Below are 140038 nucleotides of genomic sequence, written 5' to 3'. Positions count from 1 at the left end.
ATTGTACATAGAAAGACATTGTCTTACTTTGGTAAGGGTCAAAATAAAGGATTAGAATGTATATATATATGAACAAGATTCAAAGACTGAACATCTCCCTCTAGTTCTCGATAAAGAACAACTTTTGATTGATTAGAAAAGCACTGCTTTCTATCAATTTTTTAATACCCGCCAGAATGCGTTTCAAATTCGTTCCTGTCATTGCTATGATTTCTGGCGTTGTTGCGGATCTCGATAGTATCAACTCCTCCATCACCGACATGCAAACGGCAGCGTCCCAACTTGCTGCAATTATCAACGATGTAAGTCACCTTAAGCCATTTTTGAAAGAAATCTACTCTTTGGTATTCTAACTAATATTTCCTTCTTCATAGCCTGCACGTATTCAAAATAACACCCTATTTGTGGTGAACTATTCAAAGAACCTCCGTGAAAGCATCGACAAAGCCTATGATGTTGTAGCACAAGACTCAACAACCTTGAGTGAATCCGATGGTGTTACCCTCACAGACTCTATGGAAGCACTCACAATCGGCGTCGAGGAAGTAGCGCTCGTGTACACCATCGCTCTATACGAAGCGCAGTATGTGGACAGGAGCCAAGCGGCTTCTGGGGAATTCTCACAGCTGCGCGTTTCCACAGGGAAGTTTTGCGACACTCTTATTGGAAAATTGCCAGCAGATCTCGTGCCTGAAATTCAGGTGTTTGAATATAGTATAGATACAGCTTTGAGAGAAGCAGAATCTTATTTTAAAATAAAATAAGATAATTTTTACGTCATGTCTTCGGTAGTCACGTGGGAGTGTGCCGGCGGGTCAACTTAGAACACGATTGTTATTAATTCGGGTAGAATCAATTCTAATTATTGAACAAGTTATTATACTTTATAGAATCTAAACTTACTTGATTATTTACTTAATATTCAATCCTTATTTCCTTTCTAAAATTCTACTATGTTTTAAAAATAAATACTAATTATCGAAATGTACAGTTACATACAGACATTCTTGTATATAAAAACAAACAGCGATGATGATATTAGCGATTCGATGATAAATCATATTAGGTATGTAAGATTCAAGAATTGCTAAACTGATCTGAGATTCGATTTTTGTAACTTGATTAATCCAAATCATTTATGATTTCTGTATTAATTCTAAACAAAACCTATATTCGAGTATGTACTTAAAGCGACGTGAATGTTAAGTTGGTCGAAAATAGGGGATGGTCGGGAGGTAGGGTCGTCAACTTAATGCTCGTTACCAGCCTCAGTACATGTGAGCTTGAAGCTCGGAGATAATCGGCCTTCAGCGATTAACGCCACGACTAACACAAATAACAATTATCTGGTCATGATGACCTTTCACGACAGTTGAAAAGTCACATTAGACCTATCGGTACGCTTGAAAACTTGAAGGCAGCAAAATTAGTATGGATAGCCAAATACCAAGTTCGACTAGCAAGACGAGTGACGGACAAAAGGTGCAGAGAAAACGCTTAAGACTAAGTTGTGGGGAATGCAGGAAAAAGAAAGTAAGTTCATACAGTACCACTCTCAGTCTCATTATGGTGAAATATGTTACTAATTGGCTTTCGAGAAATAGCTTTCATGTGATCGTAGATTACCTTGCCAAAGATGTGTAAGGTCCGGGCGATCGGAACAATGCTTATTCGAAACAGGACAGCCCTTTATAGCGATGCATAAGCAGCAGCAAGCTCAATTGCAAATTGATAGCGAAGAAGTTCAAAAACTCCGGTCCGAGGTGACGCAATTGAGAGTACTGCTGTCTAAGATTCATTCCCAAAATGAAGCCACTATTGTGGCAGAGCCTGTGACTGCTACTGGTGTCTCTGAAATAAGCTGCGGGCCGCTGTCAGACAAACGTTGCGAGGAGACTTATGGATCCATTATAACGACGGATAATAACCTTATTCATCCAAACGCAAGAACTCCTTCTAGCTACTACACCCAACACCATCTTTTCCGTTTCTTTGAAGAGGTGAAATTCCGTGTATTCTAAAATTTTCACAAAATTTGCTTATATCACAAAACAGATCCCTGAACTCTTTCCGTTCATGAAAGAAACGCGTGAAGAATTGTTGGAACCTCATGGGGTTCGCATTAAAAAGGACACAGCGGCTCGGAATGATTTGCGAGCTCATGTTCATTGTACGACAGAGTGCCAGTTGGAGGATTTTCTTCCGGCAAAGGACGTAACAGATTTTTTAGTACTTTCTTACCTTGAAAGTTTTGAGCAACTGCATCGTATCGTTCATATTCCTACTTTTAACAAAGAATATGCCAAGTTTTGGGTACCTGATTCTACTCGTCATTCTGCCATGACGGCACTAATTCTCTCTATGATATCAATCTCAATATGCATTCCCGCCACCTACAACAGTCTTACACCTTCTCATCACCAAATAGCTCCGAGGCAGTGGATCTCCGCGTGTGACAGATGGTTAAGAGAGCAAAGTTCAAATGGCCGTAAGCTTGTGCACTATCAAATCGGCTGTTTGTTGTATCTCGCAAAACGAATGCACATGATTAGGAAGAAAGAGTGGTTCAAGGAAACGAGTTCTTTGCTTCAAAATGCAATTATGGATGGACTACACCGAGACCCGACTTCAAGTGGCGATACAATCTTTACGCGAGAGATGAAAAGACGAATTTGGGCTGTTATTCGCGAACTCGACTTGCAAAACTCGTTTGAGACTGGAATACCAACTCTCCTGAACACAATTGATGCTAAAACTGGTACCCCTGGAGACATTGATGATGACGAGTTTGACGAGACCTCGAAAATACTTCTAATCTCAGATCCATTCGACAAACATACCCGAACATCTTATCAAATTCATAGCTCTCAGAGTTGGGGTTTACGTTTAGACGTATCTCGTCGACTTTTTGCGACAGGATCACCAAAAGTATTGAGCTACGATGAAGTCTTACATTTAACCCATCAATTGACCCAGGAAATTCACTCCCTCCCAGCTTGGGATGAAGTCAATTCAGGGGCAACAAGCCATGCCTGTTATCCTATCCCCGCTAATGCATTCCTACATTTCCAGCTTATTGAATGTATTTTAGCTATCCATCGACCCTATCTCAAGAGAGAAAATCACAAGTTTTGGCTTTCTGAAAATATTTGTTACCAGATGTCGCGAGATATACTTTTACTCAATTTAAAACTGATAAACACGGGAAATCAGACTGTAATAATGCTCCGAGAAGATCTTTTGTTGGCTTCATTAACACTCACTCGTGTCATTTTGCTACAGCACAAAGGTCAGCTTACTCGTATTTCCCATGTTGTGATTTAGTATCTTGAAAACAAAGTGCTGATTTTTCGTTTCAAAACTCTCCCTTCATCGGAATTTGTACCATACTAATGAGATGATACAGGCTCAAGCAGTATTATCATGAGCGATTCCACTGCTATCATTAATTTCCTCAAGCGATGCCTTCCTACTATGGGCAACAGATATCTGTATGGATTCGATAAAGAGCCTTGGTGTTTTCTGACTATGTCTACGGCTATTTCATTACTCAACATACATGCAGGGAAAGTTAGTCCAGAGACCGGCAAGCTCGATATTTCACAGAGTTTTTCGGATCTACATCACAAGCGTATCGAGAACCAACGTCATATATCCATTTCTATCCAGCAGGATTCCAGTCCACGAATATCTGCAGAGCACATTAATTCCAGTGGACAATCTGCTGCGTATAAAGCCACAGAATTTCCGGCTTTCTCGTGGTTGAACGATTCTGATGTTAGTATGAGGTCTATATTTCTGTTGAACGTTGATTGACTTAATAGCAGTTTGAAAATGATGGTTTTGATCTCGGAATGGACCTAGATAGCATGTGGCAGTTTTAGTAATGTATTGGTTCGTGAATATGATATAACTAGCAGCCAATTGAGAACAAATCAGACTACAAAGAACATGCATGAGCTCGAGACAGACCGAACTAAGTGTGTGTGTGTCTTCAACGCGAAGTTTTGTCGTTGTATTCGTGCTTCAAGACTTCTACTTGGCATTTTCAACTTAACCCCGAGCACGCGAGATACCTCACAAATTGTTATGGTATTCAACATGTTCAGCTTAGCCAAACCACTTGAAATGTACGAAAAGTCAAGCGCTAATCCCAAAAAGACAAATCGTAGCTGCAATTACCGTAACTTGGAGATAGCACCGATTATCACCGAAGACAATGCCCCACATTCAAGAGTATAAGCTCGGATATGATCGGTCTTCCGAGCCTGTAGTTGAACTACTCATACTATGAGAGCAACTTGTCACGGGAATAATATAGTATGGTACCATCAAAAAGTATATCTTTTTACTATATATATGGCCATATCCTTCAATATTCCGGTAGCTTTTACAACTCAAATATAAATATTCTTCGAAGTTTCAATTAAAGATCCAAACAAACCATCCACAATGTCTTCCTTGCCATCTCAACATCGTGCCCTAGTGCTCGAATCAGTAGGCTCAGACTTCCTCATCAAATCGTTGCCAACTCCTCTCCCGACGCCTGGCAGCGCCGTTGTTCAAATTTACTGTACCGGTGTTCTCTCGTACCATCGCGAAGTATACAATGGCTCACGCCCATATCCATTTCCTCTTCCTATCGTCGGAGGCTTCAGCGCTATTGCTCGTATCATCGCACTTGGGCCTGATGCTGTTTCTCTCAACGAAGGTCAATTAGTTTATGTCGATTGTGTTGTGCGTGGACGTGATGACCCTACCACTATTTTTTTGAGTGCTATTCACGACGGATTTAGTGAGGGCAGTAGGAGTTTGATGAGAGATGTTTGGAGGAATGGTACATTCGCGGAATTCGCGAGGGTACCTTTGGAAAATTGCATTGCGCTTAACGAGTCCAGACTCTGTGGAGAACTGGGATACTCGTTGCAGGACTTGATTTATCTTTGTTATCTTCTTGTTCCATATGGCGGATTGAGAGATATCAAATTGGAACCAGGTGAGACGATTGTGGTGTGTCCGGCAACAGGCGGATTTGGTGGTGCTGGTGTGCAAGTTGCGGTGGCGATGGGAGCTAGGGTCATTGCTATGGGGCGGAATGGAGAGGAATTGAAGAGGTTGAAGCAACATATCAAAAGAGGGACTCCAGGTGCAACCATTGAAACTGTCAACATGACAGGTAATGTGGAGACGGATACCGCGGCTCTACATAAATTTGGCACAGTTGATGCTGTATTAGATATTTCTCCACCTGCAGCAGCTCAATCAACACATTTGGAAAGCGCAATTAATTCACTTCGAAAAGGCGGGAGAGCTAGTCTTATGGGTTCTGGAGAGTACCACATTAACGACTGGAAAGTCATGGGGGATAACATCACGTTGAAGGGAAAACTGATGTATGAAAGAGATGACATGGTACAGTTTGTGAAAATGTTGGAGAGTGGGTTACTTCCTAGAGGAAAGGAATTTGTAGATGTGAAATCATTTAGTTTGGAGGGGTGGAAAGAAGCTTTTGATACAGCAGCAGAGTTTACTGGTGTTGGCAGACTTGTTGTGATGAAACCATAAGTTCATCTATTCAGTTGTATAAATTATAACTACTTAGTCAAGGTTTTTTTCTCTTAATATAGATTGTTATTCCTAAGTACGAAGCAAAACAGGTTAACAGCCAAGCCTCCCTTTACTCGTTATCATATAGTTATATCATAATTAACACTGATAGAACTCTTGAAGGTAGGCTTTTATATTGTACTATTAGTTAAATGAATATGAAATATGGGCTTAAGGTTAGAAAATAAAATTGAGAGTTTTATAGCGTATCCAATGTGTCTTGATTTAACAGATTCAATAATATTATTTTTGTTATTATAAAAGTGTTATGAAAACTAATTATTAGTCCTAGGATATTCTTAGTGATCACTACTAGTAGTGACTCATTTCGATAGGGGGCGATAATCTAGTCAAAAAGTTATTATTTGATTACTACTCTTTTATACTTTAATTTTGAGCTTCTTAGAGATTTATAGAAGAAATAAATAGAAATTATTTATAAATTAAGTGATTTACAGTATTAATCCTAAATACCGAATTTCAATAATATACATCGAAAATCGTTGAAAAAAAAGCAACTAGATAAAAATTCTTTATAATAATGAAAATGTTTATTCGAGTTTATTATAACAATCAAATTGATAATTATATATATCTAATATTACATTATAACTAAATAATTATAAAGAATTAAGAAATCTCATCAAACTTATATTTTTTAATAAATAATAATTACAAACTCTATTTTTACCTTTTGAAATAACTTTGAAAATCCTTTTATTATAATATTATACAATTATAACTCTTCATATATTATAATATTAATAAAAGAGAGGTTCAAAAGTAATTATAATATAATATCATTTTTTTAATCAAATTTACCTCGAATCTTTTTTTTTTCAAATAACAAAGCTTAATAGGATTCTAAATAAATCAATTAATTATTCTATAAAGTATAATATTTATAATTTTATTATTTATAATAATAAATAAAATAATAATAGATTCAATCTCAACTAATATTATTTTCTAAAAACTTAAATTATCGTTGTTAAATATTAATATTATAGAATCTTTAATAATTATTTTTCGTTTTATAAACTAATAAATTTTGTTTAATATAATAATATAATAATTAATTTGTATTCTTTATATAATAACTAGGAATAGAGCAAGAAGAAACTATTCTAGGACTATATAATATCGGACTGTAACTGCTAGTGTTATTGCTATTGAAAGTAGAATTGATCTTTCAAAATAATATTATAAATAACCTTAGTCATTAGCTATACCTTTTAGATTATTGAATATAAGGCTTATTTAAGGATAGTTAACTTCGTTATTTAGATAGTTGGAAAACTCTATTAGAATAAGTTCTCTAATTATATCAAATGTGAATCATTAAAATCAATCTATAATATTGATAATAGTTCTTATTTTATGCTTTTCGTATGTATTAATCTACTTGGATATTTTCTTTATAAATAATGTAGTATATAACGTGATTCATCACCGAGTGGATCATATCACCGAATGAATTACTTCAAAATCACACCAAAATTAACCTTTTTTTAATATTCATATTTTAATAATTAATCAATATTTTTTGAAAAAGAAACAATGTTTAAGAATAAGAAAAATTTATATAATTAAAAAGTGTAAATATTTTGATTATATTCTAAAAACAATTGAAATTGTTACGGTTTCTATTATAAAAACACTATTTTTATGATAACTATTGTATTAAATCTAATTTCTAATAATTGATTAGAAATTTATATTATTTATATAGATAATTATAATATTTAGAAGAAAAAAATAAATTATATTAATAAATAAATAAAGTGCACAGTTACGCACAGACGAATTTTGTATGTAAAATGAAGTAATCCACTCGGTGATATGATTCACTCGGTAATAAATCACGTTAATATATTAAATAAAGTAATACAAATTTTCAATAATATAATTCAAATAGTATAATCTAATATTTTTGATTTTATTATATAATTAGGAATAATCTTCTTTTTAAATAATAATTATAGAATAATTATATAATATTTATTTGTAGATACTCTGAGTACTCAAATTATTTGATAAACATATATTCTATAAAAGCTTATAGAGTAGAGTATACTATTCCATAAGGCTAGATACCCCGAGTAGGGTACGAGTGCCTAGCCCTGGAATTCAGGGGAAATGCTTTTCAGTCTACTCGGGAATAAGAAATATCTTGTCAGGCATCTTTGTATACAAAGGAAACTTCATTTGGCGCGGTTCCTCCATGCATCTAATCCAGCTCTTGTAAGAGCGATCTTTCGTCGAAAGGCTAAGTCATCGTTGTTTATCAATCATTCGAGCAGCTCAGTAACGAGAGCACTGCAGATAGATATTAGACCTATAATTGCGATTCCATTCCCAGTTTCTCCTTTATCACTCTTTATTAGTGTTTGTACTAGTATACAATAGTATAATAATAATATATATCAAGTTTTTAATTTAATATCTTATATATATAAAGAGGGATTGTATTATTTCAGTTGATATTTAATATATTAAATATTATTAGAAAAATGTAGGAATATGCGAATTCAATTCGGAATGCCTTTTCATATTTTGAAATAGATTTGAGAATAGATATTTCAAGAGATATTGATAAATTCCTAGTCTATTTCGGAATAAAAAGAGTATTCTAAATCGAATTCCTATATTCCTACATCTTTCTAGTGATATTCAATATTATTTCTATATTGAATATCTTTAATCATATATAAATCGATATCACCTATAAAAATATTGATATACACTACTATACAGATCAATATACGAAATACGAGCAAGACTAGTAAGAATACTACTCTTTATCCAAGCTCCATCATTACTATCTCCAGCATTGGTGGCATTCACTGCTGCATCGATTGAGAACTTTGCGATATCCTCATTGTTAGAATTATAACAAAAGATGCATAGAGTGACGCACTAGCTAAGTATCAAAGACATCGGTAGTGTGTGGTGAGGTGATCACAGGACTGTTCAATAGATTGAGTTCTTTCTCTCAAACTTTTAGTATCCTTTTATAAAATTCCCAGTGGGATTTTTGATCTGTTTCCGACCGACCAAGTCTGAAATGAGTATCTCATGCAGCAAGAGGTGTATATTGAGCTGAAATTTTATCTCTCACGGCTTGGCTGCGAAACACAACAATAAACAGCATAGACACAACATATCGTTTCCAATTAAGGATGTAATTGCATTTTGTGTAACGAAAAGTCTAGTACTCCATTTTGTGCCCACTTAAAGATATACCCCGACATAAGCAACCATCAATCTTTCTTCAAAATTTAAAGATGGTTTAGAGACCAGAACTAGCATATGGTTACAATTGGGCTCGGAATGGTTAAGGTATATGCAGTCGCACTTATGACTGACTCGCAAGAGCGTTCCTATACAGTAGATCAAATCAAGCGGAAATCACAAAAGCACATCTATACGAAGGTTGGAAGGGTCTCCTTCAGATCAGTTCCCCTTCAGCCCAGTCTTCGTTCTTATTGTGTCCCGCGTTATTGGGCGGAGTATGCCGACATTAATTGATTGTGGAAACGGTATTTTATCCGTTTCGAGCAGCTCTGTAAGGTGGCTGTATTGACCGCACTTCTATATCTTTTAGTATTATGTTGTGATTGAACATAGAATACGTGAACTTACTCTCGTGAACCCTTTCTCGAATGCCAATGAATATACATAGTAGGTTCCTCGAACTCAGTGAATTTCTCTCGCTATACTTCGATCACTAAATCGCCTAGCATTTTATCTGCTACCTATTATAATAATTGAAGAGAGACCGCATTTCTAATCATCGCATATTCGTTAGAGTTCGTCAGCGCGAATATGCAACAGGAAATGTTGCTGGTTTGAAGAGGAGTTTCGAAAAGAAAGATGCGATGTCTGTGTGCTGAGCTTACAACAGTAAAAATGTGTGCCTAAGTATTGATGGCTCGCAATGCCTCTCACATGGGGAGGTGGAGTGCATGCCCCGCTTTTCACCGGGAAAACCTTGGCACTTTTGTGATCAATTTTTGCTTGGTCGAAAATTCGCGAAAATTCACGAAATTCGCCCTTTGGAAGAGGCCCGTGTTGTGTGCACACGTCGCACTTATTGGTTCCCGCATTTTGTCTCGCGTGTTAGTATGCTTACTCTCTATCCCTACTTCATTTCTATCACCATCTTCATCACCATCTCTCGCTCCCTTGTTCCTTCCATCTCCATCACACAACACTACCTTCCTATCGCCATCCCTCGATCCCTCAGTCCTCCATCTCCATCACACAACACTACCTTTCTATCGCCATCCCTCGATCCCTTGTTCCTTCCTTCCATCTCCATCACACAACACTACCTTTCTATCGCCATCCCTCGATCCCTCGGTCCTCCATCTCCATTACACAACATCTATTACAAATGAAAATCTGTCTTATATTGTGTTGTATACAAGAGTTGTATTTTACTGTATCTGCTGCTTAGAACAACCCCGCCAGTGGTAGTCCTTTAGCAATTGCTGCTTAGAACAATCCCGCCAGTGGTAGTCCTTTAGTAGCAATTGCTGCTTAGAACCACCCCGCTAGTGATAGTCCTTCAGCAATTTCTTCTTAGAACAACCCCGCCAGTGGTAGTCTTTCAGCATCTACTGTTTAAAACAACTCCAACTCCAACACAATTTATATATCAGGTTTTGTGGACCACCTTTACACATCATTTCGTTCAAGAGTCAAGGCTGCTCTATAGCCTGGGTGGGTTGGGAATCACACATGAAGTGTGGGCTAATATTGTTTTCAATATAGTTATTATTTTACTACATTCGTCGCTAATTACAATTATAGGAACAAATTATGTCAAATCCAACTGAAATCCTGATTGAGAAACTTGAGCTCAAACTTCTCCTTCGCGAAAGAGTATTTATAAAATGGGAAGATGAATCGGGTACACCTTGGACGCTGGGCTCTCGTCCAAATCGCAATAAGCAGAATCTCAAATTTTTCATTGCTGTATATTATGATATGGAAGGATACATTCATATACACTTTTCCATTACGGTATCTGTCATAATTGCAGGCAGAAAGCGGAAAATGGAGATGTTATTCGTTGTTCCTCCAGATGCCGACTTCGCAAATACTTCTAAGCCTCGTTTAATATCGGATATCGATGATTTATCTCGCCTCGATGCTTCTGCTATTCACGAGGCCGAAATTAGCCATTCAGTACATGTTATCTGTATACAATTCAATTTAATTGCGAAAGGGTTCGTCGTCATAAAGAAGAAGAAGAGTAATACAACTCTTAAGCCCTGGGGCATCATCTCAAAGAATTTGATTTGTGGCCTTGAATCTCTATCTAACACGAAAACATTCACTGTATATATCAAGCCAAATGATTATGCATTGGTGGGCTTGGAAGACCTCCGCAATCGCGTGAGCAACACCAGTACTCCTATCGACACACACAAACCCAATATGAAGGAAATATACATTCAACAAGCACCCGAATTAATGGAATGGAGTAGACATGACTCAGTATCACTACCACCACCATATATCGAGAATCCTCAGCCATGTTCGGAAGTACAGGTTCCCCGATCGCCACCAATCACTTTCGAAAAGGAAAAGCCATTATTCAATGCTAACGAAGCAGCAATCGCAGAAACACCCCCTCAGCTAGTTCCGGAAGTACAAGTTTCTCAGCCATCAGCGATCATTTTCGAACAGGGAACGCGATCAAACGATACTATCCAAACAGCGATTGCAGAAACACTAGCTCGAACTTCAACCAGCCCTAACTCTTCATCGGTACATGGCGTTTTCTCTCCTAGCCGTGAAGAGTTGTCAGATGGTGAAGTGAGCTTGAACGATATCGGAGAGGATCCGAGGTGTACCCGAATTGACTTGGATATAGATTCGGATGAGGAACAGCTTGCTAATCTCAATTCTCGAGAACTCGATCATGATTCAAGCATATCACAAATGCTTAACTCGAAGTTGTTGAAATGGATACAAACAGTAATACGGATAAATCCAAACGTTCACGAACACAAACGCTTGACTACCAAGTTGTCAATTCTGGGCAATTGCATCCGTATATCAAATGTTAGCATATTTGATGCTACTTTACTCTGGTGCTCTGCACTCTTTTTCTACGACCCGCTCGATTCTGATCCTGACAACACTCTCGGATTATGGGAGGAGAGAAATTCATGGCTCATTTCAGATATAGCCAGATTAATTCAATGGGCTAATGGAATGCACCATAACGTCGAGACAAATTCGTCATTTTTGAAGCATTTTATAAAGCTGGGTGATACTGCTCGTAATGTTGCTCTGACTATTAGATGCAATAATGACAAGTACTATGATCAGAAAAGTGTATGCATTGTTTCTATATTAGCGGAATTTAGCGACTCAGGTGGTGATGGTAGTGGTATCGGCAAAGAGAGCAAATCCGCTTCTCGAAAAAGCTTGTGGACTGAAAGCAATGCGTCTAAACGAGTAAAAATGTAATCTATACAAAACACGCAAATATACTATGCTTCGATGATGTGAAACCCAAAGAAACGAGACGACTTAGAATCAGATATAATTGAGCACAACATTACAAGCTCAACTGACTAATTCCACACAACTTCCAATTCTCGGTCAACTCATTGGTTACCTGACCTGACGACAGACTTCAAAAGATCCGGAACCTCTGAAAGAGGAGAGAACGACTTATCCCATCAGATTCGATACCGAGCGAAAGAAACAGCTACGTATGGCTTCGTTTATTGGGGGACTATCTTATTTTTTGGCCGTCCCTGTTTTGGGCCACCCTTTTACATCGAAAATCGCTTCTTTCGACCTGTTGATATCTCTATCAAGATCCTATATTTTTTTTTTAGAAAAAATCAGCTTAATGCAACCCGACAACCTGCTCGTGTAATGTTCTATTTCCGTCCTCAAAAGCCTCGCCGAACATGATTCCATCGACATAACATCTCCCAATGAAATCGTATTCAACTGGGTTGTCAGGCCGTTTTTTAATGGTAAATGGCATTTTCCCTCCATAGAAGATCCAAACCTCGTCTCCAGGCTTCGTCTCTCGATTTCCAAGTCCTATTGCGTCTTTTTCTGTGATAAAAAATGCCGCATCTTTCACCATACGCCATATTGTCTGTCGGGCAGCATTGGGAGGTGACTCTCCACTTGTAGCAAATAAAAAAGCATCGTGAGCATCACTAGAGGAGGCTCGAGATAGTACCCAATCCTGGTCATTCCGGACGAAATCCCCAATAAGCATCCGACCAAAAGCCTGCTGCTGATTGATTCCAGCGCTGCAGTTTGCAAGAACAGCCCACGAAGATAACGTTTTAACGAGATTCTCATTAGATATCTCCCTACTTGGTGCATACTGTGGCCCTTCAACAAATTTAATGGTATCGACTAGAATCCCCTTCAACGATAGCACCATTTTTGTCTTTGTAGCCGTACTCAGCAAGAGCTCGCGGTCCATCGGGCGGTCACTCGCTGCATTATAATGAGGATATCCATGCAAGGGGTAATACCCCTCGCTATTACTTGGACAAGCTTTTAAGTCTAGGGCCCAGCGGGGTATTCCAGGTGTTGGATCTTCTGATATTCGGAGTTCCATGGCTAGTGGTCGCAAATCTGATTCGCATGATATCAAATCGATGGTATTAGACGCATAATGCGTTGCAACATCGACCTGTAACGAGTGAACTTAGCAATTGTCTCAATAGGACGGGCTCGTACAACCCTGGCGCTAGCTCAATATACTTGGTGTAATTTATATCCGACTGAGTGTAGAAATTAACCTTAGTAGACTGAATAATAACTTACTATATTTATGTTAGTTCTCATCCTCATTAATCGAGAACAATCTCCAAACTTTCTTCGATGTAAAAGCAAATATCGAGAAAGATTTACCTTTGTAATCGCACTCTGCCATATTTTGCAACTGTCCCTTTTCTACCAAACCCAGAAGCGCAAATACTTTATCTCGCGGATCTGTTGCCCCTCTCATACGCCACCTTATCATCAAATCGAGAGGATAACGGTCTCGCTGGTATTTGGTGCTGGTTATCCATACCACCTGGCACATCAAGTCATCCAAGAACTCGAGATTGGTTTTACTCAAGACAAGATGAATAGATGCAGGTTTAGTACCCTCTATCCAATTTTCTGATGCCCGGCTCAATACATTCCACTCCAAATGCAACGGGCCCCAGACTAAACACAGATTTGGCGGGAGAACAGCTTCCTGCACAGTCCAGATTCGAGTCCACCACAGATTTTCAGAATTTGAAATAGACTTTAACGCCCTCATAGCGCGTTTGAAATGATCTAAAGACGCAAAAAAAGTTGGAACGGGGACTGCCTTGGCGTCTTCAACTTCAGATAGAATGGCCATGTATTCACAAAATTCCACTCCCGCTTTTGCGTCAGTCAAATCAATATCATCTCGGATCTCTCCCATCCAGGCTAAACATCGAAATGACAGGCGATATATGTCAAGCATCATCTGGACTTGCCAAGATTTCTCGTCTGGGTCGTCCTGGTTGATACATATCTGGTCGATCCACAACGTCCTAACTGAATCTCGCAGTCTGAGGTTACGGAGAGCGTTATGCAAATTCTTGGTAACTTCAAACTCCGTTCCCGAAATCCTTATGGTGTTTTTTTCAGTAGCTCGGTCTCCCCAGACGTACGACAGTGCTTCGTACTTTGGACGAGTCGAAAGAGACACGACGTAAGTATCGCATTTAACGGCTGCATTATCAGCCCCACTAACATCGGGAAGTAGCTTCAGCAGTCGAACTTCATCCCGAGAAATCGTGGTGTAAATATGAGATGACAATGTGACCATTTCGAGATCCCAATGATAAATCTTGATGAGATATCTAACTTCTATGTCAACAAAGTTTGTTGGTCGGTACAAACTATCATGCCAACGATTTTTTGGCGATCAGCACTAGTATTGTCAATTTTGATAGTGGGATGATGACTCCACAAAGGAGGGAACACGTTCACCATCTCGAATGGCATCAAGGATTATTATAACAGCATATTTTCATTGTTCCGTCGATGGGCGTTTGATTCAGTGAAAAAGACGACCAGTGGGTGGACGTACTCCTGGGACACTCCAGAAATTGATTCAGTAAGATCTCTTGACATTTGGGTTCGATTTTTTTTATAGAATTATACAGTGATGAATTAAGGATTTAATAGTAAACAGATGAATTCAAATATTAAAGAATAAATCACTAAATTTATGAGCAATTTGAAAAGTCAAGAAGTGTTCCATCAGTTCGTCCACCCACCGGTGGACCTATATAATTATTCTCTCACACATAATTTAAATAGTTGATCAACACTTTAATTTCGAAGAGTCAGTAGAGCAACACTAATAAGGAGGTTCTTTTCCTAAAATCTGTCATTATTGATGCGATTGGGTTGATTTAAAATGCACTCTATTTATTTGATCCAACCCTTTGGTCCACCCCAAGTACCGTTCACCATGTATTTCCCGTACACCCATGGAAAGAAATTCTTTTTCAAATAATAGAATTCTGTTCGCGGAATAGCTTGATCGATACCAAACCATTTATTGAATGTCTCTTTTGGTACTCCGCCGTACTTGAATTCTGCAAGAAGTACCTTTCCATATTCAGTCAAGAGAGGACACGACGTATAACCATCGTAGATTTCCTCCGGTTCCCGACCATCAATTGCCAAGAGCAGATTTCGAACCAGAACTGGTGCCTCTGCAGTTATTGCTGCAACTGTTTTTGAAGTTGGCAGACTTGAAGCGTCTCCAGCAGACCAGACATTATGGTATTTGATATGACGGGTAGTCCCTTCGTCGACGTTGACATAACCAGCATCATTTGCGAGTACGCTATTCTTGACAAAATCATGTGGTTTATTCTTTGGTACCACATGCAAAAAATCAAACTCTCTCGTAACCTGACCTTTACCATCTGGACGAGTAAAAGTCGCCTTGTTCCCATCGATGGCGGTAAGGTCATGCTGAAACAACCCTTCAACCAGCCTTTCTTTTCTTAATTCCTCAAGCTTGGCACTATATTTGGGGACACCAAACATTGTTGGGAGACCAGTGGCAAAAGAAATATTTATCGCGGAATTGGAAGGATCCTTGATATCATATAGGCCAGCACGTTTCCAATGGTCCAATGCTAGCCACATAATCTTCTGCGGAGCGCCAGCACATTTGATCACACCTGCTGGTTGAGTGAAAATGGCTTTTCCCTTTTGAAGTTTTTGTATCGTACCAAAGACCTTATCGCAAGTGTCGTAATTGTATATAGAGGACACAAGAGAGTCCGGGTTTCCAAGTGCTTCGGATAATCCCTTCACACTTCCAACATCAACCGTAATACCTGGAGCAACAACGAGCTGGTCATAATTAACAATATCCCCGTTTTTCAAGGTAATGAAGTTTTCATCTGGGGAAAACTCCTCCACACCGGTATTGTAAAACTTAAGTTTCGAATCAATCAAATCATTCAAAGGTTTTCGGAGACTCTCCTTTGTTTTAAGGCCACCTCCAACAAGAGTCCATCCAGGTTGATAGTGATGCCAGGTGGCTGGGTCAACAATAGCAATGTCGTCTTGATGAAGGTTCGCTTGCCTAAGGAGCTGATGACTGATAGCAAGGCCAGCGGAGCCACCACCTACTACGACAATTTTGTGATTCCGGTTGTGGCCAACCACAGGTGATACAGTCGCAAAACCTCGAGAAGTCCGAGCAAATTGAGCCCTGGGGATAGAACGTAAAGATATCAACATTATTATAAAGTAGGTTATCACGTTACCGCAAAAGCTTTAACTACGAGTATCAAAAGAACGTGTAAAAGTGATTGAACGGACAAGGAATACTCATGTCGCTCAAGCCTATTAAAAGGATTTTTGACATTTATGGTAAGAAGCTCGATTACTAAACAGTTTTAGTCAGCAAAACGATCACGCCATCGTGACTGCTTCTATCGTCGACCTATGAGAAGCTCAAATGAAAATTAAAATAGGAATTGTAGCATCACACAGGGACTTAACATTTCGATACGCTACCCAAGCTGAAGCTAGATTCTAAAGAGAACTGGCTCCGTCTACTGCTACTATAACTTAATTTGTTAGTTTATCACTTCTCAAGGCTGTTCAACATGTCTAAAATGATTGAAAAATAGGCACCTCATATATTGAACAAATTTTATACTGTAGATTAAGAGCATGCGGCTCATATTTTTCACGGGAGATCAAGGTCTGAAAAACGTGGCTTTGATTGGTAATTCTAGAAGCTAAAGAGGAGAATGCAGTTCCTGTACATCACGTCACGATTTATGCTTGCCTTGGCCTACCTGTTAAGTTTGGGATGTGTACCCCGTGATCCGGAGAATGCTTTACGTTGATAGAGCAGAGGGGCTGCTAAATCAAAGTTAACAATATTGTTCTAGTAAAACAGAACATTCAGAGATTATATTCATTTAGTACTACTTTGGAAGAAACAACTTTGTTTGTGATACCCAGTTGGTACCCCAGTAGTAAAGGGTTCACCTCTTTAAGAGATGCAGCTGAAAGAGAGGTCGAAGTGTTTGAACGTATTGGCTCTATCTCAATAATCGCTAGTGTGTCTAGTGAGTCAACGGTCTTGTATCTAACTGCAGTGTTTCCTCAGTCAAAATCAGACGATACATAACCAGATAATCATAGCAATGAAGACTTTATTCAGAACTGTACTCAAATGGTGACGATAGATAGTATCATCGCAGCTCTTATCGCGTGTCATCCCAAATGACACGTCTTGCCGGGGGTATTCTTGGTTTGTTCAGAGTGATATAACAGTGTGGCTTTCATAGTCCTTATTCTACCTTTCCCGCCGAATCTGCGTTTGACGCTTGACATTACAGCGCGGAGTAGATCATTTCACAGAGATTCTACAGCCATTTCTTGAACGTCATCGTTTCCAGAATTTCCATTTGAAGCTTCGAAGGAAGGAAATCCGAGTTGACGTCCAGGAATAGAGATATACAAAAGATGGTAAGTTGTTCTGCCACTGAACGAAAGCATACTTGTCCATCGCTCATCATTGAAAAACGTTGGGAGCGATTGTGCACGTAATTGCAATCATTTCTCACAACGAAAGAATCGCAGTATCCGAGCCTCCGCTCCCAATGATATTCCTATCGCTATTACAGCTCCAGGCAATTATGCGGTTATTTTGACGTAATTGTAGATCCTTCCGAGAAAAATTATTGTATTTTGACCAGCTACTGTCCTTAAAATATTTTCGTGTCGTGATTTACTAGCAGACGAATTTGCGATTCAGGGCTTTCCTCTTCCAAACAAGCATGGAGCATCCTAATGCATAGGTAGTATGGCGAGCCGCTTAATTAATGGGAAAATTGTATCTCGTGTATCATGATGAATCGAGCAATCGCAGCGTTGAATGAAAGGGAAGGAAGATGAGGATGCCAATGCCAAATTATGAGTTCCTTGATCGTCCGTAAAGAGCATTCAGCTGGGACTTTGACTGAATGTATCATGAAATGAATAAGGCGTTGCAGATACGATCTGGCACATTGAGGAATCGAAGGATCATGCTGAGTACTTCATGGCATGTTCGTTAAGTGGTGGCTTGGTGTTTGGTTGGTATTGGTGTTTGGGTTTGATTTGAGATTCTAGCGTCAGTAAGCGGTAAGCGACGGCCCATGTTGCAAGCAAGGCAAAGCAATCATTGAACCTCGACAAATCTTGATAAATTCGTATCGGATCTTACATCTTTACGATCGATGATACCACAAATGCTTGACCCGATGAGAACATTTTCCTATTTTACCGTGCCAGATCTGCAAGCTAGGCTTCAGATTGTTGAGCTCTCTTTCACTTCGATATTTTACTAAACACATCCTCTAGTGCATTCGGGCATGTCAAGTTCGAACGTATCAAAGTATTCTCGATCAAGTATTATGACACATCAAATGGAAATAGATTCTAGAGAGGCCTCCAAGAATGAAGCCCGATAGCTCTGGCCATTCTTTGGTGAATGTACCTTCTCGTATGTGGTTGACTCAATGGAATTTTGGGATGATTAAGTATGGTTCACAGGGAATCTTCCTCCGGTCCCAATTTTGCACATAAAATTCAAAGACTGACAACTTGCTTTTCTAGTGCTGCCTAAAAGCTCCTCCAAGCCAAGTTTTAAAACCTCCACTTGCTGTTTTCGCTTTACGAAGTACCCGTGGTTGTGGTCAAGATCCTCATTCGAGTAAATATGCGGTCCAGTACACGAAATGTTAGAGACCTGTAAGTGATCATCTACATTTATTTTGTTGTGGGCACAAGTCTTATGGGTTACGCCAAGGCTCTCGGCCATTAAATTAGCAATATTTCCCCAGTACAATCTTCAACTCCCCACATTTATATTGGATTCGGGGCTCTTGCCGCGCGTATCATTATCATACAATACCACGAAAACGGCTTGTCAGACTGTTGATTGTCATTTTATTTTTAGATCTCTTTCACAGCTTTTGGTAAATGATTCAAGAAATTTGCAGCTGGACCCTGAAAACACAATCATTTTCATCCTTTATACCAAAAAAAAAAAAAACATCGACGACTCTTCATTCTTACTCTGCATAAGGAATTAAAATATCCTCCGGTTCATGTCTACTCAATTACAAAAGCAATTAAGGTAAATCTTTTATGGAATATGAATTACATACATCGTGGTAACAAATTGGGACGGCCTCGTGGATTGAGACGCAAGTGCCTAAACTAGAAGAGGAAATGAAGACGGTACCGATATGATTTGTGGACCATGCTACTTGCGAAACATCGAATCCTATTTCTTAGAATATGCGCCAAGTGGCCATGGATCGAAATCCTTTCGAGCATGCATTATCACTATCCATGAATATTATTATGAGTTGCTCAGCTCCCCCGCATGTTCAGTACCCCTTTCGACATGAGGAAATTTCAATCATGCTGTCCTATATCAAAGCAAGATCAAAGGACTTGAACTTCTCCGAGTCCGAAGACTTATCGCGAATACTCGAGTGTGATTATGGAAAGCAATGACTATAGAATTCTGGGAGCCCCTCTTTACCCCGCTGTCGAGACTGATATCGAACATTCCTTGGATGAACTGAAAGAAGGATTTAGTCTTAACACGTGCGATTTCGAGTCTAGTAATGGCATTGACAACCTGAGTTGGGGGAAAGCAGTGTGAGTTTGCGCATATGATAACACTCACATCATACATATGATTGTGATATATATCTTTGTCCATCCGTGGGAGTAAAGATGTCAGAACTGACATGTTACCATACCCTAGCTTCTGGATATTCTCTTCATCGATCTCAATATATGCAAATAAGCTTCTGTTGTTACAGAGAGGGTTTCGTAAGTTTGTTGAGAACAACAATTATGCTTACTGGCGCTGATCCAATGACAGATTACCGTATGACAGCATTCATTCATTGTCGGGCAAGAACTAATCATCATCCAGCTCTCACAATTTCTACATTCTACTTCGGCCTGTGGTTGCTTACATTTATCATCACATCACGCTATGAATCTCGGATCAATGTTCAGTCTACTACGAAAGGCTTCCAACGAACTCAATCATGGTTCTGGATGATACCTGCCTCCTTAACCTCCGCAGTTGCTTTACCGTTGCTGATGGAGGCGCTCATGCATATGTCAAGTCTCCCTGTCTTGATTATGCTCTTCGTGGGTAAATACTACTAAACAGTTGCCACAAAGCTAACAAGTTGCAGCCACTGGTTCACCTGATAGAATCTCTCACTCTCTTCATTTGCTTTTCGCAATCGCGTTCTTCCAAGCGCCTATCTCTCGAAACACTCGGCATCGCAGTATTCACAACCTTAATCCTTTACAATGAGTATCGTCTCACAATTCCAGGAGTCATTTGTGGTGTTGGAGCTTTCACTATGACTGGCCTCTCTAGAGCTCTTTTCGTTATGGCATCTTACAAGATGAATGATCATGGAGATCAGACATTACCATCTTATCATGGTTACATCTTGATGACTACAACTTTTGGGCTCCTCATAAGTGGCTCTCTAGCCTATGCTCAGGAGCGTAATATATTAGAGTTCTATTCGGAATTAGGCACTCTAGCTCTGTTTTTCATCTCCTCTGTAACCATGGTTGCTGCAGCATTTTTCGGCACCAGTGTTCTCGTATACACCCCAAGTTCTTTCTCGGCTGGGAAGCATCTGGACGCCACAACACCCTTTACCATTTCAGATGTCGTCGTATCCGGATTTTCTAGCATTATTGTCTTGCTAATATCATTGACACTTGGGCCGACATCTGTGGTATCTTGGATCCAATTCACCTCCTATTTTCTAGCGATATATTGCCTCATTGGGTATTCCAAAATTGACATTTTCTTCGAGAACATTCTGGGACACATTCAATGCCATCTCCACTACCGATTATTCAACACAGCCCCAAGTCCAACTCCCCAAAGAATACCTGTGTTTGTATTAAAGATCTCGCTTACTACCTTGGCTATAATTGCTTTATATGCATTATCCCTTTCTCAAATATTCGGATTACAACCCGGCCCCACCTCCTCGATGGACAATTTGTTTACGCCAGTGTCGTCGTCCTTTGATATTGTCATTAGCGCTTACAAGGAAACACCTGAGTCGATCGCACGGATGTTAAAGGCTATAAAATCAACACCATACTTATCCTCACATAATACACGTGTTCTTATATACACTAAAGACCCCACCGTATCATTGTCAATGTTGAAGAACTCCACAGGTGCTGACATTGTTGAACGCCTTCCCAATCTTGGTCGAGAAGGAGGAACGTACCTCAGTCATATCGTTACTCATTGGAATGATTTGGCAGCACAAACTATGTTTATTCAAGCTCATGCTCATAATATCCGGGAGCTCATACCACGAATTGATTCATACCTAGTACCGCAAACGGGGATGTTGAGTCTTGGATTTTCTGAATCCACTTGTTATTGTAACAACTGTGGTGACCGATTTGGATGGACTGACGACTGGGCTATGATCCCGAGTCTGTACGAAAGTATCTACGGATCCAGTTGCACCGACTCCACCAAAATCCTTTTGTCGTACAAGGGACAATTTATCGCATCAGCTAGACGTATCCGCGGAATTAGTCGAGGCATATATGAGAATCTGTTGTCTACGATAACTAGTGAGAGTGGATGGAGTCATGACTCAAGGTTTGTGAAAGAAAATGATTCGCCTGACAATCCTTCATTCGGATTCGCCGTCGAGAGAATGTGGGGTTTGCTCATGCAATGTGCGAATGACGATCGGGTTTCAACGAAGTGTCCTTCTTTGCTGAGTGGAATGACGACTGGAGGTGATTTTGGAGACTGCCAATGCTTAGATTCGCAATAGAAATACGATTGGCCGGTTTTGGAATTCCAGGACGGATTGAGTTGGATTGGTACATGGACTTTGGCGCAGGTCCAGGCTTATATCTGTTTACCATTGGCATTTGCAGCGTGGAGTTATGGCTTGGATATACCACAATAGATTTACTGTAGATCAGAAGCTTACTCCGTAGAAGCTTTAGGCAAATTCGTTTTTCCTTCCCACTCGGGCCAACTGCAATTTGGCTATTTGCAGTAATACCTCGGCCAAGATTATCCTTGGCAAGTGAGATTCATGAACTCATCGATCAGCTAGCCACTAATGTTCTTAGTCGCTGTCAGCTGAATGACACGTACGAACTCCATCTAGATACTCAGGTTTGCATAGCATTATTGGTTTCGTTGGGTGAATTCGATTGCGTATCTATAAGAAGAAGGAAACCATTGAAGACTTGGACTTTGGTACTCTTTGTTTTCGTAGCAGGTGTAGAATAAATCATGACGGATACAAAAACTATCCAGGTACCCCATCTGGGAGGAATAGATGTAGGGTATGTTGGAATAATCTTCCTTGCTTGCATTCTTTTTATACGTCACGCAGAATTAAAACTGATGTTAGAATCACAGCTATCAAATGCCCAGGACCTACGATCCATCAAAACCGACTCTTATTCTTGTTAATTCATTTACAACATCATCAGAACTTTATCGCCAACAATTCGAGAATGAAGAACTTAATAGAGCAATGAACCTCCTAGCTATTGAGCCATTGGGTCATGGACGAACGAGAACCAAAAATGAGAATTGGACTTAGTGTGTTTTGATTTTCTTGTCGTGCATTTATCTCTTTCCCTCTTCCCCTCTGTATCTTTGGATATCTTTACGTCGCAGTACCAATGTATTGCGAGACGAAGACTAATACTTGTCAAGCTGGGACACGGCAATAGCAAATGTACAGACAATGGACGCTCTCTCTATTGAGAATGCTTTTGTTCTTGGTACCTCACAAGGTGGTTGGTTGACCATTCGTATGGCTCTCTTCGCACCCAACCGGATACAAGGTGTCATTCCTCTGGGAACTTCCATGGACTATGAGTCCGAAAGAACACGCTCTCTTGGTTGTTGGAACGCTTCAGCCGCACTAAGTCAAATTATCAGACAAAGCACAGCCGATCCCAAATTGTTGACTGAGGATTTCGAGCCAGATGATGAATATTGCAATCTTCTGGTTAACATAGGATTCAATGATTGTTCTTATGATATCCGAGAATTTTGGATAAGAACAATCAAAGAAACATACCGCGGGGACGAAGGTAGGAGAAGAATTAGAATGGCAGCCATAAATCTCAGGGAGCGCGACGGATTGCATGGCCGCTTGTCAGATGTGCGATGTCCAATTCTTTGGTTACATGGAACTTCAGATGCCGTGTACAGTCTATCAAATGCCAAAGAAGAGATCAAGTTATTTGTTAATGCTGCCAGTAAGAAGCTAGTCACTGTGGAGGGAGGCGCCCATTTCTTGAGTGCAACGCATCCGAATGAGGTGGGAAGGGCTTTAGTTGAATTTGTCGAGAGACACAGGAATTGGAAATTGGAAAATTGAACCGTCATTGTGGTTTTCTGTGATTTATGGCTTTTTACTTGTGTTTTAGAATTTGGTCAAACTTATGGCCTGCTTGTTGTTGGAAGAATGAAGATGTCACAATAACAAGCTCTGGAAGCGATGAGATATCGATATTAGTTCATCACCTTAGAGATGGTCCTCAGAGTTTCAGTCTTTCGTGTTTAGGAGGGGCTTAGACATGCTGACTGCCCAAAATATGTCAGCATCAATTCAGTGACATTGCGTTAACGCGGGTTTGATGAGGCAAATAAAACGTATATACACCAACAAATGAGACTTTCTCAAATTTTGAGAAGAGCGATGCAAAAAGGCCCTACACTCAGGCTCGTTTGCCAGACCATGGGAGAAATTTAATCAGAAACGGAAGCGAGACGTTGAAATTAAAGAATATCGGAAGTGACCCGTTTTCACAGAAGTTTGTGCAAGATATGTTATGGGAAGGACAGCCAACAGTCTTGGCTTTACAAAAAAAACACGACTGCTACATAAGGAGAGAGCGGCAAAGTCTCGATACGAATTAAGAAGATGACTAAGGGGATGGCGGTTGATTTGGAAGCTTTGCGGGCATAGAGAGAATCTGTACCGAAAACTCTGGGGGACCCGACTTTAAAGCACCACGCAGATTGACACTCAAAGACCTGCGTGCGATCCGAAAATACTAGACTCGACGGACTGAAGATAGTGTGAACAATTTTGGAAAGTATTAGGGTTCAAGGAGAGCTTCCGCTATGACTCTCATATTCATTCATTGAACTTCTTTGTAAGAGAACAAAGACGTCCACAAAGCACATTTTGCATATTTCTTCTTGGTATTCTGCCAAGTATTCGTCTTGACATAAGGCTTTGTGCGATAACAACAGCTACTCAATCAGGTATTGACCTACCGCACTGCCAACGGTATCCCTAAAGCATGCAGGGTGGAAACCACTTCATGAACTTCGCGGCGGTTGGGGTTCCATAATGCCAAAGTTCAACAATTGTCCAGTCGGCCCACTTGAAACCTCCACGAACATGTTCCATTTGGCTGGTATATATCTCAATACGTGAAGGATTCCGTTTCGATACAAATTTCTGCGAGATCATAAATGAGTTTCATATTGCACACAAACGAGCCCGGGAACTTTCAGAATGTTATATATACCTTTCAAAGCCAATTGCACATCTGCCATTATATCTTAATCCGCACACCTTTTCGCAAAGTTTCCTTTCAATAATGGACATCAATAGCAAACTCTGCTCACTTTCTTGACAAAGTTTCGACATTCAATTGTAAAACTGTATGCAGTAAAACATACACATTGAGATTATAGCGTTGGCTGGAGCCTTGCGAAAGTAATCTAGAGCCAGCCAGCCTTAATCTGTCACCGTCCGGCAGAATTATCAAGAATCTCACATGCTTTTCTTCCCCTGTCCATCCTCTTCGACCAAAAAATCAACTTCTCTGATCCCATATAATCATAATACCGTCGACAGTGAAAGACAGTTACGAAACTTAGAGCAGCACGGAAGTAAACTCTGATAAATCGAGTATACACCTTCGGTAGCTCTGTACCCATACGACTTGATCATAACACATCCTATTATTTCGGATATGGGCATGACCATTCTTCGATTCTAGAGTAGAGTTATTTTGGCAGGGCTTCACACCGCTTAATCTTCATTCCTTCACCTACAGGATTCAATTCCAGTCCTTGTTACCCTACGAGGCTTAAGACCCTTCACAGACTCTAGAGGGACTGCTGCCCTCGATACTTGCTAGGTAGATATTCTTGATATTTTGGCACAGGTACTTGGTAGAGTCGCGATATTTGAATTCACTCGCAGTAAAGTTGTCGTCTTCAATATCACTTCTGGCCGGAGCACTACACGCGTCAAGTTGACCCGATCAATCATCAATTGATTCTAAGTTTCTGGTCAAGTACATTGGATTCTAGTGTAAATTCTTTTTTCCAACGAAAACCCCTCGTAGTTCTACGACTTCACAGTGTGTTTTCTGCAACTCGGTAAGATTTTCGACATCGTTTTCCCTGGCCATCTCTCCCAAATCATCCTGAGGCCACAATACTCAATTGGTACGACTTTTCTCTCAGTTGTGATCTCCCAGTGGAGCCGAGGACCAGGTAGTAGTACGAGTTATTTCCCTCAAGATCAATAGCCCATATCACATAATTTAATCCTGGAACTTCCCACAAGCTTTATCTTCGAAGCTGTAGTGGCCCATTTATAACTCGCAATTTACTCAACTACGATCGAACTCACCAACCGAGCAATAGTTTCTTGATAGACGATTGGCTTTAAAGCCAATGAAGATCATCTTCAGCCAAGGTCAACATTAATGTTCCTCGGAATGAACCTTGATTTGGCGGATACTGATTTGTTGTGAGATTGACTGACGTTTTTCTGCATGAATTTTGTGCATTTTGGCATCACCAAGATGGAAACCAAGTGGTCTGCTTGAATTCTTTTGACGATGTTTGGGGAACAGAATACTACCCCGTGTAAAGTCTCCGAAGCATCCACTTGTTATACAAATTCTCCGAGCTGTTAGATCATGGCAGTTGGTTTCACGCATAATTGCACCTCGTGGCTAACGTTTATAGGAAGGTGATATGCTACTGTAGATCTCGAGAAAATTTAGGGTCATTCTTTCCCATGACCCAAAATGATCAAATCAAACCCCAAGATTATTACATTGCGTCAGGTGTCTACTTCAAGCATTCAACCGCAACGAAACACGTTGCTGATGGCGGCGATTAACGCAGAATCAAGTAGAAGATGGTTGAGAAAGGATTTACATTTGCGATTCACGAAATCCAGATACTCGGAGCCCCTAAAACTGGAAGGTAGCATGGTTATAGTTTATCAACTTCTGTTGTCATAATTATGATACTCACCATCTTGATACTCGGCGGGCTACCTAGGAATTTGTCGTTTTTTTCTCGCTTCCTTTGTTATTAGCCAGAGAAATCGTATTCTATCATGTTTCATCTCCAAACCCCGACATAAATTCAGCTAGTGCCTCAGTCACGAGATGGTTCTTTGTGGAATATCAGAATACCGCCAAGCCCATAAAACTCTGTAGGACTATTTCTAACACATTTCACCATAAACTAGACGGGTTTACAAGCTTTAAGCGACCGTTTGTGAAAACGATGTCCATCTCACGCTATGTGGGTCGATTTGGAATGCTTGGCCTCACATTAAGATTGGTTTTATCACAATTATTTGAGAGTACATGTTGATCACAAAATCATTGTTACATTCTGCAAGCTCTCAAAATAAATTCTGGTAGCAAAAATTTCTTCTTGCTTCGCTGGTTGATATATAGGTATGCTCAGTTTGATCGTTTCGAAAGCATCCGCTACCACCACGACCCGCGTTCCCACAAATCCGGCGAGAATCATCAATTACAAAAAGACGTGTCTTGGTTCCATCAGATTGCCATTTTTGAACGATAGTCAGAGAGCTTTTTTCATCTCAATCAATCCGATAAATTATTGAGGCACAGATACGCCCGTCAATTGACACCCGTAGGTTTCAAATGAACGAATGTTCAAATACAACTTCGAATCAAAATGCCTACATCGCTGCAGCATACCCTGGCAGTGGAATTTTTGAGGCAGAGTCCGGCATCCGCTTCTAAATCTGTTATTCGTTTAGCGTCTTTCGCTCTTGAAACTAGCTAAACCACCACGCTACACATGATGAGGCTTGAGCGCTTCATGCTCCTAGAAATCTTTTGCTAACCTTTTGACCTATTCATCTTTAAGTTATTTTGGTCTGTTCAATCAGTTTCAACATGAGGAATGAATACCGTACTTTCTTGTCAACCCTATCAGGTCCTCGGATTTCGCTGCCCCGCCACCCCCTCAAAAGACGATACCCAAGAATTTGTGATTTGTTACATGGTTTTCATTGACATCCGGGTTACTATAGTACAAAACTGGGTGATACCAGGTATTTATTGAACCCTACCCGGGATCTTATGGTGAGCGAAGGAATATAGTGATCTGCGCTCTAGGCGTGGTACATCTGTACGTTTTTCTGTTATGTGTTATGGCACTAGTCATCCGACTCTGGAACTCCGCGTTATAACAATATTCAGTGTATACTTTGGTTTCACCCAACCCTCCGTTGTGCGACTTTCCTGGGATAAATGAAGCCCAATTTTTTGATATAGTTATTGATCGTCATACCACTCAATTTCCATTACTAGCATAATATTCTGGGGTATCGAAACATCTCGACGTTCGATGTATAAATCCTCACAGAACCGGTTTGATTGCTACACTGCATAATGACTTTGGTATTATAACCCCTCCTCCCCGCTGTCTTACTTCCTTCGTTATTCTTTTCAAATATAGGTTGCATTGTTTCTATGGTCTTTCCCTTGCACTATTGTGAGAAGTCCAGTTGTGTGGAGTCGTACCATCTTGTCTGGTAATCTCTAGATTACATATCAGTTGGAACCATCTAAGCTATATCAATCATCATGGCATCGAGAAGCCCAGCTAGAGATTACTTGGTCTCTATGATCGGTGAACTAGTTGGAACTTTTCTGTTCCTCTTCTTCGCATTTGCCGCAGCACAAACGGCGAACCAACCTAACGGAATTGAGCCTCTTACACCCAACGCGACTGATACATCAAAACTCTTATATATTGCCCTTGCATTTGGTGCTAGTCTTGCAGCAAACGTTTGGGTTTTCTTTCGTGTCAGTGGGGGGCAGTTTAACCCGGCCGTCACTCTCGCACTCGTGCTTATTGGGGCAGTGTCTCCTACGAAAGCATTGATACTTATACCTGCTCAACTTGTCGGTGGAAGTTTGGCTGCTGCAGCAGTCAAAGGCATCATACCGGGTGATAACATACTTTTCGCAGTATCACTTGGACCAGGCGTTACGGATGGTAAGCATGAACAATCCAGGGAAGCGAAAGACACTTTACTAATTCGATCCGGATAAAGTGCAAGGCGTATTCATGGAACTCCTTTTAACATTTATGCTCGTATTTACAATCCTCATGCTCGTTGCCGAAAAGACAAAGTCTACATTTGTCGCACCTATTGGTATTGGATTTTCACTTTTTATTGGCCACCTAGTCGGTATCTTTTGGACAGGAGCAGGAATTAATCCTGCCCGAGCATTCTCACCAGCCCTTGTTCAAGCTTCATTTCCTGCTTATCATTGGATTTACTGGCTTGGTCCTGCTCTGGGAGCTTCTCTTGCCGCAGGATTGTACTTGGGACTGAAAGCAATGAATTATGAATTAGTTGGCGGGGATGCGGATAAAGAAAAACGGGAGGAAGGCTTAACCATGCAGCAAGCAGACCTTATTATTGAAACTCTTCGCGGATTACCCAGGGCGATACAAGGATCTGGAGCTTTAGGACAATTTGAAGGTACAACTAAAGGCCAAAGATCTCCCACAGATTTGGAGAGGGGGTTCGATGGTAGAAGCTTGATGGATGATCCAAACATTCGGAAGAGTCGATTTGGATCTCCTGATTCTATAGATTCACCAACCCAGATTTAGGTAACTTCTTCAACGACAATTCTACATGTGATTCATTTTGAACGGAAGAAGACAATTTTGATCGACAATTTCCAGAACAAAAGAGATGGATCTGGCTAGTGAGTGGATAATGGATGGGGGGAGAGCAGGGGCAATATGAGAATAGGCACGCAGTACAGCAGACGATTTTTCGGTAATGATGATAACGATTTATTCACGATTTTCATTTTAAAAGGGAATTTGGGACCAATGAATTGGACAATAGGCATTTGTCGGGGAGTTTTATTTCACAAGCACGAAATTACATTTGTCGGAGGTATTCACACCATAGGCTGCGTTCAGATAAAGACTTCGAACGGCTTTCGATATTACGCTCATTTTAATTGTAATAATTTTACCTCCCAATGATCCTTTCTCTTCGTGCTTAGACTTCGCAACAATAACCTTAAAATAAAATCCCTCAGCCTTAAATCATCGAGACACCGATTTCAAACTCATCTGGTCTTTGAAACCGTTTCGGAGCAAAACAAAAAATAATTAAGTGATGCTAGGGTCCACTAGCTCTGACGGACGTGCGAGTTAAGTCGCTGTCTGATGTTATGCATTATTAAATCAGGCTTTCCGACAACGCCACTCGGACGCACCATGGCCAATAAGGGTTACAAATCAAAGTTAGTCATTCTAGAGCTTTGGTGCTTTCATTGTAGACTGTGGGGGGCCTAGACACGTCTTGAAGGATGTGCTCTATTGTCGCTGATCGTTTGGAAATTATGTTCAGTGACATTGCCCGTACGATAAGCCACTATGGGGATGACGATACGATAATAATAAAGCTTTTGGTTACGGATCTGCCGACGTGTATTTTATATAGCTCAGGTTGCTTCACGCAACCTCGAAACAGTAGTCATTGAATCTGCCTCCAAGTACAAGTTAGAACAAATGGTCCCAGGTTCCAGAATCGAGTGGGTGCTGAACATTTGAGATAAAGGTTTTACATTGTATCTATATTGATATTATATATTGGCAGCATTTCCGTTCTCATCTGAGCTGTTGACTGGCTGGTCCAAACCGACAAATTTACCCTCTTCAACCTTGGCAAATAGATCGTCAAACCTGTCAAGGGCGACTTGATAACAATCAAAACCATAAATCTTCTTTTGAACATCAGCATCTGCCCATTTATCTGGAACTGCTCCCCCTTTTTGTTTCAATGCAGCGAATTGCTTATCTCTCTCTGCCTTCGCGGCTCCATCACCCAAATGTAGAGCTCGTCCAGATTGTGCAGCGAGCTCAACGAGGGTTTCGGCTCGTTCTTTTCTAACACTCTCGTAAACGAGTAAAGATTTGTTGATATCTGATGGGCTGTTTGAAGGACATTTGGAAAATACAGCGCCTAACACGGCAGCATCTTCAATTGCTTGGGCGGCACCTTGAGCTAAATGGGGAAGAGTTGGATGGCAGGCATCCCCAACTAATGCAATGGATCCGCGGACCCAAGTCGGAAGAGGGCTGTGGACACGAAGTTTCCATTCACATACCTCACCATCAGGAACAAGATTCAACATACGTTGGACTTTAGGGCAAAAGTCTGAGAAAATATCCAACATAGCGCTCTTGTCACCTTTGGTAGTATAAGTAGCGGAAGGAGCGGCAGCAAAATTTGTGTCTGGTTGGACTGTGGAGAGGTTATAGATTTGTTTGCTTGAGACTGGGTAGGCGATGATATGTCTTTTCTCTCCAATCCATCTTGTGACCTTATCTCCATTGATAAGTTCTAAAAGTTCAGGGTCGTTCTCCATCTCCTCACGCTTTAGCATAATTCTATATGCTGCCTGGTTCGTGTCTGTAATGTGTGCGTTATGGTTCAATTCAGATAGAATCTTTGATCTAACAATCGATTTAATACCGTCTGATGCGAGAATGACGTCTGCTTCGACAGTATAGGGTTCTCCGTGACGCGGCTTGACCTTGAGGAGTGGCTTGGGGCCAAATGACTCAACAGCTTCGGCTGCAACAGAGAAATAAAATTTGATGCCGCTCTCTTTCTTACAAGCCTCATACATAGAGCCAGCAAGATTGGATCGGTGACCAACCATATGGGGGTATTCATAGGTTTCTCTGATGTACAAAAGATCCACGTGAGCAAGCTCTTTATCAGAATCGCCCTCTGTTTCTTGATCAGTAAGATTCTTTTGTAGGAAAATGTGGGTAAGGTAAGGTGTGGTAACGCATGGTTTAAAAATAATTCTCAAAATTGGGCGAGAGGGTAAGAGAACAACTGAACGTACGTCTAATACTGGTTTCTTTCAAGTCAACAGCTTCGGCCTCGATCTCCTTCCAACAGCCCAGCCTATCCAATATTCTGGCCATATTTGGTGCCAATTGAATTCCAGCACCGACGAAACCTAAATTCGATGCTGTCTCGAAAACTTCGATATTTGTGAAGCCCTCTTTGGCTAGAGACAATGCGGTTGACAGCCCACCCATGCCTTGTAACTGTAAGTATATGAACTCGAGAGAAAAGAAGCGAAGAATCTTACCAGCCCCAATAATCACAATGTGTGATGCTCTATCCATGGTGGCGGTTTCCTGGAACTTTCTGAATCGAAGTGGAAGTTTGTTTGATGAGTTGAATGATATCGTATTATGTGGTATGTAGAGGTTATGGGATGTTGGTTTGGGACCCAAAGTCAGAGTGTATGGCTCTATATAAGACAGAAATATCCTTCGATTCTTCAAGTCTTTTCATATATTAGTCCATCATTCGTAGTACGTACGCACACGGAGTGCCCCACGATCCCCACAACTCGTGACACGAATGAAAAGTGGAAAAAGTCATAGCCACCCGGCTTCTTGATACGGGATGGGGGAGAACAAGGAGGCTGAATGAGGGAAACATTAATTATATAAGAGACTAGAGAGGGGTGGAATTGAAAACCGGCATTAATTAAGCTTTGGTTGGATTGGCAACGTTTTATGATTGGTAAAGTACGAGTGAAGTGGTCAAAATTGTCTTATTGTAGGTGGGGCAAAAAGCCTTTTTGAAGTCGGGACCGAATGAGATCCAAGTCCATTTTACATCGACCTACGGTACTGGCCGACCCCGCACACGTGATTTCTCTCCAGCTGGGAAAAGTGTAGGAATGTACTTGCTATGTTAAGGATAAGAGAGATAATATTGCTGGGTGGTTAGGTAGCAGCATATTGATAAGTCTTATTCTCATTTGCTATCAGATTTGACTGTTGCGATATATACTGACATCATCCTCAATCGCCGACGGCATAATGACGCTTCTAGTAGGGTCCATCCGCCAATAATGGACTCTTTTTTGGTGAATGATAAAAATGTGCGGTTTCTTTCTACTCTCTTGGAAAGAAATTGTGACGACCTCAAGTAGACTTCAATCTCTTAACTACAACGAGTAATTGAGTGTATTGTCTCACATTTCCAGCTCAAGTTAGAAACGATCGAGTCCGTTCCCAAATGAAGAATGCTTGATTGACAATATTCTCACATAATAGGTTATTCCATGTGAATTTCACTAAGCTCTATTCACTTCCGGTACTTTCCCTAGTGATTCCCTCAGCTGTTGCATAGCGACACAATATCTGTCGGCACAAATTGCTTCAAATTTTTCAATAAAGTTCGCAACGAAACCCAGTCCAAATCTCCATGACTTGACTGCATAGGCTGTCCACTATACAATACTCTTGCAAAATGACCATCAATAGCCAGGCTGGTAAAGTTCTGAAGTTTCCAAATCTCCACAGCAATGTTACTCCCCATTCCAGGCCATCTCAGAGCATTGATACCCAGAGCGCCTGCCACGGGGCCAATATCCCCGTCATGAACAAATGTGTGACTATACTTTCCTCCTTTGATTGTCCCGTTTGCAACACTTTCCAGTCTTGACACTATCTCTCCAATAAATATTCCCTCTACGACTTGGATGTATTCTTGAACATATGGATTTGCCCTCCAGTAATAATTCCACTCCCAGTCTCCAGCTCTGAAAACCTCATTTGCCATCTCTTGAGTTACGCAGTTTGAAGCATTGGTCGGAGAGCAAGGAAGCAAATAACCATTGCAAAGTCGAGCTTGGAAATTATCTGCGAAATGGTCCATTGTCCCTTGCCATGCACTAGAGTCTGCGTTGAACATATTTCCAAGTGTAGTACGTAGAGCTGATGTAGCCGTCAGGTGAGCTTGCCATTCAGTAGTTGACTGAATTTTAGCTAGTGTCGAAGCAATGGTGGAGCAAGAGTACCCTGCATTAACTGTGTCGAGTGAACTTGCTTGTTGATGAAGAGAAATTGATCCTTGATACTTGGGCCATATTCCACGTAGTACCCCTCCAGCACTCTGTTGCGTTAAAGGTGATTCCGAGGAGCGAAAGTAAGTCTGTTCCAACGATGGAGTCGTGGGGAAAAGACTCAATTTACCGGTGGCGCCATACACACCTGAAAGATCCCGGCCGTGCTGATAGCCATCTAACAGGCCACCAATTGTGAGTTGTGGATATTGGCAAGTTCCCGAGATATAATTGCTCAAAAAAGGGTTGTGTGCATCTGTATATGTGCTAGCATATACTGGAATGGGCTGTTCCAAGGTGGTATCGTGAGGTCCAGCATACAGATATGGAAAAATATCTGAGCAATTGAACGGCACGGTCTAAATAAAGTCAGCAGGTTCACCGACGTCGACGCGATATCAATTGACCTCTCCACTGGGTAAGACATTATACATAGTCCTCCTCTGATGTCTTTGTAAATACTCCAGATAGACGAGCTCCGCCTTGACACTTCCATTGGCTACAGGTGAAGGAAGTCGATATTCTTGTACTCTTGGATGGGGCATCGAGCAGTAATCGTATGTGCCATATGTTATGTTTGAAGTCGTAGACTTCCCAGGAGCCGAATAAATACCACCATACGATCCAAGTGAAGTATTAGTAATGTATGAAGTGTCATTGAGGCCGATTGGGTAAAAACTTTCGAGAGCAGATAAAGCAATCGATCCCTGTGATCCCGCCAGCAATGTGAAGAGAGTAAATCTACCGGCGAACATGTTGTGAAATTTTGCTGACAGTATCAAGAACCCTGAGGCAAAGCCAATTGTGTAGAAAAACAGCCTCCACTTCCACTTGGTTATTGGTTTCTGGGAGTGAACCTCCATTTAAACATATATATGCGGTGACAGTACAAGGATGAAAACCCGAAAAATGGTAAAGTTTCATTGCAAACTCAGACCGAATGGTTTTCCCTTCCGTTAGAACACCAATCAAAGTGGGTGTTTCGACACATGTGTTTCTCGCAGAACCCCACGTGGGAGTCAGCAAGGAGAGGGCGACTGCCTTCGAACAAAGGTGCTTCTTTCCCGGCAAAACTAATAAGATTCATACGAGTTGATACATTCAGTGATATATTGTCGTCTCTTTACTTTGTACAAAATACTTCGTACCCAAATATGAACTAGAATACCTAGTTAACCTTTCCATACCTTGTAAGGGTTAGTGTGAGCACTGCGAATCCGTACTCCGTAGTGATCCGTCGTGATCCCGCTTTGTTAGCATCGAAAGTCTCAATGAACAATATTGGAATCGTTTTTATAGGTGTGAAAGGAGTATAGACTAATGCTAATGATTTAAGATCACATATCAATCCACTAAATTCGCATCACAAGAATTGAGCCCGGCAAACTAGGTATTTATCCGACCCTCCGTTTCGACGATCGCTTTGCTAGAATCCACCTAGATCTCACACTCGCGTCAAAAGGAAACTACCATCCCATCGAATCTCCAAGCACATATTTAAAGGGGTGTACTAAAAAATCGAGCACATTTGGAACCGGTGTCATAAAGCAAAAATCTTACCCTAATTCATTGTACAACGGTAACATATATTCGCCCCATACAGAGCACAATCTCAGCTCATTCTCTATCAATTTCTGGATTAAACCTCAATTCTGAAGCTTAATCACTACGCGTGGCCAAATCTTCCCATCAAAACACCGCCAAGTGTACAATTACAATCGCCATGCTCGTTGCTGTTACCAACTTTTTAATCGCTTTGGCAATATCATATGGAACCCATGCTTCCCCAATATCACGTCAAGTCAACGAGTCAGATGTTTCACTGCAAGAATTTGCTCTTCAGAAGCTCCTTACAGATGCATCTCCGATATTTGGGAACTATGCAGACAATCAATTGAATACCTCGACATGGATGAGCCAACATGCTGATTCCACAAAGCTCGTACACATGAATATACCAGGGACTCATGATACCGCAACTTGGAACTATTCCCTCGCCACTCAGTCTGCGCTATCTGGTGTCACATCTCTAGGAAATCAAGTCCCTAATCCACCAGAGTATTATCGCTGCCAAAATAATTCTATTGCAGATATGCTCGACGCGGGAATACGAGCATTTGACTTGAGATTTGCCTTGGACGTTACCAACACCTCGATTGTATTTTGGCATAGTCAAGCTCTTCTATCGCAGACTGCAACTTTGGATGATGTACTCTTTGGTTATTTTCATTGGCTTGATAATCATCCCTCTGAAGTAGTCTTGCTTAGCCTTCAGTATGAAGGTAGCACGACGGAATACGGAAGAAATGATGAAGAAGCACAACTCAAGTTGTTCAGTGTTCTCACATCACCAGCAGCAACAAAGTATTTTTTACAGACAAAAAATGAATTGGGAACTCTTGGTGACGCGCGAGGCAAAGTTATTCTTCTTCGCCGCTTCGATCTCGACCAATTGACAGACGCTTACGAAAATGCTTTACCTGGCCTTCATTTCTCCCCCGCTCTTTGGATCGATAATTCCCCTGATATTGAAATCATTTACAATACAGCGAACAATTATACAGCATATATCGAGGATAATTATGAGCCTCAAACTCCAGCTCAGTCAAATGCAACGGTCAATATTCAATTGAAGTACAACGTCACTACGACACATCTCTTGAAGGCAGCGGATAAATCTCTAGCACCTGATAGTTTATGGTGGACTTGGGCCAGTGGAGGGAAGATCTCAGATGGTTTGTTTCCTGAGACAATGGCTATTGGAAACGGGACAGAATATACACCAGCTGGGGGTGTAAATCAAAACCTGATGACATTTTTAAAGGGGATGAATGGAAAGAGGGTGGGGATTGTTATATTTGACTTTTTTGAGACGCCGGGAAATTTGGTCGAGACTTTACTGAGTCTCTAAGAATAGTTTTCATTTCTTGGAACTTATCATAATACTAATAGCTAATCAACCACATCATTTGACCTTCTTCTCTGAGGATGATTGTACGGAACTGAGTTGTGCCAAGTTGATCATTTTACATCCTCTGAATGATGTCCAATTGTATCATAATCGATTTCTTCAATTTTATACTTTACCTGGTCACTATCTAGTCACTTATTAACCTCTCGTCAATTTCTCTTCTTCACCTGGAATCACTGTCAATAAGTACGCCTAATATTTTGACAAAGGAGGGGGCAGGTTTACCCCGCACTTCGCTTCAAAGCCCCGAACGCCCCTGAATTACAGGCTTCCACGATTGCCGTTTAACCAATCTTACCTACGGGTTTGAGAGACTGTATATAATACCTTTGCAAAATGAAGTGCGCAACAATGTGAGCATAGTGCTGTGCGCTACATTGATATATTTCTTTCCATGAAAATACTTTTTTGCTCCCTTCTTTGAGTCTAGATGATGTATGGATGCTGGATCATAGCTTACGGTGCAAAACTTCAGATTCAAATGCAGCATATTGAAATTTAATTTGCTTTTTGTCGATTCTTGCGAAGTAATATGGCGGCGTCGTTGAGGTGAGTTTTCAAACACTCAATTTTATGGATTTCGTTGCATATCTTTCAATCGTAAAGACTTGTGGAACACAAAAAAATAAGGACGGGTAGAGTAGACTGGTCATTGCCTTATGATTTGCTTAGTTGGTGCTCTTTATGGACCTCAATTCAACTCGAAGTTGATGTGTCGAACCCCTTCCCTTATTACAAACACCTCAGATCTATGCGCTTCTCGAATGTGATTTCACAATTCCGAGTCTTGCTGTTAGGACTCGCTCCCGGCCACCGTTACCCATAAAAGCTTCACCATTTCCATTACCGCCACCCCATTCCGGAAGTCCTTCCTGTCCCTACGTATTGTAACTCAACATGCGGTATCTACGCTATCACAGTCAAACTCCACACACTGGATGAAGTTCTTACTTTCAAAGCATACACTTCTATCGTCTTCGAGCGTGTGGGCAAGATAGAGTCCAAAGCGATAGTAGTGATCTTCTAGAGCCGCTTTCTTAACTTGCAAATGGGTCTAGAAAACCCTCGACTGTAGAAGTCTGGAAAGGCTTCTTGTGAGATCTTGTAAAGTTCAAATTCAATATCGAAAAGGAAGCCAGAAAACCTACGTTATTATTCATCACTTCCTTTTAAGATCTATTCGTACTAGCAGTTTCACCCTCTTCCCTCTTTCTTTTTTGTATTCACCCGTGGTCCAAGAAGTCCCGCAGTTCAAGTCATATATACATACGTCTGAGTTAGCACATGTGTGGACTCCCCTCCATATAATAAGGTTACGCCAATGAGTTTCTTCTTCTTCTGTCATCTAGATCGAGTCCAAGATTCGATTTACTTGAAGTTACATTTGTACAGGTGCCTTAGTCTATAGCTGTGATTTAAAATGTTAAGCAAATGGCTTCAAACATTGTTGTTGTTAATAGCAAATATGCGGGACTATCAGGTTGCTCTTCATATCGCCATAGCTCCAAGACATAATAACGAGAAGCAGTGTCATGAATGAGATTAATCATCGATAGGATCATTAACTTGGATTATAGTCCTGGAAAGTATCAGTGATACCGAGAGAAAGATGTAATTCGAGATGAGAATGAACTTCTTGAGCTGATCTGCGTATCATCAATCGACTGGTACCAAGTCCGACACCACTGTCGAGTAGCCACCAAGCCAGCGTTAATGTTACATCGTTGTAATATTCATGGCCTGCGTGTCTAAGAAATATGGTTTTTGTAGAGTAGCTACAAACAAAGAAATAGCAGGAGATAAGATTTAAATCTAGTTTGCGCGAAATTTCATACTTCTTGTTCTTTGGCAAATATCATGTGTACAGGATATGATAAACTGGAGATCTCAAGGCAAGTATTAGAATTGAAACTTGAAGAGGAAAGTTTGAGAGTGAAAGAGAATGAAAAATTGCTTCAGTGATATTGATATTTGATTGCCGTCATAAACAACCTATCGCCGTGAATCATCTCAACTACCACTATATGTAGCCCAAAACCATCCTCCACGCCATAAGTCGCGAGAAGCCAAAAGAAAACAGGGGAAGTTCAGACTATTGATAAATCAAAGCCTAAGCTGATACAAACTCTGCATAGGAGCCTCTTACATTATTCATACACCGTGTCTTGCGTAGATACTAATGTCTATATTTACCTTTTCTCAGTACTGCCACTGGAAATACATCTTAAGTACTGGCTCATAACAAGCAGGATGAAAATGGGCAACGGAGGGTATATTCATTACCCGTCAAGAAAAAGCCGATGGCGTCCAGAGAAATTGGGATACAGAGACAAGAATAGCAGTCATAAGAACAAAAGTCATTTCAACAGTGCATTTGAATATACGAGAATAAGGAATATCCCAGACGACCCATGAAGGGGGCATTAAAAATGTTTAAAGTGTCTTGCTTGATGCGAGGTAAAATGTTGATGACATGGAAATTATATGGCTCGAAGACGAGTGAGTTGATGGCCGGGAGAATTGTTGTATAGCGAGGTCTAATGGCTGGCACTACCTAATCATCGTCACGAGACAACTTTGGTGGCAGCAATAATTGAAGAGAATAACGATCGCAATATCAAGCTTGGTGAGAATTGAAGATCCATGCTTGAGATTGCCGACTAGTATAAGTATTAGTGATCAACACTCTGTAAACCGGTACCTCCATGAGTCCTCATTATCCAAAGTAAGGTTTGATCCGGGAATAATGAAATTGTAGCTATAGAGTGTACAAAGCCATTATTCTCGAACAACATCCTAGGTTGAGAGTGTAGAGCACATGTGAAAATTAGAAGAATATCGAAATCGAATGAAATAGCAGTTTCCCGTCGAGACATTGAGAATAGCATGCCAGGGAAAATGGACAACAAAACCTGCCTAGAATTGGGGAATCGAAAAATGGATGCGTTCCTTACAATCCATCTAACTAGGCCCTGAATACTCATTCACATGTTTTCTATCTCTGAAACAGCCTCACTGTAATTTTCGGCAAATATCGGAAATGAGACTCCCGCAGTCAGGGATACAAGAAACTACATGTGAGATTTTCATTTATTCCTTGAACTTCGGCTCATCGCAAATTACACTGTCACCTCAGGAATACTAGGCCGGTAGACATTACAATAAAGGCAGGAAATTATAGCCAAATGCTTCCTTGCGAGGTGCCCTAAATTCTCACCCGCGTCCTAGGAGATAATCGAAGGCTTTAGAAACGGGACGGCCCAAGATCTCCGATTTGCGGACACTGTGGCACCGTAAAGGTTTAGCTACGAACAAAGATTTCCGCGACTGCCGCCATGTCAAAGTGAAAAGCAGGTCCGTTGTAGACCCATTATCCAAATCAACACAAATGAATGACAATCAAACCAAGGAAAAAGCTTCAAACCAACAAATCATTCTATTGATCGGGCCTTTTTGATTATCCGTATCCGGGGTACATATCCAAATGCGGAGGGAATCTGGGGACCCCAAGCAAAAAGCGTAAGCGCCAACTATTTTGAAGACTGCTGAACTCAATACATGGCCAATGGAGAGATCAGACAAGTTTCAGAACAATACCGAGAGGTCATTGAGTGCCGAAGCTTGTACTCACGTAGACCAAGGGAAGCCAAAAGACGGAGTTATGTCTGGTGTAGTACAAGTGAACAAAGTTTGTGGGGTAAGAGTATGATTATATCAGTATTGCCAATGATTTATCAAGATCTTTAGACCTAGAGATGTGCGGAGAGGAGGCGTGATTCGGTGGTATTGTGGAGATGAAGGATGAATTACTATACCGTTACCGTATCTCCAGATTCTTAATGCACATGAGAAGTTTACTATCAAGCCATTATCAAAACTAATGATGTGGTCTCCTGATAAAATGTCAAAAGGAATGTATAGAATAATTAATCATTTTGGGAATCTAGTATTGGTCTGCAGAACAAAACTCTTCGTTGGCAAACCCAGAAACAGCGGCGCATGACGATTGAGGAAAAATTGGTATATTGGTTGAGATGCGAAACAAACGAATTGAATGATAGGGAAGAAGTTATTCCGACCCTCCTGTAAGCTTTCTATCACATGTTACTAATATGCAATTGAAAAAAGGAGATCATGAAGGTATGCACGTGAGATGAGAATGACTATTCGCATACTGGCATACTGGTATCCATATTTCATCAAAGTTTGGAGACGGATCGATTGGAAGCTCCCAACGAGAGTGTGATTGAAAACATTGTCAAATAATGATGATGTTGAGATTCATAATCATGAGGCTCGTGAAGTCTGTACTCTGGAAGGTTGAAGCGAAAGTTCTTCTCCGCATTATGGAATGTTCTCTCTAGAGTCCGCATACTTCTCTCTCGCGAAGAGCATGCGTTTCGGTCCTTTTCTTCCATCCGTTCGGGTTATGGTAACGAGATGCACGTACGTACGAGTTGTATCCATTCATTGCATACGGTACTGGAAGATTTGTGCTATTTTCCGTGAACTAGATGTTTGGATAATCATGTGATCTGGTGATACCTTTGTAGAATTGGAGAAGGGTTTGAACATGTACAGAAATACATGGCATCTTTTCTACTATGCTTGTGACACAATCCAGAAGCGGAAGATTTTGATCATCGCCTTCAAAGTTTGAACTTTCATATCAACAGAAAACTTTTCCAACTCCTCCAACTCAAAATTCTACATGGTTTTCTGTCATTTGTGTCATTTGTCGCTCAAATGTTTAGAATGGAATAGTAAAAATGTCATAGAGTTTTCTTGGTGTCTTCTGTTGCAGAACTAGATGCAGGCGGTGCAGACTGTGCAGTTGATAGGCGGTCTCGAGCGGGTTTTAGTGATCTTTCAATTTTTGATATATTCCGGTGAGTAGGAAAAAGGAAATGTAAAACGATGATCTTTTTTTGAATGATGCCTGATTCGTGCGATGTATGTAATGTGTGATGTGTGATGTTCCCGAGCATGACATTTTTACTAGTCGATCGTAGGGCTTTATCATGCGCTCGAGAATTCGATGCATTTTGAAGTGCAAAAGTGTATCATTGGCTAGATGGATGGCAAGGTAAGAATTGTCGTACATGGCAGGAGAAGGATCACTGAAAATAGTAACATTTCTCTAGCCTTTTGCTTGCTCGTGTTTCTGTACGATGTTAAAAAGTAGCATCATGAGTTCCACAGATTTCATTGAGTACCGTGAAGAAAATGTGTGAGTGGCTTATTCTTACTTGGCCATGGTCGGCATCTGTGTAAGGTTTCAATATAATAAGCAACCTCGGTATATGTCATACGATGAGACAAAGTCCCCAGATGCGGATAATTGCCTGGATTAATGGAGAAATCCTCAAGGACCCAGAGTAGTATCTTTGTGCAGTATCTCTATGCAGTATCTCTATGCAGTATGTTCGATTGAAGGATCTTGAACCTCGTTGCCTCGTCGTTCTTATTGCTTTGACATTCCGACCAAACGGGAGGATGTTACCTTGGTGACAACTTCACAGCTCTCGAATGGCAATGCAAGTAAGTGGCTAGAATAGATCAGCAGTCTTCATAAATGAAGCACAGAGTACCTAGAAAACGCGAAGAATTCTTGGCACGCACTTGTTAGATTTTGAATGGAAGATCGGTTATGTCGCCTGAATTGGCCATAAGAGGTAAAAAAGATATGTTAGCAAGGATTTATCCATGCATTTTCATATAATGTGCGATGCCCTGATTAGGACTCATCTCCGTGCAGGTGACGATTGGTTTGACAACTTAAAAATATTCTTCGGAGCAATATCTACATCGGGAGATCGAGGGGTTTAGTAGATCTCGGGGTGGACAAGAGGGAACGAGAGTAAAGTTACTCAAGTAGGCAAAGTGCTGGCTGGGTTAGATGGATGATGGATGAAGGGAACATGGAGGGATCAGATTACTTGATCGTTTGACAAACATGAATATTGTGTAGGGTATCTGGCAGAGAGACTGGGAAAGAGCCTGATGAGAACTTTGTACAGAGCAGGAATAAATAGAACAATGGACAAAGTAGTCAATAGCATGATGAAATCTATAGAACTCCTATGCTGTGAAAAGAAAAGTAAGATTGAAGCTGGCACGGAAATTACCCTCTCTTATGCTGTGATACTTGTCAGCTTTCTCCTTTGTTCCCTTCAGCAAGACCTGGTGGACGTTTTAGAGAACGAAATGGTTGAACAAATCAATTTTGTGGCGTCGACGAATTCGTAAAGATTACTTTCAACTTGACGAGGTTTGGAGTCTTTTGATAGGCCTGCAGTCAATGAAGAATCGACGGCGTGAGAAACTAGCAAATTTCTTGATCATGGCGACACCCGTAGCGGCGCCCGTGGTAGGATATTATCATAAGTAGCAAGAAGACGAAAAGTTGATGGTGATTGGCTTGAAAGACTTCAATGTTCCGTGTGTGAGGCGTGGGAGCGAGAACGAGGGGATTGTAAATGAAGGGGGTGGGTGGTTGTAGATGGCCTTGGGATACTGTAACGATTTGATCTTGATTTGATATGGATACGTTTTGAACTTCGATTTCGATGTACATTGTAGAAATAGAAAAGTTGTGCAAAATTCGTGTCACACTGTTGTGACAAAGTTCTCGTTCTCTAAGGGAGGGACTAAATTCAAATAAAAATCCTCATTCAAAGTTTTGGCAACTCCAAGTGTTGGCTGTATGCACCCTCTTCGTTCCAGCTCCTTTTGACCGGGTGAATACTTGATACCTATGTATTTTGAGTTCAAATCTTTTTCATCCAATAGTTTCCATATCAGGTTATACAACAGATATAAAGTTGGAACTTTATTGCCCACATATAGTTACCTAGAATATGATACTTCATATATTCAAATAAAATATGAGATATGAAATCTTATTCATCTGAGATATTCATTATTGCTCTTGGCTTTCCATTTCATCTCCTTTCTCTATGATTCTTTGCCATCGACGTCCACAATTACGATTCCTTGGAGTTATCCATCCAGAACACTGGGGAATCTCAACGCGGATCTGGGTCAGAACATCGACTCTTACCTGCTCCTGCTCCTGCTCCTGCTCCTTCTCTTTCTCCTTCTTTCGTGGACAAGAGTCAGGTGTATTGGTCCCGTTCAATCTCAAGTAGAACCTCTGATATTTCATTGGAATATTGAAATAAGTGTTTAAGCTGACACAGCCTATTTGTTACGTTACTTGTGGAGGAATTGACTTAGTCCTAGGTAAATAGATACCCGTGGACTTCAACCCTGTTCGCACCTTGTTTGTTCCTGGTTGGTGAACGTCGACAGTCATCCTTGATTAGTTTTCATACTCGACCTAAAAGAGTTTAAGGAAAGGAAAGCTGTGACTTGGATGGAATTTCTGATCTGTTGACCAAGAAGGCAAAACGCAGCAAGGAAAAAAGGCATAAGGAAAATCTTGAACCAAATTGATGGGATATTACCGGTATATCTATCTAATTGTCACATACTTACATGTTACATTACGGCAAGCAGCAAGCAGCAAGGGATTTATTATACGATCGTTCCTTTGATTGGTCTCCGGAGCGGTTTTATTTTTCATCAGCTTGCATCTATCAAAAAAGCGAAGCTATCAATCATCATTCAACCCTCCAGTAACATCACCCTCGATATTTTGCTCGAATCCTTTCGCACATCACATCACATCACATCACCTTACCTCATCTCATCTCACCTACTCGCCCACTCACTCACACCCACCATCCACACGACATAATAATCTGTTTGTACCACCCACACTACACCACACTCTCCCATCCCATCCATCACTCATTTCGGGCTTCAAAGTTCCTCTGGCACTCCCATTTCCACACACCCACCCACTCACCACCCTCTTCTCCAATCTCCACGGATACTCGGTTCCACCAAAAGCGCATTATCATCTCAACCCTCACTTCACCACCCAGAGCACAACAGATCCCATCTCCACCCATCGACACGCTTACATCTACACCTCTCTTTCGATTTCCACACTTTCAACCACCTCATTATCTACACCACACAGGTATCTCCTATTAGCCACCGAATTCTGCGAAGACCGTCCCTCTCTCTCACCTCTGACCTCTCTCCTCACACTCTCTCCTCACACTCTCTCCACTTCACTACATCCACTCTTTCCATACCACACCTATTTAGTCAATCCACATTAAACCGCTTCAACCACTCAACTGTCATCTATCGACTCTCTCGAATCCACTTTAATATTAACAAACACGCCTAAGCTTCACCATTGTTTTTCTTCTCCCCTTCACTTCTCTCCAAACAATCTTCGATTCTATATTAAGCCCTGGAAAAGATTGGTTCCTTTTTTCTTCTCACTATCATCGCCTTTTCCATTACTCACTCCTCACCCTTCACTCTGCCACTCTTCCACTCTTCAACATTTCACCCCCATAATCAGAAAGGAAAAGAAGAAGAAGAGTGAATTAAATTCAATTCAAATAATTCAAGCCACCAGCCTCACATAATTTCCATCCAATTATAACGACCTCACGATCCTTCAACCCCCCGCATCTCCATGAAATGAGCATCCCGTCTCCGCCATACAGGATTATACGGACCGAATAAAGTACTCCAGAAATCCAATATTTTGATTCTATCGTCTTTTCTATCCTACCAGCCTACCAAGATATCCAAAACAGCACCGACACGAAATACACTTTTGCAATAAACTCCACATACCCCAGACGACACAAGACAACAATTCGAACACACATTCCTTTCATTTGGCACGACGTCGAGATCAATCACCCGAGTATACCCAAATAATTTGCACAGATAGTACCATAAGGCTGGCTTTATGTTCAAGTGTTAGGCAGTGCTAGGTAATATCGACCCAAAAGCGAACACTCCGAGGCTTTGGTGCACAGGTTCAATTTGATCGTCAATTCTACAGCCTTATTCGCTTTTCTATTGTTTGACTGGACTGGACGGGACTCGACTCGACTCGACTCGACCCTCAGCCGATTCGATTAGACTTATCAATTGAATTGATCGTCATATCGATAAACAAAATTAAATCTCAATTTGCCATAATTTCCTCCACCGCCCATCATGTCGTCTTCGTCCTCGGTGAAAAGAGCGTGCGACGCATGCCATCGTCGAAAGGTCAAATGTGATGGTATCAACCCATGTCGCAATTGCTCTTCAGCACAATTATCTTGCACTTATCATGCTATACCACAAAAGAAAGGACCAAAGGGTTCAAGAGCCAAAGTCATCAGCGAATTAAGACAAAATCAACAATCATCACTTTCAGCCAAACTGCAAACCGCATAAATGGTGTTCAAAGCCCACCATGCAGTCCTACACTCGCACCAACCCCAGGTCTTCTTACAACGGAAATGGTGAAGGAATGTACCGAGTTCTTCTTCGCGAACATGTATCCTACGATGCCGATATTGCACAGGGAGAGATTAGAGCAACAAGCACTGTATGTGGATCAGAATGTCGATACATACTGTCTCTTAACCGCGATGTGTGCATTCATGATGATACAACCTGGAATGGGAATACCTGGTGACCCTCTTGGATTAGACAATCTACCTGGCGCGAATATTGTCTCTGGAACCTTATTACTGGAAGAGACCTTGAAGGTTAGAAAAAGTTACGACTACTGCGAATCACCTACACAAAACAGCTTGGTGACTAGCTTTTTCATCTTTGCATGCTACTACGGATTGGATCTTCATAATAAGGCTTGGTTCCATTTACGTGAAGCTACAACATTGGCACACACCTTGGAAATGGTTAAAGAGGAGACATATCATCAGTTTGATATCATTGAATCATCACGAAGACGAAGATTATATTGGTTGTTGTTCGTCACGGAAAGGTGAGATTCATGTCAAGGCAATTCAGTATCAAACGCTAACAAAGTCATAGATCATATGCGCTTCAACGCCATCGACCTCTGTCTCTTCAAGCCACGATTAACCTTCCTTCGATCAACGATGATCCCACGGATCCCCAGAATCATCATTTGCATGGATTTATCCATCTAGTAAATGTCTACCGTCCATTCGATGATCAATTTGTCGCACTCTGGAACAAGACCAGAACCGATTGTTCTCCAGCCTATCTCTCATCTCTACAAAAACAACTCTCCGAAGCTCTCCCCATCTATCTTAACACGACGGAAAATCAAACAGCAGATCTCAGAACAAGTCAACAATGGTTAAGAACAATGGTATGGCAATTGAGTATACAAAATGGATGTCTCAGTAGCAACTGTGATGATCCAAGCATGACATTCCAGTATCCAGTCGATATTGCCAGAGATTTGGCGCAGATGACAAGTCAATTCAGTCATCAGAGCATGGAGGTTCACGGTGTTGGATTGGTGAGTGTTCTTCCTTTGATTGACTCTATACCCAACTTGCTGACAGTAAATTGTTACAGATTGAGAAACTGTTCGACGTCGCTTGTTCGTTAACCGATGTTCTCTCCCTTCTCCCTGCGAAGTCTGATCCCTTCGCAATGGGTCCACGCGACTACCTTCATCAATTCATGACAATGCTCTCCATTCTCCGCAACGGCGATCATCGTTTTCTTCCTCTCCTTCTGAACAAAGTTCACGATGTCCTTCCTGGTCTTGTAAATCCCATGTTACAGAATGCTCCCGAACCCACTCAAATATGCGCGGATGTTGACCTATTTGATGGATTTGGCAACACTGGTATTAGCATTCCTCCTCAGAACTACAATACTATGGCTACTAGTGGCCCCAACGATTACAAGATGGCACATTCGAATGGAGGATTGGCATTCGACAAGAGAATTGAGGAATTGAGCAGTCCAAGTGTCACGGGTAGTATGTCTGCCGAAACCACTCCGTTCACATCACCGCCTATCATGAATCCTGGAATGGAATATCAAGCTTTGGATTATCCGGGATTCCATGATCTGAATAGTCATGCTCACGGAATGGATTTTAAGAGAGAGTTTGGTGTCGAAAATGGAGAGAGTTCTTTCGGGGTTTCGAGTCCTGGCGGTATGAGCGAAATGAGTAGTGGAGTTGCCAGTGTGAATGGAAATGGAATTGGTGGAAGAAGACCTCCGATACGACAAGGAAGTGGAAGTAGTTATGGTATGCCACTACCTAGGAGTATACCAGAGTTCAATCATGGTCACTTTTCGCGAGCCAGCACCGGCGGAGAGGACATGGGAGTAGGCGTGAATGGTGTTGATTTATCGCATCATGGGTATAGATGAGTGAAGGGAATTGTTGTTTGAGAAAATGTCACATCTTGGGAGCGGAATATCCTGGAAGGGAACGAAATGCAAACGATTTCTTTATCCGATCATCGGATGCAATATCGCAATCGATTTCATATACACTTCGCCACGGACTAATATCATAAACGGAGCTTACGGTATTTGCTATGTCGTGGTTGCAGGATTATCGTTTCGAGGACTGGAACCGTGTTGGCAATCAATTTTGTGTGGATCTTTTCGCAGACATGGAAACATCTACAAGAATGGAGGCAAAGGCACGTTGCATAATTTTCTCAGCTTGACTCGCTCTCTCGATATCGAAGGAATGGGGCAGAAGCTTGGAATTGAGATGCGTAGTGTATGTGTTATATGATGAGCTAGCTGTATAGGCGAATATGCAAGTGAGTTTTACGGAATGGGAAATGGCAATTAAAGGACCAAGGGAAGGAACGGCAAGGAACGGAAAATAAGTCATGGTTTGATGTTGGTGTTCGGGGTTTGGTGAATGGATCAGAATTGATTGATGTTTTGGTTTTTATGTTGTTTGAGTTGGAGAAAGCAAAGAGGATCGAGGTGGGAATCGAAGGGGGTGCGAATTGTTGAATGTATATCCAATGTTTTATGTATGACATGGGGGCTCTTGTGTGATGATGCGATGTGGTTCATGGTCGAATAGGGTGGTTAGCGTGTCTGTTTAGATATACGATATGATATCCAGTTTGATTCATTTATTCGATACGCTGTTGATGTGTTGAGATGAGTGAGATAATAATTGTTGAGAATGGCAATTACTTCTTTGTAAATGAGACTAGCCGTTGAGCTAAGTAGCACCTAGGCCAACAGCGGTGATGAAGTCGTCCGATGTGCTATGCTTGTAAGTTCTGCTAATTCAGAGCCTGATGAGGATGAAAGAGGGAAACATTGCAGACCGGAGGTAATCTTAAGGTCGAGGATCTTTCTGATCTAAATTAAACCAAAGGCAACAAAAACTTCAAACTACACTTAGCTGTGATGGAGTGGGCGGTTCATGACCTTAGAATCTGGATATGACCAAGGCAGAGAAGCTCAAGGAACGCCATTACTGCTTTTCCCTCAGGGGGGCTGCTTGTGAGGCTGTCCTTGCTGTGATCATCTCACGACCGACTGTAACGATTATCATCGCAGGCCCGATTGATGTATCAAAATAGACATTCGCTATACTAGTCCGTTTCACTTATATATACTTCGATATGGAATGCATCCAAGTATACCTAGGTTAAGTTCAGATCCTTCGCACTTGACACGATTGCTTGTCATTATCATCTTTGTTGATACGTTTGGCAACTATTCGAATGGTTGTTCCTTCGCTGCACTTTCTCAAACTTCTTGTGGTATATATCGTAGCTGTTTGGCAAAGGGGTAGGTTGCGAGTAGAACTGACCAGATGGCAGTAGATAGTTTCTGATTCGTGTGGACCGGGCAGAATTTTAATGATTCGGGTTTCATTGTCCACTATTTGAAGGTATCTATGTGACGTGTTCAACTTTTTGATGATATCTCTAAAGTTGAACGGAAGAGACAAATACTGGCAATGTATCGAGTAGCGACCAGGTAGCAATCCAAGCGCCCTTGAAATTAGATGCTGGTAACTTGCTATATTGGTACTATCTAATCATTATTCGAAGTCCTGGTGCCCAAGACCTCTGTTACAGAGCACAGTGGCGAATTAGACTTTTTGCTTTTCTCCCGATACTTTCTTTGATTTGTTGATCTCCTCGTCATCTTGGGTCAAGCCCATAATCTTCTTCCATTGTTCAAACAAGCTTACTATCTTACCATTCAAATCTAAGAACTCCCAAGACTCGGGAAGACTTGCAATCCCACATGCGTGATCTTCATCAAGAAATGTATGCAAGTATGGTCTGTTCTCTGGAAAAGTAATAGTCTGATCAAGAGAAAGCTTGTCGAGCGCTTGCTTTTGTGAGTATGAGAACAGCTGATTGTTGACGTATGACCAGAAACTTGGCTTTTCCATGGCGAAGTCGTTTCTATGTGTGTTTCCATAGCGATGCTTCAGACTTATTGTGTGTTAAAATGCACTCTCAATATAATAAAATGCAGGGCCATCGAAATCATAATAGGATTGACAAAAGTTCGTAGGATGGTAAGAAAGTTTAGTTCTGTAGCTATGTCTGGGATTTTTGTAGTTCTAGTTGTATCCATGAGAAGACTGGGTGGTAGTTCTGGATGTTCTATTGTCCAAGTGTGCTTGTCGCCAATCCATCGGAAGGTATCTGGTATGAAATGTTGGTAGTGTCGCTTTCCATTGCCTTCTTTGTTTCTGAGGACGTTCGGCTGTATTCGAGTGGTGAAGGCATAATTAACTTCCATCCATTTTTAACATATTTAGGCATCATCTGATCATAACCAGGATGAGGTCCATACAACCATAATGCTTCGTGCCTAAGCACTGAGTTAGGAAACAGTGAGTATGCTTTGCTCCATGTAATATAGTTTGCCGACGAGGTATCCGGAAAGCACCCTAGAGCTGCTAAAATAGATGGTATCAGTGCGTGAGTAACACGAATGAGCGTGTGGCTAGATGAAAATTTATCATCGCGTCTGATATAATACCAGGACTATAGCGAAAGTCTGTTAGTACGTGATGGCAAATATCTATCAGCTGATAGGCTCCTTACTCTATTTAGAAAACTACGTTCATACATTTTCGGGGCTGGAGAATCTCGATCATCTCTAAGCACTGCAGGCCACTCCCAAGGCAAACATGTGTCCGGTATGTGGGGGTGATGAGTCTTCAGGGTACATGTAACTTTCCTCTTCACAAATAAACTTTCTGAAAGCATTTTCATCATCCGTCTTGCCCAACAATAGCACACATTCCATCTTTAAAACGTATAGACCTGTTTAAAAAAAAATGAAGAGCAGTATTACCAACGATAATCGCATTGGTTTGTGCCATTTTTAATCTGAGCGTTTCGGGGTCTTTAAAGAAGTGTTTGAGAATAGAGTTGATGTTTAATTGAGTCCTCGACATCGTTTCTGGCAAGATTGAAACCCGTTTCGAAGTTCTGGATAGGCTGACAATATCGCGAAAGCTCGGTCCTGAGCAAATACTTTCCATGATTGGCCACTGTTGAGAGAAATCTAAAAGAGATGGAGGACTGTCCTTGAGAGCTTTAGACATATTCATAGTTTTGCTTGCTCTAGCAGAAATTATATGCCTTGCTGCCGTTGTTGGTCGATGCAATAACAGTTTGAGTTTGCAGGAGATCGTGGCTTTATTGAGCTGTATTGCAAATGATATGACACGAAGTCCAAAATCAGAAAGAGAGTCAAATTATGTAGGTATGAATTGGAGACCTAATAGCACGGCCCAAACTTTGGGGTCTAGTATTCACTCAATAATCGCATGTCAAGTTTGACAACCTGATCATCTTGCACCATTCAATGTATGTAGATGATACTCGAGCACTAATTCGAGCCACATTATAACGATAAAATCTATGTTCGCTTTTGCACGACTATAATAACTTTCCCTACCTATAGCTGTCTGTAATACCCCGAGAACATTGGCATAGTTTCCCCGGTTAGAACCTAGCGATTACAAGCCTATCTCTCATGTCAACACGGTCGAGAATCAGGGGTCCTTGTCGATATGTGTTTGTATACCAAGGTCCTTTGTTGAGATATTAATATGCACTGCTCAATCCATAAACATAAACCTACCTATGTGAGGTTGTGATTTCCGATGTTGAGTTTGATAAGGTTAGCTCGAGGTTAGTCACCATGTGAATGTAAAAATCCCCCCCCCCCCACGCTGTTCGGACCTCCGCTTCAGGCCTTCCGACATCCCGAAAAGTCTAGATCAACCTTGTCTGGCACTACTGCGGGGAATCATCGTGAAGTAAAATGATTCGTATTACTACACCAACAAAAACATTCAAACCGTTCATACAATATGAGGATTTGTTACCTGATCATAATCGCATCATTTACCCCGAATCGCGGGTGGAAATAATGCTGTTTCCGCAGCAATGCGGTCGCGTACAGGATGGTAATTATCTTCTCTCACTGTTTATTAATGAATTCATTTCAATGGCCAATTTGCTAATCGATGCCTTCGTGGTACTAGTCAAACATGCCGCCAACGAAAACTCAAATGCGACGAAACAAAGCCAGAATGTGGACAGTGTCGCAAAGCTTCAAGACAATGTGTACTTAGTGACGGAGTAGTATTCAGACATCAACAAAATGCTTCCATGAACGGCGGTGAAGATGTTATTCCTGGTGATAGAAGTGGCCGATTAGGTGCATTTTTTGCGTATAGGAATACATTTGATGAGAACAGTATTTGGGTCGATGTGCCAAAGAAAAGTGCGTTAAACTCTACTGGAGTGAAGATTTATCGTGAGATGAAGGATTTGGAATCTGACTTGGCAATTGACAGTAACCTTCTTTAATGTTATCGATCCATACAACATGGAAGCGACTCCTGAACCTGAACCTGAACCTGAACAATCCACAGAATCTATCCTTCCCACCGCAATTACTATAGACGACACTGTGAATGATGTTTCTACTTATCCTCAGTTTGAAGAAGCACCTGGGTTGGAAGCTCTTTCCACTGCGGCAACTACAAATATGGAATATATGCCTCAATTATCGGTGCATACACAATCACCAAGGAGTCTCAACACTCCCCAGCACTCCGCCAATAACCTGGAATTTATATTGAACCCTACAAGACCGGAAGCCCATCTGAGTATGGAAATCATCATTTCTTTATTCATTGAGTCCTCGGCTAATATTACTGTGATAGACTCACCCCTTACTGATCCTTCATTAAGATCACTCTCTAGGACGAACACTTTCATCAGCGATGCTGATAGCGTGAGAGAGCATGAAGTTGCGTTTCTATTGAGACATTTTGGAGAGACTACCGGACAATGGTGAGCTAAGATTATATCAAGATCGGAAGCATTATTGATTATGTTAGGATGGATTTATTCGACCTCGGGTGCTACTTCGCACACCATGTCCCTATTCTTGCCGTATCGAATCCTTTGCTCAAATACTCAGTATGCGCATATGCTGCCAAGCAACTTTCGCGTGTTGGGGGAAGAAAGGCTATTGTTGGTGGCATAGTCAGTGAGCAAGCACTCATGGAGCTCTACCCAAATTCGGATAAGGTCGACTGGGTTTACATTAGTGCAAAATATTACGACAGAGCAATTTCACTCTTAGTAGAGGAGCTCTCGAAGTCGGGTGGAAAAGATTTTCCTATTACACCCACGATCGATGGTCATTTTAATTCCCCAGTAAATATTGAATCACCACAGAGTACTCCTTCCCAATCAAATAAGCGACGGCGATTATCGAAGCCGATAAACCGTGACGCCGATGAGACAATCGCAGCCGCCGCCATACTCTGCGTTTATGAATTTCTCGACAATGCTTTACATGCTTGGTCTCGACATCTTAGCGGGACTAAGTCCTTGTTCGACCTGGCGGAAAGGGAAGGCATGATGCCTCTCCATTCACCTTCACCTAGCACTCCAGGATCATTATCATTTAGGACTAAGCCTTCAGTTGCTAGGAAGGCTACATTTTGGAACTTCGCCCGCCAGGACTTTCTGGCAGCTTGTTAGTATTTGAACCCTCACACCTTTGACAAGTCTAACTTTGAACCAGTCATCAATGAAGGACAAACGCGACTCGACACAGAAGACTGGGACCTTTGGCGTGCAGCCGGACTCCTGATAGATGATCAAGGATTTGTTATTCCAAGCAATAAGGAAAGCTCATACCCAGAGCTGCAGATGTCTATGCGGGAAGATATGATTTCAAATGCCTTGATTTGGCTCATGTCGAAAATCGTCAATTTTATTGCTACCGGTGATTCTATCGATAATGTCTATCCCCAGGATAGAGGTAGTCCTACTGCTGTTTTTGGTATCAATCAAATGACTTTACTCGAAAGATGGCACGAGCTGGCAAACGAGCTGGAAGTTTGGTATCGAGGTCTACCAGATACCTTCAAACCATGTGCTCGTTTATCAACAATTACAGATGGTAGTCTACCACAAGACTCACCAAGAACTGTATTCCCAGAGATTTGGTATAGTATTCCAATGTGTGGCTCGACAATGCAGTCATATCATTTTACGAGAATCCTCCTTCTTACCAATAAGCCCCACGAATCTACCACAAAAAGAACGACCGTTTCAAATAGGCTCCATTCATATCGGTCTATTGAGATGGAGGTTCGCCATCATAGTCATGAAATCTGCGGCATCGCTCTAGGAAGGCCGGAAGGTTCTGTGAGGATTCACCAAGTGCAGCCACTATTTATCGCAGGTCAATGTTTAACAGAAACGAAAGAGCGAAAAGTAATACTTGATTTGCTGAAGGATGTTGAAATTGATCTTGGCTGGGCGACCGATTATCGTGTCAAACAATTGGTGAAAGATTGGAACTGGCATGAAACTATGATATGAAATCGAACGCTCATTCATATTGGCAAGCATCGCTCCAATCTTGGAGTCTTACTACACGATTTTGTACAAATCTCCGATCTTTTCGCCGATCGATCTCAGAATTGATGTAGGGAGCTACTGGAGAAGATCTGGGAACTGATTGGTGTTGATGCGTCGAGATTGTGTTGCGGTCAAATTCGAATATTCGGACCATTGGACCTAATACAAGCTTTCAATGTCTAGAAGGCCATAACTCTCTCAGGACCGACTATTCTTGCGAAATGAGGTTAACAGAAGATTGCAATTCTCTTGCTATTGGATAGCAGTGTGCGATTATTGGACAACCCGGCCCCAAACGTGTAGACTTTTCTGTCAGTTTCTTTTGAAATTCCTGAAACAACTTTCATGTTCGATGGCCCCCATTGATACAATCAATTAAGGCAACTTTGTCACAGAACAATGTTCATTCGAAACAAATGAAAATGTTAATGAAGAGTCTAGCGGTCTTACCAGAACTTTCGTCGGATATCCATCAAAGATAAAAGTTTCTCTTAATGTTCGATTTAGCCCATTTCTCATCTCATCTCACACCATATCGTTTCGATCAGAAAGCTACCACGATGTAAACATGCGTGGTAGTGATAGAAACAGACGTACCGAATGGCATTATGACGAAGCACATTGTAGTCGTGGCAACCGAAATCGCTCGCATGTACAATACGCGTCAGCTCGAACTCAGCATGATCCTCACTTGGGTCATCACCGTATCCAGGATAGTCGCTATTGGTATCAAAAACCAGATTCCCGCAACAATCTCTCACTTCGTCGATTCAACCAATATTCCACATTCAATCGACCCAATCACCATTTTCTTGCAAAATCCAAACACCTTAAAGAGTACCTTCTGACATCTTTGAAGTCGCATATAGATAGGATAGAGGAATGGTTGCCAGAAAACGAGTGTAAGGGTGGGGACAATCACGTCGACTTGCATAACGTTGAATGTCTCGAAGAAATGGACTGGCAATTAGAACGAGAGCTGGTCATTGAAGGATATGAATGGAGCTCGGAGGTCTTATCACTTAGTCGGAATGCGGCAGAGTTGAAAGATGTCACTCCCGACAATGGCCATGGACAGTCATCTAATGGTAGAACCGATACTGAAAGCGTGGTTCCGAATAGATGTTTGGACATCGAACGGGAGGATCAGAGCAATGGCCTTGGTCCTAAATGAGGCCAGTCTAAGGCTTCTGGGCATGAGCGCTGCTTGTCCCGAATCTCGGTTTGATATACAATTGATTGATGAAGTTGGAGGACAAGTGTATGCAATTATACACACAAACTGGTAATAACAAACTTTCGAGCCAGTTTCAGCAATAGTCTCTGTTCCTCTCACCATTTTGAAAAGTTAACGTGTTCGTTGCAAACGGCCAATCTGCTAGATAAATTCTCATTTCTTCTACCACAATGTCCAAACCATCCCACTCTTCTTTCTGATATCAATGTTTTCAATAGATATTACATACTCCACAAATGTATCCTTTTATTCATGTCTTAGATTGAGTAATCAGTTTCGATGAAATTTGTTATGAAGAGTCCTGTGGCAAGATGGTGAGAAATGTCTGCTGGCTTACTGCGGGTTGCAACAAGCATGTAATACATGAATCTGCTAGACTTGATGCGCTGTACATCGTTATATCGCTCTAGTATGACACCATGATCATGATCTTCGTGGCTGATTCACTAAGTTTGTGTTACACGTTCCGCGAGGTAATCTCCGCACACGTGTTAGCAAGTGTAACAATTTTCGTTCAACGAGTGAATCATCTATTTGAAAGTCTCCTTCGTCTGTATTTATGTGACAAATATCCCACTGATATAGCCCATCCTGAATCAAAAGCTCCCAGAGTTCAGGACACTTAACCGACGTATTTGGCAACGTCCATTCAATCATTGCTTTCCACCGACGCCGTTTTCGTTGAGGCTCCACGGCCAGACGAACAAGACACACAAGGCTCCAGAAACACAACCTCCGCACTGTTATCCACAACTACCGACCAATCCATGGAACCAACAAGCCATCACATACCCTACTACCCCTGCGAGACTATCGGTCCCGTAACCCATACCCATTTCACCCGCCCCACGACTACCTACTGGCAAGAAATAATTCCTACAGCATCCGTTGCTTCCCTCCCATATTCAACAACTCCTCCCTATCAATACTCCTTCGCCGCGTCTCTTACTCCAGACACAAGCCTACTTCTTCCTATCAGACCACTAGGCGATAGCACTGATCGCATTGCTGTTTGTTCATTGGCATTACCGCATGCTTCGATGAAGGTTGTGAGGGAACTGGCGAGGATAGTAGCAAGTAAGATAAGGAAGTTCAACCCGGAAGTTGTGATGGGATTGCCGACTGGTGGATTGGTTTTGGCGCCTTTTGTAGCAGAAGAATTAGGATTTGGTAGGTTGATCATCTCGTTCATGCTGCCAGCCCCTTCATTCCATCACGTTTACTTGGAGAATCGCGAGAATGCTTGCTTTAGCTCTGTGTTTCCGAGTCTCCGATTGAGTCGAAGGGGGATAGATTCTTACTGTGCAAGCGAACAAGAATGATATGCTAACTAGTTTTATGCATTAGATCGTCACATCCCATGGGGTTACTCCAAGAAACCCTGGTATGGAGACCAACTCACCACCAAGATATCATGTCTCTTCGACAAACCAGGCCAGGGACCACCGGTCTATCTCGATCCTAATCTTCTGTCGTTGGTTAAAGGGAAGAGAATAGCGTTGATTGATGACGTGATTAGTTCTGGGACTACTATGAGCGCTATGTTGAAATTTTTGACTGATAAAGAGATCATTGATGAAGAAGCACCGGAAGGACTTGCGATTGATAAGACTAATAAGGGGGCGGCGGATGCTAAGACCAGAGAGGGTGGGATGGGACTGAATGTTGTTTGTATTGGAGTGGGAATGTTACAGGGAGAGGTGTATAAGAAGGAGTTGAGTGCAGATGTTGTGAGGATGTTAGTAGGAGCTGTGGAAAGTCCGTTATTGAAAGCAGTTGAAGGAGGCTGGATTCAAAGATGAAGTTTGATAACAAATTTGTGGTTATGGTTGTGGTTGTGTTGTTAGGTAATCCTGTTGTTGTGCAATAAAGGGAATGGATATTGGGATGGTGTTAATGAATGCCGATTGGTTGGTCCGAAACGTGGAAGTAATGGAGATTTAGCCACAGAGGTTAGCATTGCAAAAAACATGCTATTAACTGTAACATTTCAAGTGTTTCCCTACCCTAGAATAAAGGTGTGAAATTGTGGCTTGGATTTAGCCCATGTCTTCAAATACGCTTTTGTCAGCGCAACCCGTTTACTAATACCGTTGTGATTTGTCCATACAACCATTAATTTCATTTGGGAATCCTCCCTCTTCAACACCTCCACTCATTTTCGGTGGATCTGCTATAAACAGAATGTGCTTCGTCACACATATCGCCGAGATCGTTCCAGCTCGCATAGATACGAGCATCATATTCTTTCCATGTAGCTTTGGAATCAAACTCTTCTGGAAGTTTTCCATGAAAGCATCCCTCTTTCCAAGAAAACAACACAAGATGCTGAGCAATTGCTTGTCGTCCTTGAAAGTAGGGGTTGCACATTGTGCTAAAGATGCAGCGACATTGAAAGTATCGTACCAACTCCGTGTACGGCAATCAAAATCTATTTTATTCGCAACAGATGACCATGAACATGATGGAAAACAACCCACCGCAGACTTGGGTCGCGAAGGATATTTTCCATCCACAGTCTTCCCCCATGAAGCAGAACTAAAGTTGTGTAATGGCAAGCCAAAGTGGTGTTCTGAGCCGTGAATCTTATGCAAAATACCGGAAAAGGCATTCAAAATATCACGTTCATGAACAAGGCTTCGTTGGGTGTATTCGCTCGCCAGTAGGAAATATCCAAAGCTGTCTGTGGCAGAGAATGCCAAACCCTGTATAATTGCTGCGCCTTCGTCGCCTTTGTCCTCGCAGTCCTACAAATTACAATTGTTTATTGTTTTAGATCTAAACTTCAGTAATTTTGAAATACGAAAACAACACACATCCACCTTAATCGGTTGTATGTTGTGTTTGGTTTCACGTGTCTTAGTATGGTATGTAAATTAAAGGTTGGAGTTATTGGACAGTGACCACTAACCACTGAGGAGATAGACAGAGGAAAACTTCACGTCCTTGCATGAACAGGGAGAAGCGTATTATAGATTTTTTTTCCTAATCGCAGATATCTTTAGAAGTAATGGAGAAATCATTAGATATATATATATATGGCATCGAGCTATACATCCCTTCTATGCAAGAATCTCAATACAAATACCGAGCACTTGCTGTGCCCCTCTATGACTATTATACTCCCGAACGATTAACAACTCGCTTTCTAATATAAAAGATAAGGAACGCAATCTCTCCCCTCTCACTATCTTCCACTATTTCCCCCAAATTTAACACTCTTCCCCAAGGGCCCTGATAAACTCTCACTAGACCTCTTCCCAAAAGGAAGACGATTCTTCTTCAATGATTGTCAACATCCCGACTTCGGATTCGGGTTAGCATTCTTATTTGTATTTGCATGAGTGAGGATATTGAGCGGAGGCTCGAGTTTGGGTTTAGACTTAGACTTTGTGGGAGATGGAGGAGGCGAAGAAGATGAGGATTCTGGATTGGGAGCAGGGGTTGGTGTTGGTTTGAGAATGGATTTTGGTTTGGTGGCGGCAGGTTTTGGTTCTGAAGTTGGAGTTGGAGGAGCAGCAGTTGCATTCGCTGCAATATTCGTGGTTCCATTGCGACAATTTGCACACGCATCCGAAGTATGCGGTTGAGGTACTGCTATTGGTGCAACTCCCACTATTGGAGGACCCATTAGAGGACCTATTGTCGCCAAGCCTAACCCGCCCAACAAATTAGTTCATTCGCGCGTCTCGCGGGGTCGACTCACCGGTGTGCAATACATACCAGTAACATAACCCGTAACGCGATTTCCTATGCCAGGAGGTGCAGGACCGGGATCTTGTCCATGAAGTGGATTGAAGCCTGGCGTTTGATGGATTATGGGGGCAGACACTGCAGTTACTGTTGTGGTTGGGTAGACGGGTACGATGGGGACGTAGTGCGGGATGGGGTATGGGTAGGGGTAGTAGTAGGGCATTTTTATAGAGAGATGTGATGTTGCTGAATATTCTTGATCTTATCTCGAAACCTGTTTGAAATGGAGCTCTGTAATGTTTGGAATGTATGGGTCTATCGATAGGGCGAACGAGGAGAAAGGGTGTTCTTTTGTGTCTCACTTGTAGTTGAAAATGCGGTTAATGGAGAAAGTTGCAAATGTAATTAAATGATCGTGAATGGGGGTATCAATTACTGAATGATTGGAGAATGTTCAAACTTTCAAGAATTCATACGAACTTCTCAGGATAGATCATTTCACAATCATCTGCCTCACAACAAACAATGATTGTGAATCTCCACGTCTGGTTTTTGCACAAACACATAGATTCAAAAAAGGAGGTTCCAAAATCAGCACTCTCAAATGTGTAGAGAAAATTTGAATGCACAGCAAACAGAAGATAATCGATTCTAACAACCCACTGATTCACATTTGGTCCAACCACCAAGAGTATTTGCGACGAATGATCGCTCGGAAATGATTCATATTTAGATATTCTGCGATCTGATAGTATTTTTGGAGGTGAGATACCCCCAAAACAAGCGTCTGGGTTATGCTTCGGAACAAACACACGGCACTAAATTACGCGAAGGTTGACACAGGGGAAGATTCCTCTCACACAATTACCAGACTCCAAATTTGTAACCGGAAAATGAAGTGTGAAGCTGATACTAGGCAACGAGAAGTATTGAACCTACTAACGTATGCATTACGAGCAAGGCAGGAGTTGGCACTGGCCAACTCCACCGAGCCTGCCCATCTTCAATGTGAAACTTAAGTAACCCGACTAGACATAACAAACACGGGGTGGACGCATATATTGAAAGCATTGAAAAAGCATTCGAGAATTACAGTGAAGGATATAATAGACCGTAATTAATTATGATAACACCGCATTACCTAGGTATGTTAACCTCTATATCTAATGTCTGGACGCCTCGTCCTTCTCAGCCCAGTCTACCCATCGTTTAATAACCTCATCTACCATCGTAACCCCATCCCTGTTGGCATCAATTTCAAACCACTCTCTATGTTCTTTCCCGCATGCTTTGCATTTTCCGCAGTTTACTCTTCTAGCCATCAATTCGATATGAATTAATCTTTCGACCTTGTGCACATTTGGCACCTTTTGAGGTCCATCATTTTCGCTAACTTTTCTCGATGGTGGTTTAGATGAATCATGATAAGGATAGTAACGAATCAATGAAAGGTTATAACCGCATTGTTTCTTCCACTGTTGCATCCTAGCGAAAACATTCTCGGCTCTCCCAATTTTGAGAAGCATTGTTTTTTCCTTCTTGTTTGGTGGAGCAGAAGTAAAGGATTCAAGAACATCGGAAGTTCGTCGATGGCCAGGTCCAGCTCTGGTTGTTGGTGTTAGAAGAGATCCAGCTGCTTCATCGGAAGGTCCCGTGGGTAACCCTTCATCGGTCAACCAGAACATATAAATAAATCCCGGAAGATCAGCATCAGAGATTGGTTTAGCTAATTCCGCTAATAATGCAGCTGTTGTCTGAGGGCTTGCTGATGAAGGAATATGAGCTAGAAACTCCCCCGTTCTCGAGGATGGATCACGTTCCATAGTAGGACGCTGAAGCATTTCAGGTGGCTTGGAAGTTGAAGGTCTCGATGATGATGTGTGCGGTCTCGAAGAAGGTCTTGAAGCTGGACGAGTTGTATGAGATGGCACATCAAGATGATCTAATATACGAGAACTTGGAACATGAGAGGAAGAACGTCCTTCGTGTGGTTTTTGTTGGGGTCTTGGTGGAATTTCCTCGTCTTCTGCGCCGCAACATAATAATTCTAGAGTGCTTCTTTTGCGTCGTCCTTGGCCATCATTTGTAGAATGTGGAACTTCATGATGTTCTTGTGATTGATGTGCTTGTGTCTGCTGCCATTCTTGTTCTTGTTGCTGGCGTTCAGTTTCAAGGCGTTGCTGCTCATTCCTCGAAGCATTGCTCGTCCCAGGTCGCCTGCCACGATTATCTTCTGAAGTCTGGCGCTGTTTTCCTTTGGTTTTCTTTTGATCGACCTCGAGGAGACCTAATCTTTCCACCAGTGTATCTACGCTTGATCTCTCACGCAGAGGGTTTGGTCGAGGTTGAGTGGGTGGGGCAGTTTGCCCAGCTTGATCTTTATGTTGCCAACAAAATGCATCTGGACTCAGCGCTCCTCTCGAAGGACTCGGACTCGGTGAATTCCGTGGTGATTTGGTCAGGCCTCTTCGGCATGGTTTTCCGTTTGATGAGAGACCTCGACATGTTGAATTGGGATTTTTCGAGTCTGTCCGAGGTAATAATGATTCGGGAGTATGATGATACATTGTTGGTGAGTATTGAATATGATCGAGACCTGTTAAAAAATGTTAATTGAAGGAAGGAACTGTTAGCAATATAACGAACGACTGTAAGACAGCTATTCTCTAGAACTATCTGAGCAAAGACGTGGCAGTGAACCTCGAGTCCAACATTATGACCCAATGATTCACTTCTTGCATATGAGGAACCATAATATCCATTTTTGAGGAGGCTGGGTTACGAGGGGTCATGAGTTTTTTGGCGCTTGGCGCTATGACCAATTAGCCACAATAGCTCCACGTGATTGACAGCAAAACGGAAAGGCCCATTCCGCCCCAAAGTTAATTCCCTTCTAACCTCACTTCAAATGGCACGTATCATCATTGCGTTGTGCAAAAGATGATCTTGCCATCCAACAAACAAAGATGTTAGACATTCTCGGGACATGTCTTCACAACGCAGATATGGATCTTGCTTGACTGTACAGTGTACAGTTTGGTTTGTGCCTTACAGAAGTTGTTGAAACGTCGCTTATGCATAGCCTAGTTAATTGGACCTTTTGAATGGACCAAGTATCATCAGCCTCACAACTCGTCAACCAGTACTTGAACACCACGCTGTGGCTTCCCGATCGATATGTCTCATTGGTAGGTTTCAGCCAGTAGGAACTTCTATCTAAACGCCACATTCTCAAACTGGATCTTTGGATTTTCTAGATGCGAGAAGGTGCTTCTATTTAATGTATGTCAGATGGGACGTGTAGCATCCCATCTTCCGGATTCCCAACCGAGCCTATCCCCCAGGATTTGGTATTGTTTCAACTTCAATTGTTGTCTGAAACACTTCCATCTCATCTCTGCTAGTAAACGTTTTGGGACGGGTTCTCGTTCGCATACCCCAAGGTAGAGGAACGCCACGGGTGGAGTGAGACATGATGGAAATCTTGGAATATGCTATTGCTATGATACCATTCAGTGATCTCCATCTATACGCTCATCATTTCTATAGACGTAATCATACCCGTCTTCATTCTTCATGCCTTGCTTCAAATATTCAAATCTGTCGAGCAAGACTCTACTATTGTACTATAATACATCTCAGATGAGACCACTCCAGAGGTTCAATCTGCTAAGTATCTCATACACGTGATTTGAATATAGGAAAAGGTATGTTGCATGTCTTATTTTCACCCTTTGGACAATTCTTGGGTAACAGCATATGGGATTGATTCACAGACCATTGATAAATATCATCATGAGACCGGCACCGTGATATGTATAAAGACTACTACTCCAAGTTTGTGATCACACAGATAAGAATCTAATCACAAATGGAACTTTATTATGCATCAGAGAACCATTGTTAGCATCGCAAAGTACTTCCTTTACCGCAAACTTACCCCTAAGATTTCTCCTCACCATCCACCATCATAACCTCCCCTCTCGTATATCTCTAAGGGCATCAATGTCATTTTCACCTCCACCTCTACCTTCACTCTCGCATATCTTAGCCATCACAACCTCCAAATCCCAGCCAATCTCCAAGCGGCCCTTCATCATCACCATCCCCAACATCTCACATGAATCTCGTCGACTCCTCCAAAATTCCCGCAACAACCTCCTCCATCTTCCTCACCGAATTTCCATCCCTAATGCTGCATGAATGACAAGCTCCAATAGACAACGGAATCATATATAAGAAAGTTTGGACATGGTTGACGAAGATGAAATATATTGGAAGACAGAGATTTATGAGAAAGAAGTCACCATTTATTTTCTGGCTTGCTGCCTAAAATTGCTGATGGTGAGAATTCAGCCTACAGTCATTCAACCGGTTGTTAATTATTATTTGGTATGGTAAAAGTGAGCTACTCTTAAGATTCTGAATAGCGTAGAAATGAAGACTTTCCGTTCTTAAGGTTACTTGATATATTTCTGGGAACATATCAATGTCCGCCCCAGACGCTCTTCTTGTGCCTTCGACTAGATTTCCCTCGAACACCCAAACCTCAAAAAGGTGGCATAAGAAAAAAGTAGTTCCATCATTCTAAATACTCGTATAGCCCCTTATGTCTCAAAGTATTCAATTTTGTCGACATAGCGGTACATATGCCGCCAGCCCAATAGGGTTTCCTTCTCCCTAACTCTCACCTCAATCCCAGCTCCCAACGCGAGCCATATCAGCACCCAGATCTATCCATGCTTGTGTGACACGACAATCAGATCTCTCCCTATTTTCCCATCTCAAACGATCTCTCTTTTCTTTCCGCCTCTCTCGTTCCATAAGCAATCGCTCATTCTTTTCCTTTCTCTGGATCTCCTTCTCCCTGATTCTCTTCTCTTGCGCCTCCCATAATCGTTCCCGTGCCTCTTCAGCTTCCTTTTCTTCGGTTATTTTCCGCATTTCTTCTTCTTCGTTTTTCATCTCTTCCTCATATTCCTTCCGGATCTGTTTTTTTGCTGCATTGTATTCCCTCTCCCATTGAGCGATCCGAGATTTCTCTTTCTTAGAATCGAGCTTCCTAGCTTTGTATCGAGATTCACACATTTCTCTTTCCTCTTCCTTTGCCTCCTTGTCGAAATCCTGCTTGCGCTTGCTAGCTCGCACGATTTTTGATTGAAACTTGATTATTTGTCCAGATGTCTTCATATATGGCATCGCAGAGTCAGGAATCCAATGATCGTCTAATTTTGGCAATTCTTCCCTTAACGGCGACGGACGTTTCTTGAAAACGGAATGTCTATCTTTTCGAGTAGGTACCTCCTCAATTTGTCGAGTGGTCATCTCCCAATGTGCAGCATTTCTCATGTCATCCATCTCGACTCTGCCTTCCAGCTCTGCATAAGTTTCTCCTCCACATTCCTTGATGATTTCTTCGGACAAGAACGGATTCCTATGCACATGCGAAAATCCCTTCTTGACCTGCTTCATGTATATCTTATGTCTCTCATGCCTCTCGTTTCGAAGACGTTGTCTGCTACATTTTCCGAGAGTGTGCATCAAATTTGGATTGAATCCCAACGGGAAACTTTCATTTTCATGCTTGATTTTGCATCTAAATTCGTTGTGGTAATGGTCTTGATAGGTGTGCAGTGATGATGTTCCCCCTCGACGAGTAGACTTAGTATTTCTGACGTAGCCGGCTGCTATAGATGCGAAGGGTAGCAGAGGACGTATCTGAGGAAGAATTTAGTATTAGTAAAGGATGACGAAGATTGTGAGATTTAACTTACAATTGGAGGTATCGGGTTCTCTCTTTTGAAATCATCACTTAGCATGCACTGCTCTCTGTATGGTTTACTTGAATGGGCAGACATCTAGAGGAAGAGAATATATGTTAGCAATGGAGTAGCCATAGGAATTGACGAAAGGTACCATACAGCCTTGGAAAATTTGCGAAGATAGTGCCCAGCGTCTTCAAGAGCCTTTAAAATTACCAAGCGTTGCAAAGGGTACTCTTGTAAATAGAAGTTCAAAACTTCGACATGACCTTCGACATTACCAGGTTCGATGCCTGCAACAGCTCTGAGCAACAATTCACACACTCTCGTTACTTTCCATGCCTTTGATGATTCGAGTGGTTTGTATGTAGTGATATCTGTATCGAAAGTCAAACCAGGTTGTTCAGTTGGCGGAAGGGAAGGCGATCCTGTATCCTTTGCAGGTTTCTTACGCAAGGTCGCGAATAAACCCGGGCAGCCAGATATCGTCAATGGGCCGAGATATTGGTCCTTAGAACTAATCGTGTTCATGCTTGAACTACCGCTCGTAATTTGCAACGGCAGAGACGAAGATAGCGGTAATGGTGGAAGACCTGCATAATTTCTATCAATAATCGCACTCAACTTATCATATTCCGATGTTAAATTTCCGTTCGAGTATTTATTCTCGAAAATACTCTTCCGCGATCCAACTCCTAGAATTGGAGCTGGAGAATTGGATTGAGATATTGATTCTGGAAGCACTGCAAGATTGCTCTGGTTGGTCGCAGACACTCCCGCAATTTGAGGCACTGTTGTCAAATTTAAGAGATGCATGATAGGGTTAGGATGAGGCTTGACGCCGTTTGTTTCCTTCTTCGCCTTCTTCCAGATTAGCGGATTTACAAGCAATTCCGTGGATTCAACTGGAACTGAGGCGCTTGAAGTTTCATCCAAAGGAGGATATATATTAATATCCATGGCAACCTCTGAGATAGACGAAGATGGGGGTGGTAGCGATGGGGGAAAGCAAAAGATTTGATGAGTATCTTTGTGCAAAGGCACGATAGAAGTCCCACCCATCTCCGTATCCTCTGCAGTCATAACGGCAGATGGATGGCTTCTGTTTACATTCGATTGCTCCATCCCAGAAATGATTATGAATAATGTAGATTTGGGTACAAGACCTCAGCCTCCAGTTTTTATTTCCTTGAAGTTCCGCGCTTCAGAAAAAGAGGAGCAGTTGTTTTGAGCTTGAAGAATTCTCCGACTTTGCAAATTGAATGAATTATATAAATTCGATCTCCGGAAAAGATTTCTCAGATTGTTGATGTGGGAGAGATGATGATTTTTTATTGTGATATTTCCAGGCTCCCGCTACAATAGCTAGGACTGCCTGATCGCATGCTAGACATTGTCAATACATCATTCTACGGTGATAAAAGTGAATACATTCCCAATTTTCACTTTTTTAATTGAACCGTAAAAGTGTGAGAACCGAACCCTGGCAGTGAAGTAACATCAACAACCTCGAACGTCAGGATTGAAGGAGCAGTAAATGGGAGATATCGATGCGAGACTTGATTGATTCGTGGGTTGCTGGTTATTGAATACTCACATCCCACATGCCCATCTTCTTCTTCTTCTTCCACACCTCACTCCAAACTTTCCTCATTCATATCCATATCCATATCCATATCCAAAACCACACCTGGAAATAGAAATCTGAGACCCTTCTTATGCCCATTCGATTAAATCACCTAAATGTTCCCATAGTACCAATCAATTAAAAGGTCTTCTCTGAAACATCTAATCATTGTCCAGATATGCAGCAAAACTTTTTGGGGAGGGGAGAGGGGCGTTGGGAGTGAAAGTCAAGTAATGCTTGAGACGAGAATCAGAACGGGACGATTTGACATGTGATTGGGTGAGAGTTCAGTTGAGAGCTAATAGTTGATGACTGAAATTTGAGTTTGAACAAACGAAATATCATATGGTAATGAAGAGAATTACAATGCAAATTTCAATTACAAGAATGACGGGAGCCACAATAGAATGGGTGTATGATGAATAAAGTATATATTTATTACTATGAACCTACTAGGTATTGAACAAAATTGCAGGTGAGGCGAGTTCTACCTCTTGCCTATCCTATTCTCAGGCTCACGTGGAGACTGAATACTTTTTCCGGATGTTTGCTATCACCACGTTTGCTGTAATATATCAAAGAAGAATTAAAGTACGACGATGATTGCTTCTTTAAAAGACGGGCTGGTGTAGATAGGTCAAACATCGTGAGTTTGCGATCTAAAGATGGAAACCTGCTTTGAGTATTGCTTCATATAATCAGGAATCATATTGTAAACTTGCCGGAACATTGCTTAGTCTTAGAAGATCTCAATAAACCCCTTGATCCCCGATATACTCCTCGCCCTATAGAGATAGTACGGGTATCTCATCGTTAAAACTGATCATCTCTTTACTTTTTTCTTGTCTGGCCCTTCATCTTCTTCGTCACTTATTTCAGCATACTGAGTTGTCGGTTGAGTATCTTTCCAGGCATTGGTAAATAGTGGGTCTGTCTTAGCAAGCTCAGCATATTTCAACAGCGCCTCTCTAGGATCCTCATCACGCATGCTACTCAGTGTGATACTTTCATTAATATGTTTCTCATCCGGTTGACTTTTCGCAAATGGTGTGACCAGTGGTAAATTAGGTCGGCGTGGATCTCGAGAACGGCCTGAGGCAGTCAAGCCTATGGTAGGATGTCTCGCAGAGAAGGATGTGGCCGATATATTAGACATGACACCACCTGGAGTAACGATGCTATCGCCTGACATGCCAGCAGATTGATCTGTTGTGAAGTTGGGGTCATCGTCAACATGGCGTTTCTTTGGTGCACGAGACATTACATCAACGGCACCTCGAACAGATGTGTTCGGATTGTATAGAACATGAACTTCGGAATTTGCAGATCCAGTAACAATTTGGTTGAGTTTTGGATGCCATTGAACTGTTATAAGTGGAGATCCAGGTGTCACTGGGGTAACTAGTTCTGGTTTGAGATTGCCGGAGTTTAAGATGTGTAGATGACCCGATGCGGAACCAGTGATGATATTGGCACCATTAGGTGAATATTTGATATTAGTAACCGAATACACATCTGATGTTGAGGGGTGTGAGACTGTCACAATGGGAGTTTTGAACTTTCTAGTATCCCAAAGTTTGATCAGATTGTCACCACCTCGTGTAACAACCATTCGGCCATCGGGACTGATATCAATACCACCCGTCCATGTATCCGGAGTGTGGGCGTCTCTGATTTCAGCTGTTGGTCTTGCATATGGTCCATTGCCACCCCACATCACTAAGCTTCCATCCAGAGCTGCAGATACTAATAGATTGTTTCCTCCTTGTGCTGGGCCTCCCCAAACAACGGCAGTCATTCTTGTCCTTCCTGCTGATCCTGAAGCCTTCGATTTGTGGACGATAACTTCTTTCTGACATCTTCTGACATTTACATCCCAAATTCGTAAAGTACTATCCGTACCAGCTGTGACGCAAATATTCTTATCCATCGGACTCCATGTACCTGTGGTAATTTCCGAAATATGCCCCTTTGTATTATTCATATCTCTCAGATACATATCTCCTTTTACGAACTCTCCGATAATATCTCCGTCTCGATTCATTAATTTCGCTTGCGGATGAGCGGATATACAGAGAAAGGTACCTCCGGCATGTGGATTGAATTCAACATGATTTATCGGATGGGTTTCGGAGTTTGCTGATGTTTTTGAATAATTTGGGTCCACGCTCTTGAAAGATCTAAGAGTTGTTGGGGTCATAGAAGCAAAATCGTGAAACTTGAGGGTACAATCGCTCGAGCCAGTTATGAGTCGTGAACCTGAAGGATCAAGTGTTGTGGTAGTAACCGCGCGTTCATGGGTTTTCAGTATCAATTCGTGAGAAGTTGGATATTCATCATCGTCGTCAGAGCCCCCATCGCTATCGGAATCCTCATCATCTTCATCAGAACCCCAATCTTTAGACGCTGGCTCTGACGCGAGCTTCTGTTGTCCAACTTCATGTCCAACCTCCTCTGTAGCCACTTTTGGCGCCTCAGCCTTCCTTTCTGCCGGTCGTCTTGTCCTATCGATTTGCGCGGCTACATCTGCCTCTTTTAATTTCTTACCAAAGGACGCTGGTAAGAAAGCTCTCATGGGATCATCCTCTGCTAGTTCCGGGCCTTCAATTTGGAAATCTTCGTCGTCGCTCATTGTTCAGATGGTCTTTGAGATCCAGGTATTGTGTGCGATTATCTTTAGAGAGTTGCGTAAGATATCAATTGAGGTGAATAAATATGAGTGAGGAGTCTGACCAGGTGTGCACGTTGAGACCTTGAAGCTTTGTTATCGTGAAGATTGAATTGAATACTTGCCTGGGGAACAGAGCTTCTTGCGGGTCGTTCCTACTAGGCTCGAGCTAGGTAGACTCGTAGATACGCGAAAACCCGTTTCCCGCTCTCGCCGCAGTACCACAAAAGGCAGGCATTAGGTATCATTATAATCTGAAAATGCGCGCTTCATATTATATCAGGAAAGAAAGAAAATTTAATAATTCATGCAACAATCAAACCAGCCCTTTAAATTCAACCCTCTCCCCTAATACTACTCATTGTTGTTGTGTATGTTTAAAATCCGAAAAACATTCATTCCATTTTCATTTTCAGTGAACAAAGTTTAGATCTTCATCAGACTTGGCCGCCCCTGTACATAAACTATGAGTGGGGTGGAATCATCATCATCGGGATAGCTTCAACAAGACGCTACACGCTGCCATGTATTTATCGACGGCGAAACTTGATGCGGAGACCATATCCTTCCTCACTACACCGATACCGCAGCCTATACCATTTGAATCAAATGTATATATTAGGGGCGACTCTCAGATTCAGCGTTGGTCATCGCTGATTGGAATCGTCACTGCAATAGTGGGCAATATTCTCATATCTTTCGCCCTAAACATACAGCGCTATGCACATATAAGGTTACATGAGGGGGAGATACGACGGAAAGAGAGGCTGAAGGCTATTTCGAAATCTGCGGGGGGGTATGGAACGATTGGAACAGCGGGAGCAGATAGGACTAGAATTGTCGAAGAGAACTATGAAGGTGGTGAAGAGGAACCTTTACGACGATCATTTCACTCCCAAAATTCTCAATCTTCGACTTGCACAGAGAATGATGACGGAGATGAAAAATCCACATACTTGCGGTCTCCATACTGGTGGGGAGGGATTGTTTTAATGACTATCGGAGAGCTTGGAAACTTTTTGGCATATGGCTTTGCGCCCGCATCAATCGTTTCTCCTTTGGGTGTCGTCGCTTTGATATCAAACTGTGTGATAGCTCCGATCATGCTGAAGGAACAATTCAGACTCAGGGACTTCTGGGGAGTGGTAGTTGCGGTTGCAGGTGCTGTTACAGTCGTCTTGAGTGCCAAGCAAGAAGAAAAGAAACTTGGACCTCATGAGATTTGGGGTGCTATTACTACAACTGAGTTTGAGATATATATGGGTGTCACAGTATTGTTGATTGCGATCTTGATGTGGGCAAGCCCGAGATATGGCAGGAAAACAATATTGGTTGACCTTGGACTCGTTGGATTGTTTGGTGAGTTGTCATTATCATGTCCCGGTTTCACTCAACTTATCATTATTTAGGAGGCTATACAGCACTTTCAACCAAGGGTGTATCATCGATGCTTTCTTCTACTCTTTGGAGAGCGTTAACAACACCGGTTACATATGTTCTTCTGCTCGTGCTGGTTGCTACCGCCATTATGCAGGTTAGATATGTCAACCGGGCACTTCAACGCTTCGATTCGACTCAAGTTATCCCTGTACAATTCGTCATATTCACATTATCAGTCATTACTGGCAGTGCAATTCTCTATCGTGATTTCGAAAAAGTCACCAGCGAGAATGCAGTAAAATTCATCGGTGGCTGTATGTTGACGTTCTTCGGGGTTTGGCTCATTACTAGCGGTAGACCATCGCACGATGATGAGAACATTAGTGAAGCGGATGTTGAAGGCGAGGAAGAAAGGATTCGACTCTCCACCCAGGAATCTACCGGCGACGAAGTTCCATTTCGTAACGAAACACGAAAACGGTCGAGTCTTCAATCGAAGTCAAGGCCGAGTCTTACCCATGCTAGTGATGGGTCAGTCGACGAAGAAGCAATCCAGGAATCGCGGAGGTCATCACATGTTAGCTTTGTAATTTCACCATCACGACCACAAACACCACAAAGATCTTCATCACGACATCCAGTAGTACGGGTGCGTACTTCGGATCTTTCTGGTGATCGACTTGCAAATGAGGAAAGTCCCCTAATCTCCAATCCATGGCTGGATTCAAATGAAAATTTCTTACAAACACCAAAACATCCAGGGATACAATCCAGTATATCATCCCCAGTACTGCCTTCCGAGGCTCAAACGCACCCTCCTATACGGCCACTCCCCACTAGAAATAATACGCAATCTCATTTCCATACCCCTCAAAGTCAACAAAATGGGCCCTCACCACCCCAAGCAGAGCGACCAATGACACCAACAAGTTATTCGTTATCTCGCATGCTTCCTGGTCCATTGTTATCACCCTTATCCGGAGGATTAAGTGTGGTAATAGCAGATTCGTTAAGACGTGGAGTTGATTCCCCTCACAGCAAATCTTCTAGACGGCTGCCCGATCTTCGAAGATCAAAATCGGTGTCCCAAAGACTTATACAAGCAAGTGAAGGCGCACCTGATGATGAGGATATTGATGCACCTCTAAAGGATAGTGAAGCAGCACAAGAGATAGAAGAACGTGAATCATTCAACCGTTCAATAAAAACTAGAGCTCGGAGTTTGAGTAATACACTTGGAGAATTCCTAAGAGGAAAGCCAAGAGATGGGAAGGACAACGATGAGGAAGCGGGCCCGAGCGGGTCATAAGTTGGAATTGTTTGTTATTGCATTGATTTGGTGAATTGGAATTGGTTACATTAGCATGAGGTTTGGGTATATCGAGAGCACGGCGCATAAGCGAGATAGTACTAATTTGAATTAGTGACACAAATGTATGAAACTTGTGTTTTTATGACAATATGGGACCTTCTGTATTGTTGGCGTGATTGTGAAATAGGTACAAAGGGACAATGTGAAATAAATTACTAAGATCGACACTATATATAGTTTCGTACCTGGGAATCCACATTCCCCGGCTGTTCATTTGACATTTGTTCGCAAACGCACGTATCGATATGTCTTCGTACTAGGCTTTCTTCCCCGTTCCTAATTAGACTTCTGGTTCCAAGTCAATTCCTGCCGGTACGAATGTGATGATGCACTACATTTTCAGATTTGCAGTTATGTGTGGTATACCTAACATTTTTTCAGTTTGGTGTTGTCCGTCAAATTGACATGGTATTCTACAATGTGCTCGACAATTTTGGACAGTGAAGACCAATGGTCTAAATTCTACTTGTAAGTTGGCTGCCCCTAGTTAAGCACCAAATTGCTAATATTCACGGCCAAACTCAACGGAGTACATTGCCAGTACTGAATGCTCCTCGTGGATTCTCTGTCAACCATTCCCTAAATCCCCTCGGAACCTGGAAGACCACGATAAACAGTATGCGTTGGGTTTCCCGAGCATCTATACAGACGCAAACACTCTTCAACTTTCCCATTGAAGTGGCTATCCGATCTATCTCCGCGAGCACCCTCTTCCACAAAATCAGAAACTCCAGATATGATTCTCTCCTTACTTCCGACCCGTCCATCGCTCCCTCGTGGCATCAACCATGTATTCAAACTATCTAGATACTTCGTATCCGCATCAGTCAAAAATCGCATCATCAATCTCGCTCGAGGATGACGATCTTTATTGTACTCGAAGATTCTGAATAACAAAGCCTCGCGATGGCTAGTAGATTGGAGAATGAGATTGATAGATGGGTTTGTGGTGGGCTCGATGAGTTCGCCGCGCATGTGCTTCAGGTAGCTAGCTAGTCTGTAGTGTGTATCATGCTCGATATTGGCCATCCGCTCTGAAGTATGATTTAAAAAATTGAAATCAGAATCTGTGAGATTGAGCAGATCCAAACTGGCTTTCTTAGAACGCAGATGTGCTTGGATCTCCGAGCCGGGTCGAGCCGAAGACGCATTTCTAAGTGCAGTTTCTACGGCAGGAAAATCGGGAAGGGTATCAAAATGATTATAGGCGTAGAAGTGATAGAGGATCTGCTTTCGCTTCTCCCAGTTCTCAGCAGCAGCTATTTCGTCATGTGGAGCGTTGCTGCGCGCAGGCGTCCAATTTTTACCTCCACGTTCGGGTGGAATGGGGCCGCTGACTGAATGGATTGAGACGTCGAATGGAGGTCGAAATTGACGTATTTGGAATGGACGTTCTAAGGCGGGTGAGCGTGCTTGCATTGCTGGGGTAGGGACAGTTGGAGGGGTGAAAGTGATCAGTGGGTCAGCTTCAACTACATCTTGATCTTGATCTAAATCCATTAGGGAAAGTTGGAGTGTCAATTCTGTAAGTTTCTTGAGGACGGCACGCATTTCATTTCTTCGGGTCGGCAAAGGATTGGTTCGCAAAGCGGCGTTTTGTGTATTAACTTGGGTGGTGGCAGGTGCTGCTAGAGCAGCAACTCCGGCCGCGATTGCAGCATTGACAGCATTGGAGTTACTTGATGACATGATCGAATATGTCACCGATTCAAGATTGAAGGGAGAAGATTGAGGATGTGACGAGAGATTTCACTATGTTTATATTAAAGCATGGTTGAAGCATTATAAAGAACCAAATTTCTTGCAAACTCCTTGCATGACTCCATGGTATGAAAAGAGATGACAGAGCATTCTCTTTCTCATGGGTGATTCATCAAGTGAAATCTTCATGATTATCAAGAAGGAGATATGAAGGCAATCACATCTTCTTTCTCTTTGATTTTACTTCAACAAAAGACAGCTTGCATTCATTCTCTACAGCGGAACAGTGAAACCTTATATGCATGCAATGTTGGATCCAATTGCAAAGGATTATGCTGACGGCAATATTGGACTCATCTTTCATCCTGAAAGAGAAAAAATATTATCGAAATTAGTCAGTCACTCTTTGTCGAGAAGAAACGAAAACTTAACCCCAAAAATTTCTATATTTTTGCTTTTCTTCATCGTACAAACTTCCGTTGTGAATTGGGCGTAATTATCCGACCCCGAACAAACTTTTCTAGTCATAATTAAAGTTCGCTAGTACAACACTATACGACAGTAGCACCACTGAATCATCGTTAGATTCAGCTGCTAGCAACAATTTCAATTAATCCAATCACAAATGCTGTAATGATTTTCAACCCGTGTATAACATTTGTAAATAATTTGCCGTAGCAAGTGACAGGTGTACATATTCCCGTGAACATTTGGCATCATGTATACTTTGTTTCAGAGAGTGCATCTTATTTGAGTAAACTCGTCTTAAGATTAGCTGTCTCATGCTACTCTGCAATTACGGAAGCCATTATGATGAATGGCATGTCAATCCCCAAAGCATCAACCGGTGCTCCAAGTAGCACAACACCATCCGCTCAGGAGTTGCGGCAACAGCTGCTTGCGCAAATTTTTGAGTATAACACTGATGTAAACACACCATCGGAGCTAAGAATACACGTTACTGGTCTTACTCTAGAAGAAGGTGCAATATTTGAGCGTGATGCCAGTCCAGGAATAAGAAATCCAAGAATTCAAACTCCTGCCAACGCACCGCGAGAGGGCTTGACTTCATTACGCAACGCTACTCTTGATATAAAGAGCTCTCCCCCCAAAGACTCAACAACGACATTGGAGCGCGAAGCATCGAAATCCAGAGAACTTACACATTGGCGAGACGCGAAGATCAAGTTGCGAGATCTTCAACGTGAAAAAGAAACCTTGGAAATGGAAGGTCGTCGTCGAGCTGCAAAAGAGCAAATCGATGCTCGATGGCAAGATCGAGCGCTAAAAGATTTTAAAGAAAACAAAGCAGAGATCAAGTACGATATAGTACCTGGTGTTGATGGTAGTGATAAGGTAGTTATCACCGATGTGCAATATCCAAAGAGCGTTTCGGGGACCGGAGGGGTTTTGTCAGGAAATGCAATTGATGAGAGGATTAAGTATAATATCCGGCATGATGAAGATTCTCTCCGAAAGTCGCTTATTGATATCATAAACGGTGAAAGCGTGAGACAGAATCGAAAAACTACATCGAATCGGAGAAGAAGATCGCCAAAGATACCTACGGGAACAAGACAACTAGCTGAATCTAGAAGAAAACTAGATAAAGAATGGGTGGCAAGCGAAGGCCATCGAAGAGCAATAAGGCAAGACGACGAAAGTACGCGGAAGAATCTTCTAAAAGGTGTCAATCGAGCTATCGCGACTGCTGAAGAGATGGTACTGAAGGGTGCAGAACAGCTCATAGACTTTGTGAATGGAGATCAGGCTTGGGAAAACACAACAGAAGTGGTGTATGACAACAAGAATAAGGATTCGCGACTTCGAGATGAGAGTCCTCTAGCATATGCTAGACTAGGATATTCATCACCCTTTTCGGCAAGAAATGAACCAGAGTCTAAGAGCCGTGGTGGAAATAGATATGCACATGAGCTACTAGTATCAGAAGAGAGAGAAAGGACAGCCTACACGGAAGGGACTTCACCGCCATTCCAGGCGCATATGAAACGAGCACTTCCAAGGGCAAGAGCTAATACACAAGCTCATAGTGGTGGCTTACCGGAGCCTCCTCGTCGTGAAAAGCTCTATGGTGGCAATTACATACCGGAAAAGGATGGTTCACCGCAGGCTTTCCGCTCGACGCAAGAAGAAAAGGACCGACCTTTCGTCTATCGGCCAAGAGAAAATATCCAAATACCTCCGATGTCTCCCTTAGCCCCAAAAGTAACACAACCTCAGCGAAGGTCGAACTCAAAGCTTGAACATCTACCCGTTGTTTTCCCCGTACCAACCATTCGAGATTCTTGTCTACTGCCAAGCGAAAGTCCAGCTCAAGGGAAAATTCGTACGCAACGCGAAGAAGCCCATGCCAAGTTTGAAAGGGAAAAATCAAAATATCAAGGAGAAGTCGAAACTGCAAAAAAAAAAGAGCAAGCTTCGCCAAAAGGTATTTTGAGCCGGGATGGAAAAGGGAAAGGTAAGGGTATCGCGTGGGCTGATAAACCTATTGATTTCAAAGAGGATGATATGCCTTCAATGGGAAAGACTCTTTCATTTAATCAGAGAGCAGATCAAGAGGAGCTCAGAAGATTGCAGGAGAAAAGAGCCACACGGGAAGGGCAATATAAATGCCATGCAACAGAAAGCACTATTGAGAGAGAGAATTTGGCAGCATGGGAGAAAGCGAAGGCATTGGCTGAGAAGTTGATGCGCGGTGGAGGTGGTTCGGAGGATCAAAGGGACCCTAGGGCAGGAAAGTAACGTGATGTGTCAACTATGGTAGAACCAAAGAGTATATCACAAATTTCCTACCCTTTCGAGTTTAGTTGCTTAAATAGTTGCAGTTCAAAGCCTTCACCTTTTTAGCTTTGTCATTCCATATGATCAGATTCTGCTGTTCAACTGATGATTTCCAATTTTGCTTTCCCAGCGATCCATAATTAGGGTTTCGTGCAGGCTGATCCTTCAATAGGATCATCGGTTTGTTTATTGACAGTTGCTGTGAATAGAAGTGATCAACTCGATCACTTGCATCTGACAAGTCAAAGGAGAAAGGGCCAGATCAACAGTACGACACAGACTGACACGGCAACACCATCCGACTATACTCACTATAGACTCCTGCTTCACGATGGCTAAAAGACTCTTCTGAAGTTCCGAGATTGTAAGAATTATATATTATTCAATCTTTAATTTCCCGGGACAAAAGTTGTTTTGGATTACGAAGCTGTCGTGATAACCTCTACGAATCCATCGCGTAATACCTCCCTGATCAATAAATGCAAGGACAACATGGAGTCAGATAATGACCTCATTCTCTCATTTTGCTAGCTTGTTCTCCACCATTTCTCCGCCGTAATTAAATCGTTCATTCCTTTCTCACTCTCCAACTTTTGACGCTGTCCCTGTCACAATTGCTACTTCAGGAGAGTTTTCCGGCCAAAGATATTGTAATCAACGATGCCTTAGAGCTCTGATACTCTGTTCGTACTCATCTATGCCGACTTTCCCGCCCGAACGAATAATGGGATACAGAGTTGCCCACATTTTATCATCATAGACCGCTCCTCGTCTTATCTTGAGTTTTTGACACAAGTGTGTCTCAACTTTCAACCACTTCTATGGGTGGAAAACTGATGATAACAAAATACGATGTTTGTTTGGGTTTTCACCATTTGAGGATAGACATCCTTGGCACATGATTGTGATCGACACCACTTCGCACCGAGTAGGACACCGATTTCAAGTTAGTAGCTTAAATTCGGATATTACCAATAAAACCCGCCGGTCAAAGAGACTCTCTTGCTGCTGCGAGCGATGCATCATGCTCTGCAGTCCCGAATATTGTCACTGCAGTAAATCGCGAGATGATATGAGACGATTTCCCGGGATACTTATTAATGAACCCAGTCACGTTCTTCGGAGCTTTAAAACTCGTGATTTGGTGGTCTGTGATTGGGGAAGTTGAATGCAACTTCAAGGTTGTGGAGGACCCAGCATCTCCACCACAGTTGTCTCCATTCTCCACCCAATTCCTCCATCTTTCCGCGTTTCACCAGTAAGGATGATCGGAAAAACTAGACAACAAATCAGGGTTCAAGGCTGCAACAAATTAATATTCCTCCCTTTCATTCTCTTCATTCTTAATCCCTCCTTTCGTATACGTAATAGGTGAATACACATCAAGATGGAGTAGCATTCGGCCGCGTTTGATTTCGATAAAAATTGCTCGTTTGCCTGCAATGATACGCTATCGCCTATCGATTCGGATAAACAACCTAAATACGAGTCGTGCTTCTCCATGAAAGTCATTAGCGTCCATGTCAACGCGTTATCCTCGGAACTGGGGATTGGGGATGTGAGAAAATAAGTGCTTTATTAGTCTCCATGAAAGAGAAAGTTGGAACCCATTGATCCATAGTGGAACCAAATAACACACGTTTGTTAATAACTCCGTTACTCCAGTTCATTGAGTTCACTCCATGAAATCCACCAAACCACTTTAAATCCACAACATCGGAACACGTCCCACAAATTTTCTTTCTCCTCATCATCTCACTCGTCCCGTTGCATTCCCAAAAGTATAACCAACTTCGCGCCAGCCACCCACTGAATCCTTCCTCCGCCTATGAACTTTTCCGCTGCAGGGTCCTTCAGATTTTCACACACAAAAGATCCCATCTATTATCTCGGATCTGCCTCGGTCTATCTTGGCATGGGAGTTCCTCTATGACGTTATTTTGCATCTCATTTTCATAAAATTTTGGTTGAAATAACGTTTGCCATGTAAGGATTTCTCTGGGGGTAGATCACCGTCATTTTATCGTTGAAACCATGATTTGCGCGCTTGGTGAAAATATTTTCTCTGTAAAATACTTGTCTGACTTGACCTATGTTGGTATCCAAAAAAGTTAATTTTGCCTCCTCAATGATAAACGCCAAGTGAACATTTACCGAGGTGACTGTTGTGGCCAAGATGTTAAATTTCGGGCCAGCAGTTCGCTAGACCATGTGCCGACCGGATAAGCTTCGAAGTAAGAAGAAAAAAAAAGCCTTTCCGTCTTTTAGGAACCTTACTTCCTTCCCGATTGACTTCGTTCAAACTGTATTATGTTCGTGTTTTCTTGTATCTGAACCATAACAATGGGGACAAGCACATATCTCCAGAGGGATGAGTCCCTGGATAACAAAACCTCCCCACAACCATGCTGACCTCCACTCCGAAGATTAAGAATCAGAATAACGTCCCACTTCTCATAAGCACACAGGCACAATCTCCTCCTCAATCCCACACTCAAACCTTGAAAACTCCACGCATCTTTTAGCCAGCCAGTGACGTCTGTTGTGGGTCTATTGAATTCTCTTTTCATACCCCTACAAGAACGAACTAGTCACGCAAATGCCGTTGGCTTATGGTCGAAGAGTAAGATTCTTCATTTGATTCTGACAATATTATCCAATCATATGAATCTAAATCTTCTCTTACTTGACGATTCAGTCACCGCTTTCTTATATGGGTCTTGCCTACTCATGATTTCAATGCAGATCTCAAGCCCAATGCTTGGGTACTCCACATGAAAACATTCAACTCTCACAGCATCGTGATCCTACAACCAACGAGCCTTGAAATTCCCTGTAAAAATGCTCTGCAACACTGACACCTTCCCTGCAGGCGGTTACTTCAATGACTAGGTCGCAGCTTTTATGCGGGTTTCCTAAAACTGTCGTTCCGACGTTGGAAGATTAAGCATGTGTAAATGTGGACTCTACTCTCCTTCATTCACAGATAGCGGACCCACCAAGTATGTAAGACAAAGGATGGGGATAGATCAACAAGTATATAGCAAGAGATCTTCCCCCTCGTTCCAGTTTTCTATTACTTTCATCCCATATCTCCTGCCTCTATTTCTCCAGACCTCCACAAGTTGATTTCAGTAGCGCAACAGCGTTGTGCTTGACAAAATTTGATAGTCGCTGGCAGAGCCAGACGTTCTCGAAATCTTGAAGATTTCCTCCCTCAGATACACCATACACAATAGGCAACATGGTCTCTCCTGAGATATCGCCAACGCAAAAGACCTTTGCTGGTCTTCACGGCCGAAAGTTGGGTCTTTTAGTCTCCACGATTGCCACAACTGGATTCTTGTTGTTTGGATATGATCAAGGTGTTATGTCAGGAATCATCGCCGCAGACCCTTTCAACAACTACTTCCCTGAGACCAAAGATAACAGCGTTTACCAAGGTTTCGTTACGGCTATCTACGAAATTGGATGTTTACTTGGTGCTATTTTTATTTTGTGGTATGGCGACTCGACTGGTAGAAGAAGAGCTGTAAGTTTTACCCCATATCCCCGCATCCCCGGACTGCTCCGATAAGATAAGAAACTCTGACTGAAATTTTGACAGATGATGCTCGGTGGAGTTATCATGATTATTGGAGTTATTATTCAAATTACTGCTATCAAAGGCTCCAACGCAACTGCTCAATTCATTATTGGTAGAACGATCACTGGTATCGGAAATGGAATCAACACATCCACTATTCCCACTTATCAAGCAGAATGTAGTCGTTCTACCAACCGTGGATTACTCATCTGTATTGAAGGAGGAGTTATCGCTTTCGGTACTATGATTGCTTACTGGATCGATTACGGTGCTTCTTATGGACCAGATGACCTTACCTGGAGATTTCCAATTGCTTTCCAGGTCTTCTTCGGTGTCATCCTCATTGTCGGAACTTACTTCCTCCCAGAGTCTCCAAGATGGCTCTTAGCTAAAGAGCGCCACGAAGAGGGACTCGATGTTATTGCCGCTCTCTCTGGTCTTGAGCATAACGATCCCCAAGTCCAATTGGAAAAGACTATTATCATGGACAGTATCATGGCATCCGGAGCCGCTACTAAAACTCCTTTCTCGGCTCTTTTCACCGGAGGTAAAACTCAACATTTCCGCCGCATGCTTCTTGGATCATCTTCACAATTCTTCCAGCAACTCGGTGGATGTAATGCAGTTATCTACTATTTCCCAATTCTCTTCGAAACCTCCATCGGTACCTCGAAGAACTTGGCTCTTCTCCTTGGAGGTGTCAACATGATTGTTTACTCTATTTTCGCAACTGTGTCTTGGTTCATTATTGAGAAGGCTGGTCGTCGCAAGTTGTTCATTATTGGTACTATTGGACAATGTCTTTCCATGGTCCTCGTCTTCGCTTGTCTTATCCCACAAGATGGAAAAGGAGCAAGTGCCAAGGGCGCTGGAGTTGGTCTCTTCACCTATATTGCTTTCTTCGGAGCCACCTGGTTGCCACTACCATGGCTGTACCCAGCTGAAATTAACCCCCTCCGCACTCGTGCTAGAGCTAACGCCGTCTCAACTTGTTCCAACTGGCTTTTCAATTTCACCATTGTTATGGTCACACCTATCATGATTGCCAATATTTCTTGGGGTACATACCTCTTCTTCGCCGTTGTCAACGCTTGTTTCATCCCAGTTATCTATTTCTTCTACCCAGAAACCAAGCGCAGATCTCTCGAGGAAATCGATATCATTTTTGCGAAGGGATTCGTCGAAAACATCTCATACGTCAAGGCTTCTCAAGATTTGCCATACTTATCCCCAGCTGAGGTCGAGCAGATGGCAAGACACTATGGCTTTGAAACCGCAGATGTCGAGAGCAGAAGTACGAGTGATGTCGAGAAAGAGAAGCCACAGTGGGAGGGAAGAGAAAGACAGAGCCGCAGCGACGGAGATAATGTCGCAGCCGTTCCTCAAGCTCATCACCGTGGCAACGCCGCTCATGATGGATTTAGAAATGATTAATTGATGAACTTTCATTGATTTTTTGCACGAGGCGAGAGGTAGTAATGGACGCGATTGGGAATTGGATATCATGACTCATGGATGCTTGGTTGTCATTCATGGTATTATACCCTTGGCGTTCTTTTTTTCTTAGGTACATGGCCAGGATAATAATGTTTCTTATCCTGGATGAGTTGAAAGTTATGATTTACTGAAGAGGAGGGAAGATACATCTTTATTTATCTTGATCGGTGAAAGATCATGGCATTCCTAGATAAGATGAATAAATGGCGGAGGACAGGTTGAAGATGATACCCAGGATGCAAAAGTAATTAGTTTATTGAATAGAATTACTTCATTTCAACTTTTCTTTTTTTTGTGATGTGCAATGCTTATGAACATTATCCTCTTGTTTACAATAACTCCAGTAGACAGTCTACTACCACATATTTTATGGGTCGCATTTCCACACTGACACGGAGCTAGGATAAGATTTATATGTTTAAGAGGTCCAAAGCAGTTTAGTTTAGTATTGTGAGTTATTTTTTCCGTATTCCTGTCTTTGTTGAAAATGTCTGCAATTAACGATCATGCTCTGAGTGTTTATAAGAAGCTCTACAGGTAAGTCCCTAACTGACCTTGACGTATTGAAGCTGACAAGGAGGACTGGGTGTTTCGATTGATCGCTTCCTTGTGACTCAGTTTTCGCGCACAAAAATCGTCAATGAATCTTTAGAAGTAACGCAAGTTGCTCATTTCGGGAGTAACCTGCATAGGTGCACAGTTCACGTGAGGGGTGGTACGACTCTATGAATTGGGCCCTCCGATTGGAACTTTACTTTGTGGGTAGAGTTCATTGCAGGAATATCACCACAAAACTCGCAGGGAATTCTGGGGGGAAGTCTACATCGTCTAGGCACAAGAAAAACGTGTGGGTATCTTATCGTCAACAATATTCGAAACAAGACTTGAGGAACAGAACAAAAAATGCCAATATATACAAATATATACAAATGTTTTCCTTTTATATCAAGCTCCAAAGCATTACTTTGATAGTATTTTCTGTCGTCGAATTGCCAAGGGCCAAGTTTTCAAACACGTTTTGCCAACGGAAGCCAATTTTTTCCAAGGCGGGTGGATCTCGCACGACCCTGAGCCTATGCTCGGCTAAAGGTGCTGATGCTGAAGACCCTGCAACTTAGGAACCTCAATTTCTCAACTTCATTCAAGCAATGCATTCAATCATTAGAAAGAGCTCGCCATACATCTCAAGATGGTGAAATCAATTCAGGTATGTCACAAAATTGTTCGTCTGACATATTTGGTGTTGTCACATCTTCAAGAGACCGTCGTTTACTGCGGTATTTTCCATATTCACGATTGAGGTTCCATCATAGTCCTCCCGCTTTTATCTTCATCTGCTGTACAAGCATCAATCTATTTGACAAGTCACATCTTCCGCCACTAAATCACCAAAACTTCCCAAACAGGAATGTCGATATCTGGCACCCTGGAAAAAGATCTCTGCTACGAAAAGCTTATCATTCGCTGCCAAGCCCATCACCAACTGCCTCTTTGGGGAATTTAAAGATTCGAATACAACATTTGGCTTGCATGTTATGCATATATCCGTTGGATCTCCTGCCTAGGTTCGGGACTTAGTAATTTATGCGATGTTAACCGTCGTATACAGGGTAGATGCGTTGGTCTTATCAACGGCAATTGGAGTACCTTGTGAGATTACCTTCCGTGATCGTTCAGGTTTCTTCAACTTTACCCTTTAGTGCCGGCGGGGATTTAAGCTTTTGAGAGTTTCCTCGTACCTGAAATTATAGACCTACTTTATTTGGAATGATCTCCGAGCGTGCATCTCGATTTTACAGTCGTAGAGCGCATAATAGCGTTGGGCATTGAGATGAGGGGGCGTGAAGTGATGGGAATCAAGGTATAAGTTCAAGATGAATCGCCAAGATTAAGAATTGTAGTTGTTAAACCATCTCCAATTCAATTATTCGACTACTATTACAATGCGTTTCCCTTCGCTTTCCCTAGTCGCTTGTTTTCTTCCGGCTGTTCTAGCTGCCCCTACCACTGAAGGGAAGAAAGACAAACGATCGTTTGAGCTTCGTGATGGAGTCAATCATACTGTTTTCTATCATGCCGCCACTGATTCCACACTTGCATTTGTCACAAACTCTGGTATTTGCGAGACCACGCCAGGTGTGAACCAGTATTCCGGATATTTGACTGTCGGAACTGTGAGTGTAACACATTCTTTAGAAAATGATTCCATGTTGACATCTGTATCAGGGTATGAATATGTGGTTCTGGTTCTTCGAAAGTCGAAACAGTCCAACCACTGCACCACTAGCGACATGGTTTAACGGAGGTACAGGCAATGTCCTTCATGTTAAGCTAAATTTTACTAACAAAGAAATAGGCCCTGGATGTTCTTCTATGATTGGGTTGTTCCAAGAGAATGGTCCATGTCAATTCTACAACGGAGCATCAACTCCATCCCTCAACCCATACAGTTTCAACGAATTCGCAAACATGATCTATATCGATCAACCGATTGGTGTAGGCTTCTCCTACGGTACAGACTCTGTGACTTCCACTGTTACTGCTGCTCCATACGTCTGGACACTTCTCCAAGCTTTCTATGCCTCCTTCCCCGCCTACGAGAATCGCGACTTTGGTATCTTCACAGAATCCTATGGTGGTCATTATGGACCAGAATTTGCATACTATCTTGAACAACAAAATGCCAAGATTGCGGCTGGCACTATTGCTGGTGAAAAAATTGATCTCATTGCTTTAGGTATCAACAACGGATGGTATGATCCTATCATCTCCTATAAGGCATACGTCGACTACTCCTACAATAACACATACAAATCACTCATCACCGCTGCTCAACACACATCCTATCTCAATACATATACCAAGTCATGTCTTCCTCTTTTGGAAGAATGTACATCGACCACTGGTACCAACTCAGCTTGTGTAAATGCTGATGATGCTTGTTATGACGACATCGAGGGGCCACTTTCAAATGGAAACTTTGATGTTTATGATATTCGAGAACCATCAAATGATCCATATCCACCAGAGACTTATGTTACATATTTGCAAAGCGCAGCAGTTGTGAAGGCCATTGGTGCCAAGTCTACCTATGCTGAGTGTCCAGATGCTCCTTATGAGAAATTTGCTGCTACTGGAGATGGTCAGTTACCCTTCATCATTAATGTCTTTCGCATAACTAATGAACATTAAAAAAACAGATTCAAGGTCTTTCCTGCCAACTCTCTCTACAGTTGTTCAATCCGGTATTCAAGTCCTCATCTGGGCTGGTGACGCTGATTGGATTTGCAACTGGTTTGGTGGTCTCGCAACCGCCAATGCTATCACCTACGCTAGCTCCGCCGCTTTCAACGCTGCTGCCGTTGCAAACTATAATGTAAATGGTGTTACTGGAGGAACCTTTAAGACTGTTGGTAATTTGAGTTGGTTAAGAGTCTTTGGGGCTGGTCATGAGGTTCCTTATTATACACCTGCTTTGGCGTTGCAAGCTTTTAAGCAGACTATGAGCAAGAAGCCTCTTTCCTCTACTTAAAATGGTTAATCGGGAGACCATCCAAATATTTAAGTAGAATCAACCATGCTGGGTAGTGGAAGAAAACGCAGATTCAGGAATACAAATTCACACGCTGCTAATTCGAGCAAAATTGATTACAAGATCTTTCATAGCATTTCAACTTCGAATACATGCTTGCAGTCTCCTTGATTGATAGTCTCTGATAGCCTGAATACTGCACTAATCATTGTTACGTCAGACTAGCTGATGCATTACCCAGTTCACTTTTGGCTGTGGGATATGTTATTGTAGACACTTCCATTGTACATCACGCACACTTTCCATCTCTAGAGAGATTGCAATATACATTCGGTCGATTGGTCAGAAATCCTCGGACTCGATTGGTGCACGTGTTCATTGTCATACAAGGCTGAAGAATTCTTACATCTTGTAATGAAATTTTCACAATCCCGGAAGGTTTGATGTTTCAATAATGGCTATGCTTCACTCAAACTAATTTGATTTCCCTTGCTCGAAGAGCTGCTCAAGTAGTCCACATCTATTTGCCCGATTTCTTCATCCAAATCAAAATGCCCTATTCCTCCTGCGCTGCGTGCCAACTAGGCCACTCGAATTCTCTTGTTTTTTATCATATGTACATAGACTTCAGCTTATCATCCCAGAATAAAAACTACAATCTTTGCGAAAGATGTCAAATCATCCACGATGGAGTTCTACAGCATGTCCGCCGAGATAGGCCTGTGATGAAAGAGGAAATAGTCAGGGCGATCATTTCGGGCAATAGTATCCAGATCTTATGTAGTAAATCGTCGTTGTCAAATGGTGGATGTCAAGAGTTGGAAATTTATGAACTACCTGGTAATACATTATGGTGGAAACAGATTAAAGCTAGATAAACGCTGATCAGTCAATAAAGATTACGATCCACGCAAATCTAGAAGTACTCCACTACATTCTTTCAAAATTTCACCACACATCGTTCCAAATCTCGAGTTGGAAAGTGCTCTAGGCATTATAAGCCCATGGTTATCAGGATGCCGTGCAAGCCATAGAGAAGAGTGTGCCGATGCATCAGAATTATCAATTCCAGATCGCCTTCTTGATGTAAAACAGTGTGTTTCAAAGAACCAAATCCTGCTAGTGGAATCAAGAACAATTGACCAAGCTCGTCCGATAGAGTACACCACATTGAGCCACTGTTGGGGATCGGCTCAATTTATCAAAACAAACTTGGACAATTACAGTGCGCACGCCAATGGCATTGATTTGTCGACACTCCCTCGAACATTTCGGGATGTGGTACTACTCACGCACAGACTGAACATACAATACATATGGATTGATTCCATCTGTATTATACAGGATGATGTTGCTGATTGGGAACGTCAATCAGCTTTAATGGCCGACATATATTCTGGCTCGCTTTTAAATATAGCGGCTGCGCATGGCCGAGACAGTCAGACTGGACTATTCAACACCCGGTTCGCGCAGCTACATGCAGAGTATCCTGGAAGCCGAGTGCAAAAAACCATACCACCGTTCGAAGAGCTTAAGATTCTTGATAAGACAGGGCTGGCACATAGACTAGAAGGCAGCGGACCATTCTTTATTCGACCAAGTTTAAGCACAACTCATGATAGACATTCTCTCTTCCATGGGAGTGGGAAATCTATGGCACCCCTCAATACGCGAGGATGGGTGTACCAAGAGCGCATTTTATCCCCCAGAACTATAAGCTTCTATGCGACAGAGCTAATATGGGAATGTAGAATGGAAAGATGGTGCGAATGCACCAGAATATCAGAACTTCCCAAACGCGATCCAGCAATGATAATCACTAGAGATGGCGCGAGGATACGTTCGCTGCTATGTAGAGGCAATGAACAACAGCTCAATAAAATCCTTGACGACTGGTATTCGAATATCGAAAACTATGCCGTTCTTCAGTTAACGAAGGAAGAAGATCGACTTCCCGCGCTCTCCGGGATTGCAAGCCGCACTTACGAGGCTCTGAATCAATTATCAAAGTCAATTTCATCACAGGGATCAGAGGATCTGCAGGGTCCTCAGTATGTCGCCGGATTGTGGAAGATTCATAACTCTGACGGCTCTTTGTCTTCAAGGGGATTTCTTTGGTATTTTTTCAGAGGCACTCGTTCGTTGAAAAGATCAAAAAGATTTGTGGCACCAACATGGTCATGGGCGTCGGTCGTATGTCAGAATACTGATAATGGTCGGGCCATGAATACCTTCTATACCTCAAATCAATGTGCTGACAATTTCTTTATTATTGAGGATGTCAGTTGTGTGGTGGAAGGTGTCAATCCGTATGGAGCAGTATCATCTGGTAAACTCAGAGTCGGTGGGAAGTTGATGCTAGCTGGAGACGTCCGAGACTTTTATACCGAAGACCATATTTTGAAATCGAATTTAGGAGAAGCAGTTTCAAATCATTCCACAAAACAATACTACGAGGAAGGGGATCTAGACGTTGATGGTTGGCAGCCAGAATACGGTCATGGAGAGACATACATGTTACAGGTATCACATCAAAAGCAAACTGGTTGGGAACCGCGAGGGATAGCGCTCATATTGCAGCGAGTCAAAGAAAATAACATCTCCATTGGCGGCGATAGTAAGTTCAGACGGATTGGACTCACTCAACTTCACAGCGGGCTAGATCCATTTGAATCAGTCAAGGAAACTACTTCAATAACGATCATATGAGCTAAGAAGAGCTTCATGTTCATTAAATTGTCTATACAGCTTACTTTTTATTGTGTGGACAAATTGTTGCTTTCTATTTTCGTGTTCCCCTCAAACGTGAATACCACCAGATAATTCAACTGAAGCCAGTCGGATTAAAAGATGCTTGCTGTTTGTGATTCCCAATACAGACTTTTACAAGTTAGTGAGCGACTGCATAGCGCCAAAGAACCACTTCTGTTTTGTAGAGTAGCTAGCTTATGGAACTGTTCGCACTTCTCCGATATGGAGCAACACTCTTCTATCCATCTCGAGACCCTCGGCTCCTTTTTCCCATGAGTTTCCTCTCCACATCGCGCTCCAAAACTCCAAGGGATGCCAATCGCAAAGACACAAAAAGGAAGCTGGAGACCAAAAGATGTTTTAAAATTTCAACCCTCAGGTGACAAAGTGATCAAAACTTTAATGACCAGACTGGGGCACGATCCCAGGACCTTGTCCGTATTTTAACAACTGTTGATTGTTAAGGACACGTGATAACCAACTACACCATCCGGCCTTGAATTTATAAAAGGACGAACGATTATATGGTTATATCAAGATATTTTAACTGTGTGAAGAGAAAAATCAAAAAAGAGAATTTTGATCGAGTGGGGGCATCAAAGCAGGGATTTAAGGCCATTGATCTTGATAGTGGGGGACTGGGTACGGAGGGGCTTGTGATTAGTGTAATGGAGCAACAACAAAAATTGCAAAATAAATAAAGATTAAGGTTGGCCTCAACTCGCAGAATGCGGCTTCTGTGGATCGAACACAGTGCCTCCAGATTAATGGGCTGAAGTGGACTTCAGTCTGGCGCTCTCCCAAGTGAGCTAAAGCCGCTTGAGTTCTTGTGTTGTATAGAAACAAAGGAGCAGTTTCAGAGAATATGAATCAATTTGAAAATGCAAGTGTGGTCAATCATCTGACCTTTATGTTCATCTGTCAGCTCAGTCTTGTCTTGTTCCTTTGAGATTAGACAAACTAATAAACCAGAATGTAATACTCGAAATTGATGTTAGCGTCCAGAACTTTTGGGCTGATATCTTCATACTATTTATTGTCTTTGATCTTTCTGATCTAATTACACAAGATTATACATATAATTATCCCCGTCGAGCTTTCTCGGGATAAGCAAAGGCTCTGACGCCAAGGTGGCAAATAGATGGAAATTAAAGCCTGTAGAACCGCGTATGCATCTGACTACAGACATCAGTTATCGAGCTTTCAACCAAGACATCGATTTTCAGATCTTCGTAGTGGACATGCTAACTTTAATATTCTCAACAACAGCAACAAGAGTGATGACAGTGACAAAGCCATAGTACGCTTGCAGCAAGCTTCACGCTCGATGGCCAGTCTCTGATTCATCAAGAGCAATGCATACCATCTTCTTAGATGCTGTAGCTATTGCGTTTCTTGAATATAGCTATTTTTCCTGTTATTCTTTCCAACAAATACAACAAGGGCTTGTGGTTTAGTGGTATAATGTTCCCTTAGCATGGGAGAGGTCCGGCGTTCGATTCGCCGCTAGTCCAAGATTAATCATCTACTTGAGATATCTTTTTGTTGATTGGAAGTCGAGGAGGTTGACTTCTTTTTCGATGTTCCAAGAGAACCGTTTGTGCGAGTGGAGTAAGGAAGTGGCTTGCCTAAGCGAAGTCTGTGGGTCAGGGCTTGTAGTGGATCTAATTTGATCTTGGTGGGGTGAACAGATTTTTCTCTCCTCGGGGTGGGGTTGTGATCGAGTCGGATGTGGATCAAGCTACTTTCCCCAGAACAAACCGTTTGTCGGCGAAAGCCAACCTTTATGGTTGGTTATATGAGGTCGTAAGCAATGAGCATCGATTTCGGCGGGCTCCGGTTTGTGAGGTGCTGTATTCTCGAACCCAGGCGGTATTGGTACCTCGAGAGGCAATCTCAAATAGCCTCCTCCAACTTTTCAAGACTCTTCTCACGAAACTCAGCAGAATGAGACGTATTATCTTTGAATCTGATAATTGATGCCTATCATTGGACTTTTGTGGTTGTCTGCTAGCTTCAACCAGAATTACTACCTTCCACGATGAACAGATTCTGGTTTCCATGTGAAATTCATGAGTGACTTCCGACCACAATGTATATACCCCGGAAAGCCCCAACTCAACTTACTTCAGGCAAGTGTTGAACTATTACTGAACTTTAAGATATATATACTGAAATATAGCAATAATCAAGAGAGTCTGAGAGTTCTGACTGAAACCAACCACTTTGTTGCATATCAGAGAATCGTAAAGTTCTTCCAATTTGAACGAATTCGGTACTACAGATCTAAGAAACACGAGTATGATACATTCCAAATCTCATGTGACAATCGCTACTGGCAATTTGCACACTCCTGTTCATAGAAGCACAACGTTTTTTGTTCTTTATAACCTTAATCGAGATATGAGAGCACAAAAACGAAGTCCCTCCGCCCCCTCTTACCTGTGATAGTGTCCTTCGCTAGTGAGCACTACTCGTGTATATTTCGAAGTGAACTATCCTACAGGATTTCATCCTCCAAGAAGCATAATTCAAAGCTAGTCCTCCAGGGACCGATACTAGAATAGAAATTTGATATCCAAATTTGCTGACCTCTTATCTGGAGAATGTTCAAAATGTTCATCAACCAGCATTGCCACCGATATTGGCAGTTGACCCAGTGAATCTCATGTAGAAACAAATGATTCTGGTTCATCTTATAAGGCCCCGAAACTTCCTCTCTGCTTCTGAATAAACAAGTAAAGAAAAGAATCCTACATCACTATGCTGTAGTGAGGTGGAGTTCACACTATTGAAAATTCTGCAGCACTAAATGGAACTATTGAATTTCAGAAGTGCAACAAAACAAACAAAACCGGAAAGAACGAAAGCCATTGGTTACTCGCAGACAGCAATCGACCTTAGCAAGTAGAAGGCAATAACAGTTTCGGCTTGCATCGCAATGACAGTTGACTAAACCGCAATAATGCGGTACAACTTTGGTGTGTACACTATTTCGAGAGTTTTCCCATAATGGAAACCGTGGTATTGTGTACAAGAGTTGCATGATTCAAGAAGACTCTAGATGGAACTTTTCTGAGATGAGAATACTATTATGCCCAGGTCTCCTCTATGAGGAACTCACTGTTCAGAATCAAAGTACGGAAATATTATATATCATTGTTCACGGCGGATTGGAATTGCTCAGTTGGAACTTGAGTCGATGAAACGAAGTGGGGTAATTCCGAATCCGGTACGATGGTGCGTTTGCAAGGATATCGAAAGCATTGGATGGAGCAATCGCAGTCTTCAATCTTCAGTCTTGACATGTAATCGTCGTACTGTAAAAATCATAGGCAAAAACTGCATGTATAGTTGATTTGAGCCCCAAAAATATAGGTTGTTGTCGGTCATGACACCGTGGAAGATGTTACACGACGTACTTTGCCACTCGTCTCTTTTAGGTTCGGGCTTCCGGACAAAGCGACACAAAGTCCCAATGTACAGACTTCACACACCAAAATTGAGATTCTCTTCGTCTCGACTCTCAAGAAACTTGGAGATGGAACTTTCCCACAAAAGCTTACAGAGTGAGGAGGGCTGGAATGAGAGCAAAAAGGGAGCCAAACCATGAAGGGAAGATATTAGAGTCAAAAATTAGTCAAAAAAACATTGGACTAGCGGCGAATCGAACGCCGGACCTCTCCCATGCTAAGGGAACATTATACCACTAAACCACAAGCCCGTTTTTGGATATCTGACTATCGGTAAAAAAATTTATTTACTCTTAATAATCGCTGCTCCTAAAATCGTTTTTCGTAAACCGTTTTCCGTAAACGAACATATTATATCTTCACTTCCGTATTACGGATTTTTATATATTTTTTTCCTTCCTGACATAATTCAGGATCTGAAAATAGAATTCCGTTATTTTTTGGTAAGATGACGATCAACTACCTTCTATTCTAATCACGTTGGAAATTGGAATTTTCAATATGGTATCCCGTATACTATATTTATTTAAACATGTCCCTTTCCCCCTTTTCGTTTTCGAATTCACAATTTTCATCACACCACAACATCACATTGATTCTTCTCGACGAAATTTCCCTTGATTATTCTTATTCTCTTTCTCAAGTGATATTGTGAAAATGACACAAGCTCTTTCACTCGAGGATCTACTCGCAGATTTCGAAGTTGAGAACTTTGAAAGGGAGCCACTATCATCTGTCCCTCCAACGTTACGCGGCTATAATATGATCTGGAAACTTTGGGAGAAGTAGGTCATAGATACCGATTCCTCCAAGGTCATTTGCTGACATCTGATATCAAGCTACCTTGCACGACTTAATAATGCTAATATGAAACCAACTCTAAGAGTTCTTAAAGGGTTTTTTACTATGCTTGCAAAGGAACGGACAGGCTTGTTAGGCAAACGTCTTTCTGTAAAGACACTGATTCAATATGCAATTCGCTTCAAATCAGTGTATGAGCGAAAGCACAATGAAGAACTTGAATCAATGCCGGAGCTCCGCACTGTAAGTTAAGTCAAATTATATTTCCAGGCCATTATTCTGTTAATATATTTTAGTTCATAAAGACTAGTCTGGCGAAAAGCCTGGGTTTGAGTACTAAAACCCGTCCGAAGCCTATCGCTAGTCTCAACGATTTGCAAGATATACTCGGCTATCTTTGGATGAACGATCCTCTCAACTTTCTATATGAGCGAGCCAGAGTTCAGATTGCTTTATTGATCTTAATACTTGTATACACGGCATCACGCCCGGGTGCCCTTATCGAGTCACATGCTTATTATATGACTGGTCAATCTATGCGGTATAAGGTACGATAAGATGTAATTCCGAAGGAGCCATTAGTAACTGACCTTATCTGAAGGATATAAAATTCTCTTTGCAGCAAAGTCTGGACGGCGGTCGCCCGTTGATGAGTATTTTGTTCACATTTAACCTCAGAAAAAATGAGCGGGATGATGAAGGAGAGGTGTAAGTAAGATTGTCTTTTCGAAGTATATTTTCTGATGTATTCTCTAGTTATAAGCAACAGTTGTTTGAGGATCTAACATCTAGGGATATATGTCCAATCACACTTTTTCTTGCTCTAGCTTTTGCCGATGATGCTTTTGAAACAGTAAAGAGCATTGAGGAGCTATATGATCCCAGCATATGTTCTGCAAAGTACATCGATATACAATTTAAGGAAAGTGCTTTGAACAAACCTCTATTTCGGAGTAATCGATCGATGGAGGCATCTCAGGATGCTGAGTCGTTGACTTATCAAGCGTTCAATCACTCACTAAGGAAAATCGCACAACGTGCAGGCTTCAAGGATATCTTTACATCTTATGTGATAAGACGTACTTCAGCCAATGTTCTGAATCGTGAGTATTCTTTATTTCCCTTTTAATTTATAATTCCCGTTCTGACTTAAAAAGAGCATGTTACTTCAGCGGAAAGGGGTAAAATACTCGGACATTCGAATGATAAAGTTTTCCAAAACAGCTATCTTGCGTCTCATTCCGGTATCGATTTACAAAGTCTAACCGTTGGACAAGAACAACGTACACAGCAGATCAACTTTGCTCGTAGTCTAAACTCAAATCGTGGTACACCACTGGGTCTAATAAGCAAGGAATTCGTTGAGGTTGTTGCCAAGGACCTTGAGATAACTGCTGCGAAAAAGCGGATTGAAGATGTACAACTAGAGGGCCGTGATTTGAAGATAAAAAGTGAAGTCAAGAGATTATGCAACATAAGAAGGGAAGTGGTCTAAAAACATGCACCGGAAATGTATTTTGAATAGATAATGGGAACGAGATTTATGCCATCGTTGGGGGCAAACATAGTTGGTATGCTTTATGGCAAGGAAAACGATTTTCTCCCTAGATCAGACTTGGTAAGAAATCTACAAGAGTTGTGTCAGAGCATGGGGAAAGATGTATCAAATTATCGCTGCCAGAACCCGAGTTGCAAACGCTCTCTATCCCATTTCAATGTCAATGGGAGCTCTTCCGTCACAACGAGAAGGGGTGTCAAAAGCCAACTATGACACACGATCCTATGTTCAGTATGACTGGGGCCTCGTCACCGATGCTGGAAAATTATTATATAAAAAAACGGAATATCGTAATATAATTATCAGAGTTTGACTCCACGAAAACGATTCCCAGATTTACAAGCAGCACTGGCGGCGAAGGTTATCTAGAGAAAGTGAGATTTATAATGTTTTAGTTCAAGTTGAAGTCTTCACAAAAGCTGGTATATAGGTTGAAGAGTTTTAAAACAAAAGGGTACAGTGCTTGCATATATAGTTATTGAAAAATCTATATCTAAGTCGTTACCCCTCAATCATACAAAAGAGGTAAGATCCAACGACCCAGTCTATTTTACCAACCAGTCATGATAGTACTTACCTGGATCTCACGATTCTGAACGTCTAGTTTATATAACACTGCACTGCACAATACACTGATAACAAATCTAACTCTAAGCCCGATTAAAGCGTAATCGAGTTCGACCCCCAGACAGACTACACCTTAATTTTACCACAAAAAAAACAAAAAAACCCCTTGTATTACAGCGTGATACCAGAGGAATAGCGTTAAAGCAACCAGTATAAGCACAAGGGAATTAGCTGTAGTGCACGGCTTGATGCTCCTTCAATTCACTAACGCCATGGAAACGGTGAGAACACTCTTTGGATCTGTAAATATATATGTTTGACATCGGCCCATGATAGCAGTGGGGAATAGAGGGTTTATCTCTAAATAGCTGCACAAACCACGAACGCCAAAGTCGATGGCTGGCTGAAAAGAGTAGTCTTTATCTCTTCTCTCCGATCTTTCATCAAAACTCCTGAACTTGATATTCGTGAACTACGCGCTTGAGCCACTCCAAGCTAATCTTGGAGTCAGTGTATCCAGATTCGGTTTCTACCACAAATTTCATGAATTCAGTCCGAAGGCCGGCCGAAACCCGACGCCATTTTTCTTTAACGCTTGAGCTCTTTGTATTCAATAATCTCCATATCGGGCTGACCCGTGAAGACAGCAGTTCCTCCTATCGGCACTTGATCATTCATGATGAAACATCGCTCCTCTTTTCCAAGGTAGACACAGACTACGCCACAGCCCTCCTTCCTGTTCCATAGAGGAAAAGTTGCTGTCACAGGACTTTGGCCGTTTGTGTATGGCCCCAGTGTCTTTTTGGTTGTAGGAAGTGCATAAGTCTGTTTGAGAGCGTTGTGAGCATTGAGTAAACGCGTTATTTGCAGCAGGGACCATGGGCGGCGTACCTCTGTAGAAAAAGTGACTCCTCCACCAGTAGCAGACACGTTCAGTTCAGAGCCTGTCCAAAGTCGACTTGGTCGAAGTTTAGACACAACGACGGTGATCTGTTCGGTATATTTATTCGTAACCCAAATACAGGGAGGGATTCCATGGCCTGCTCGTAATACTGCACCAAAGAATCCCTGGACAACACATCAACATCAAGTCGACTATTAGAGTTTTATTCGGGCTGAATAGCATACCTTTGCAGCAGTCTCATCAATCTCTGGCCAACTCTTGAGCGTTTTTGGCCACTCCTCGCACTTCTGTGGATCAGGCACCATCTCTCCGGTACAGGTTCGTGGGTGAAGGGTGAAGGGTATTTCTATAACATCGAAGCGAATAAGAGCAACCTGCCGACGAGACTGCCCATAATTCCGCGCTCCTCCGCACGCAATCTGGAATGTCAGATCCTCCAGAGTCGACTTTGGTGTTTCGCCACGTCCAATCATTCCAGGACTTTCCACATGTTGAAGGTTTATGATGTTTTCTGTTACAATGAAAAGGAGAGATTCAGAAATAGCTTCGCAGATAGGAACACTATCTGGCCAGGAGAAAGCCTCGCCTTCAGCTTCACCTTGCCTGTTTTGCCCATAGATATAGGTTGACTGCCCTTCAACCTCAATGCCGCCAGGATTATCCACGTTGATTAGAAAGATCTGACCAGCGACATTGATATCGAAGATGTTAACGTACAAGGTGCGTTTTCCCTTATTGACTAGCCAAATACAAGCCGTTTCGTCCTCGGAGATATGTGACTCTCCACTTGGAAAAATTGCTCGTCGGTTACCTGGTACTACAACTTTAAAATGCAGTTCAAGATCGTGCGAGAGCCTCTCCCCATTGTTTGGTCTTAGGCCCCGAAACAGCTTTGCTCGTGTCAGTTTTTCGGCAGCACCTATAATCTCACCCGTTTGGTCGAAGGGTGAACAGAATATCTCAATACCAATGCCACCTTCGTCGTACAACGAGGCACCGTCTTTTTCGAGTCTCACAGAGGGTATCCTTTCCGTCTCGTCTTGCGTTCCGACTCGTAGAAACTTGGAACTCCCAACAGCTTTCTTCAAATCAATCATCTCTACCGGTATTTTTATTGGTGATGGCCGTAATACTCTTTCGATCAAGATCGCAATACCACGCTCTGGTAATGCTTCGCCATTTCCCGTCTCAATGATATCGCCTATTGAATCGAAGACGTCTACACTCGAAAGCTTTGCTTTTGCAACCCACGGAGCTTTCGATTCGCGGCCGTGCGGAAAAAGGGCGAATATGTCATTCTTAGCAAATCCAGCGACCCTGCCCCCCTTGATCGTGACTACTTTGCCTTTTATAACAAAGCTGAAGACGCCTGGGTCGGTTTCTTCGAGGGTGAAATGAATACGCTTACTCCGACCCTCAGCATCTGGATGTTGCGGACAGTTACTTATTGCAAGGGCATCGCGAACGCGGATCATAGTCGTGTGCCAGGATATGTCTTTCCCGGCCGCTTCCTCTAGTGCTATCCCAAGAGCTCGCGTCAACGCACCCTGCCATCTACCTTCTTGATCCTTATGTTCCCAAGCCGTTTCGCCCTGCGTACCTGCGACGATTCGGACCGTGAAAGGGTTGCCATTAGGGTGGCCATCGCCATCACCCTCAAGTCGAAAATTGTGTTGCAACTTGCCCTCAATCTCATCGACATCGTCGCGATACTGGATTTCTGTAAGAAACTTTGGCGACGAGTGAGAACCAAGCTTTGGATTTCGAGCCATCCGGCCGGAATGACAGCAGTCGAGAATTACCGTAACATTGTGTGTCTTCGTCGTAACCCGCCAAAGCAAGTGCGAAATCTCGATATCAAAGATGCCTCTGAAGTCTTTGGCATTGCTTTTGTCATAGTCCATCGGGACGATGAACTGCAACGATTTTGACTGGATGCCGTTGTCACTTACAGGGCTGTGTGGCTTGGCCAAAGCACCGTGCCCTGAGTAATAAAATACGATAGCGTCATCTGGCATCGTGCGGTCGATCAATTCCCTCCACTTCTCCAAAATATTATCCCGAGTCGCTTCAGCTGCGACACATTTTGTGATATCATTAAAATCATTGATTTGTAGAGCTTTTGTCATGGTTTCAACATCATGCTCCGGTCCTTGAAGGCCGCCAAACGGGCTCGCAATGAGCAAAGCTCGCTTTGTTAGAGGCATGTGAAAGACCGGTAGAGAAAGTAGGGATTGAAGTCTGCGGGAGTGTTGACTGAACAGAAAGATGAATCTGTCAAATAACAAAGGCAAAACAATAGACAGCAATATTGTAACGGGATGCCCTTCAATCGATGACAGACACAGCGCGCCGAGTATTGTTTAGAGCAGCCAGCTAATCAACACCTGCAGGGAAGCTGCAGAAGTGGAGTTAGAATCTGCAGAGCCTGGTTGTATCGTTTCCGGCTATGCGCCACGGAGTGTATCTCAAGACAGGTGAAGAACGTCGTATAACTGCCGTAATATGGAGGCGCGTGGTTAGATAAGGCAAGCCTTCGAGAACAGTTGAAAGTCATGACAGTTCATCACTACCCTATTCGATACATACGAAAACTAGAGACACCCCGCCGTTAATGAAAGATGCACGATGTAACGATCTGAATCTATAGGCGTATAGCAGTGTTAGCTCTATCAAGGGTGGTAAATATAGTAGGTCTTGTTCCGTGGCTGGACAAGGGCCAGGAGCCTTGTAGGAGCTAACAATATTATGCGCCTGTACCTCTGTAAGTTATGGGTCACCGCTTTTATTCTGCCACCAAAGACCATTTTACCCACCAAAAACAAACACGGGAAGGCAGTAAGATCCACAACTTGTGATCTGCACTTCCGTAGCCACACCCCCACTTTGTCTCAACCTCCGTATAGCCTGCACCCCCGTACAGCCGAGAAGACCGATATGCATGTATACTTGGTGCTTTCACTTTTACAAAGCAGTACATTCTACCTCACAAGCCCAATGAAAACACAAACCTGATTGGCTAATTCTCAAGTTATGCTACACGATATCAAAACAGGGGGTACAATTATTTATCCTTACGGAGGACGCGATCAAAAGTCACAAGATTATAGAGGACATAGCCTGTAATGCCCTGTAAGCTGTGAGCGCCTTATAATTTGTAGATTTTGATATGTATCCTATTGTGGGATTGATATTCTTCAGGGACTTGATTCGATAGCTGAGACGATTATTACAGGCTATCAATCCCTAACTACCCTACAGCTTTGTAACTTTTGACCGCATCCTCTGTACCACCAAGTATTACTCACTGGTCGCTCGGCTAAGACTTTACCCAACAGCAGAGTGAATGGGTGTGATCCTGACCAAAAGATTAACCTATCATTCCCGGTCGCATGTGAAGATGAAGAGGGCGACAATAAATACATATATATGTATAAAGAGCCCAACTTAGTAGGTGTGGGGGAGGGGAACCCTGCTAAGCTCGGGATCAATCTTTTAGGCTATAATGTCTAAATTTCCATCGGCCGTAAGCACTGGAGAATGAGCGGAAGGTCCCAGTGGTAGCTGAGGTACATCCACCCTCGGTGGCGCTTTTCGATAATTGTGGCTTTCAGCTGGGGACGACAAAGCTCTGTAGACCTTGAGAATAGTGCGCCGCTTCTGCTAGCTTTCTCCGGTTCTCGCCGCGATGTTATGCTCCGATGTGATCTCAAAATCTACATATATGTAATCGCGGCTCAGCCAGCTGTAATTAACACTAGCATCGATTTCTATTCAGACCCAATCGCGCATCTGCAGCTTCGCACTACCAATATATAAATTCAAGCTCTTTAAACTCATTAGCAAAACCAAAGACTCGGAAAGCTACTATCGAAATTGCTCGACACAAATAGGTCCCAGGCCACGAGTCTCGATATAAAACTACTAGCACTTATACACAAGCACGATCGTGTAGAGGAGCTCCAATAGTTTCAATTAAAAACTGGACATGGCAATAAGCGGCGACGGTGAGAAATTACCTAAGACTTTGCTTTTATGTAAAGGTTTATAGTTGTTAATTTTGTTCAAGGAGTAGCACAAGACCTCATTAGAGCTATTGAAGTCGCTCAAGAGGCTGTTGATCTTACTCCTCAAGGCTATAGCGATCGACCTGAATGGCTAAACAATCTCGGAGGCTGTCTTTTTGAAAAGTACTCTTTTACAAGTGAGAAGGCTAATCTCGATAGAGCTATTGAAGTTACTCAAGAAGCTGTCGATCTTACTCCTCAAAGCTATAGCGATCGACCTAAATGGCTAAACAATCTTGGAATCTATCTTTCTGAAAAGTACTCTCTTACAAGTGAGAAGGCCAATCTCGATAGAGCTATTGAAGTTACTCAAGAAGCTGTTGATCTTACTCCTCAAAGCCATAGCGATCGACCTGCAATTCTAAGCAATCTCGGAGACTGTCTTTTTGAAAAGTACTCTTTTACAAGTGAGAAGGCCAATCTCGATAGAGCTATTGAAGTTACTCAAGAAGCTGTTGACCTTACTCCTCAAAGCCATAGCGATCGACCTAAATGGCTAAACAACCTTGGAATCTATCTTTCTGAAAAGTACTCTCTTACAAGTGAGAAGGCCAATCTCGATAGAGCTATTGAAGTTACTCAAGAAGCTGTTGATCTTACTCCTCAAGACCATAGTAATCGATCTGCATTTCTAAACAATCTTGGACTTCATTTCTCTAAAAAGTACTTTTTTACAAGCGAGAAAGCCGATCTCGATAGAGCTATTGAAGTTACTCAAGAGGCTATTGATCTTACTCCTCAAGGCTATAGTAATCGACCTAAATGGCTAAACAATCTTGGACTTCATCTCTTTAAAAAGTACTCGCTTACAAGTGAGAAGGCCAATCTCGATAGAGCTATTGAAGTTACTCAAGAAGCTGTTGATCTTACTCCTCAAGGCTATAGCGATCGACCTAAATTGCTGAACAATCTTGGACTTCATCTCTTTAAAAAGTACTCTCTTACAAGTGAAAAGGCCAATCTCGATAGAGCTATTGAAGTTACTCAAGAAGCTATTGATCTTACTCCTCAAAGCCATAGTGATCGACCTATATGGCTAAGCAATCTTGGAATCTATCTTTCTGAAAAGTACTCTTTTACAAGCGAGAAAGCCGATCTCGATAGAGCTATTGAAGTTACTCAAGAAGCTATTGATCTTACTCCTCAAGGCCATAGCGATCGACCTAGACGGCTAAGCAATCTTGGAGGCTGTCTTTCTGAAAAGTACTCTCTTACAAGTGAGAAGGCCGATCTCGATAGAGCTATTGAAGTTACTCAAGAAGCTGTTGATCTTACTCCTCAAGGCTATAGCGATCGACCTAAATGGCTAAACAACCTTGGACTTCATCTCTCTGAAAAGTACTCTCTTACAAGTGAGAAGGCCAATCTCGATAGAGCTATTGAAGTTACTCAAGAAGCTATTGATCTTACTCCTCAAAACCATAGTGATCGACCTATATGGCTAAGCAATCTTGGAGGCTGTCTTTCTGAAAAGTACTTCCTTACAAGCGAGAAAGCCGATCTCGATAGAGCTATTGAAGTTACTCAAGAAGCTGTTGACCTTACTCCTCAAAGCCATAGCGATCGACCTAAATGGCTAAACAACCTTGGACTTCATCTCTCTGAAAAGTACTCTCTTACAAGTGAGAAGGCCGATCTCGATAGAGCTATTAGGGCCTACATTCAAGCGTCAGCTTCGCTTGTGGCAATCGTTACAGAACGACTGAGAGCATACAAGTCTTTATTACAGCTGTTCATAAAAATTGAGAAATGGGAGAAGGCTTTGGAAGCTGGATTTGGCGCTATCGAGCTTCTCCCGGCTTTGGCTCCTCGATCACTTCCAAATTCTGATAAACAGCGCGTCTTGATATCGATTGTTGGCCTGGCCTCCGACGCAGCTGCAGTGGCCGTGCATCTAGGAAAGGTCGTCGAGGCAGTTCAATTACTGGAGCAAGGCCGTGGGGTCCTCATAGGAAACCTTACAGATATACGTTCTGTACCACTAGAGTTACAGCTACAGCACCCTGACCTCGCCGATCAGTTCATACTCCTCCGCGATCGTTTGAATCTCTCAACTCCAAGGGATCAGTTTCTGCTTCCAGGTCTTCAAACATCGCCCATACAGCAGGGAGAAGCCAGACGGCAGGCAAATCAAGAGTTTGATCGCCTGCTGCAAGAAATACGTCGGCAGCCTGACTTCCACGACTTCTTGAAACCACCTAGTCAAATAGAAATCCAAAAAGTAGCGTTGGAAGGCCCTGTCATTTATATCAACGTTAGTCGTTGCCGTTCCGATGCTTTGATTATCGAGAACGACTCCATTCGGTCCTTCCATTTACCTCGACTCGATATTGACTATCTTGGCAGTCAGAGAGAAAAACTCTACATGTCTAAATTCCTTGATCAAATCTTGCTCCAGGAACTTTGGGATAGAGTTACATTCCCAGTCCTCGAAGCGCTGGAACTGCAAAAGAATCAAGTCAAAGTTTTTCGGCAGCGTGTTTGGTGGATACCAACAGGTGTACTCAGTCGCTTTCCTATCCAAGCGGCCGGATACCATCTGGAGGAACCTCCTAAATCGGTACTTGACACGGTTGTATCTTCCTTCGCCTCCTCCCTTAGATCGATCTCACACAGTCGCTCAAACCCCTCTGCGAAGAGTTTGTCAAAGCTGGACCGTCTTGTTCTGGTAGCGATGGAAACCACTCTCGGATTGAGTCCGCTACCATTCGCCAGAAATGAGGCTGAAGAAGTCAAAAAAATCTGTCAAAACGCCAACTTAGCAGTCATCGAACAGCATCGCAAGAAACCCGTGCTTGATGCTCTAGCGTCTTGCAAGATATTTCATTTTGCAGGCCATGGTTTCTCTGATCCAATCGATCCGCTGCAAAGCTGTTTACTTCTTGGAGACCGGGAGGAGGATCGGTTGACCTTAGATAACTTTATAGGAACTAGTGCTCTTGAGCAGCCGCCTTTTCTTGCGTATCTTTCTGCTTGCAACACCAGTCAGGTTGAAAACGAACTCATGATAGACGAGGGTCTCCATCTGGTCAACGCATTTCAGCTGGCTGGGTTTCAACATGTGATTGGGACATTATGGGACGTCGACGATAAGCTTTGTAGCGATGTCGCAAGGATCGTATATGAGCATGTACTAGGGGATGAGATAACGCATGAGTCAGTGAGTCTGGGACTTCACACAGCTATCAAGTGGTGCCGAGATCAGTGGAGGGGTGGTGTGCTTCGTGAGACTGGAGAATCAACATATGCTGCTGACTCTGCTATTACAAGCGGACGGGACTACGGCCCAAAGATTGCAAGGCACACGCGAGGATTTGAATGGGTGCCATACATTCATTTCGGTGGTTAGAGGATAATCCTCTTGCTGTTACCTTCAGACTATCGGCCATCTAGTACATCTTATTACAAGGGAATTATGGTTATGGGATGATCTAATAGTAGCATGTTGTTTATTGAAGCTTGAGTATGGAACTTTCACATTCTCTAGGTCCAAACAAGCTTTAGTATAAGTCATTCATTAGTTACTACACCGTCATCATCTAAAACATAATATTGTTGGTTCTAGAAGCATACATACAGGCGTGTTTGTACAAACGTGATGTTCGATATAATGTATACTTTTTAACATTTTTGGAGATATATTAGTAGCTGAATAACTTTAAAATGACTACAAAATCCATGATTCTATCAACAATGACTGAGAGTCTCTAATTGATCTTCCATTTACTTTCAAGAAATAGATAGAGTCGTTTTGAGTTAACTATTATTCATTCACGATGATTGAATAGCTTGAAGACTGTTGTGTAAAGTTTGATAAGATGCAGTCGCTAATTCTATCAGAAGTGAAAACGCTTATTTTTTTATTGTATGTAGAATAATCACCATAAGAAAGCTATGCTATAGAGTGCTATTAGACGAATAAAAATTGATTTTTACCACTATGAGAATACATCCCGCCGATCAAATCCATCAAATAAAAGTCTACAGTACCTTTCACAATTCTTTAACGGGAGTTACGGTTAGTATTAGTATTATTAGTATCTCGCCGGCCAAAACCGGGGTTATAGATATATTGCTAGCTAGCACTGGGTGTATGAGATGGGTATTGAGATGCGAAATTTTGCGAGGTAGCGTCTTCTGGGGGATTATATTGCGAGGAATTGTATTACGAGGACTTGTATTGCGGAGGATATCTTTGCTAGTGATGAAGCCAACTAGCCGAGGAATTACATGGCGAGGAACCATATTGCAAAGGGGTAGACGGCATAGAATTGTATTACGAGGGAGCCTATGACGAGACAGGAGATGAAAATGAAAAGGAAATATCGTTCTAATCGTCCATGATGGTCTTGCTATTTCTCCCATCTCGGTACCGAAACCTGTGGTAAAGTAACCATCGTGAAATCCAGTTGGGACAGTCGAGAGTTGAACGAGCCAGACCCCAGTAATAAGCCGTTTGATCGATGGCATTCTAAGCAATCAATTTCATGGCCTCGTTTTTTGGCCGTTTTAAAATATCACACTAATCTTAGGGTGGTTTTCCTTTGCAATCCTTTTTCAAGTGTTGTTTTTCAGCAATAAACTATTGGTAAACGACATTCGTTTCTTTTTATAGTCTGATGAGTATTAAACGTTGTGATCAAGTTATAAAGAAAACAAATAAATCTTACTACCATAAGCACATATATTTCAACATCAAGGTTGAGATGTTTCAAAAGATCATCTTTAGTTTTACCCATCGCTAGTGGTCTTATCACCTCTATTTGAATCCTCCATCAGTCTTGAAACAAGATCTTGCTCTGAGCTCAGTTTATATTTCTCTCTCCTCCTATCCATCATGTCCTGGGACTACTTACTTGCTTTGAGTCTACTGGTCCAAGATTTCTTGGGTCTTGCTCATTCGTGATGAGAGGATCCCTATTTCTTGAAGTTTCTGTTTCGATGTTTTGTGTCATTTTCTTTTTCTCCTCTAAACTATATTTGTCACCGAGATTTTCTGGTGATTGGTTTGGAAGGATTTGATTCTCTGGCTCGACTAGGCTTTCATCTTATCCTTGATTATATCAATCGTGTCTTCTGGAGAATGATTAGAGATGCAAGGTTCTCTGCGTTCTTCTTCATGAGATAACCCATGTAGTTCGTCGTTTCCTTCTGGATTCACTGGAACCACTACCGTTTACTAAGATCTGATTCCAATATCAGATCTATTCAATCGTAACCCTTTATCATCCGCACCTCCTTCTTTAGATTTGCACTTTCCCTTTAAATTCATTCTCCCATAATACTCAATAATTCGTAGAGAGTAATCGCGTTCTCGGCGCAGTTTACGCTTCTTGCGATTACTTTCCGAAAGATCGTTCCGGAGGCCTCGAATCTGTAGCTCCATAGATTGCATACGATTATTACATACATTAATGGCTTCACTAAGTCCACGCTTAGTATTAACCGGCTCATTACGCTCGTTATCACTATACGAAGGGTCCTTTATATTCAATATTCCCTTCTTAGTACCCACAAGACTGATAGCGGCATCTCTACCTAAGTATACCCAAATTGACACTGGCATTGAAACAAACATTAAAGTCGAGAAGCTACCGAATCCAGCTTCGACGGTGACAGATTCAGCGATAATAAGCATCATGCGGAGCCAGTCGGCAAACAAATCGGCAGACAAGTCTGGGGCCAAATCCTCTTTCAACGTTACACTCAATATAATCTTGGGAAGTTGTTGCTCAACAGACAGGGGGATTGACTCAGACGACGGATCAGATTCTTGGCTGGAATCAGTCCTTTGCTTTTTTAAAGGCGAAATTGGACCCGCTGAGCCCAGTGATTGCGAAGGACTGAGTGATGATTAAATTGCAGCCCCCCCCCCCCAGCCTCATTGAAAGCTGTATGCTGCATGGTAACCTTGGGTTTTGAGTGAGAACAATGTGTAGCGGAGCTTTCTGCAATTCTCTCCCCTCGGGCATCTAGTTCTGAATTCGACAGAGTATTCTATTGTACAGCATAGCGGCGGTAGATCTCGGATATGAGCTCAACAAACGTAGTTCTATCGTTAGAGCATAGGTATACGAATAGGACCCAACGCCATTTGCAAAATCGTTGAAGCCGCAAGGGGCGATAAACTCTGTGGTTTCGTATCCGACGCCTATGTTTGCAGTCCCTCAGGAACAACAATCGAGTAAAAATAGGACGTCGGATTGTGCTTCTTTTAGTGAGTTTTGGATACTGCCCCATTTTATCATATTACAAGTAGGATCTCGAGGGTTTGAACAACTACACATACAGTTGTTAGTTTTGTATGGAGATAATAGGGTATCCTGCCAAACACGGATCATAGTAGGAACTCAAGACATCTCATTGATTGAAAACCTTGAAAATCTAACACATTACCAATATGTCTAGTAGTCCGAACTGGCAGTCTAGATCTGAAAGCTTTCAATATTTGAAGACCCTTCATTCAGTTGGATGTTTCAAATTATTTAATTGTCCCAGATAATTTGAGTATATATATGTGAACGCAGTGAATGACTTCAATTCAATGGCTATTGTAGTTAAGCCCTAAGCGAATGCGAAAGAGACTAGCTCTTTCCAGTAGGCCTTATATAAGGTCTACTATCCCTTGCAACTAGCTGATTCTTCAGATAGAATACAATTAGACAATTAGGACCTACGCAATCGTGGGTGCTACGTCTTCCGTATCCTTCTCATACAAACAATATAAAATCGAATGAAACAATCAAAAGTTTTTTGTTGCCGGATTGCAGTCTAGACTACTGGGTACACTGCACACTGTGCCCGATGGGAATTTGATATCGACACTGGTCTGTAAAAACATTCCCGTTCACATACCTGGTACAACATGGCTGCCAATTTTGAGCTAGCATGCCGTGCTCACCATGATAAACAAATTTCAGGTCCTCTTTATTGTCATCGCCTAGTTCAATAAAGTCCAAGATCTTCTGATTCAGCTTCTTGTGACTTGCGTTGTTAGGTATCCGCTAGATCTCAACTTCGAACTTGTAAATCGAAGCGAGAACTATGCCTAGTTCGTGGACTTCAATCAAAACATGCAAAGCAGGGTCTTCGCCATCCCATAATAGAAGAAGAACATAGATTCGGGTATATTTAGCTACAATATTTGGGGGTTAGCGAAACATTCACTTAAAATTGGATATCAAGAGGCCAGCATAGTATTCACACAAGTCAGCGAAATGTTCACATAAAGCTAGACAATGAGAAGCCATGAAACATTTACATATATTCGGACATTGAGAAGCACGATATGAGAGAACAGCGCCCTTACCTTGTTGATCGTTCGGGTAGGCTGCATTGGCAGCTTTCTGTAGCTTTTCACCAAAATCCCGGATCGTGATATGGTGATGTAATTGGCTCAGATCACGAGGTTCAAATTGAGTGGCATATAACGCGTCGTCCATATTAGCGTCAGTCATTGTCGCTAGCTGTGCTAAACATTGAAAAGCCGATTCTCAAACTTTTTCTTTTCTCACGTTGAAGCCGAGAAAAAGAGGGGCCCGTATTGAGCCTCATCTTACCAACTAAGCAGAATTGGTAAGTGGTATCAATTTGCATGTAGCCTAGTTGTATAGCCTATTCACGTCACCCAGCTAAAAACCGGGGAGTCGAGGACAGACTTCTCGGTGACGAATATGATAAAACTCAACATTCAAGCTAACTTATATCCTGACGAAACTGTCCAGAGGATCGCTGAAAGGTATGAACAACCAAGAATGAAAATGCTGAGAAGATTCTTAAGGAGAATGAGCATTTGAAAAGCTTGAAGGCTGATTATTTGACGAATCAGGAAAGATCGGGTTTAGTAACCGATGCTTACCCGGGCTTCTACAAGAGGGACGCTCAAATATCCATGTACTACGCATGAACACATGTGGACATTCAGGAGTGGAAGAGCTCTGTGTTTGGCTTGTGTAACCGCCCCCAAATTCATGGGAATTCGAAGCATCATCAAATGGCAGGGTTGGGGGGTCTGATGTTTCATCAATATCCCCTAATTTTACAATTCCCAGAAATGATTTCTCCTTCTCTTCTCACGAATGACGGATCCTGTGTACTGTCCTGGTGTCGATAAGGCAGCAAGAGGCTGGACTTGTTAAATTTCTGCCGACCTGGGGATAAGTGGTCAAGCGAGTATAATCGCCATATAGAACAGCGGGAGGAAGACACTGATTTAGTTAACATGTAGTATAATGTCAGCACAGACCAGGCTTCTCTTCTCACACACGAAACCGATTCATGGTACGCGTGACATTCTACACGTGACCAAAATCCACCTTACCGCTTAGGCCAATCCTGATACCCACAATCCATCAAAAGAGTATCGCAAAGCAAGCTCTCAGCAACCAAATATCTTGAGTAAGATCATCAAGACCAGTTGCCCCGAATCTCGTAAGTTGAATATTCGTCTGAATATGTGCATGCCCAGCTTCGTATGCAAGCTAACGTCTTTGAAACAATGGAAGATCGACTTTATCCGAACATCCGAAATGTATGACCCACTCTTGCCGAGAGATAAGCTGATTGCACCCAAATTTACCCCACAGCGACTGCTAGCATAGCATTGTACATGTGCTAATAAAATTCGCACCATCAGGGCGGCCCTTCAAACGTATAATGCTGCGTGCGCGCAAGCTCAGCCAAGTCGAAATCCTGTTCTTCATATTAGCGGACGACAACTCGCACCAGATTGTCACAATGCTCCCCAACTGGCACTTTTGGCCATGCTAGGAAACCCTGTTTCGTTTGTCCGAGACTCTATTACGACTGCCGAAGTTGAGTCTATGCAGGCTCAGTGTATAAATGGGTTGTTAATTCAGAGTCGGGGAATACTCGTTGAGAATTCATGTGGGGAGTGTCGTCTTCATGGTTTAAGGCCTTTCCCGGATTGTCGTCGTGTCGAAAGCCATTTCGGTAACAGCTGTGGAAACTGTGAATGGCGAGACCATGGTAATCGGTGTGTACGATCCGATCGTTCGCATTCTAGCCCTGCGAGTAGACGACGCAATCCTCTTCCTCTCCCTTCTCGCGAATCTCCCAATCGAAGTCTTACCCCTCCCCCTCACGCATCTCCCGATCGAAGTCCTACTCCTCCCCCTTCGGCCGATCACAAATCTTCAGGACGAAGAGAAACTCTTTTGCTTCATGGCGCCTCTGAGGATCAGCCTCTTATTGTGGATTAGCTCCGTACTCTGGTTTTGGCGTTTTGGATTTTGGGTTTGAAACGCGACTTATTTGTTGAAAGCAAATCTTTTTCAATAGGAAAATAAAAAAATTAAATATCATTAACTACATGTGTTCCCAATTTATTGGTACGAAGATCTAGCTGATCTTTGTACCCACACGTTCATTCATTCACCCTTCAGCTCGTACGATTAGGGTATTAGTGTTGACAAATTTTCTCAACGCTCTATCAATATCTGCCTATTCCATGATATCTGCTATATTATGAGGACCATGAATCCATCTTGCTCCTGTCAATTCTCTTCTTTTGCACGATTGTCGTAGAGCCATGGCATCAATCATACGCCTCTTTTCTTTCGCTGTACCCAGTTTGATGAGACGTTCGTACAGTAAATATGAATTGGTTCTGCCTGCAATCTTTGTATCAGAATTTGTGAAAATAAAAATACAGAAATGTATATATGAAAAGGATGAAGACTTGCGAGAAGGATGAGTGCTATGTTACAACAAAGGTAAACATTTGGTGGGATTTATTATCATGCTTATGCGACTGAGGAGGAAAACCAGTGTAGTTAGGCTGTAATGGCGTGAACTCTCTGAAGATTCTTTGACAACCTGTAGATAGAAAACAATCAGGGCATATCAACAAACATTTCTATCAAGCTATATCAAAATATGGTATTGGAATGCTGCGGTTGATAAATATGCGTACTGATTTAAGCTCTATTATCCCAAAATGTTCTCTATTTGTGTTATCGCATCTTATCAGATGATAGATAACATGAGGCCTGAAGTGACTAGGCTTGGGAAAAGCTTTGACCTCAATCACCTCTCGTTACCACGCCCGAGATCCTGATAATAACACACAGGCCAAATGTGGCTGTCTTATAAATGGGTCCACCAACCCTGCAAGAGAGCACGGTAAAGTGAAGAATTATGCCATTGCGCTATAAACGCAAACCGGGCTCATAACTGCCATGCCAAAAGTGACGCCACAAATAGCCTCAGGCCAATTGGGTTTATGAAAAAAATCTTCCCAATTGAACTTTATCACCACCATAACTCCAATCAATTTAAAGCTGATTCATATAATAATGTCAATTGAGCTCTTTTGAATACTCTGATTAGTTTTTCAATAAATGATGGTTGAAAGGGTGAAGTATGTTATTGAAGCGCTCTCACCTAACAGATTCAGTTCCTCACCAAAAAAACACAACCAAAGACTCTCAGACTCTCGAGGAGATAAACGGCCTCTCGATCTCTGATTGGTTCGAATGATTAATAAGCGCAATAACACTAAAAAGATCAGTATGATCAATAACCTCAAAGTATAGAATGATTTATTGTCGACGAAGAGATTCTGAATATTGAGATAAGTTATTGTTATTTTATATTAGTATAATCGTTGGAAAACACGTGACATGGCATGTGCACACATATATCAAACCTTTACATATTCATTCTACTTACTTATAGAATATATACTATATATACTACAATTGAAAACTACACACTATATGCGTAACTTGCTGTCTATTTCTGACAGGTTATAAGCCCTGTGTTATTATAAGCTTCTTTTATACTATTTTTTTTTAAACATATCTGATATCACGAACCCCCACTTTCGAGACATGGCAGGCCAAGTTGCTGTCGATACAGTACAGACAAAATGGGGACCTCTAGTCATATTCAAGGGTGACAACTGGGTAGAATTCTATGAATCTATTCGGGCTGCGATGATTTCAGCTACTACGCTAGAAATATGTACAGGAGCAGAAGGAGGACCTGGAGCCAAAAGTGCCGAAGATGCCGAATGGAGAAAGAGAAGAGGAATCGCATTCTCCATTATCAATTCGTGCCTGACTCCTATATATCGCTCTCGACTTATGCCCATGTTCATGGCGGGTGATCTTACAGGTGCTTGGACGAAACTTCTATCATTCGACAATACCGCGAACCCACTATACATCCAAGATATCCGAAAAGACTTTATCCACGAACGATTCGATCCTAAAACCGAGACTATTCAAGTCTTCCTCAACCGACTCCTCGATTATCAATATAAAATATCTACAACACAACAACCTATCTCTGATGATGAGGTATACACTCAACTATTAAACGCACTACCAGAAACAGAAGTTTGGCAGACTCAACGCAATTTCATTATGTCTACAAATATGAATCTTCAAGACGCACTATACTTTCTACAGCAAACCGAAAGGATTCCTCGAGGTGTTACAAATCAATCAGCAACAGCAAATGCTGTGCGAGGAAATTTAAGGGGAAGAGGTAATAAGAGAGGTCGAGGAAGGGGTGGAAAAGGACGTGGAGAATATCATGGAAATGGAAGAAAATATATGCCTGAGAGAGGCTATACAACTTTGCCAAATTCTGGCAAAGTAACTAAGACTAAACCTTACACTTGCAAATTCTGCAGGAAGAAAGGACACTGGCAAGATGCTTGTTGGGAGTACAATAAGGCTAGAGAAGCCTTGCATTCAGATAAAAAGACTGACAATGATGGTTTTGCGCGAGTAGCTATAGCAGATGAATATACTGGTTCCCTCTATCCTCATACTACAATGCGTGCTGAAGTCCAAAATGACATATGGGTTCTTGATTCAGGAGCCTCTCATCGTTTTACTGGCTCTATTGAAAATCTTACCAATGTTATATGCTGGGATGTACCACGAAAAGTCAACACAGTGAATCATGTGTATGCTACTAGTACTGCATACGGGATAGCTACTATAGGCAACCTCACATTAAGAGATGTTTGGTACGTTAAAGACTTTCGAAATAATCAACTCATCTCAGTTGGAACACTTGCACTGCCTTTTGGAGAAGCAGGGATGCTCTCTACAGCGATAACACCATACGAAGCTATGTATGGTAGACAACCTGACTTTAAGAAGCTCAGGATATTCGGTTGTAAAGCGTGAGCTAGGAACCCTCAGCAACCAGGTTTGACGACAAAGAAATTCGAGTCTAGAGTACTCAAAGGAGAGCATACTATGATCGGAATGGATGGAAATAATATCTATCGCCTCCTCAATCTTCATACCAAAACTATCACTAGAACAGCAGATGCTGACGACAATGAATATAGATACCCATTCAAAGAACCCAAAGAAAAGAGGATTCCAGAACCGCCCGGGACAGAGAGGAAAAGGAAACCTCATTCACATGACAAGCAAAAGGCTACAAAAAGAAGGGTGCAATTGGCAGCACAAGAAGATGTACAAGAAGACGTACACACCAATGAGCAAGAGGAAGCTCAGATCCAAAATGAGCTAGAGGAAGCTCGGATCTATCCTTCGCGAATGCTACGGCAGCGACAACTACAGGGAACTGGACACCCAGCACAAAATGTGCAAGTACCTTCATCTTCAAGACAAAGAGTACAAGTAGTTGTAGAAAATCCAAGAGTGAGACCTGTTCCGACAGCCACTCTAGTCCGAGACGCTCTGAATGAGAGTTGCAAGAAACGATTGAGAAAGATCTTTAGTGATCAGGTTATTCAGCATGTAGTTGCACTACATCCTACCTCCGTACATCCTGAAGACTCCTTAATCAGCAACTCTGAATCAATACTGGAAGAAACAGTAGAGAATGCGAGGGGACGCCCAAGCATGGATGGAAGCAATCAGAAATGAGTTGCAGAGTCTCAAGGATAATGGTACCTTCGAAGTCATGAATGGAGCTGTGCCCGCAGGCAGAAAGCTATTAAGTAGCAGATACGTTCTGAGAAATAGACTAGATCGCTTTGGCAAGTTGGCCAGAAGAAAAGCAAGACTAGTAATCAAGGGTTATCTTCAAAAATATAGAGACTTTCGCCGGCGTGGCAAGGTACTCAACACTACTGGCAAAAGCTGCAGCAGAAGATTTAGAGATCGACAATATGGATGTCGATACTGCTTTATTGAATGGTGAGCGAACGGATACAGAAATCCTTATGGAAGTGCCAAGATATTTCGAAGAAATCTTTCCCGAAATCAAGCTCAAACACAAGCCATATCTCAAACTGAAAAAGTCCCTTTACGGGCTAAAACAAGCTCCAAGAGTTTGGTGGACAGTTGTACGAAGGTTCTTCAAAGAGATTGGGCTCGAAGAATCTACAGCAGATCCTTACCTCTTTACAGGAAAGGGAGTATATGTTCTACTGTATGTAGATGATCTGCTGATAATAGGAAATCGCACCAATGTGAATTCGATGAAAAAGACGATCGGAAGTCGATGGAAATGCAAGGATCTCGGTGAAACTAGCATGATCCTAGGCATTCAAATCGAACGCAATCAACGAGACCGATCACTCAAATTACACCAATCGAATTATACGAAAAAAATCTTACACAGATTCGGCATCAATCTCACTGATACCAAAGATTTACCTCTACCTCCCGGTGCAGTTGTACGAGATGCGAACGAAAATGAGCCTCTTTGCGAAGACGACACGACTCTATATCTTCAGATTGTCGGTAGCACTATCTATCTTTCAAACTGCACTCGATCCGATATAGCATATGCTGTAGGCCAGCTTACTCGTGTTATGCACGCACCGGGGGAAAGTCATCTAGTGCTTGTAAAACACTTGCTTCAATATCTCGCTGGTACACACTCAGTTGGCACAGTCTATTCAAATCGACTAATATGCTTGCATACGAATATCGAGCTTATACAGATTCAACCTGGGGATCTGCAGCCGACAGGAAATCCGTTCAAGGAGTAGCTCTCATCTGATATGGTGGTGCTATAGTGTAGTCTTCAACGAAACAGAAATCGACGTCTGTACAATGGAAGCTGAGATTATAGCAGCCAATGAAGGAGCAAAAGAGATTGCCTGGATGGAAAAGCTAGTGAAAGACTTAGGAGAACGCTCTGAGGAAGAGCCCTTTACCCCAATATTATATTGTGACAACGCAAGAGGATTTGATTGGATGCAAGAAAATAAGTTTCACAGCAAAGCAAAGCACATCGACAACCGATGGCATTATATTCGAAAAGACATGGTTGATACCAAAAGTCTATATGTCACGTGGATTCCAGGAACTGAGCAGACAGCCGATATCTTTACAAAACAGCTCACATACCCTGGCTTTATAACCTATGGAAAAGGTCTAGGATTGGATTTGGAATGCTGAATACGAATGTGTCAAAGAGAGTTAATAGTCGCATTTGGTCAAATTAGTCACCTTGGTCGATTTGGTTGATTTAACTCTAATTGACCAAATTGACCAAATTGATCAAATTGACCAAACTAATAAAAATCACTCAACTCACCTATTTCACTAATTTCGTCGATTTCATCAGATTCTTCAGGTTCACCAGATACATTACACTTATTGAATTTATCAAAAATCATCCGAATTGGTTGAGTTGGTTGATTTATTATAAATTGACCAAATTGACCAAATTAATTGACCAAATTGACCAAATTGACCAAATTGACCAAACTAATAAAAATCACTCAGCCCACCTATTTCACTAATTTCGTCGATTGCATCAGATTCTTCAGGTTCACCAGATACATTACACTTATTGAATTTATCAAAAATCATCCGAATTGGTTGAGTTGGTTGATTTATTATAAATTGACCAAATTGACCAAATTAATTGACCAAATTGACCAAATTGACCAAATTGACCAAACTAATAAAAATCACTCAGCCCACCTATTTCACTAATTTCGTCGATTGCATCAGATTCTTCAGGTTCACCAGATACATTACACTTATTGAATTTATCAAAAATCATCCGAATTGGTTGAGTTGGTTGATTTATTATAATTGACCAAATTGACCAAATTAATTGACCAAATCGCTTATATCACTTCACGTGGGACGTGGGATAACAGATAAGCTGAAGGTCTGTTCACACACGATTGGATCTAGATGATTTACTATGGGAAAATGGTGATGCTACGATCGGACAATAACGAATTCGAAGCTGGTCTGTTAAAAGATGTTTTGTTACCAGCATACTGCTTAGATCATATATATGATTTCCAACAAAGTCATATGAATGAATTCTATACATCATTTCATCTGATATGGGTTGGGGAAATCGAATTCAAAGAGAGCACTCTTGCACCCCATTACGATAGGAGATCGTAGGGTGGATCGAACGAACGAACTCCACAGGAGACGTAGACGCCACAGGCAACTCAGAGGCAGAGGAGTTGGTACTGTTGCAGGAGTTAATGAGGCTCTTTCCATCACCTTATATATAGATAGAATCTATATGTTTTATATGGTCGATTCGACTATAGGGAGGATGTTGGAAAACGTGACATGACACATGTACTGTGTATATATAACCTCTGTTAGAAAAGGTGCTTATACCGCATATCACACTATGCTGTATCGGGATTAGCCCGCATGTGACTCTATCGAGTCCACACATATATATCGTATCTCTATGTAGAGCTTTATAATATTAAGGCTTTTCCACCAACACCTATATGATCTTTTAGCAGACAGGTATATATGGTGATTATAACTAGATTGACTTGAGGTATGATCATAAGGCTCATATCTGCCTTATATACCCTGATCGGGCGCCAGGGTCGCCTAATTAGGTATTAGGGTTCACTGATATATAGAACAAGAGAGCGTTTTGTGATCATGGGGGATAGACACTCTGGAAGAGTGCCAGGCTCAATCACGTGGTGTTGCACAAGACGGTGATTTCCGTGGCATCTTCCTACAGCTAGCCCAGCCGTAATGCCCCTCGGAAGGTTCGCCTACACATCCCGGCTGAAAATCACTAATAATAATAATATTTATTACATCCAAGCCCAAATCTTGAACAAGCGAGATAGCCTGATGAGGCAAATTTAGCTCGTCGAGAAGGGGTGGTCGTTGCTGAAGAAAAACTTGACGAATAAGTGGATTCCCCGCAAACGGTAACACTTTTAGGTTACGATTTCGCTAGCGACGGGTAGTCTGAGCTAAAATTGTGGTGACGGTTAACCACGGTTCGGGTGGATTGGTCTCCTGTAGAATCTCATTATCTATAAGGAGAAGAGTAGAAATGTGACTTTTCCACGCGGTTATTCACCCTAGCAACTAAGTTCCAACCATTTCAATATCTTCAACTCTCGGGTTTCGAACCGTGTTAAAATCATCAAGATCGACTTGAAAATGGAGCAGTTGTGCAAGTTCCCAAAAGTTTCAATCTTGGGACTTGGAGCTCACGTTTTACGACCTTGTGTCGTGGAGCGGGTCAGAGTGGGGGCAGCCTGACCTACGATTAACCAAATTGACCAAATTAATTGACCAAATTAATTGACCAAATTGACCAAATTGACCAAATTCACCAAATTCATTAAATTGACCAAATTAATTGACCAAATTGACCAAATTGACCAAATTCATTAAATTGACCAAATTCATCAAATTGACCAAATTCATTAAATTGACCAAATTAATTGACCAAATTGACCAAATTGACCAAATTCATTAAATTGACCAAATTCATCAAATTGACCAAATTCATTAAATTGACCAAATTAATTGACCAAATTGACCAAATTGACCAAATTGACCAAATTGACCAAATTCACCTCGAATATCATTTGCATGGTTTCTTTCGAGGTTTATTACTCTAGTCTAACGTCGTTTTTTTGAGACTTGAACAAGATGATAGTCTCGGAAGTGTTGCCGAAATGCCTTTCCTTGCCCCTCTCCACATGGACAAATCTGGTCTAACGAAGCGGGCGATGACAAAAATTCCTCACATAAAGCTATTGCCTTCCTTGACCATTTGAGATTTCCATACGCCCATTCTTTTGTGTGATCCAACAATTCGATCCATGAAGAAACAGCGTCACCCACAGACCCATTCTTATAAGCTATCTCAAAGGATGTAAGAAGCCAGTCAAACAAATCTTTCTGGCGCATCGCCCCAACAAACTCATCTAACCCTGCACATATGATTCTCGAGTAGACCTTGATTGTACTAGGGGTGATAAAGTCCAATGTTGCGAGAAAGCAGCCTTCAAGTGTCCACACTGCATGGAAGCAGTTTCCAGGCAAATCGATAGCATCATCAGAAGTTATTGTGAATGTGAGTCCTCCTTCAAGTAACAAGCCAATTTCTTCCAGCTTTGCTTCTCTGCCCAAAGTACTTCGAAAAAGTTTTACATTATTAGGGCTGTTTGGAAAGGTCGCAAAAATCTTCTTGCCTGTCTTGCCAATAATACCAGATAAGCCCTCTGCGTTATCTGTGATTGTTAATCGAGACCCCAAATTGTTCGAAAAGCTAATGTGTGAAGAACTTACCAAAATGCAGCTGGGTCCAAGAATACTTTGGGGTAAGCATAACCTGTAAATTATCTGCTTCGTATGCACACACTAGGTCGCTCGGGACTCTGAAAATATCATTCGTTAAAATAGGAAGGCGGAGATCTGACAGCTTCAATGGATTCCAGGGATCCGGAAAAGCTAATTGTGCAACAGCTCGAATGGCTTCTTTCTTGTCGGCAGGCTCCCCTCTTTGAATGATAGTGCAGGTTGCAGATGAGTTTTGTATCTGCTCGACGGTAGCAGTGAACAGCTTGGCATCGCTGGGTCTTTCATCTGTCCAACAACGACGAGCATTGAGTTTTTCGGGCACTCTACCATTATATTTTATCCATAGCTCTTTCATCTCTGGTGATATGTCGTGAACGGTGGATAGACTGAGCTTTCGGAACGTTCCTACCACATTATCATCAAAGTCTTCCCTTTCCATGCACAATATTTGTTCTTCGTGGGCAGAGGTTGTGGAAGACAGATTAGAAGCGTGGCATGACCCTCCATTGGATATGGAACTGGAAATGCTATTGTCGATATTTCTGTACGATTTTGCACTGTTACTAACCCTACTGTTATCAAAATAAGAAAGAGTCTTGACTCACTTTCTAGGCGGTCTACCAGCACCTTCATTTACAATAGTAAATTGCTGAGCTTTATGCTTTTTGGATTCTTTAAGATGTCTTCGCAGTCTTGAGGCGGGTGCGAATTTCTTTCCACAATAAACACATCTATTCATACATTGCCGGATTTTTAAGGTAGCAATCCTGAGAGGCCATTCATGAGGATCGAAATCGCAACAGCTGCATGGTTTGAAGCGTTTTTCGGGAGATGCCAATGATGTTTCAGTCTCCATTGAGTGTTCTTTGGTGAGACTCAACCGTCTCTTTGAACACTAACTCAGATATACAAGAGTCATAAGCAAAGAATTGTTATTGTATAATCTGTTAGGTGATTACTGTTAAAAAGGAAATAAAAACCGATAAGTCGGAAAAGGCTGAACGCGACGCGATGAATTGGCCGAATCACCTGATCGCGCGCGTTTGATCTGCTGCATTTCAAAGCGTAACCTTACGCCGTATTTTCTTTTTTCAACATTGATGAAAATACCCCGACAAATGAAGCATTGTAACCTTTTTTCAAAACGGTAGCGTGTATGATCTCAGTCATCTCCTTTCTTTTCAATCACAATATTAAGAGGGCAAGTATTCCACTTGACTGTGTGGTTCGATTTGATTTTGCGACACGCGCTCTGAGACTTCCTGTTCTATTGATTGCGATTAATGACCTCTCACCTGCACCGAAAACTCGTTCACCAGCTTTGCCACCAGCCTTGCCACACTTTTCTTATCTTTACGAGCTCTCAAGACATCAAAGCACAATTACGATACCCTATCATTCTTGATCCTATGCAATTCTATACCACTCTACTGATATATCACGACAGGTTCTGCTGTTTGCGTTGACACCTTTGAAAACGTGTGAGTTAGAGTACTGTGCTACCAAGGCATCATAGCTCACATTCAATCGCCCGACCTCTTTACCTTCTATTATAAATCTATCTCTTTCCCATATATCAAAGATGACACAAAGTCAAAATACACCACCGCTAAAAACGACTGGCCAATCAAAGTCAAGTCTGAAAGGTCGCATTCCAGCTGCGTTACGAGATTACTTCCCTTCCGACGGCATTTACAAAGTATTAGCATGCGATTTTGGTACCGGAAACACATGCATAAACCATGACAACATTCAGGTCGAGTCGGGGGAGTTCACGAATTTGGAAAGCATCAAACCGTCCCACTTTTATCGCTATTCCAATAATCCAAATCAGCGACCGGAGCTAACAACAGAAGTCCCAACCATATGCGCTCATATCCCTGGCGAAACTGATGAATCCAAAGCTCAACATGGATACGAAGTCGACCCTGTAGGTGATGAGACTGGTGCAGTGGTTATAGATAGGATCAAGGAAGCATTGTATTCTGGACCAGAAGCAGAAGACAAAAAAGAGGCTCTCAGAAATTTTGCACTCAAGATTCCTTATCTTAGGACTCGATATAGTGATACTGAGCTGGCGGCTAACCCGGAAATCTGGATGCTAGCTGATTACATCCTTTGGCTTGCGCAGCTGGTGACATCAAACATCGTTAAAGACGATCTTAAAGGAGATCTCATCTGGGTTTTTACCGTTCCATCTAATTGGAACAAGGATAGCATCGCATTGTATACTTCTGCTCTCGATGCTTCTCCGGTTCTTGTTGGCAGATATTTGCTGCAATCAGAGATAGAGAGTGCCATTGCAGGACTGATACACCAATCCCCAGAACAGACAGGAATGATGGATGGCGATGTTTTCTTTACATTGGACGTTGGTAAAGGGACATCTGTTCGTAAATTTCCCCATCATTCACCAATCTATTACTGAATAGAAGTCCAGGATTTCAGCATCTGTCGTCAGATGTCTAGTGCTCCGACTCAAGTTGAGGAAATCATGCCACCTGCCGGTCAGTCATTCTTTCAAGCCCTGTAAAAGTGAGAAGTCTTGCTGATATTGTTATTAGCATTGTTTGCAGGGTCGAGGACTGTTCTACAGCTTTGGGAGTCGCACATCCGTAACCAATGTAAGAAAGAGTCAAAAGATCTCGATTACTTCGAATCAGACCTAGCCATTTTAAAAGCGAGTTTTATCAGAAGTATGCATGCGTACACAGGACAGTCTGGGAAGGAAATTGATAGGGCATATCGCATCTGTGGACAAAAGATCACAGTTACAAGGTAAACATCCCTTGCTACATCTCTACTATTGCTAATTACTATTTTTGGTATTAGAGATCAAATGAAATCTTGGTTCAATGAATGGATGCATCTCACTACAACTTTCCTCACAAAACAATGTGAGAAATATCATGCACGGCCTGATTGCTCTCCGCCTTCAAAAGTTTTCTTGATGGGAGGGTCTAGCAATTCTATAGTTTTGCAAACATGCATAAAACAGTTTCTCAAGAAACCTTTCTTTCGCAACACAAAACTTGTACTATTGGGAGATTGCAATAGGTTGGCATATATCACCCGCTGAACTGGTCTATCGGTATCTGACTGTGAATAGTGCGACAATCGTGGCTTATGGGGCCGTGATTCGGGCAGTCACATCTATTATGTCGATTAGAAAAAGCCATTACTGGATAGGCCTTGCGAGGAAGGAATACTATGACAAGAAAAAGCACGCCAATTTGCCTCAAGCAGATATTGTGAATGACTATATCATGAATGAAAATGGCAAGATGAAAAAAGAAAAGCAAGTGAAGACCATCCAGTGGTGGGCCCAACCAGTATGTTTTCGGATACCAGATTTTGGGAGTCAAATGCTAAATACTGAATAGGGGGAAAACTGCATTGTTGACGGCTCTATTGACCAGATGCCCTTTGTTAAGATGTGGGAATTTTTTGATGAAGAGGGATCTGTGGCAAACCAAGTCACAGATTACAAAGTACCTATAATGGTATTTATTTGTCCAAGCCTGAACTCATCGCAAGTGATGAATAACGACGAAGACGATATCGCAAATAGTGGTGCGGGAAAAAGAGGTTGGTCATATCAGAGTACAAGGCCTAAAACAGAGGAAACCAACTTCGAAATCGACTTCAGTCCTAGCATCCCCAATCCCTTACTTATCGCTAGCGAATTGGTCCCAGTAAATGGATTCTACAATGTTAACTGGGCCATTTTTGCCGAAACCACAGGCATTGGGATTGACTTTTGGTGTGCCGTTGATTCGAATGATCAGGACCTGAACAATTCCAATGATATTCCAATAAATATGCGAATGGTATACCGGGTTTTATATACAGATCTCGTCGGAGTGATACAGCAATCTTATGCTATTGATGATGATGGGACCGTGGAGCAGAACGACGAAGACAACGAAGCTATACCAAAAGGAATGAAAGAGAAAGAGACTGATAATGATAATGGTAACGACAAACGTAACATTGAGCAACTCAACTCCGAGCAACTCAACTTCGAGAACGAAGCACTTTTTCCAGGTCTCATCGCACCACGCCCAACCTCAAAATTTATTGCCCTCCATAATACAAAGGCAGCATCGATATCAAACAGCAGCAAACGACAGGGACCTGAGCAACTAGAAGGGCAACCCAAAAATAAAAAGGCTAAAAACTTAACTCTATCTTCTCAACATACAAATGCGAGTGATGGACCTTTAATACAACCTCAAGTTGAGGAAAGACCGGTGATGGATACACTAGCGCCTACCATTTTGGATCCAGAAGTCCAGTCTTCAAGCCCAAAATCTTTGGAAAAACAACTGGAGAAATCGCAATCAGAGATGTTTGAGGATGTAGAAGAGGAGGGTATCCCTATCAATCCCGAAATTCTATTGAAAAATATTTACGATTCGAGTAAGATTACAGGAGAGCCAGATAGGGAGGATTTTGAAGATGAGGACGAGTATAATGCTGCTATGTCGGAATATATCGATCAACTTCAACGCGAGGAATTAACCAGGTGTGTAATGTTTGAGCTCTCGCATGCCCATTGACTAATTTTTTTAAGGCTACAAGCAGGCTGCGACTCTGAAGCATGTATGCATTTCAACGAGCAAATTTGGATTCAAGTTTGCCGGTTTATCCATCATAAGCCCACTCTAAAGAAACCAGTATACTGTGTTAAGGTTCCTGGCGGTTTTGGGCATCAACTACTACCTTGTCAACTTCATGGTGTATGGTATAGTCTTCGTCAAATTCATGGAATTGCAGGGTCTATTTTCTTATGTCACATTATGGGTATTGGAAAAACCACTATGGCACTCGCGATCCACTGGATTCAACACATCTTCAATATGATGTGGGCTGACATACGTGCCAATTCGAAGGCCCATACTGTACATGGCGAATGCCCAGCCAATATGCAGATGTATAAAACATATGGCTTCGATTGCCCTTGCTCTGCTGACAGTACAAATCACTGGTTGAAAGAGAGACTAGGTGTTACTGTTGCTCTCGTTCCCCTTGGTCTTTTGAATGTTTGGAAGGCCGAGCATACAGAATGCTTCAAAGGCATTCCTGATCAGATTTTGGTTAAAGCACATGGTACTTCTAATGCTAGTGGAGGTGATCAATTGAATGATAGTACGCAGGATCTATTGGAAGGTGAAGAGGTTATTCAGGAAGAAGTCTACCAAAACGATGAAGATGAATCTTTGCAGGAATCCGAAAAGCCGAAAAAGCCGTCAATTTATACACCACGCCTCCAAAATGGGCATGTATTTGTTATTACCACACCAGACTCATTTGCCAGCCAGTTCTTGAATAAATTTCAGCATACAAAGACATGGTGGTACCAGCCACCAGGTAAAGAAGCTATCAATAAAAAAGGGGAACGCTATATCACTAAACCCCAGCGACAAAGGCGGAAAACACCAGCTTATCAGTCATGTATTGTTTCTCTTCTATTCAAAGATGAATTCCAGCTTCGAAGGACAGAATCTATTAGAGCTATCCAGGATGTTCAAAGGCGACAACATATCAAGAACGAAGCGAAATTGTTACATGATTGTAGACATGAAGTTTATCATCGAATCGCGTTAGTATTGTTAAGTGGTACGCCTTTGATGACAGGACCATTGGATATTTCTGGTTTTGTCCAATTGATGTGTTGCGAGCGCTGGAGGAAGGATGTAGTTTTGCAAAATTGGATGCATAACGAGTTACAGGATCTTGGTGAAAGATGGAAGAAATGGACTGATAGCAGGTCTATCAATACTCATGATATCTCTCATGAAATAACTCAGAGGTTTAGTCCATTGGTAGAGAATCTTATGATTCGATGGACTACGAACAGCGATCTTCTTGGTGAGAAACCTGTTATTGTACCACGAAACCTCTACTCCGACACCAAATGCAATAATGGACCATACTGGACTCCTAGGGTTGACTCTCTTGGTCAAGAAGAATCTAAGAGATTAGAAAAGAGAGAAAAGTTACGTCGAGCGAGATATCAAGTGAGACATGGCCATCTCAAAGGATATAAGTCATTAGACAAGGCTAACATTAACATCTACTATCGTTCTCGGTTATGCGCATCTTTCCCAAAACTCATGGACCTTATCGATGACGAAGGCGTACCGTTAAAACTGACAGAGGGTGAGTGGGTAGCGAAAAGCACAGGCAAAGACCCAGAATGGAAACAGGAGACGGATACCGATCCGTACTTCACTTATCTGAATGAAATTGTTGCATCTTCAGGCAAGCTTCGTGAGATTGAGAAAAAGATCAACAAATACAAATACTTTAGGGATGCTGAAAAGAAGTTGGCACGACAAATCTTTTGTTCCTATTTCTTTGTGGGTGCCTACATCATGTATCTGGTATGATTAACTTCTCCTCGTGGAATTATGATGTATCACTAATCAAAGAGTTTTAGTGGATGATACACATTCTTAAAATTGAACCTGTGGATATTATTTTCTTATACAAGCCTATGGGTCAAACGAAAATCAACGCTGCATTAGCAAGATTTTATATTGATGTCGATTCCAAAGTACCAGCCGAGGATCAGCGAACCGCCAGATACATTATTTCGACTAGTTCATCCTTTGCCGTAGGGCTGACTCTAGCATCAGCGATATCGGTCGCCTTCTTAGAGCCTGACTACCATGCAGATACTGTGGCTCAAGGATTTCATCGGCACTGTCGCCAGGGTAACAAAAATTTGGATCATGGTGTAGAGTCCTGGATGTTTATGGTTGAGGATAATAAGGTGGAGGCGAGGATATTCGATGTTAACAATCTACGCAAACAAATTATCAGCGCAGCGGAACGTAAGGTCGATGATATTGCGAAGAAAGATCAGCAGAAAGACCTCAAATTCTCTACTACCGAAAATGGTACCAATTCTACTGCTTCGACTGCTGTTCAAACATAGCTTGGCATACAGATTAGTAGAACAAGTATCGTCATATCATAGTCTAGACTCAAGACTGTTGAACTTTTCTCCAAGATAGGGTTGGTGATATGTGAAGTGTATGTCAAGAATTCTTTAAATCAAATAAGAATAATAGAATAGAATTGCCCGCTAAATGTATCAAGACATCGTCGAGATAAGCAGTGCAATATTTGTCTAGTTCATCAAATAAAGTGTGGTTAATGTAATGCTGAAAGGACGCCGGTGCATTACACAAACCGAACGGCATAGCCAATGACTCAAAAAGTCCAAAACGAGTAATAGATGCTGTCTTCCATTTACCGCCTTCAGCGATCCAGACTTTGTTGAAGGCAGCAATGATATCAAGTTTCGTATAAACTTTAGCATTAGATAATGCATCAAGAGTCTCCCCGAACAACAGGCAAAGGATATCGATTTTTATGGTAACATTGTTCAAGCCACAGTAATCTTGACAAATGTACATCTCCTTGCCAGGCTTGGCTGCAAGGAGTAGCGGAGCCGCACTTCGTGACCTCGCTTCCCTGATAAAACCTTACGAAAGATTGTCGTCAATCCGCTCGCGAACTACTTCAAGTTCCAATGGTCATAAAGGACGGTTCTTAAAACAAAGTATTGTTTTAATTAAAAATAATATAATATATATATCTTTTTAGTAGCATTCAATTCAATATTAGCATATTATATAATCAGATCACATGATTGTCACCTATAAGCTTATGAAAGCAACTATTAATCCGAAAACGACCATTAAGTCGAAAACGGTCATAAATCCGAAAACGGATATAAAAAATAAAGAATATGAAAAAGGGCTTTATTTCGAAAGAATGAACGGATTAGGAAGAGATTTACAAAAGATTTATAAAAGTGGAAATACTGAATTAGAAGGAAAAAGCATAAAAAAAGGCTTTTTCCCCTTGAATGTAGAATAAGAGAGATTATTTATTCAATATAGATTCTTTAATATCATATGTCACACTACTTATATAATCCATTTTAATTATTAACCAAAACTAGTTTCTATTATATACTATTAGTTTATGATCTATAATAAGTTATAAGTCTGGAAACTCATATATACAACTAAAAAGAAGTATATGCACATCGAAATACGCGTCGAAAAAGTAAGAAAAGAGTGAAAAAGCTGAAAGATAATCAACTTCGTATTTAAAAGCAAAGAATACGAAGAAATTCACTTAATTAAAATGTTTTATATGTTATACAAGCGATTCTATACACTAATACAAATTTATATCAACCTCAAATTTTTATTCAAATTCTAAGAATATATATATATATTTATATATATATATAATACCCTTATTATATTATTAAATAATATAAAAAGGAGTATACATATCACCAGACATATATAATATCAATACTATATATTATTGGGTGTATAGTAGTCCCCTTACTATACATCACTAGGCATAGTAGAATTGAATATCACATTTTATCGAAGGTATAAAACTAGTTGTCGCTTATATACAAACCCTTGTCGATTCTTATATATATCTGCGAATTATATATATACTGTTGATTCTATAATATATATGGAATTAGTTGAAGACTTTTTTGATTGGATAATAAAAGGATATAAAAGAACATTAAATAATAGGGAATACAATATAATTCAATACGAAAAAAGAAGAGAAAGATATATAAACAATTTATATCACTTTATCGTATATTCAATAAGGATTAAATACTATCTAATAGCTTAAAAAACCAAAAGCCAAGCCCAATTGGATTCATTAGGCATATCAGATTCTAATTATAGTTTAACTATATATTATAATATTGATTCAGAAGCTATTAATAGGAATTCCAATTTTACTTCTAAAGAAGTCTGGAATCCGATTTATATTCAAAACGCTATTATAGAGAAAGGACTAAATACAAATCCGAATCTAATTCAAATCGAAGATTAAAATATCGATTTAATATTCAGATTAGCGAGAAGAGAGGCCAATCAATTAAGATTATATCAAATCCTTATATATGAAAGTATATTGTATATTATAATATAAATTATATATTATATAAATCTTATAGACTAGGATATATCTATAAAAACTGTTAAAAGATTCAAAAAGAAATTAAATAATAGGGAATACAAAGCGATTCAATATGAAAGCAAGGAAGAAACCTATAATAATAATAATCTTATTATTAAAATAGAATTTCGAATAATAGTTAAATACTATTCAAAAGTGCAAGGAAACGAAACTCAAGCCGAATTAGATTAATTAGGCATCGAAGATTCAATATATAATATTTCTATATTATATAATTATAATACAGAAACTATTATATTAAACCCTACGCAACAGAACGCTTGGTCCCCTATTTATATAAGGAATACTATTATATATTCACAAATAGATGTGAATATTAATCTCTTTGATTTTGAATCCGAAAATATTGATTTAATAGACAATATAATTAATAAGGAATTAGATTGTTTAGACGGATATCAAATTCCTTATAATTGTATATTTACATCAAGAGATATAAATCAATAAATCTATATATATATCTCTTTATATTAATATATATATAAATATATTATTTATTAATATATTAAGCTCTTTTAGCCTATTTTTAGCCTGTGTCCCTAAGACTAAACTTAGTTAAAGAATAAAACTAGGTCCCTAGAAGCTATACGTATACGTGTACATTATCCATAGCGGATCGTATAGTATTATATCTTATACGAAGGTGCCCTAGCTTGAATAGATCTATATATAAGGATTTATATAGGTTTATATTAAGAGGTAGTAGCTAAAATCTAATCACTTCCCGAAATAAAGCTTTATAAAAGCTATATTAAGATTCTGATTATATAGTATTTACTACACTATAATAAAATATTTATATATATATTAAATAAAAATATATAAAAAATGAATATGAATTAAGGAATTAAGTTTATAGGTCCTAAACTAAATGATCGTTCTAATTATATAAAATGGTATAATAAATCTAAGCTCTTTTTAGAGGCTAATGGTTTTATACTCTATATAGATGATTCAGAAAAAGGCCCCGATTGATCCCTATATTTTAAAGAAAATAATACATTTATTTCAAGAGAAATTCATCTCAAATATAGCGAAAAAGTGAAGGAATACAAAAATAAATCCAAAAGAGCTCTAGTGATACTAAAATCAATAATATTAATGGATTTAGTGGAAAGATTTAAGGAAAAAACAAATCTAATAGAGCTCTGGGATACTATAAATAAGATTTATGGTGAAACTTCACTCGATATAATAGGCAGATATTTTAATAAATTAATAGAATCAAATTATAATGATTTTAATAATATGGATGAATATACAAATCATATATTATTATCATATATATATTTAAAAGAATTAAAATTCGAATTGTAAAAAGCTTATATAATATGAATTGTATTTAATAGCCTAAATAACTTATTTGATTTGTTTAAATCATGAAAAACAAAAGGATTATCAAAAGATTTAAATAATAATGATAATATTGATTTGGATAAGCTTATATCTGAATTAATATTCAAAGAATCAAGAATAAAAGGCTTTATAGAGTCTAATAAAGTTATAAAACTATTAAATATTATTCCAAATTGTACATTTTGCAATAAAAAGGGGCATTTAGAAGAAAAGTGTTTCAAAAAGCACCCAGAACTATATAATAAGGATTATAAAAGGTCTAAAAACTCTAATAATAAGAGTAATTCCAAAAAACAACTCTATAAAGTTATTAAAGAGTTAAATAACCTTAAAAAATCCAATAGGACATATAAAAACAATAAAAATAATAAAAATTCCAATCAAAAACAAAAGAAAAATAATAAAAATCATAATAAAAATGATAAAAATTATAAAGAAAGCTTTAATAATAAGATAAATCAGGCCTTTCAAATAGACTATGATTTAGCATCTAGCCCTGAATAGGAAAATAATATTATGACTATATCTATACTAGTCAATCATACTAGTAGGTCTAAAAATAATATTATAATAGATTCAGAAGCTACAGAGTACTACTACCCAAATAAAGATTAGTTTATAAATTATAAAAAATATAAAGTCCCAAAACATACAAATATAGCTAATAGAGAATCTATATTAGTATTAAGGCAAGGGGATATTTCTATTATTATAAATAATAAGAAAATATTTATTCGAATAGTAAAGTATATTCCATTATTAAAATCAATTCTAATTAGTACCAAACAAGCCGCTAAAAAGGGTTGGGCTAGTGAAATACTACCCCCCAGTAATATTTATAAATTTTCGAATAAATTTTTAAATATAAAGGCGAACGCTAAATGGATTGATAATACTTTCTACCTAGAATGCGATATAAATTATGATTTATTAAATCAAAATAAGAATATTATTTATAATAATAATAAAGATTCTAAAATAGATCAAATAAATAAATCTAAAGAAGAATCAGAATCTAAAAAAAAATCTAATAATATGAATCTAAAAGATTTAAACCTATGGTATAAGCGTTTAAATTATATAAATAAAGATTATATTATAAAAACACTAAATTTAAAAGATTCTAAAATGAATTTAAGTTATTGTAAAGCCTGTATATACAGTAAAATAACTCAAAATATTAGTAAATCCCTATCAAATTTGAAATTAAACAAATTTGATAAAATTAGTACTAATATTTATAAACTATTTAAAATATTAGAATTAAAAAAAGAAAAATATTTTATTATTTTTACAAATTAGGCTACACGAGGTATATAGATGTATTCCATAAAATTTAAATCAGACACTTTTAATATATTAAAAGAAGTATTTTATTTGATATATAATCAATTTAATATTAAAATAAAGGCGATCAGATTAGATAATGCTAAAGAATTTAATTCTAATCAATAGAATTTATTTGCTAAATCTAAAGGAATTATATTAGAATATATTAATTCTTATTATTATTCCCAAAATGGAATAGCTAAAAAATTAAATAGATATTTAATAAAAAGAATACTAATATTTATAAGAGATAAAAATCTACCTATATTCTTATAGTTTAATATATTAAAAGGAATAGTTTATATTAAGAATAGACACTATAATAGAACTATAAAAAGCTTACCCTTTAAGTTATTATATAATAAAGAATCTAATATAAAATATATTAGGATTCTAGAATCTCTTGTATATGTATTAAAATATAAAGAAAAAAGAGATAATAAATTTGATTATAAATCAGAAAAAGGAATTTTAGTAGGATTTGAATCTTCAAAGAATTTATTATTTTATATTCCAAATAGAAATAAGATAATAAGTTCTAGAGATTTTATTATTAAAGAAGATATACTATATTATAATAATAATATTAAAAATAATCTTATTAAAAAGGATCTATTAGAAAAGTTAAAAGAAAACTTTGATATTGATGATTAAAAAGAAGAGGTAGATATATATAATAATATATATAAAGATTTAAATAAAAATATTGATTCTAAAGATTCTAATATTAATAAAAACAGATTAATAATTGAAATACTATTTAATTCTAATTTGCCTATCCCTGTTAGGCAATTTAAGCATACGCGAGGGGTAGAACCGTAATTAGATATATATAATCTCGTTTATATATCATATATTGAATCAAAGAATCAAAGTTATAAATTTAAATTAAATAATATTGATAACAATCAATATAAAAAGAATATATTATTATTATATTTTGTCACGAGAGAATTAAGCCTATATAAACCCAATTAGCCTAAGGCTATTGGTGGCGTCACTTTTAGCGTCACAGTTATGAGCCCGGTATGCGTTTATAGCGCAATGGTATAATTCTTCACTTTACCGTGCTCTCTTGCAGGGTCTTGGTGGACCCACTTATAAGAGAGTATTTCAACAGACCCACATTAGTCATCTAATCTTAGCCTATTAGAGCTCAATGTGGAGGCTCTGCTCTGTTGCCCCACTATATCCACATAGCCTATTAGATGTATCCATAGAGAACCTAGATTCGGCAGCACAAGGATATAGAAAGAGATTTGCGCATATATGACTCAATGAGGCTAGTATAAAGAGATTACTGCCTACAACCAGCTAGTCAGCAATCTCGGGGGTGTGTCACGAGAGAATTAAGCCTATATAAACCCAATTAGCCTAAGGCTATTAGTGGCGTCACTTTTAGCGTCACATATTTCAATATAAAAACTAACAAAAAAGTAATAATAAAAAAGCCTTATAATAAAAATCTAATAATTTCTGAAACATATTCACAAGCTATAAATTCTAATCAAAAGGAATATTAAAAAAAAGCTATGGAATATGAAATAAAGACTTTTGAAAAGAATAAAATCTAGGATATTATTATTAAAAAGAATAATAATAATATAAAAGAGCTAAATGTCCTAAAAACAAAATAGATTTATAAAATTAAATATTTATCTAATGATAATATTGAATTTAAAGCTAGATATATAGCTAAAGGGTTTGAACAATTATATGGATTAGATTATTTAAATATTTTTGCTAGTGTGATAAAGCAAATGGCCTAAAAATTGATATTTGCACTAGCAATAAATAAAGGGTGGTATATATACAAAATAGATATGGTTTTAGCTTTTATATAGGGAAATATTGATAAAAATATATATATTAAAGCCCCTGAAATATATTATAATAATAATATAATATTAAAGCTAAATAAAGCTCTATATGGATTAAAACAATCCGTTAGAATCTAATATACTATATTAAAAAGCATATTAAATAAATTAAATTTTATTAATATAAAATCAGACGAGTGTATATTTATAAATAAATATTCGGGATTAATATTGAATATATTCGTTGATAATATTGTTATTATAGGCTTTAGTGAGATTCTAATCAAAGATTTTATTAAAAATCTTAAAAACCATTTAGATCTAAAGGATTTAGATCTAATAAAAAACTATTTAAATATTCAAATCAATTTAAATAAAGATTATATTAAATTATATTAAGAAGAATATATAAATAAATATCTAAAAGACTTAAAACTAGAAGATTGCACCCCTGTAGCTACACCTATGGTTACTAAAAATGATATAAAAATAAATCCCAATAAAGCCGATTTAGATAAAATAAAATGGGCTCAAAAAGCAATAAAGAAATTACTATATTTAGTACTAGGAACTAAATGGGATATTACTTATTCTATATTAAAATTAGCAAGATATACGTCTAATCCTAGTAAAAACCATATAATAGCTATGAAAAGAATATTTCGATATTTAAAAGGGACTAAAACATTTAAAACTACATATAAAAAAGATAATAATAAATATATCAAAGGATTTTGCAACGTAGATTATATAGGAGATAAAAGCTCTACTAAATCCATTAGTGGCTATATATTTATATATACTAATGGTCTAATCAGCTGGAGGACTAAATTGTAATCTATCATAGTATAAAACACAGTAGAATCCGAGCTAATTGCTATAAATTTAGCCGCTAGAGAGGCTATATATTTAAGACATATACTACAGGAATTAAATCAATTTAATCAAAATAAATTCCTATTATATATGGATAATACATCAGCAAAAGTTATATCAAATAATTCTATATATTATGATAGGAGTAAGCATATTGATACTAAATATTATTATATAAGAGATTTTATAAATAAAGGATATTTAGATTTAATATGGATTTCTATAGAAAATCAATTAGCTGATAAATTAATTAAGTTATTAGAAAGAATCAAATTATCAAGATTTATTGATATAATTCAAAATTTTAATAATTATTATTATTAAAATAAAAATATATATATAAAAAAATTAGTACTCTTTTTTCCTTTAAAATAAAAAGGTTTTTAATAAAACTAATATATATATATTTATATATATAAAAAGATGATATATATTAAAGGGGACTATTATTTTAATTAAAAATAATATAATATATATATCTTTTTAGTAGCATTCAATTCAGTATTAGTATATTATATAATCAGATCACATGATTGTCGCCTATAAGCTTACGAAAGCAACCATTAATCCAAAAATGATTATTAAGCCAAAAACGGTCATAAATCCGAAAACGGATATAAAAAATAAAGAATATGAAAAAGAGCTTTATTTCAAAAGAATGGATGGATTAGGAAAAGATTTATAAGAGATTTATAAAAGCGGAAATACTGAATTAGAAGGAAAAAGCATAAAAAGAGGCTTTTTCCCCTTGAATGTAGAATAAGAGAAATCATTTATTCAATACAGATTCTTTAATATCACGTGTCACACTGCTTATATAATCCATTTTAATCGTTAACCAGAGCCAGCTTCCATTATATACTATTAGCCTATGACCTACGATACAAAGAGGTTCCTTCCCCGGCACAACTTTAATCCTATGATCCTAAGCGCGGCACGGAGGGGGAGCGTCTACGTGTTGTGGCAAGAAAGCAGGGAGTTTGTCGTAAAGCCAATTTGGCAGCTTTCCGCGAATCTCGTTATCACTTAAAGGGGGCTTGCTGGCGATGAACTTACCAACTTCCGCGGAAGAGATCTTGCGCAAGTGCATTGGTCGATAGTGATCATAGACAAAGTCATATATAAAACCCCGGCGAAACCTTGGCTTAGGCGTCTGAAACTCTATCTTCACTATGCAAAATGTCAACGAAATCCCGTTTAGATAGTGAAGGAATTGCTGTTGATTTTGCTTGGTTGCAACGTAATGCATTGCGGGCTTGATCAAGCTCCTCCCATGTTTGTCTGATCGCTTTGACCCTATCTTTTTGGTAAAAAGACAAAGCTCGAAGCCCGGAGCCATTGAATATTAGTGAGATCTGGGCTTTCAAACTACTATTTCTCGATTGGAACGGGGACGGAAAGTAGCAGAAGTAAGTCCTTTTTGGTTTCGGTTGAAGTCGGCGGCTTCCTGCGGTCTTTTGAACTAGTTCATAGTGCGAAGGTCGTCGGAATATCAAGCAAGATTAATGTCGCCTTCGTTCTGCTGCTTACTGCGACACCACACCATACAGTAGTACAGATAAGAATATTCTAGAACTAATGAAACAGTTGAATATAATATAGCGCGGGAGTTGGTATTCATGAAGTCGTTGTAATTGTTTTTTATGTGGCATGACGACAGAAGTGACTGGAATTTTAATTCGCTGATTTGTGTTTCCCAACCAAATGTAAACATGTTACCCGTCTACCCCATTTTATTGTAATTTTCTAGCCTTATTTGGGAATCTCTTGCAAACTCGTTTTGACGATAGCAACTTCAACAATAAAGCACCCACTATATGTCAACTGAATTTACCTCGACAGCTGCCCCATCAAGTGCTGCGCTGACCTCCCTAATGCTGTTTTTACAGATTCACTACTTACACTTAAGAGATGCATTGCTGATTTATCCACTGGATTCACAGCTTCCTACATGAAGATGAATAATTACCCTGTATTTGGGTAGACAACTCTTGCAAATGAAGTTCAATCATACCTTTTTCTGCTCAAAGCTGAAAACCCATCTTTCTTTACTATCAACAAATCCCCACGAATCCTCACAAATCCTAACTCCCTCACTACACATCAAATTCAATCCACCCACAATAATTCACCGTATCAACCCGGATCCGAACGATATTGACACTACCTCTAACAACAATATCGCCAGCATGTTGAATGAGTTTTGGTAAGTGGTAATGCAAAGATCTACCATGTTCTATGGAAATGCGGGCCCGGACTTTCAGACTTTCGCAGCACTTGTTATCCCTCAGGCGGAGTCCTCTATGATGGGAATGAGCTCTGGTGCGACTTAGCACTTTAAGATCGCGACCTCTCCGAACCTCAATCAGTTTCAACAGCGTCGAGCCGATGACGCTTTGAAGGATTTGCGTACAGCATTTTGGGTGAAGATAGGTGACGTTCAGGAAGGCGATCAAACCACATGTCAGTATACGCTGTACGATTCTTCAGAAGAATCTGACGACGATCTGCTTGCTCTGGGGTTCATGGGTGAAGCCGTCTTAGAGATTCGACGAGCTTTTCAAAGAGGAGAACTCTACTGCAAAGTGATGGATGATCAGGGAAATATTCTTCAAGGGATTGATTCCCCTCGACCTGGATCTGCAGTCAGACGACAATTCTTCACTGGACGAAACGTTCTACCGGAACTGAGGGACAATGAGGTTGCGCTTAGGGGTCGTTGATTGCCTTGGTGTTTATTGGTGATACATGGGGAAGTGTTTTGGGAGAAAAGTCGCTATTGCTTTTATCGATGTATTTATCTTCCTGCTTTCTGAGAGTGACACAAGGATGTATCTCGTATGAGGGAGCCTGGTAGATAGAGACGAATGGTGTTAGGTAGACATTGCGTGAATTTTTTGGGTTGGGGAATAGGAAAAAGACGCTGTTTTATATCTTTCTTAGTGTGCTTGTTTGGGATTCGATTGAAGGGATTTCGTTTCTGGTTGGTTTTTACTTAATCTTTTATGGGGAGGTTTTTGAAATTCTGATTATTCTTAAATAATGACATCAATAATTTAAGTAAATGGATTGCGATAACTAGTAAATCAAAAAAGTTTCGTGAGGTACAGAAAATGATCAAAGACGATTGATGTAATTAATTGAAGTATTGAATAAATGGGGGGTAATTACGAAGTCAGTATTTCGTAACCTATTAATAAGATCGCCTGAAGGCAATTGTGAAAGTTACATTGTATGCTTCATACCTACGGAGGTGTATTCTCTAATTTTTACTTAATTTGTACGGGCAGAATTATTTGATTGATGGCAGATTACCGGCGGTGAGACAAAACTTACGGCATGGAGCGTCAAAGATCGTTGGAAATATCGTGATTGGTGATGACGAACTATTATAATGAACGGAGTTCTAATCGTACTCTCATATGCCGGGATACCAAGTCGTGTGCAGTCTTTCAGGCATTTCAGCGCGTTGAAAGCATCCATGTCCAGATAGTTTACGAGTGTAAAATGGAGGTCGTTCAAATTTAGCATCCAATCATAAGCATTAGAACGAGACCTTGGGTCGCTATCTAGAGATTGTTATTGGTCACTGATAACATTTGCCTGACAGATTTCTATGAACCTTTGATCTGCCCATTATTTTGTTTTCTATTGTGTAAATTAGGATTGGTCTTTCACTAGAAGGCCATATTATTCAGCTCTCCACGAACTTTAGAAACTATCCTTAAAGCAGATTTACGCGGGAGCCAGGTGCTGCGACGACTCGGCTTATGTGATTACATAGCCCTTGTACGCAAAGTCTGTTATATCCTTATCATTGAACCTTCTTTCCCCACAAACGCTCTGAGCATTCTTCAATCATTACAATCTCGTTCGATAGCATCATTTAGTCAAGTAAGTTCAAACCCCGCATTTTTTCGTTCTGTTGTTAATTCACAAGCTACTTTAGCGTATCGATTCTTTGAGACAAGCTCATAAATTATCGCCCACCGCCCGCCCATCATGTCCGGCGCTGAGGCTGGCTTTATCATTGGCCTCATTTCGGGCGTGATATCAATCATTGAGGCAGCCAAAACGGTATATGATGCCGCTGGAAACGTAAAAGGCCAGCCGGAAGCATTCCGCCAAGTGGCTGCACGACTGCCACTTGTTATTGAGATTCTTCGATGTGCTGAAGAGAGAGTATCATCGCTCGATGAACCGGCACTAGATGCGATAGAGCTCATTCTAGAGTCATGCAAGGCAAAGGCTGATGACCTCAACAAAATATTCCATAAAGTGGTTCGAAAAGATGACGATAAATGGTTCGATCGATACAAAAAGGCTTTGAGTACATTGCGGAAAGGGGAAAAGGTAGAGTATCTGATGGAAGGGATACTCAAAGATACCCAATTACTTGCATGCGAGAAGCTGGTGGGAATTGCTACTGAAGTGCAAGTAAAGGGGCTCGAAGAGGGAATCAAAGAGATGAAGGAAATGCCCTCCTCTCTCCAGGAAGAGATTGGAAGTGTCACCCAGAACCACAATGGCAGTGGTAACAATAATGCCAACACTGGTGGAGGAGCTATGCATGCCGGGACTGGGGATCTCTTTCACAATAAAATTAATGGGGATGCATATTTTGGCAGTAAGAAGTAGCATGATACAAAACTATGTTTGGATTTGACATACATGGACTAGGCAACCCACTCAAACAAGTTATCAATAACTACAGTATGCTTTATATCTTTGTTTTTGTTTTCTAACTTATTATAAAAATTGACAAGTACTTTATCCAACTAACTCTTTTTGTAAGATAATATCTCAAGCCAGCAAACCGACTCCCAAACCCGAAAGTATCTCAAAGATTTATCGATGACTGATCCCCGCGAGGACAAGATACGTATTGAGCAGGCGAAGGGTGGTCTGCTGAAGGACTCATACTGCTGGATACTTGAAAATCCCGACTTCCAACAATGGCGTAGCGACAGCCAGAAACCATTACTCTGGATTAAAGGTGATCCTGGCAAAGGTAAAACGATGCTCCTCTGCGGTATTATCGATGAGATAAACAAAAAAAAAGATCCGACCGCGCTGTTGTCGTACTTTTTCTGCCAGGCCACTGACTCCCGGATTAACCACGCCACAGCCGTGTTACGGGGTCTGATCTATCTGCTTGTTGACCAGAAGCGATCTCTTATCTCACATATTCAGAAGAGATATGATCAAGGGCCTAAGAATCCTTTCGAGGGGTTAATGCTTGGGTAGCTTTGTCGATATTATTCAAAAGTATCTTAGATGATCTAAAGTTGCAGGGCAGTATTTACTTGATCGTTGATGCTCTCGACGAATGCGAAACCGACTTGCCAAAATTGTTGGATTTCATTGTGCAGACTTCGTCAATATCTCCTCGTATTAAGTGGATTGTCTCTAGCCGCAACTTGCCAAATATCGAAAGGACTCTCGATACTGCGACACAGAAGCTAAGGCTTTGTCTCGAGCTTAATGAAAAATCCGTCTCTGTTGCTGTTACGAAATTTATCCAGCTCAAAGTAAATCAGCTAACGATGCGTAGCAAATACAGCAACGACACACAGGAAGCTATCCAGCAGTATTTAACGCTAAACTCAAACGGTACTTTTCTTTGGGTGGCTTTGGTCTGTCAAGAGCTGTCTAATATTCCAGGATGGAAGGCTCAGCAGAAGTTAACAGCATTTCCGCCTGGACTCGATGCTCTCTACCAGCGGATGTTAAGCCAAATCATGGATTCAGAAGATGCTGAGCTCTGTATAAGCATACTAGCGGTCGTTTCAACTGTATACCGACCCATCACGCTGGACGAGCTGGTAATTTCTGTGGATATGCCTGACGGAGTTGCAGATGATTATGAAGCTCTAACAGAGATCATTGGTCTTTGTGGCTCCTTTTTAACGCTTCGAGAACATACTATCTTCTTTGTTCATCAATCCGGTAAGGACTATTTGATTAAAACGGCATTTAAAAATATGTTTCTTTCTACAATGGAAGATGTACATAAAAGCATCTTCTCGCGATCATTACAGGCTATGTCTTGCACGCTTCGACGTAACATCTATAACTTAGCTGCTCCTGGAATCTCTATCGATCAAATCAAGCAACCCGGCGTCGATCCAATAACTCCTATAAAGTATTCATGCATCTATTGGGTTGATCATTTAAACAACACGCATCCTGGACAACAAAAAGAACAACTTCAAGATAACGATGAGGTTCATAAATTCCTAAAAGTACACTTCCTTCACTGGCTGGAAGCTATGAGTTTGATAGGGAAGATTTCAGAATGTATTACTGCAATAAAAAGTTTGGAATCTTGTATCTCGGTGAGTTAAAATAGCTTGAAAAAAAGCATTCTACTAATGAATGCCAAGGTTGAGAAAGCTCCTGAACTTTTCGCTTTTACCCACGACGCCAAACGCTTCGTCCTTCACAACCGAATAGGTTTTGAACAAGCTCCTCTTCAAATCTATTGTTCAGCCCTTTTCTTTTCTCCTGAGGAGAGCATTATTCGAAAAACATTTCAAGAATGTATCCCCAATTGGATTTATAAGATATCAAGAACACGATCAAATTGGAGTGCCGCCCTTCAAACACTCGAGGGCCATTCGGATTGGGTTAGGTCGATTGCCTTTTCGCCGGATGGTAAAGTGGTAGCTTCCGGCTCCGGCGATCAAACGATCCAGCTCTGGGATGTCGCAACGGGCGAATCGCTTCAAACACTCGAGGCCATTCGCATTCGGTTGATTCGGTTGCCTTTTCGCCGGATGGTAAAGTGGTAGCTTCCGGCTCTTGGGATCAAACGATCCGGCTCTGGGATGTCGCAACGGGCGAATCGCTTCAAACACTCGAGGGCCATTCGCTTTCGGTTGATTCGGTTGCCTTTTCGCCGGATGGTAAAGTGCTAGCTTCCGGCTCCGGCGATCAAACGATTCGGCTCTGGGATGTCGCAACGGGCGAATCGCTTCAAACACTCGAGAGCCATTCGCGTTGGGTTCGCTCGGTTGCCTTTTCGCTGGATGGTAAAGTGGTAGCTTCCGGCTCTAACGATCAAACGATCCAGCTCTGGGATGTCGCAACAGGCGAATCCCTTCAAACACTCGAGGGCCATTCGCGTTCGGTTGATTCGGTTGCCTTTTCGCCGGATGGTAAAGTGGTAGCTTCCGGCTCCGAGGATCGAACGATCCGGCTCTGGGATGTCGCAACAGGCGAATCCCTTCAAACACTTAAGGGCCATTGGGGTTGGGTTACATCGGTTGCCTTTTCGCTGGATGGTAAAGTGATAGCTTCCGGCTCTAACGATCAAACGATCCAGCTCTGGGATATCACAACGGGCGAATCGCTTCAAACACTTAAGGGCCATTCGCGTTCGGTTGATTCGGTTGCCTTTTCGCCGGATGGTAAAGTGGTAGCTTCCGGCTCCGAGGATCAAACGATCCGGCTCTGGGATGTCGCAATAGGCGAATCCCTTCAAATACTCGAGAGCCATTCGCGTTGGGTTCGCTCGGTTGCCTTTTCGCCGGATGGTAAAGTGATAGCTTCCGGCTCCGACGATCAAACGATTCGGCTCTGGGATGTCGGAACGGGCGAATCGCTTCAAACACTCGAAGGTTATTCAGGCCAAGAGGCATCCTCAGCCTTTGAACGCTACTCTATATCAAACAACTGGATAGTTGAAATAGTAGATGGAGAAATGCGAAATACGGTTTGGCTACCTCCAGACTATCGACCATCTAAGACATCTTGTTATAAGGGAACTATAGCCATAGGACTTCCCTCCGGTAGCATTTTTATCTTGAGGCTTAAGTATGAAGGTTTCATATTCTCTAGGTCAAAACAAGCTTTAGTATAAATTATCTATTAGTTACTACACCATTGTTATCTATAATATAATATAATATTCCTTCTTCTTTTTCCTTTTCTTTTTTCCCTCTCTTTAATAAAGAAGGAAAGTGAAGTTTGTGATTATATAGACTTTCGATTTGCCACCTCAATTCTAATGTATTCTAGTATGGTTACATAACAGTTTTAATACCACAAAGAAACATAAGGAACACTTTCAGTAAATGTGGCTTTGAGCCAATCGTTATTAAAATCGAAGGTTTGAGACAAAGATAATATTGACTGGTGTGGTACAGAAAGAGGGGTAGGATAGGTCACTACTTGATACACATTCGATGAAATTCTCTCGTTGTAATTCCAACCAATTACAGAACATGTTTCAAATTCTCATGTTGTAGAACACGGTTTTTAAGATCTATAGGGTAATGTTCTAAGTCTTCCACTTGGATAGAGATATGAGTAAGGGAAACTGCTACAAAGGGTAACTGCGAATCACAGGAATAGTGTCGCGTGGTGAGGAAGCCGACTTCGAAAAGTCGGCTTTGCGGTAATCGACTTGTCGATGCGCAGGGAACGAAGATTTATGTAAGGAAATCCGTCTCATTACAATTTGAAGCTTCGTAATCAAGATGAATCATTGGTTTCATACTATAGTTACGAGAATTGCAACCAGTTACAACCTTATCGAATTCCTACTTGAAGTCTAATCTAAACCACTTCGACAGCCATGGCAGAAGAATAAGAATTACCAGAACCAACAACAAAAGCCTAAAGTTCCCGCGAAACCATTAGCAGAAAAACCGCCGGTACGTGTTTCTACAACTACGAAGAATATACTGAGCAACTTTCAATATCGAGAACAAACTGGGAAGGGAGATGATTCGAAAGAGGATATAAAATTAGTGTCATCGGAGACGGATAGTAGAATTGCCACGCCTTCGAGTATGTATAAAACCGTAGCCAAAGCTGCTGTATTGGATAGTTTAAACCGTTGTACTTAGATATAAGCTATTATGTTTACCAATGAAGATCATGGGTA

The 140038-nt window shown here is 41.0% G+C and overlaps 39 protein-coding genes across 39 annotated transcripts; 24 read left to right on the top strand and 15 right to left on the bottom strand.

Moving 5' to 3' along the window:
• Positions 1–176: 176 nt before the first annotated feature.
• Bfra_002206 (uncharacterized protein) lies at positions 177–764 on the top strand (the record flags this gene model as incomplete). The annotated part of the gene is made up of 2 exons (XM_037332628.1): positions 177–302; positions 375–764. The coding sequence occupies 2 exons, from the start codon at positions 177–179 to the stop codon at positions 762–764; spliced, it is 516 nt and encodes a 171-aa protein (XP_037196782.1).
• Positions 765–1431: 667 nt separating this feature from the next.
• Positions 1432–3884, top strand: Bfra_002205 (putative c6 zinc finger domain-containing protein; the record flags this gene model as incomplete). Its single annotated transcript, XM_037332627.1, has 6 exons — positions 1432–1569; positions 1622–1640; positions 1696–2000; positions 2056–3082; positions 3407–3777; positions 3828–3884. The coding sequence occupies 6 exons, from the start codon at positions 1432–1434 to the stop codon at positions 3882–3884; spliced, it is 1917 nt and encodes a 638-aa protein (XP_037196781.1).
• A 568-nt stretch (positions 3885–4452) lies between these two features.
• Bfra_002204 (putative alcohol dehydrogenase protein) lies at positions 4453–5565 on the top strand (the record flags this gene model as incomplete). Its single annotated transcript, XM_037332626.1, has 1 exon — positions 4453–5565. One exon carries the CDS (start codon positions 4453–4455, stop codon positions 5563–5565), a length of 1113 nt encoding a protein of 370 aa, XP_037196780.1.
• A 4869-nt stretch (positions 5566–10434) lies between these two features.
• On the top strand, positions 10435–12096 carry Bfra_002203 (uncharacterized protein; the record flags this gene model as incomplete). The annotated part of the gene is made up of 1 exon (XM_037332625.1): positions 10435–12096. The coding sequence occupies one exon, from the start codon at positions 10435–10437 to the stop codon at positions 12094–12096; it is 1662 nt and encodes a 553-aa protein (XP_037196779.1).
• Positions 12097–12484: 388 nt separating this feature from the next.
• Bfra_002202ia (putative heterokaryon incompatibility protein) lies at positions 12485–14458 on the bottom strand (the record flags this gene model as incomplete). Its single annotated transcript, XM_037332624.1, has 2 exons — positions 12485–13297; positions 13682–14458. The coding sequence occupies 2 exons, from the start codon at positions 14456–14458 to the stop codon at positions 12485–12487; spliced, it is 1590 nt and encodes a 529-aa protein (XP_037196778.1).
• A 608-nt stretch (positions 14459–15066) lies between these two features.
• Positions 15067–16401, bottom strand: Bfra_002201 (putative sulfide quinone reductase protein; the record flags this gene model as incomplete). Its single annotated transcript, XM_037332623.1, has 1 exon — positions 15067–16401. The coding sequence occupies one exon, from the start codon at positions 16399–16401 to the stop codon at positions 15067–15069; it is 1335 nt and encodes a 444-aa protein (XP_037196777.1).
• Positions 16402–19672: 3271 nt separating this feature from the next.
• Positions 19673–22028, top strand: Bfra_002200 (uncharacterized protein; the record flags this gene model as incomplete). The annotated part of the gene is made up of 4 exons (XM_037332622.1): positions 19673–19833; positions 19943–20010; positions 20063–20340; positions 20388–22028. The coding sequence occupies 4 exons, from the start codon at positions 19673–19675 to the stop codon at positions 22026–22028; spliced, it is 2148 nt and encodes a 715-aa protein (XP_037196776.1).
• A 473-nt stretch (positions 22029–22501) lies between these two features.
• Positions 22502–23606, top strand: Bfra_002199 (putative alpha beta hydrolase protein; the record flags this gene model as incomplete). The annotated part of the gene is made up of 3 exons (XM_037332621.1): positions 22502–22554; positions 22631–22816; positions 22934–23606. 3 exons carry the CDS (start codon positions 22502–22504, stop codon positions 23604–23606), a joined length of 912 nt encoding a protein of 303 aa, XP_037196775.1.
• Positions 23607–28119: 4513 nt separating this feature from the next.
• On the top strand, positions 28120–29161 carry Bfra_002198 (putative aquaporin protein; the record flags this gene model as incomplete). Its single annotated transcript, XM_037332620.1, has 2 exons — positions 28120–28534; positions 28593–29161. The coding sequence occupies 2 exons, from the start codon at positions 28120–28122 to the stop codon at positions 29159–29161; spliced, it is 984 nt and encodes a 327-aa protein (XP_037196774.1).
• A 992-nt stretch (positions 29162–30153) lies between these two features.
• On the bottom strand, positions 30154–31717 carry Bfra_002197 (putative salicylate hydroxylase protein; the record flags this gene model as incomplete). The annotated part of the gene is made up of 3 exons (XM_037332619.1): positions 30154–31307; positions 31429–31629; positions 31681–31717. 3 exons carry the CDS (start codon positions 31715–31717, stop codon positions 30154–30156), a joined length of 1392 nt encoding a protein of 463 aa, XP_037196773.1.
• Positions 31718–32723: 1006 nt separating this feature from the next.
• Bfra_002196 (putative histidine acid protein) lies at positions 32724–34208 on the bottom strand (the record flags this gene model as incomplete). The annotated part of the gene is made up of 2 exons (XM_037332618.1): positions 32724–33812; positions 33861–34208. 2 exons carry the CDS (start codon positions 34206–34208, stop codon positions 32724–32726), a joined length of 1437 nt encoding a protein of 478 aa, XP_037196772.1.
• Positions 34209–35176: 968 nt separating this feature from the next.
• On the top strand, positions 35177–36364 carry Bfra_002195 (putative plc-like phosphodiesterase protein; the record flags this gene model as incomplete). The annotated part of the gene is made up of 1 exon (XM_037332617.1): positions 35177–36364. The coding sequence occupies one exon, from the start codon at positions 35177–35179 to the stop codon at positions 36362–36364; it is 1188 nt and encodes a 395-aa protein (XP_037196771.1).
• Positions 36365–45600: 9236 nt separating this feature from the next.
• Positions 45601–47683, top strand: Bfra_002194ia (putative c6 zinc finger protein; the record flags this gene model as incomplete). The annotated part of the gene is made up of 3 exons (XM_037332616.1): positions 45601–46304; positions 46355–46811; positions 46871–47683. 3 exons carry the CDS (start codon positions 45601–45603, stop codon positions 47681–47683), a joined length of 1974 nt encoding a protein of 657 aa, XP_037196770.1.
• A 1708-nt stretch (positions 47684–49391) lies between these two features.
• Bfra_002193 (uncharacterized protein) lies at positions 49392–49888 on the bottom strand (the record flags this gene model as incomplete). Its single annotated transcript, XM_037332615.1, has 2 exons — positions 49392–49736; positions 49766–49888. 2 exons carry the CDS (start codon positions 49886–49888, stop codon positions 49392–49394), a joined length of 468 nt encoding a protein of 155 aa, XP_037196769.1.
• A 29-nt stretch (positions 49889–49917) lies between these two features.
• Bfra_002192 (uncharacterized protein) lies at positions 49918–50870 on the bottom strand (the record flags this gene model as incomplete). The annotated part of the gene is made up of 2 exons (XM_037332614.1): positions 49918–50304; positions 50622–50870. The coding sequence occupies 2 exons, from the start codon at positions 50868–50870 to the stop codon at positions 49918–49920; spliced, it is 636 nt and encodes a 211-aa protein (XP_037196768.1).
• An 850-nt stretch (positions 50871–51720) lies between these two features.
• On the top strand, positions 51721–54183 carry Bfra_002191 (putative zn 2cys6 transcription factor protein; the record flags this gene model as incomplete). Its single annotated transcript, XM_037332613.1, has 6 exons — positions 51721–51740; positions 51819–52060; positions 52134–52448; positions 52506–52635; positions 52683–53329; positions 53378–54183. The coding sequence occupies 6 exons, from the start codon at positions 51721–51723 to the stop codon at positions 54181–54183; spliced, it is 2160 nt and encodes a 719-aa protein (XP_037196767.1).
• A 607-nt stretch (positions 54184–54790) lies between these two features.
• Bfra_002190ca (uncharacterized protein) lies at positions 54791–55396 on the top strand (the record flags this gene model as incomplete). Its single annotated transcript, XM_037332612.1, has 1 exon — positions 54791–55396. The coding sequence occupies one exon, from the start codon at positions 54791–54793 to the stop codon at positions 55394–55396; it is 606 nt and encodes a 201-aa protein (XP_037196766.1).
• An 830-nt stretch (positions 55397–56226) lies between these two features.
• On the top strand, positions 56227–57261 carry Bfra_002189 (putative phosphoribosyltransferase protein; the record flags this gene model as incomplete). The annotated part of the gene is made up of 2 exons (XM_037332611.1): positions 56227–56629; positions 56807–57261. 2 exons carry the CDS (start codon positions 56227–56229, stop codon positions 57259–57261), a joined length of 858 nt encoding a protein of 285 aa, XP_037196765.1.
• Positions 57262–57543: 282 nt separating this feature from the next.
• On the bottom strand, positions 57544–58277 carry Bfra_002188 (uncharacterized protein; the record flags this gene model as incomplete). The annotated part of the gene is made up of 2 exons (XM_037332610.1): positions 57544–58206; positions 58263–58277. 2 exons carry the CDS (start codon positions 58275–58277, stop codon positions 57544–57546), a joined length of 678 nt encoding a protein of 225 aa, XP_037196764.1.
• Positions 58278–58751: 474 nt separating this feature from the next.
• On the bottom strand, positions 58752–59375 carry Bfra_002187 (uncharacterized protein; the record flags this gene model as incomplete). The annotated part of the gene is made up of 2 exons (XM_037332609.1): positions 58752–59113; positions 59183–59375. 2 exons carry the CDS (start codon positions 59373–59375, stop codon positions 58752–58754), a joined length of 555 nt encoding a protein of 184 aa, XP_037196763.1.
• Positions 59376–60315: 940 nt separating this feature from the next.
• On the bottom strand, positions 60316–61719 carry Bfra_002186 (uncharacterized protein; the record flags this gene model as incomplete). The annotated part of the gene is made up of 1 exon (XM_037332608.1): positions 60316–61719. The coding sequence occupies one exon, from the start codon at positions 61717–61719 to the stop codon at positions 60316–60318; it is 1404 nt and encodes a 467-aa protein (XP_037196762.1).
• Positions 61720–63844: 2125 nt separating this feature from the next.
• On the bottom strand, positions 63845–66039 carry Bfra_002185 (uncharacterized protein; the record flags this gene model as incomplete). Its single annotated transcript, XM_037332607.1, has 3 exons — positions 63845–64870; positions 64927–65010; positions 65074–66039. 3 exons carry the CDS (start codon positions 66037–66039, stop codon positions 63845–63847), a joined length of 2076 nt encoding a protein of 691 aa, XP_037196761.1.
• A 1325-nt stretch (positions 66040–67364) lies between these two features.
• Positions 67365–69173, bottom strand: Bfra_002184 (putative wd repeat-containing protein 70 protein; the record flags this gene model as incomplete). Its single annotated transcript, XM_037332606.1, has 1 exon — positions 67365–69173. The coding sequence occupies one exon, from the start codon at positions 69171–69173 to the stop codon at positions 67365–67367; it is 1809 nt and encodes a 602-aa protein (XP_037196760.1).
• A 560-nt stretch (positions 69174–69733) lies between these two features.
• Positions 69734–71898, top strand: Bfra_002183 (putative duf803 domain membrane protein; the record flags this gene model as incomplete). The annotated part of the gene is made up of 2 exons (XM_037332605.1): positions 69734–70568; positions 70619–71898. 2 exons carry the CDS (start codon positions 69734–69736, stop codon positions 71896–71898), a joined length of 2115 nt encoding a protein of 704 aa, XP_037196759.1.
• A 642-nt stretch (positions 71899–72540) lies between these two features.
• On the bottom strand, positions 72541–73650 carry Bfra_002182 (uncharacterized protein; the record flags this gene model as incomplete). Its single annotated transcript, XM_037332604.1, has 1 exon — positions 72541–73650. The coding sequence occupies one exon, from the start codon at positions 73648–73650 to the stop codon at positions 72541–72543; it is 1110 nt and encodes a 369-aa protein (XP_037196758.1).
• Positions 73651–74472: 822 nt separating this feature from the next.
• On the top strand, positions 74473–76425 carry Bfra_002181 (uncharacterized protein; the record flags this gene model as incomplete). Its single annotated transcript, XM_037332603.1, has 1 exon — positions 74473–76425. The coding sequence occupies one exon, from the start codon at positions 74473–74475 to the stop codon at positions 76423–76425; it is 1953 nt and encodes a 650-aa protein (XP_037196757.1).
• A 3283-nt stretch (positions 76426–79708) lies between these two features.
• Positions 79709–81484, top strand: Bfra_002180 (putative sugar transporter protein; the record flags this gene model as incomplete). Its single annotated transcript, XM_037332602.1, has 2 exons — positions 79709–79996; positions 80072–81484. 2 exons carry the CDS (start codon positions 79709–79711, stop codon positions 81482–81484), a joined length of 1701 nt encoding a protein of 566 aa, XP_037196756.1.
• A 2006-nt stretch (positions 81485–83490) lies between these two features.
• On the top strand, positions 83491–85079 carry Bfra_002179 (putative carboxypeptidase s1 protein; the record flags this gene model as incomplete). Its single annotated transcript, XM_037332601.1, has 4 exons — positions 83491–83721; positions 83774–83852; positions 83904–84689; positions 84748–85079. 4 exons carry the CDS (start codon positions 83491–83493, stop codon positions 85077–85079), a joined length of 1428 nt encoding a protein of 475 aa, XP_037196755.1.
• Positions 85080–85630: 551 nt separating this feature from the next.
• Positions 85631–87788, top strand: Bfra_002178 (putative het domain-containing protein; the record flags this gene model as incomplete). The annotated part of the gene is made up of 2 exons (XM_037332600.1): positions 85631–85919; positions 85978–87788. 2 exons carry the CDS (start codon positions 85631–85633, stop codon positions 87786–87788), a joined length of 2100 nt encoding a protein of 699 aa, XP_037196754.1.
• Positions 87789–91960: 4172 nt separating this feature from the next.
• Positions 91961–93599, top strand: Bfra_002177 (uncharacterized protein; the record flags this gene model as incomplete). Its single annotated transcript, XM_037332599.1, has 6 exons — positions 91961–92088; positions 92143–92347; positions 92401–92652; positions 92706–92812; positions 92861–93207; positions 93262–93599. The coding sequence occupies 6 exons, from the start codon at positions 91961–91963 to the stop codon at positions 93597–93599; spliced, it is 1377 nt and encodes a 458-aa protein (XP_037196753.1).
• A 33-nt stretch (positions 93600–93632) lies between these two features.
• On the top strand, positions 93633–93975 carry Bfra_002176 (uncharacterized protein; the record flags this gene model as incomplete). Its single annotated transcript, XM_037332598.1, is given in 2 exon segments — positions 93633–93722; positions 93739–93975. 2 exon segments carry the CDS (start codon positions 93633–93635, stop codon positions 93973–93975), a joined length of 327 nt encoding a protein of 108 aa, XP_037196752.1.
• An 842-nt stretch (positions 93976–94817) lies between these two features.
• On the bottom strand, positions 94818–97340 carry Bfra_002175ca (putative peptidase caspase catalytic subunit p20 protein; the record flags this gene model as incomplete). Its single annotated transcript, XM_037332597.1, has 2 exons — positions 94818–95297; positions 95358–97340. The coding sequence occupies 2 exons, from the start codon at positions 97338–97340 to the stop codon at positions 94818–94820; spliced, it is 2463 nt and encodes an 820-aa protein (XP_037196751.1).
• A 1781-nt stretch (positions 97341–99121) lies between these two features.
• Positions 99122–102709, top strand: Bfra_002174 (putative tpr domain containing protein; the record flags this gene model as incomplete). Its single annotated transcript, XM_037332596.1, has 3 exons — positions 99122–99140; positions 99203–102544; positions 102594–102709. The coding sequence occupies 3 exons, from the start codon at positions 99122–99124 to the stop codon at positions 102707–102709; spliced, it is 3477 nt and encodes a 1158-aa protein (XP_037196750.1).
• Positions 102710–104379: 1670 nt separating this feature from the next.
• On the bottom strand, positions 104380–106657 carry Bfra_002171 (putative glucose-methanol-choline oxidoreductase protein; the record flags this gene model as incomplete). Its single annotated transcript, XM_037332595.1, has 4 exons — positions 104380–105043; positions 106056–106184; positions 106224–106335; positions 106510–106657. The coding sequence occupies 4 exons, from the start codon at positions 106655–106657 to the stop codon at positions 104380–104382; spliced, it is 1053 nt and encodes a 350-aa protein (XP_037196749.1).
• Positions 106658–106873: 216 nt separating this feature from the next.
• Positions 106874–108421, top strand: Bfra_002170 (uncharacterized protein; the record flags this gene model as incomplete). The annotated part of the gene is made up of 2 exons (XM_037332594.1): positions 106874–106938; positions 107836–108421. The coding sequence occupies 2 exons, from the start codon at positions 106874–106876 to the stop codon at positions 108419–108421; spliced, it is 651 nt and encodes a 216-aa protein (XP_037196748.1).
• Positions 108422–116035: 7614 nt separating this feature from the next.
• On the bottom strand, positions 116036–117575 carry Bfra_002169 (putative pol-like protein; the record flags this gene model as incomplete). Its single annotated transcript, XM_037332593.1, has 3 exons — positions 116036–116649; positions 116708–117261; positions 117325–117575. 3 exons carry the CDS (start codon positions 117573–117575, stop codon positions 116036–116038), a joined length of 1419 nt encoding a protein of 472 aa, XP_037196747.1.
• A 726-nt stretch (positions 117576–118301) lies between these two features.
• Positions 118302–123665, top strand: Bfra_002168 (putative hsp70 family protein; the record flags this gene model as incomplete). Its single annotated transcript, XM_037332592.1, has 8 exons — positions 118302–119108; positions 119160–119226; positions 119284–119497; positions 119552–119776; positions 119829–120051; positions 120103–121247; positions 121296–123108; positions 123165–123665. The coding sequence occupies 8 exons, from the start codon at positions 118302–118304 to the stop codon at positions 123663–123665; spliced, it is 4995 nt and encodes a 1664-aa protein (XP_037196746.1).
• Positions 123666–133376: 9711 nt separating this feature from the next.
• On the top strand, positions 133377–133868 carry Bfra_002167 (uncharacterized protein; the record flags this gene model as incomplete). Its single annotated transcript, XM_037332591.1, has 2 exons — positions 133377–133467; positions 133531–133868. 2 exons carry the CDS (start codon positions 133377–133379, stop codon positions 133866–133868), a joined length of 429 nt encoding a protein of 142 aa, XP_037196745.1.
• A 1279-nt stretch (positions 133869–135147) lies between these two features.
• Bfra_002166 (putative beta transducin-like protein) lies at positions 135148–139009 on the top strand (the record flags this gene model as incomplete). Its single annotated transcript, XM_037332590.1, has 5 exons — positions 135148–135772; positions 135941–136376; positions 136415–137483; positions 137532–137802; positions 137844–139009. The coding sequence occupies 5 exons, from the start codon at positions 135148–135150 to the stop codon at positions 139007–139009; spliced, it is 3567 nt and encodes a 1188-aa protein (XP_037196744.1).
• Positions 139010–140038: the final 1029 nt, after the last annotated feature.

This window comes from Botrytis fragariae, assembly GCF_013461495.1.
Source record: "Botrytis fragariae strain BVB16 chromosome Unknown tig00000006, whole genome shotgun sequence".
Lineage (NCBI taxonomy): Eukaryota > Fungi > Ascomycota > Leotiomycetes > Helotiales > Sclerotiniaceae > Botrytis > Botrytis fragariae.
This window is presented reverse-complemented; position numbering and strand designations above follow the sequence as displayed.